Genomic DNA, 144,179 nt, shown 5'->3' with positions numbered 1-144,179 from the left:
TGATGATGATTGCACAGCATCACCCACTGTTAACATGTATGACCATACATTTTCTTGTTGTACCATACAGTAATACTTCATCTAACATGAGTTTGTCTTCTATTAATTGTACAAGTCTTCTCCTTCACCTACCATCATGGGAACACCATCAGCAACTGTATCAGAAATACTGACAGCAGACAAAGAAAATTGCTTTAACATTTTCTTACTACTTTCTCTAAATATTTTGATTTAGTTGTATCTTTGAATGACATTAGAGAAGCCATCTCTTCAATGGCATTATATCATTAATGCCTCTTAATAAAATGGCAAGTTGAGCCTTATTTGCAACATGGTATTGTCATTTTTCATCAAGACATAAAATTATCAGATCTAGAGTGACAGAGTTTTTTCAGTTTCTTCAGTTTATCTGATTATATTCTTATGGGAGAACTTAATTACAAAAAAAACCCCCACAAAAACAAAAACAGAAAAACAAGACAAAGACAGAAAACTCACTCTTTCAGATCATATTATATTTGGTCTGTTTCATAAACTCACCATCAGCAAGTGCTTCCAATAGTGTTCTTATTAGGTACGCTGCCACACAGCTAGCTTTTATGACAGAGTCTGAGCTGAAACATTTAAGTTATTGAGAAAACAGACATTTATTCGGTTCAATTGCTTTATCTTTACAGCAAATTTGGGTTTTTTTTTTTTGCATATATCACTCTTTCAAATTAGTCTTTGGAAACTAGCACAAATTCTCTACCAAATAAGCTAAATGTCTTACCATTTATCCTGACAAAAATAATCACCGATTCATTTTTTTACTGAATAGCCTTCATTCATCCATGATTTTTCTCAGACTGATGCTTGCTTGCTCCAGGTTCCCACCATGTCGTTCACAGAGGGTCGATGTCTGTTGAACTGCACACTCAGCAGAGGTCTTTGTAATTCTATCTTGCCATTTGATCCAGTACAGTGCCATGAGGAGCAGAATCTCCTGGCATATCTCCTCTGTCTGCCTTTGCCGCATGACACTTTTATCTCCCTTCCTTCAGGGTTGTTTTTTTTTTCCACTTTTAGTACCATGTGGATTTTCTGATGTTCTCTGTCTTAATTTACATCTCTATGCACTCTCTATCACTGGAAGTAGGGAGGTGCCTAGACCTACTTTTCCTTCCAGGATGGATTCAGCATATTTTTCCTATTCTTTTTTGTAAAGCTTCATATTAAACAAGATAGTTTTGGCCGTCATCCACTTCTGAGCACCGTTATCCAACTTTCCTCAGTTTGTTCTCTGGAAATTCTAGCAGACCATGCCTACATGCCATTTCTCCTCTTGTTTCTTTCTTTGTTGATATTTATATGGGGATCTTATCACAAAAACCTCATTGAACTTACAGATTTATACATAATCTGCTTCTTATCTACACTTATATACATTTTATTTCATTTTAATATGTTGACACACAAATAAGGACTTGCAATACAAGGATGAATATAGAGGACTTGTATATCCCTAAGCTAAAGGAGTAACAGCTATGATTTCATTAAATTGTACTTGCTGAAGGCTTATAGTAGGTAGCTTTAATCGTTAATACTTTTTTATTTCTTTTTTGCTGTGAGTTGAAAATTACTATCATTAATGGGTATTGTGGTATAAAATTTTTTTGCATTTTTGGAGATTATCATGTGACTTTTCACTTCTAATTGGTTATTGTTGCAATAGTATATTTTCTGATACAGAAATACCTTTTTATATAGACAGCTCCAATCTGATTATGAGTAAATGCCCTATGGGACATTCCCAACAGTCATTGTACACTCTGACAGAGAGGCAAGCAGACACATAAACACACACCGAGCATTGGAGGCTCCACTTGCTAATCTTTGGTTTAGAAAGTTCATATTATGTGTGACATCAACTTATGATTTTTCCTTACTTATAGTATTTTATGTATGATTCCAGAATGGATACTATATTGTCATAAAATGAGAAAACTCTAGGGTGGTTTCTTTTATTTTTCTATTCCTTAGAATAGCTTGTATAAATTTGGGTTGATATATTCCTTGAAATAGTAATCCTCAGACTCCAGCACGAGTCTTTATGCACATTCATCGGCCTCACACTCAGGTTTCTAATTTAGTAGGTACAAATCAGGCCTCGAGAATTTTCTTATAACATGCATTCAGGTGATACTGATGCTTCTGTGCTGGGATCTAGACTTTAAGAACCCACCTAAAACTTGGTAAAATTTATTTATAGGTCATGTGGGTCTGTTTATTTTGTTTTGATAAATAATGCATAGATTTTTAAACTATTCTCTATATTCATGTTTCATTTTCTGTCCTGTTATCTTTGGCATCTGTGTTGGCAAATTACAGATGTATTTCAAACAACTTGTCCATCTTGTCTCACTTTTCATTTCAATGGACAATGACCCCATTCCAACGCTTTCCATCTCTACTGCTTTATAATTCCATTACTTCAATTTTATGATTATGTATTTTGAGATCTCTCCAGTGATGTGTTGGAGCTGTCTGGTTCCCCCTGCCCAGAGCCAAGCATCTGTGCATCACTAGCCAGTCTGGGGACAGTGGCACCAAGTGTAAAGAAATCAGAACCAGTAGCAACAGGACAATATAAACTATATTAACCAGAGCCTCTATAACAGGAGCTGATCCACCACCCAAAAAAGAGCTAGTTTCCAATGTAATTCTCTCTCTCATCCCTGCTAATTGTTTTTGTTTTCCATTCTCCCCTATAAGATTTCTTACAAATATTTCAATTTTGTGATCTTATAAAAATTTTAATGAATTATTTTATGTTTTTTGTTCTCCCATTAATTTATATTTGATTTTAGTTTTATTAGTATCTGTTTTTTTTTTTTAGAATTTTTCCTACCTTTTAAGTTCTTGGTGGATGTTTAGATTATAAACTTCTACGTTCCAAGACTGTATTATCCTGTAAATTTCCTTAATTGTATTTTATGAGTTTTTCCATAAAGGAGTTTAACTGTAGATAATAATTTAATAATTATTTATAAGCTAATATTTAATAATTATCAGTGCTCACTCATAGCTTACCTAGCACTATGCTCTTTTCATGTCCAGATAATTGTAAGTGTGATCAGGATCTGCTTGTGTATATCCTCATATCCTCAGGTTATTGTTTTTCATCGTTAGCTTTTTTTTTTTTTTTTTTTGGTTTTTCGAGACAGGGTTTCTCTGTGTAGCTTTGCGCCTTTCCTGGAGCTCACTTGGTAGCCCAGGCTGGCCTCGAACTCACAGCGATCCGCCTGGCTCTGCCTCCCGAGTGCTGGGATTAAAGGCGTGCGCCACCACCGCCTGGCCCATTGTTAGCTTTTTATCTCATAGCGAAATGATCATGGGATGTATGTTTTCTGTTTTTGAGACTTCTTTTTTGGCTCAGAAAGGAGTTGGTTTTTGCAAAGGTTTTACCTGAGCCTGAGAAGACTGTGCATTCCTTGGGTCTCTAAACCAGTGAAAGTTTTGTTCAAACTTCCTTAGCCCTGAAAACAGTCTGCTTTAATGATCACATTCTGAGTGAGGTGTATTGAGATTTTGATATTTGGTCTTTCTTGGGTGAATCAGAATCTCAGCCCTGACTGGTATAGCAGGTTGAATTCATGATGGATCATGAGCTCAGCTTTGCCTCCCTTCCTTTTAATTGCTTCACTTCTATGTCTGTGGTCCTCGAGATTTCTTTCTGTCTTTCAAGCTAGCAATTCTATTAGCCATCTTATAAAAGCATTTAAACCAACATTTCCCAAAAGAGCAGTGAGCACCAGGGAAACACCAGCTCTCGCTGTAGTTTCCAATTTTGTTGCTACATGCTCTTTCCTACATAAAATGCCCAACTTCATTACTTTCATCTGTGTCTTTTGATTATTTTTTCATATGCTCTTCTTTTGTTTCTTATAACTCATTTTGGAACCCTCATTTTCTTCTTCTTCTTACTTAATTTTATGCAAGTGCTTGATACTTTTGATTTCTCTTTAGGGACTTTTTAGAAGGAGGGGTACATGTTTTGAATGCTGTTTTCATAATTCCCGTCTGCCTTATGTTTTTGTTTTACTTTTCTTTTTTAAAATTTGTTGACATTTTACTTAAGTCTACCATGCTCTCAAACTTTAAATTTTGCATAACAAGAAAAAAGAAAAGTTGATATCACTTGTGTAGAATTTAGTCAATGCATAGCTATTAAGTAAATCTTATTACTCAGGATATTAATAAGGGAGTTAAAGTCTTTTTATCTATTTAACTATTCATGAACTAAAAGTGACATGGCCTACTTATTTACTCCTATCATAAAGTGTATCTGTATCATATATAATATAGCACTTGACAAACAGTGACAGGTTAAAAAATGAGGAGTGTTATCTCCTGAAGCAGAATTTATATATGGCAAATAGATTTAAAATAATCTGTTAAATATAATTACTGTAAGCCAACTCTTCATAACTATGGAGGCCATAAACCCTAGAGGAGAATCTACTAATACCACATTCCTAAAAGAGTATATTCCTAAGTGCATTGTAAATAATTACCCTTATATCCACAGATGAATATAGTTCTCAAACCTCACCAAGGAGATGGTCACCCTAGGCCAAGGGTTCTCAATCTGTGAGTCACAAACCCTTTGTGGGTTGCATATCAAATATCCTTCATGTCAGATATTTATATTACAATTCATAAAAGTAGCAAAATTGCAATTATGAAGTAGCAACAAAATAATTTAATGCTTGAGGGTCATCACAACATGAGGAACTGTATTAAAAGGTCACAGCAAACCTAAAGGAAGGTTGAGGACCACTGCTTTAGGTTATCCAATACCAAGTGATCAACACTAAAAAGATACACATATGAGCAACACCAAGTAGACTCAGCACATTGTATTTATATATTTATTCATTTATACATATGTAAAGAGAAAGGGACTAGGAATTTTAGAGGGGGATGCAGGGCACAGGAGAATTTGAAGAAGAGGGGAATAATGTAAACATAATATGCAAATTTATAGAAAGATTCACATACAAAGATAATAACATGTAAACCACATTCCAGTATAAAAACCTTGGGTCTGTGGCTTACATTACTAATGGAAAATAAGAAAATTCTGTAGAGATGTGCTCTAGAGAAGCTAGGAAACAAGGAGGACTCTAAGAGGGATGAATGGATCACCTTGGGAAGGGCAAACAGATGAGATCTCCATGAGTAAACTGGGAATGGGGGGGCGTAGTAGAAGGGAGGCAATGGGGTATGAGAACATGAGGGAACATGATGATCGAGGTGGAACAGGGACAGATTGGGAGACCAATGAAAGAGATACCATGATAGAGGGCGACATCATGGGGATAGGGAGAAACTGCGTGCTAGGGAAGTTCCCAGGAATCTACAAGCATGACCCCGGCTTAGACTACTAGCAATAGAGGAGAGGGTGCCTGAATTGGCTTGCCCAAGTAATCAGATTGATGAATACCCTAACTGTCATCATAGAACCTTCGTCCAGTAACTGATGGAAGCAGATGCAGAGATCCACAGCCAAACACCAGACCAAGCTCCAGAAGTCCAATTGAAGAGAGAGAAAAGGGATTCTATGAGCAAGGGGCATCATGATCACGATGGGGAAACCTACAGAAACAACTAAACCAAGCTAGTGAGAAACTCATGAACTTTAGACCAACAGCTGTGGAGCCTCCATGGGACTGAATTAGGCCTACTGCATAATTGAGACAGTTGTGTTCCTTGATCTGCTTAAGGGACCCCTGGCAGTAGGGTCAGGATCCATCCCTGGTGCATGAGCTGGCTTTCTGGAGCCCATTACCTAAGATGTGACACCTTGCACAGCCTTGCTGCATGTGAAGGGGCTTGGACCTGCCTCAACTGAATGTACCAGGCTCTGCTGACTCCCCATGGGAGGCCTTACCTTGTCGGAGGAAGGAATGGGGGTTGGATTGAGTGGGAGAACTGGGGGGGGGGCAGGAAGAGGGAAGAGAGGGGGATCTGTGGTTGGTATGTAAAATGAACAAAAAGTTTATTAGTAAAAAAAAGAAAGAAAAATTCTGTAGCGTTTTGAAACAGAGGTAGAATAAAACAATATTAGTAAGTACTGGCTTTTTGCATACATAATAATATAGTTCAAATTGTTTAGGTTTTTATTTGGTAAGATTGCAACCATTAGGGTGATACGTTTTAGTTTTGAGTAAAATAATGTTATGGCAAAGATGAGAGGAAAAAATAATCACTTTGGGTTCATGGAGCTCATATCTGAAATGAAATGGATACTGGAACTATAGGAAACAGATATATATGTGGTGCTATATAATATCAAGAAACATAATCACCAAAGGAGAGAATTTGCCAAGAAAAACAGATACAGAATTTGCTAAAAATAACAGAGGCAGGTGAAAACATCAGTCTTTTAAAAAGTAAGCACATGAGGGCTGGAGGGATGGCTTATTTGGTAATGTACTTGTGCAAGCCTGAGGCTCTGTGCTTACATTCCAGGATACATGTGAAAGCCAGGGATGCCAGCGTGCATCTGTGGTCCTAGCACTGGGTAGCAGACATAGGTAGGATCCTGAGTTCATTGAACTCCTGTTTCAGTGACTGACCTTGCCTTAAAAAGTAAGATGGGGAGAGGTTGAGGAAGACACCAGACATCGACCTCGGATGGACTTCTAGCTTTCAAATTCATGCACATACATATACATATTCACCCCCACACATACCTACACACACATTAATATGTACATACACTCCTGTGCATGTGCGTGCACGTGCTTGCACACACACACACACACACACACACACACACACACACATACACACACACACACCTTATCAATACCTCAGAGTGCATCTTTAAAAGAAAAGATAAGCCTTTTTACAAAAAAATGAAAATGTCTGAGAGTTTCTTATGAGAGATTAGCTTTAACCTTTATTTAAAAAATAAATATTTTAAGAGACTTATGAGCATATTTTATTTAAAAATATAGTTAAATGTTTAAATTAGAACTTTCTTTTTTGGTGACCTTAAAACTGTTCAAGATGAACTAATATGGAGCAGATTTTACCCACATCCATTGCTAAACAGCTACAAAAACAGATACACAAGAAAAGAGTTTTGAAAGACACCAGGCAACAGCCAGTGCAGGATGAGGATCCTTAAGAGAAGGCAAATACGAGAAGAACCTTGATTCTATAAGGTTGTTGCTTGGAGGTAATTTTTTTCATAGTATTATGTATTATTGGTATGCTAACGATAAAATGTATTGCTACTTATGCACGTGTTATCTGAGTCATACTTCACATTGGGGAGTTAAGGGGGTAACTCGTGTATTAGTGTGTTACTTGGATATATGAAGGTTACATGTACATCTTATAAAAGAACCATGGACACAAACAACTACCAGGAAATCTCTACTTTCTTATCTACTTCACCTTGCTTCAGCAATTGCACATTTTCACCTAAAGCTCAGTCAGTAAGTCTACTTTCTTTTTGACATCCTAAGCATCTGGGGACCAAAGACTATGCTTTCTCTTTGTGTCTCCCCTCCCTGCAGAATCCTCCTGGCATAAATACTGAATGGAGTAAATGAGGTACTAAAAGCAAAGAGGTCCAGTTATAACCAAAATTCCTTCAAGAGTTCACAGGGAGAAAGGGCACCGGGGTGCTTTCAAGAGCCACAGAGGTGTATTTGTGGAAATGACCTTTTTTCTGTTGCATATTGTCTAACTTTAAAATATGAAAAACAATAAAATGAAATGCTCTTTAAAATCAAATGCAGCTCTTTTAATACATATTTACTCTAATTCCCCATTTGATACAAATTCGAACAAATACATTATGCATTGCTAGCTCTTTTTTTCTATTTGTTATGTTTTTTATCATTTAAAACAATTTTTTTAATTTAAATACATTTTGATCATATTCTCCCCGAGTCCTTCCAGATTCTCTCGCCCTCCATACCTGCTCAACTTTGTTATTTTTGAAAAGAAAATAAAACCCACAAAACACGCCCATCTAACTAAGATAACAAAATTAAGTAACAGCTGAACTTAAAGAAGGAAAGAAAAAAAAAAGCCCACCAAACTGTAACCAAATAAAAGAACACACACAAAAAAGTCCATTATATGTTGGTCAGCTACTCCTGAACATGAGGCCTGTCCTGGAGTGGCTGATAGACCCAGTGTCTCTCCATTGGAGTAAACTGACTTTTTTCCTCTCCCAGCAGGTATGAAAGACAGTCTAGTTGTTAATATTTACCCTTGTGGCTATGTTTTTTTTTTTTTTTTAAATAGAACAAAATAAAAGGTAATTTTCATGGGAAAGGTGTAGGAATGCAAACAGAGCCCTGTGGTTTTGCCAAATCGAAGAGACAGAGAAAAGAAAAGGAAGCCAGAAAGTCGCTCTGGTTGGTGAGGTCACAGAAAGTGAGTCATGTATTCTTCAGAATCCTTTGTCTTCAGCTGAGAAGGTGACCCACATACAGTGACAGGATCAGTGTTGTGGGATATTATTTTAACTGTGCAAAGGTGTGTTACATTTATTTCTGGTGCTTTTGTTGATGCAAAGACGTGTGACATTTGCTTGATTAAAGAAAATTAACCTGGGGTCAGGAGGCTGAGTCAAGGAAGTGGTAGGGAGGAACTGAGAGTAGTGAGGGTTCTTAAGGTGGGGCCTGAGCAGAAGGATGGCCCCTTTTTAGAGAGAGCAAGGACAGAAAGTTAGCTGTTTGCTGTTCAGCCTCTCTGAACTAGCAGAATTTCACCCCCACCTTTGAATTCTGAGTTCTATAGAGGGATAGAGATCTAGGTAAAGCTTCCTTTACTGCCTGTGATAGAGGCAGAGCCCGAGGGAACAGAATTCCCACTTGGCTGTGGCCCTGGCAGCCCAACCACTGCTGGTAGCTGCCTAGTTGTGACTGCCAACTGCGACACTGGTTGCTTAAGGTGCAGCCACTGTAGTGAATGAAAAAAAAAAATCACAGTGTGACTCCAGTACCAGGGAGCTGACAGAACAGTTCCTAGTATTACAGAGGAATGGAGATTTTCTTCGTTCCCAGGAGCAGATATGTGAAGCCCCTATAATCAAAGTGCCTTGGGATAGAATTCTCAGAAGAGTGTCATGTAGTCTGAAGGTTTCTCTGATCCTGCCCACCCCCATGGTCTGCGTTCCTCCAGTCATACCTGGTCCCATGGTCCCCCAGCCACTTATAAAATAATCACTCAGAGGCTTATATTAACTACCTATTGTATGGCCTATGGCAGGCTTCTTGCTAGCTCGCTCTTATAACTCAACTCATTTCTATTAATCTATGTTTTGCCATGTGGCCGTGGCTTACCGGTACTTTCACATCTTGCTTCTCCTGGTGGTGGTGGCGTTTCCCTAGACTCCGCCTTTCTCTTTCTTGTCTCCCTCCTAGGATTTCCCACCTGCCTCTAAGCTGCTTTGCCATAGGCCAAATCAGTTTATTTATTAACCAACGGGAACAACATATATTCACAGCATATAGAAAGACATCCCCAGCAGTGTTATATAAGTGGAAGTTGGGCATAGAATGAAGATGACTTGACTGCTATTCCTCCTCCTCCTCCTCCTCCTCCTCCTCCTCCTCCTCCTCCTCCTCCTCCTCCTCTTCTTCTTCTTCTTCTTCTTCTTCTTCTTCTTCTTCTTCTTCTGTTTGTAGAGACTGTTTCTCTGTGTTGCTCTGGCTGTCCTGGAACTCACTCTGTAGACCAAGCTGGCTTCAAACTCAGAGATCTGCCTGCCTCTACCTCCCGAGTGCTGGGATTAAAGTCATGCACCACCACTGCCAGGCTTGGCTGTTATTCTTATGACTTCATATCTACTATATTGGTGAAAGAGGAACCCCCAAACACTGATGTCTGATATTAGGTAGAAGATGGTAGTAGTGGTTTACTGGTCACATGTCTTCACACTCCAAGAGTGGACACTGAATGTCATGGAGGATGACAGAAGGGTCAAATGGGGATAAGGAAAGTGAAAAGGCTTGTAAAAGGCAGGCTTTGCAATAACAGGAAGGCTGGTGGGGTGTCCATTAGTTCCCAAAGCAGACTGTGACTGGTCCCTTGGAATGATTCTTGGGTTGACAGTGAGGTAAGATATGTTAAGTTGAAGGCAGGGTGGGTGCAGTTAGCAGGGACACCCAGTTTTCACTGGTAGATGTTTTATTATTGAGAACAAGTGAAACTTACTACTTGGTCCCTGGGGCACTGTCAGGCTGAGACGCAGAACTTAAACATGTAGGTTTTATACTGTATGCACACACTCAATTGACAGTAGAATCTTAACTATTTTATAGCTTATACATTATCAGTTACATTTCAGAACAAAGCCACCACAATTTTAAGAATTGTAAAAAGATGAGAACAACCAATAGTATAAGCCCCACAATATTTATTACTAATCAAGATAAACATTTTATCACAAAGTGCAGAAAAACCTGTCTCAGCTAAGAAAAAAATAAATTAATTGAAATGAATCCAGAAAGAATACTTTCAAGATCAGTCATAATGTATACACTACTCTTGCACATCATCATTCATCTATTAAAAAAAGTGACAATCCTAATAACAGGATTTCTTCAGAGAAGAAATCACACTACAAAGAACATTTCAGAGGGACAGTAGACTCTCCTTGATTGACGAAGGAGTGGAGCAAAAGCATCAGAGCTCAGAAATGAACATGCTCAAGGCACAGTTTGTAAGTCAGTAAATCTGTTTCAAATGCCAAAGCAAAATAAAATGCTTTTCTGACTAAAAAAGCTGAAGCAATTCCTTGCCAGCAGACATGTGCACCAAGATTATAAAAGACACTTCCTTGGGCAGACAGAAAATATCATTGGAAGGAAATTTGGATTTAATCTAAGAAATGGAAAGTCCCTAAAAGAGCAAACAGAAGATGAGTATTTTATGGTTAAATAAGTTTTCATTAAGTTTAAAGAGCGATTGGGTAAAATAAACACAGTAATGATGGGTTGTGGTGCAGAGAACAGCTGTAGATTAAAATATGTGACAGAATTGGATATGGGACAACAGAAAGAAGAGGAATGTGGACTTAATATTTCATAGTCTTTAAGTAGTATATGAGCTTAAACATATCAAAACCCTCCAGTGTTGGCACATGCCTGTAACATAGACACTTGGGATCCTGAGGAAGGAGGTTCAACAGTTCAAGGACACCTGGGTGACCCAAGAAGACAATAGACCCTGTGAGATGGTTCAGCAGGTGGAGTTGCTTGTCCAAAGCCCAATGACTTGAGTTTGAGCAACTACACCCACATAGTAGGAGGAGAGAACCAATGACTGCAAGTTGTCATCTTACCTCTACCCATATGTCTCATATACACAAACACAAAATGAAAGGGCAAATAAATATTTTAAGAGGAAAATATATTGGTTAAAGTTGCACTGTCATTATTTCATAAATATTGAAATTATAAACAATGTTGCTACAATAGCTGGACACACACACATATATATCACTATACAACATATTTATGTATATATGAGTATATATATATACATATATATGCAATCACACATATACACACACATATATGTAAACAATAATTGGAATAAAATAGAGTAAAATGATAATTCAAAAAATGACAAAAAATAGAATTTTAAATGGGACAGTTAGAAAGCAAATAGTTTCCCAGGCATGGTGGTGCACAGCTGTATTCCTAGAAATTGTGAGGTGGCAGTAGAAGATCAAGAGTTCAAGACCAGTTTTGGCTACACAGAAAAGTCAAGGCCAGCTGGGACAACAGGAGATTCTATCTCAACCCCAATCAAAAAAAAAAAAAAAATCCAAACAAAACCAATAAAATGAAGCAAATTAATCAGATAGTTTTGACCTCTGTGCACAGACGATTACACTAAATGTAAAAGGCCTAATAAACTAGTTAAAAAAACTAGAGATGTATGCTGGGGTGATAGTTTGGTAAAATGCTTGCTGTTCAAGCATTAGAACCTGAATTCGATTTCTGGAACACATGGAACAAACAAACAAACTAAACGCAGAAATGATGGTGTGGCCTTGCAATTCCAGTGTTGAGGAGGCAGGGGGAGATGGATCCCTGAGGCTTGCTGGCCAGCCAACATAGCCTTAACCAGTGAGCTCCAGGCCAAAGAGAGATCCTGTATCAAAAAACAAGGTGGACAGTTCCTAAGGGAGGACACACAAATTTTATTTCTGTCCTCCACGCACACGTGCACACTCATGAATGTGCACCTGCACAAGAACACACAGGAGTGTACACACACACACACACACACACACACACACACACACAACCACAGAAAAGCAGAGATATTCAGATAGATTTTTTTTGGAAAAAGAAACAGGCCAAACTCTATGCTATTTATTAACTTGGAGTTTGGGCTGGAGAGATGGCTCAGTGGTTAAGAGCTCATACTGTTCTTTCAGGGACCCGAGTTCAGTTCTCAGCCCCTATACAAGTCAACTCACAAGTGCCTATAACTTCAACTCCAGAGGATCCAATGGTCTCGTATGGGCTCTGCAGGAATCTGTACTTACATTTGTACATGTCCCCACACAGACACACATACATATAATGAAAACATAAAAATGAAAAAAAAAAAGCTTAAAAATGATAGGGAGTTTAAATAGGAAGAAACAGAGCAACAAAACCATAGGAGGGAACACACTATGGAATAGTGTATACCATGGAAAGACTACTTGAAGGACTGGTGGATGGCTTTCCTTTGTTATCAAGAAGAAACAGAAATGGTACTTAACTTTTCAAATGAAACAACATAAGCATGTATAAATGTTATAAAGCATTGGTTATTTCTGAAAGGTGTGACAGTGGTTAGGAGCTAGGCTCGGTGTTTTCAGGTCTTTGGCTTTGTATTTAAGAAAAAAAAAAGCTCACAGAGAATGCAAAGTAAGAAAAACCTTTATTCAAAACAAGGTGGTAGAACAGATAAGAAACACACTGTCAAGAGTGACAGCAGGTATCAAGGACTCTCCCTACTGTTTAAGGCTTCCTTTTATAGGCTTCAAGAGAAAGAAGAGTTGCCAAAAGGAGTGGTTTTCTATGTTGATTGACAAGTTACATTACTACTTCTTTACTGTGGACATCCCTTCTCATAGTACATTATTCATCATGTGTATGCCCAGTTATGAACAGGTATAAGATGGTAAACAGTAGGTTCTCTCTAAAAGTTCACTGGGAGACACAGTTTCATCCTATTGTGCATGCATCCAGAACCAATTGAGGCCAAAGCATACTCTCAACGCTTCAACCAATATATTCAGAATAAACCTAATTAACACTGTCCAAAGTTGGTAGTCATTAAGAGGAGAAATTTACTCCATTGTTTGGAGTGAATGTTTATGGGGTACGGGTGGGGCTCCTGGATCGCTAACAGGTTGTAGGTGTGTTGTGTGGCATGTGTGTGTGTGTGTGTGTGTGTGTGTGTGTGTGTGTACAGTGTGTGCAGGTAATAGCCATTGGCTGCAAAATGAGTTATTATTAGAAGACATGTCTGTGTACATAACTTGAACCAAGTGGTGTCCTGGTTTGCTAAAGTATTTCCTTACTTTATTGTCTCGAGGAATAATTATCCTGAGAAGTGATATGGTAATTCTATGATCTTCATAGCTCAATGCCTTGGAAGACTTTCCAGGCTATTCATCATCCATGTTGATTAAAGAAAATATGAATTGTCTGAATCTCCCTATCATCTCTTAAATAAGGTGAAAATTTTATTATATAATTCCCCACAAGTCAGCTTATGGCTAACTTGCTTACCTACTAAGCTATAAAAATATTTAAGAGAAAATAATATTAAACATATATAAGCTCTTACAAAACCAAGGAATCTTTTCCAATTTGTTTTATGAGGCCATTTTTTAAAACTGATGCTAAAACTGGTCAAGAAAAACGTCCAAAACAAAGAACTGCCTAGACAAAAAAAAAAAAAATGGGTTAATATTCTTTATATACATATACATAAAAATTCCAAATACATTATAGAAAACTGAGCTCAAAATATTTTAATTATATAATGCATAGTAACCAAGTTATCTTAGAAGCAATGGGTAGGCTTAACAGAAGATGAATCAAAACATTCTATATATTGCAGGCTAATAAAAAAAAATAGCATACTTCAAACTTACCTCAATGAACCTAGAAAAAGCACAATCCTATATCTTTTCTTGAAGACAAAACAAAACAAACAAACAAAAAACAAAAACAAACAAAAAAACCTGACCAAGAATGAACACAGGAATCCCTAAGCCAGTAAGTAGTTCTCAACTTTTCTAATGCTGCAACTCTTTAATACAGTTAACTCATGTCGTGGTGACCCCCAACCATGAAATTATTTTCATTGCTACTTTGTAACTGATTTTACTGCCGTTATGAATTGTAATGTAAATATTTTTGGAGATAGAGGTTTGTCAATGGAGTCTCAAGCTACAGTTTGAGAACCTAGCATAGAGGTGCAAGACCTTGGGGCAGATGGTAAGAGGATCAGGGGCTTAAGGTCCCCTTTGGCTGCAAGTTTGAGGTCAGCCAGAGCTGCCTGAGACCCCATCTCAGAACAAACACACCAGTCCTTCCCATATTTAACCTGTTTTTTTGTTGTTGTTTCTTTTCTTTTTTCTTTTTCTTTTTCTTTTCTTTTCTTTTTTTTTTAGCCAGGATTTCTTTGTGTAGCCTTGGCTGTCCTGGAACTAGCTCTGTAGGCCAGGAGATATCTGTCTCCCTCGGCCTTCAAGTAATGGGTTTAATTATTAAAGGTGCTTCTTTCCAAGGTCAGGAGCATACGTGGGTGTGCACTTTTCTCAGACACGGCATGGGCAAGAAGGATTCTATTATAAGAATCAAGCATCCGGAGTGGAATTTCCCCTATGCATAACTGTGTGTGAGTCTGCGTGGTCTGTATGTTTATAGCTGAACGATAAGACAGACAGAAAGAAAGATTCCTTTCCAGTAGCCATTTACTACAAACTTTCCACAAACTCTTTAATTATGGAGCTTTTGGTTAATTTACACTTTGAAAAAAAAATGCTGACTCTATTTTAGACTCCAAATTCTACCTAGCAGTCTTTTTTTTTTTTTTTTTTTTTTTTTTGGCTTTTGTTTTGTTTTGTTGTTTTGGCTTAAGATATGATCTCAGGAGTGTTAAAGTGAATACTGAATTAAAATTTCATGTGATTTTGGTTCTGCCACTGAGAAAATTACCATACTTTTTCATGGCTCCAGTCTTTTATCAAATAAAGTCTCTCATCTTCTGCAGCAGTGGGTTTCCAGGACTTTTTCGAGAGGTCCCTAGTATGATGTATCCTAGTATTCCCTACTTTACCCTGCCCTCCCAAACCCTAATTTATCACTTCCTGTTCCACTATTCCCTGTTAACCCGTTTTACTAAAGCTTTCTATCTCCTCTCCCGTAAACACCCCTTTTTCTGTGGCCCCTAACTAATCCCCTGACCTCTGAGAGTATTCCACATGAAATACATATGTCTGAAAATTCAAAGCTAACATTTAAGAACGAGAAAAACATGCCATTGTCTTTCCGGGTCTAAGTCTCACGCAAAGCTACCACTGTCTCTCCTAACTTGGCTTTAACATGGCCCAGAGTTACCTGAGAGTTTGGTATTGCAGCATCCTTGAGGCTCTCATTCAGTACATCTGGAGTGGAGCCAGGGAATTTTCATTTCCAGGTCCTAGTGCTGCTCTTTGTGGTCACGTGGGTCAAGAAACCATATGATACCTAGCTGTAATTCTGTCTTAAGATACTAGATAATGTATTTTTGGAAGAAAACTAGAAATACTCCAGTAATTCTTGTCTAAAATAGTAGAGCACAAAATTTTGTGTGCCAGTCATGTAGAAATACTTGTGCAGAAAAGCTAGCATTTACTGTTTAGTACCTCAGGTGTGTTCTAGGTTAATGGAGCACATGGTTGGATTTTGTGTGCAGGTTATGAAATTTCATCTTTTTGTTGATTTTTTTATGCACAAAGCTGACTTTGGGTTTATCAACATAAAACACAGCTGTTAACTCCCAAGATGATAAGAGATGGCCTCAGAACATGGATTCAGATGATTCTGAATGACAAGCCCTACTATGGAAAAAGTTGCAGTCACAGAATACATGTAATAAATCTATTCTTTTAGCAAATATGTTGTTGGGGTATCATGTAGGTGAGTCGCATCAAAATAGGGCAATCTGTGTTTCTGATGTAACTACATTCTTAGCAGTAGGGTTGGTGAAAGGTAGTGACCAGCTAAGTTTAACAATCCATTACAAAGGTTTATAAATATTATTTTATTTGTCTATGAACTAAAATCTTCAGAATATACAGATTTGGCTATATCTACAGTCTCTGCTGTTTCATTATTGTTCTCTTCTTACAATGTTCTGTGGTATAATATTCAAAATGATTACTGAGATTCATTGGATGTCTCTTATGTGCATAATGTATACTTCACTGAATAATCCTCAAAACCCTAGAAGATAGTAGAATTAACCTTTATTAAGTATTGTTTAAGCAAATTACAGTCTTGCAATTGCTACAGTTTTCTACCTAACTACACAGTGAATACCCACACTATCGATTCTGTTTTGAATTCATGTGCCTTGGCTCAGAAAGGGGAATTAGTATTAATAAAATTAGTTAATTGTCAGTCTTATACCTGCATACATCCATTCTCTCCGTTGTCAACTAGCAAATAGAACACTGGTGGAATGTAGGCACTCAGATATATTTACAGCTTGAAAATAGTCCAGAAACATAAAGGATAGCAAAATGGGCCAGAACTCAAAAATCTTAAAAACAGGGCCAGTGTGATGATGTTGAACTGGACGTGGTCTAAATGCAGTCACAAGAAGTTCATGTGTTGAAGTTGTTATTCTTATAATCCATTCACGTCTTACTAGTACCACAGATATGCATTAAGCTTTCACATAAGGGCCTTTACATGGGGCATTGCATATTTAAACTACTGTACTTGACTACTTGCCCCCAGAGGCACATGTCCATCTCAAAATTCAAAATGCATGTAGCCTATCTGCATAGCTCCCTGCAGTCTAGGAACTCTAGCACTGTTCAGAAGTCCAAGTTCAAAACTCTTCTCGTAGACTCAAGACTCCAAACTCTTAGCCAATGAACTTGTATTTTAAAAAGCAGTACAATGGTGTGATGGGAACAAGATTAGCATTACCATCTCAAAAGGAGGTGATGGGGACACAGAGAAAGGATGAGCCTAAAGTAAGACCAAACCACAGCAGAGAAAATATTGTAGCTTGCCTTTCTGTTATTAGTGGCACATGATGGCATACTGTGAGCTCTAGAGATTTTTGGTATCATGATCTTTCTGGCTGCAGAAAGACCTCTTTTTTAATCTTGATGTGTACTCTATACACAGCATTCCTCTTTCTTTGGCACACATTCCACATTCTTGGAATCTCCAGTGTAGCTTAGAGATCTCCCTCATAGTTTCTATCCATCACCCTCTCGGGGGCATCCAGTAGGTACTCTGACCCTGTTGCACATTGCCTGGATCATGGTCCTTCCTTTGAAACGTGGGTGGAAGTGTTTGTGACTACATACTTATAACATTATGTATGCCTGCAAAACCAGCATGGTGTGGATAAGGCCAAGGTCTACCACCAGCTCATGCAGTCACAAGGTCTGCTTGAATCATGGCTTTAGTATCCTCTGAGTATTTAGTGTCCTCATGGAGTTGGACACACCAGCAGATGCATCTCTAGGAGACTCTGTGGAAAAAGGCTGCTCTGAGCCGGGCGGTGGTGGCGGCGCACGCCTTTAATCCCAGCACTCGGGAGGCAGAGGCAGGTGGATCTCTGTGAGTTTGAGGCCAGCCTGGGCTACCAAGTGAGTTCCAGGAAAGGAGCAATGCTACACAGAGAAACCCTGTCTCAAAAAAAGAAACAAAACAAAACAAAACAAAACAAAACAAAACAAAACAAAACAAAACAAAAGGCTGCTCTGAAATTGTCTTCCTCAACATCTTTCAAAGGAGATTTTAACTTTTTAACCTCGAGCCTACAATGGGTAAAATCTGATCAGTTCCTGAGATGCCTTCAAGCCATCTCTTCTAGTGTGCCTCTGCAAACTATTTAGCTTTCCTTTATAATGTCACTAATTTGTAGGAATCACTCCCTTCTATACTACAACTTTATACACACTTCTTTTTCTGGATGTACCACACCCCCCTCAAATAGTTATACTCTTTTTGCTTACAGTTTCACTGTAAATCTACCTAAAACTAGCCAGCAATATCTGTCTAAGAGCATGAAATCTCCACCAAATTCTTTTCTCTACACAGTTTACTCTCAAGTCCATGGCATGCATCTGATGTAAGTTATTTGCCACAATGTAACATGAATGGACTTGTCTAATCCCAAGTGAACTGCTTATTTCCATCTGAAACCTCTTGAGCATAATCTTTTCTGTCCACATTCCTGTCAGCATTCTAGTCTTTGGGGTTCAGAGTGTAATCACTTGCATCACCTATTAAGCTCTACTTACAGCATTCTAGGCACTTTTCTAGCCTACTTCTCATTTCCACATTCTTCTCACAAACACTTTCCAAAGGTTTCTAAATCTCATGCTCAGGTGTAGTCATAGCAACAACTCTATTTCTGGGTACCAATTTCCTGTCTTAGTTGCCCATTGCTAAAGAGCCTTGGAAGTGAGAATCAGCTGACAGGAAGAAAGATTTGTTTTGGTTCAGAGTTTCAGAGCCTCCAGGGCATGACTGCTCGGCTTCATTGCTTTGAGCATGTGTGAGACAGAGCATCTTGACAGAGAGCATGGTACAAGAAAGATGCACATCTCATGGCAACCAAGAAATAGCAGGAGGCCACAGAGACATTATGTACCTTTCTCTTATGTACCCAGTGACTTGTCTTGCAACTAGTCCCTAGGTCCTAATAACACATGCGTTTATGATGTCATCAACGGCTTAATCCTCATGACTAGGTTTCATGTCAGTTCCCATGGCCTCTAGGGAAGGAATGTGTGTGTGTGTGTGTGTGTGTGTGTGTGTGTGTGTGTGTGTGTGTGCATGCTGTGGGATAATGCTTTTGTGCACTGGTTTAATAAAATGCTGATTGACCAGTAAGCCAGGCAAGAAGTATGCAATAATAATATACTAATTATTGCATATATTAGGTGGGATAAGCAAATAAGGAGAATTCTGGGAATGATTCCTTTGTGCCGTGTATCCACGCTATATGTAGACCTGCTAATTACTCATTAGCAACTGCCATCCTCTCATTGGCCCTTGAAGTATTGAAATGCTTGTGGTCTTATTCTACTCGATAATGATCTAAAGCTCAAGAATAATAATGCTAGGGAACTCAGATATGACACCGAAAAGCCATAAAATACTTCCTTTAATCAAGAACATGAAAGCAAACCATAAAGTTAGGAGAAAAAGGAGAGAAGCCATTCCCATAACTTTTATTGCAACATTTTGCTATAATTGGCCTACTTATTATTGCATGTTATAAATATCTTATTACATCTAATACGTAAATGAAACTTCATCGTGGATATGTATATGTGAGATAAACTGCAGTGCACGTACGGTTTAAGACTATTTTCAGTTTCAAGCCATCCACTTGGGGGTAGGGGAGTCAGACTGCACCTCCTGTGGTAAAGAAGATAGGTCAGTAACTGAGCTGACAAATCAGTGCATGTATAAACACTCACATGCACACACATACATTTACAAGTGTGTCTATATATATATATATACACATGTGTGTGTACAAGAATGACAGTTGGCCCACAAGGATGCTGCAAGCATTATTTGTGATTATAAGTTCTGAGTCTCACTGGGCTTTTTTGTCACTATCCTGATCTCTCCCCATTTCGCTTCTCACATTCAAAAAGGATGGATGTAGACATTGCGTGATCTTCTGGTTAAATGAATATATTATAATATTACCATTTTCAATTTTAAAAGACAAGTCTGTTGTGATCCATTACCCTCTTAGGAACTTCAACCAAGAGCCTGGGGAGATGACTCAGGGGGTGCTGCCCATGTATGGGGACCCAAGTCTGTTGCCCAGCACCCATGTGAAAAGCCAGGCATGGTGGAGGCAAACCTGTAATCTTAGGGCTGAGGAGGTGGGGGAGAGTTTGATCTCTGGGATCTTCTGGCTGGCCTGTCTAGCTGAGCTATGGGTTCAGGGAGGGACCTTGTCTCGAACAACAAGGTAGAGAATGATTGAAGGGCACACCTGACCTTGACCCATGGCCTCCACACACAGGGAGCACACATGCATCTATACTCCCCTCCCCCACAAGTCCTGTGCCCCACTCCTCCTGGAGTTTGTCTTTGTAGATGTAACTAACCATCTTATTAAATAAGAAACACAGAACCAATGTAAAAGAGAAAGCCAAGAGGTCAGAACTCAGAGCTAAAATCTTACCCTTCCTCCTGCGGTGCTCCAAGCTCTCCAAAAGAGAGCTACTTCCTGTGTGTATGTCCTTACATAGTCTTTCTGTTCTGCCTTCTCATTGGTTGTAAACCCAAACACATGACTGCCTCGTCACTGCCTGTATGTACAACCCTCCAGGTCTTAAAGGCATATGTCTCCAATGCTGGCTGTATCCCTGAACACACAGAAATCTACTTAGCTCTGTCTACCAAGCGCTGGGATTAAAGGCGTGCGCCACCACCGCCACACTCTTGCTATGGCTCTAATAGCTCTGACCCCCAGGCAGCTTTATTTATTAACATACAATTAAAATCACATTTCAGTACAAATAAAATACCACCATATGTCTTTATATTTTTTCTTCAAGTATAATATATAAAAGAAAACATCCTCATCCAGATTTGGTTTATGGAGGGATTTCAGTATGTTTTAATGAACTAATTAATTACTCTTTTTGAGTGACACATATGCTAGAAAATATTCTTAGCTAGGGGTGCCAGTTCTGATGATTTCTGAGGCATGTACATTCTCTGACAATAATTTACTCTTTTATTCAAGGCTGTCTATTGTCTCAGGTGGTTTCTTTTTTATTTTCATTTTGATATTTCCATGTTTATTGAGTTAGAACTTTTTTCATACAACATCCCTTTGGTCCTATTCTTTCCTCTCCCCAGATTCTTTCCAGTTCCTTTCCTCCTCCATACCCACCCAACTTTATGTTCTTTCTTTCTCTTTCAAAAGAAAAACTCCAAAATTAAAACAAACAAATCAAAAAAATACACATAGGTAACCAAAGCAAACAAAACACAGAGTCCCTTTGGCATTGCCCAACTGCTCCTGAGCATGAGGCCTACCCTGTAGTGTAGAGAAAGCTGATTTTCCCTTTCCTAGCAAGTTCCAGTTGCAAATAGCTTCTTGATGAGGGGTGGGGCTTTGTGTCCACTTTCCCTTCTTGTGCTTGAGTTTAGCCTGGCTTGAATTTGTATGGGTCTTGTTTGGGCTGTCTCTGGAGTTCGTATTTGTATCATCCCTCTTGTGTCTGAAAGACACTGTTTGCTTTGACTCCTCTATCACCTCTAGCTCTCACGACCTTTCTACCTCCTCTTCCATGTAGATCCCTGAAACTTGAGGGAGGGTTTTTGATAGAGACATCCTATTTAGGGCAGAGTGTGCCCAAATCCCTCACTCTCTGCAAATTGTCCAGTTGTGGATTACTCTGAGTTAATTTCCGTCTACTGAGAAAAGAAGTCTCCCTGATGAGGGCTGAGTGAGGCACAGATCTATGAGTATAGCAGAATAAAGTTAGGATCCATTTTATTGTTATGTTCATTCAGCAGACTTACAGTGGTTATAGTTGGTTTTCTGTTTGTTTGTTTTTTACTCTTTGGGGCCCATCACCCAGCTCACAAATAAACACACAGGGACTTTTCTTACTTATGAATGCCTGGCCTTAGCTTGGCTTATTTCTAGCCAGCTTTTCTTACTTAAATTATCTTACTTCTCTTTTTAACTACATTTTGCCTCTGAGTTTTTTAATCTTTCTTTTACACACACACACACACATACACACACACACACACACACACACACACACACACCTCTCTCTATATATAGAGATAGATAGATAGATAGATAGATAGATAGATAGATAGATAGATAATCTTTCCTTTTACTCCCTGGCTAGCTGTGTGGCTAAATGGCTGGCCCCTGGCATCCTCCTTTCCTTCTTTTCTCAACCCTCCTCTTCTCTTTTCTCAAGCCTAGATTTCTCCTAATTATTTTTTTCTGCCTGGCAGCCCCACCTATTCCAGTCCTGTCTTACTATTCTCTGTTCAGCTCTTTATTAGACAGCCAGGTGTTTTAGACAGGCAAAGTAACACAGCTTTATCAAGTTAAACAAATGCCACATACACAGAATGCAACACATCTTTGTTTCATTAAGCAAATATTCCACCCCATAAACAATTGTAACCTATCTTAAACTAAAACTCCACCCCAAGTAGTAGGCCTTCCTTTGGTTTTTTAGCCTTTTAGTCATTCCTTCTTCTTTCACAGAGCCTTAGGTGCAAGGAACTCAAATAATTCCCAGAGAGGCCAAAGTCACGCAAACAGAAGACACAGTGACTGGCCGATAAACACGTCTCCACTTCACTGCTTTCTCCCTTGCCCTCTGCTGGCCTCCTCTATGCTTTGAGAACAAGGCAGGGCAATGCTTGGCAGGCTGTCCATGTGACTTGAAAGGTTCCCGTTGGAACCTCTCAAATCAGAGAGTTGGTGAGAGGGCTGGGCTAGCCAACTTGATGTTTTCATGGTTGCATGGGCCATCTCAAGAGTCAGTAGAGGTCAGATATGGCTGCCGAATCCTTGGAAAGTCTTATCCACATGGAGTTAATGAAACTATGGTAGTTTTGCACCTTGGAATGAATCCTTTTTCTTATGTCATTGTCTCTTGTGCCCGCTTGTAAACACAATCAGAGCATAAGGAAAATCAGTTTGAATCAAGGTGTACTGTGTCGTTTTCTCTAAAAAACAAATAAACAAGTGTCTAAGCCAATATAGATGGCTGTGACATAAAGGTACAGCCACCAAATGTGAAGGATTTCATCTCTTGTATCAAAATGTTAACACCACGGAGAGATTTGCTTTAAAGGTAAATTTGCAGAGATTTCATTTTCTTCCCAAAATATAATGACTGTCCTTCTACCCATGTTGATATTCATGTCGCCAGGACACTCTGTTGCACCTAGGTTTTTTCTCCTATTCCTAATCAGCTCTCTGTCAGTCGCTAAAACGTGTGAAAAATGCCTGAAGAGTTTTCCATTTGGATATTAACACAAGGAATCCATGAGTTTCTGGCAGTTTGTTTACCCCCCACCCCACCAACAGCCTGTGGCCAACTGCTAACCTGAGAGAAAATATGAAGGACTGCCTCTTTCCCTTTCTGATGGAGACAGATGCTGTGGTTAAAAAAAAAAAAAATTGTTGCAGAGAATTAGACATTCTGGCAAAATTATGTTGGCTTGTTTTCTTAGCTGCTTTTACACTCCTATCCTAATAAATCTATTTTCTTTCTTCCTTCATGTGCTTGCTTTTTGTTGTTGTTTTGTTTTTCGAGAACAGGGTTTCTCTGTGTAGCTTTGCGCCTTTGTGGGAACTCGCTTTGTAGACCAGGCTGGCCTCGAAATCACAGAGATCAGCCTGCCTCTGCCTCCCGAGTGCTGGAATTAAAGGCGTGCACCACCACCTCCTGGCTGTACTTACTTTATAAAGCATCATCACACAGATACTAGTGTCAGGCTCAGAAGGTATCTGAGAAACTTTACCTGAATGGAAGTAACCAACCACTTTTTTTTTCTTTTTATCAGATTTAAGGGACACTCCATGAGATGGAACCTGTGCCTAGCACAGCTAAATGGCTAAAAGGCTAAACAACTCAGAGGAAGCCTGCTACTATTAGTCTGCTAAATGAACATGGCAATAAAATGACTCCTAGCATTATTCTGCTGTACTCATAGATCAGTGCCTCCCTCAGCCCTCATTGGGCAGGCTTCTTTTCTCAGTACACAGTAATTAACACGGAGGTCCACAGTGGACAATGTGTAGGGAGTGGGAAATTTTGGAGCATTCAGTCCTCTCCTCTCTGAAAGGAACCTAACATTGAATTCTAGCTATACTCACTATTACTTCTGTGATACCATATGCAAAGTAGTTCAGTCAACACATCCTCAGTCTTGGCAGTCAGGCTTCATGGAGGTGTCATGTTTCAGTCCATGGAAGAGTTATTGGCCCATCTGGAAATAACGTTATTGCCAAATTTGTGCAACAAATTGCTAATTTGCTATCTCTCTCTTTTGCTTATTTTCTTCCCATCCATTGGCCTCTCTCCCTTCTTGCCTGCCCTCCTCCCTCCCTCCATCCACCTATCTGAGACAAGGCAGATGAGGGAAAGAATTTACAGGTTAGGAAGAGCATCAACTTGAAAGTATGTTGTGTAACAACTTAGAGGAGGAGTCAACTCCCTAAAGAAATGAACCAATACTGAAAACTTGAACGTGTAAAGATACAAAAAAGATGATTCTGAAAATAGTAATGAGGGCTTTTAAATAAGAATGGCACAAGTCCCAGTGTAGCTGGCCTGGTAAAACTATCAGGGCCATTGTAAAGAACATTGAAGAATACCAGAACAAAACAGATATCCAAATTGGCTAAGGGGATCTCAGGACTTCTTACAGGAAAAACAATTGCTTTTGATTATATTATTTTAATATGCATACCCTACCACACACGCACATAGATTTAGTTTGGTACAATACATGAAGGCATGTGTGTGTTTGTAAACCTATGAGTGCCATAAGAGGATTTTTATGCAAAGACAAGGCTAACCAAGATAGAGCATCTTTTTGTCATAACATGTACTCATTTCCACATATCAAGGAAAATATGTATTCAATGGAAGTAAAAACAAATATGATAATACTTTGTGGTTCACACTCCCATGGAGATCTCCAATGGGTTGAGCAAGACTTGACCATTCAAAGATTCTTTGAGTTTGCTGTATTGGACCTTAATAGTCTAGAACAATATTAGATGGGAGTCCCACTTGCTTTTTTTTTTTTTTTTGGCTTCTGTTCTGATCTAAATTTTGCCAGTAGTTCCTGAGCCAAAGAGAACACACTGTTGAAGAAGAAGCCCTGGACAATAGCACAGAAAACCAAGAAAGTGTTTGGCCCTAGACACAGGGCAGAGTCTGCTGGATTTCTTAGAACCCTCTGTGTTTTGGGGTTTGGCAGGGAAGGGAACTCAAGGGAGCTCCCTTGGCTCTTCTTGTACAGCTGGGTGGAAGAACTAGCCAGGGTTATGCAACACACACCAGATAAATGCCTCCATCACTTACATGAAGCCAGAAATTTAAAGTGCATGAAAATTGTTGTCTTTCTATAAAACCAAATAAAATTAACCATCAAGAACATCCTTTTTTCCCCACAGAAAAATAACTGGTCTCTACAATTGATCCTCTTTTGAAATGATTCCCAAAGAGATGTAAAAATTCTAAAGTTCCACAGCAACATTTATTTTTTCTTTGCTTCCTATCCTGCTGGTAGAATAGGCATTTGTAATTTTCAAAGCTTTAGCATGCCACTTCTAGACTTAGCAGACATCTGTTGAGTTTGTGTTCTCAATAACTTCCCTGTTTTTCTTATACAGCTACTGTTTGCTTGCTTGTTACCTATTTGTGGTTGTGAAACTAACTTTCAACGTCTGAGCCATCTCTCCTGTGCTGTTTTACTGTTTTATTTGCACCATCGAGCTGGTGCTTGGCAGTGAAAGTTTAATGGATGAGTGATTTCTCAAAGTAGCTCACCATGAATTGAATCTAGATTTCCTCTCTTGTCAGGAGTTGTGGACCATAGATTTGTACAACCTCACCTTCCAAAGACAGAGATGATTTATCAATCCAAGGGCACCACATATTCACTGTTGTAGTATGGATATGGAATGTCCCACATAGGCTCATATTTTTGAATACTGGGTCCCTAGCTAACCATGCTGATTTGGAAGGTTGTAGAGTCTTTAAAAGGTGGAGACTTTCTGCAGTGTATGGGATGGGATTATTAAGGGAATGTATTGAAGTTTTATAGCCCATCTTTACTTTCTATCAGCTCATTGCTATTTGACTGTGGATGTAATGTGACCATGTTCCAGTGGCCATGTCTTCCTGGCAATGATGGACCTCATCTCTTCTAAAAATGAACTGTTTATCCCATAAGTTGCTTCAAGTGAAAGTAACATTAAAAGAAACTAATACAGACAAAGTGTTGGGAAATCTTCCAGAATAGATTTGCATAACCCCACCTCCAAAGACAAAGTGATGAGAAGTGAGGGGAGTTTTATGAAAATATTATCATAGGTAAAAGATTCCTTCAGGATTTGGTTTATCCTCGGAAGTGATTTTGGTGCCTCTTCTTCAAAAGTCTTGGAGATTTAGGGAATTTTAATATTTCTGAACATCAGAAAAATGTCATTCCAATAAATCTTTATCTGGTGCTTCATCTAGGTTAAGGCAGACTTTGCTTGTGTATGTCTGATAGAATTCTAATACTCCAAGATTTTCATTATTCCATTTCCCCCTAAAAACATTATTACACTGTTTTTTAAACTGGAGCTTGAGCATCAAACTCCCAGTGGAAACCTTCATGGAGAAGATCCATATGCATGTAGAATTGATCATCCCTGGGTTACTTAGGCCAAATTCCAGAACTTGTAGAGCTTGCCTTTCCTGCTCAAATCCATTTATTGACTGTCATCACATGGTGGAACCAGTAATGTGCCCATTCTAGATCACAGTCTCACTTTTCCACTCATAAGAGAAATCCAGAAGTTATTTCAATGTATTCTGGCCTGAAGGCAAGGCTTGACTTCTTCCTAGTCTTTCCTACAGCTGAAGATGCCTCATGGCTAAGTTCAGGTCAGTGACATCTTAGGCTAGATTTGCTCTGTGGTATGATTGCATAGGCTTTCAAAATCTCTCTAGATGGTGAACTGTCAATACTGTTCCATTTCCTTTTCTTTAAGCACCACTCTTTTGGGCCGTAGTGCAGTCCAGCTGGGATGTAATCATGTCTCTTGCACCATGAGGTGGACATCATGGCATCAGATTGAAAGAGCCATGTATAACACCATGGAGCTCTGAGCCAGCCCAGAAACACACATGTTCAGAATTTTCTTTTTACATTTATTCAATCAATGACAATGAGACCCATGAATGATGATCTCATGAATTAGAGAAATCTGTGGTGAGCACTGCTTTTTAATAGTAGCTCTATTAGACAGAGTTTCTTATTCTAGTAAACATTCTATTGAATGAAAAATTCATCCTAAGTAGTACTCATGAAAACAGTCTTGTGCCAATTGTTCTATATGGAGATAACATACTCTGGTATGCTGATTCTATGATTACTGAATATGACCTTGAATAATCCCCACCCCTGGAGAGTGGATAAAACTGTTAGTATAATGAGCTATGACTCTCACAATTAGGTTACTAATCGGTTAGCTGACTCATCTCAGAATGGAGACCCTCCTCACTGACCTTGTTAGAAACAGATTAGCTCTCGCAAGTCTATAAGCAGCATTAGCAGACTGTCTGGGCTGGAAGATGTGAAAACATGCATGTTGTGAAATGTCTGTGGAAGTTGCACTGTGAAGAACTGTAGGTGTTTTCTTGTAACCGGGAATGGCCAACAGCCAAAAATCAGAAAGGAAATAAGGCCCTCAGCCATACAACTACAAGGAACTGAATATATCTACAGACCTGAATAAGGTTGGAGAAGACTCTGACCTCAAAATGAGGAAGGCCCACATTTTGGTAAGTTTTTTTTTTGTTGTTGTTGTTTATTTTGTATTTGTTTCTTAAAAAGAGCTGAAGCAGAAGAACCAGTTAATCCATTCCAAGGTTCCCAACACTCAGAGAATTTGAATTGTTTTGGGGATTTTAGTTTGTGCTTATCATTTTCACAGTTGATGTTCATTATATTGCCTTATCGAATACTCAGACTTTGTTTTGTCTCAGTATTTACAGACAACAAAATTGAGTTTGGAAAGATTAAACATCATGCCAAATTAGTTTATCTAGGATATGTACAGCACAGGGAGACTTTAGGAAGGTTGTGTAACCAGCAGAAAATCCTATGCCCTGTGCTTTGTGATGGAGAAGAAAGAGAACAGAGATTGCAAGCCCCTCCCCTACAAGCTGGAAAAGTTGCTTCCATCCAGCAGAGTGCAGACTGAATACTTCCATTCTCCTTAAAGTATGATGGCCTAAGATCAAATCGTCCACTTTCCTATGCATTGAAGCACCACTGTTTTTAAGACCAGGTTTTGCTTTGTGGCTCTGATTGGTACAGGGCTCATTATGCAGCCTCTCTTGGCTTCAGACTCACAGTGAAGGATCCTGCCTCAGCTTCATGAAGAGTGGAATTATAGTTGTGGACCACAACACCTGGCTTTTACAGTTGCTTTTTAAGGATATCCTTTTTTTTTTTTTTTTTTTTTTTTTTTTTTTACTTTCCCCATATGTTTTTTCATGTTTTTCAATATTTGAATCCACTGTTTTATTTGATATATTCATGCTGCAAAAGCCTCTCAGGCACTAAGTGGCATGAAATACAGGAAGGGAGAGAAAAGAAGAGGGGTGGAAGGATGGAGGGGAAAAGTAAAGACAAAAGAAAGAGAAAAATGGTAAAAACTACACGATTTTTTTTTTTTTTTTTTTTTTTTTTACAACTGAGGAAGTTAGTGGTCAAAAAGGTTAAGTGACTTGTTCAAAGTCATTTGATATACAGGTTATGAAGCATGGTCCCCAAATCTGCTGTTCAGATTTAGACAGCTTTTTCAGACTGACAAATGCTTGACTCTCCTTACCAGAGGGCTTCCCAGTCTTACCTCAGTGTGTACTTTTGAGGCATGCACCTACTCTACCACGTCATGAGACGATTACCAGTGTTCTGCACTACTCAACTAAGCTCTTCTTCAATTTGGGCCTTTTTTCATTGTTACCAGGAAGAGGTTGATGGACATAAAATGTGGAAACATGGTAGATCTGGATGAGCATTTTCATCTGTATATACCCTACAAACCACATGTCAAGTTCAGAGTTAAAACAATGTCTTCAAAATGGAATAGGTCACAGGTACACCCTAAGAAATACGAGAAAAGAGAAAAAAAATGTCAAAGCAGAAGGGTCTGGAAGAAGGAGAGAAGGAAGAGGAAAAGGAAGATTATAAAACAAAACTAAAAAATAGATTTTTCAAAAATAAATCCTCTCTGATGTTTGTATTGTATTTTTGCAAACGTTAAGCTTTTGCAAGCCTTAAGCAGTTCCTGCTTGTGTCATGCATTATGGATGTAGTCAAAGCTGTAAAACTCCTTGAAGCGTATGGAATATCAGAGAATCTAGAACATTCTGATCCATCTGCCTTGCCATTATTGCATTTTACAATTGGAAATAAGATTGCTGGCTTTGCATTATGTCTTTCTTCATGGATCAATATGTTTTTTTTTTTAAAGCTTTTATGTCCAATAACCACTTTTACACATTGAGGAGAAAGGATAAGCTTGAAGAGAAAAATTAAATCCTAAGCCCTCTCCCAGAGTCTCCCTTCGTAGTCTTAATCATCAGCCTCTGCACCTTTCTATTTGTTCACACCAGAAAGGATTGGAGCCATAGTCAGCCTTCTCTTTTTCTTGTGCATTCCTGTTATAACCGGTGAGACATCCTGCAGGAGCTCAGTTTCTGAAACAGCTCTAGCTGTGACCCTTTACTACTAGACCACTGCAGCTGCCTCATGCTACATGAGCTTATTTGAGTCACTGTCTTTGTTTGCCCCCGCCCCCAATCCCACCCCATCTATTGCCATCCTAGAGTGAATCTGTTGAAATATCACACGTAGTGCGGAAACTCCTCTGCAAAAATTCTTGAGTATTTCTGAAACCACTTAGCCAAGAGTAAAATTCAAATCTCACTCATATTACCCCCTGCTCCCACTCCACTCTGTTTAAAAATGTTGTCGTATCTTGGGATCTTGTCGTTGCAAAACTTTTATGAGTGGCCAGCAGATGCAGCCTGAAGTTTCACAAGAGTGTGCAGCTGGCAGTCTCTAAATGTCTAAAATTCTGTTTGATTGAGCTATTTTAAGGTAATTGAATGTATAAATTTGAGTTTGGCACAGGCTTTTAAATGAGTGGAGCTCAGCCTCCTGTGAGGAAATAAATAACGAGAGACCAAGAGACAAGGCCATCTTTGTCTTATTTCTGTAGCAAATGTTATGAAAAAATTTTTTAAGTCAGAAAATCTTTTCTTTGAATTCAGACTTTATTACATTTCCTAATAGTTTAATCCTGAGTATCTTCATTTGTTCCTATTTTATTTTTATTCTGAAAGATTACCTTTGGGATGAATTTATAAAAAAGTTACTATCATACACTGAGTGCTTAGTGCAATACAAATTAGTTGTGGCTAACTTGTTTTTAAAGTTGGAAATTATAGGATGCATGGGGAGAATTTCAGTTGGATGGCCATCTAACAGAATCATGATGGTTAATATCATCCAGCACCTCCTGGCAGAGACAAAGGAGGGACATTTTGAAGAAAATATAACAAAGGCCAGGCATGCAACAGTGATCACAGGAAGATAATTAAAGAACAGACTTAAAAATAATATAGAAAAATTGGATAAGACTCCACAAACAGATTAAATAAGCTTCTGGCTTAAGAGAGGGGGTATGATGTGGTACTGTTTGCTAAGCTAGAAAAGACAGAAGGTATGTAAATTTAACACCAGGAAGATGACAATTCAGCTTTCTCCAGCATATGTTTGAAATGCTATATAGGGTACCCAAGATGAGTTTCATTTGAATTCCTTTGAATTATCCATTAGTGATAAGGATATGGGTAAGAGTAGGGTTAGAAATTTAGATGTTAGAGAATCTGTGTAAATGTGGTCAATATCTTACAGATGGACAAGAGTTTTTCCTATGGCAGATAAAGGAGGAGAATCAAGACTGAGTGATACCATGGAAACCATGCAAGAAAAGGCCATTAAGAAGGGGAAGGCAAGCATCTCAAGCAATCAGAGGGCACGTAAGGTAAGGACTGAAATATGCCTGTTGATTTCAGTAACCAGAAACATCTGCAAGGTGGGACTTGTTGTGACAGAGATAATGAAACACAGATTGGGGATTGGGGAGTCTCAGGAAATGGGGAGGTAGATGTGAGTACATAGTACTCTAAGGAAACAACAATAACAAAAGTGGGATATGGTAAATGAGAAATTAAAAAAAAAACTTGAAATATACCTGGTTTAACTATGGTGCCTAAAGAAATAGAAGGATGTGGTCTAGACAGTACATAGACACCTGATACATGGGGCAGATATTTTGTAGTGTGTATTGTGGGGAGGATTTGGAAGTGGAAAATGTTCTTGCAAAAGTGTCTGCATTTTCTCTCTGATGTAGAGTTCCTTTGCTAAGAACGATGGAGCAAATCAAAGTGGTAAAGGTTCAAAAATATTATTGTGGGCTATGAAAGAGGAAATGGACAATGAGTAGTTAGAAATTCTACTGTGTAGTGCTAGTAGCTCCACTGGTGTGGGAGACTGAGTTTGTAGTGGCATCAGTCCATGCCACCATGGCATTTTTTTTTCTCAGTGGGGTTTGGAAGCCATATATGTAATGGGAAAGGGAGGGACTGGTTGATGTGGGTTTAGATCTGGGGTTTAAAGAAGGACAGAGGAGGACAACTTGAGTCTCAGAAAGAGTTTTAAAAGTAATAAATCACAAGATTTATATGTATGGCATAGATAATATGGATCATTCAATGTCCCCTCTTAGCAAGAAGCAATGATGATTTGAATGATTGATCTCTGTTTGTATCATCAGATATATGAGGTGGACATTACTATGCCTGTTCATAAATGAGGAACGTGACCTCAAATGACTAATGGAATGAACCAAGTATGCAGATGAGAAATTATGATAAATTTGACACAGAGAATATTACTAGATGACCAAAAGGTAGAAACAGCAGAACATAGAGGAGAGTTTGAGAAAATATGGTATTCTAGAAATGGTAATCACAGAAATGGTCACAGTCTGAGTTGGTATCCTCTGGGGTATTCATGAACGTACTAAGATGGGAGTGTGGGGTGACTATCCATACAAAAGTGCAAACATCAAGATAGAAAGTAGAAGAGTTTAAGAGATGATAATGGGATTGGCATTGTGTCTCGGAGGAGCACATGGGAAGTTGGGGGTGGGGAGACAGAAGTAGAAGTGATATGGAAGAGCAAAGTGTGAGTTTGCCAAATGTGAAGGCTTAAAAAAAAAAAAGGCAGCAGCCACCTCATCCCTCAGATTTGCTCCTTCTCCTAATCTGTGCAGCTTCCTGTCTGCTTTGTCTGCGCTTCACTTCTATTTCTCTCCCAGTTTCCCGCTTGGACTGCAGCATGTGTCTTCTAGGTTGAGAAACCCATGACCCTCCCAAGGATGCACCCAACTCTCTAGAATCCTGATTCTTGATAAAGCTCAGATGTGACCTTGAGGTGTCAGGTAGTGGTTTGAGGACACAACTGGGCCATTGCTTTTAAAAATTCTCAGTGAATTCTTAAGGACACTATTATAGTGTCTCTGAAGAAATTCTAGCTCAGGAATGCTGTTTAGGTGAGATAGTTCCCAGGACCTGATGTTGAGGTAGGAATATCAGTCCCTATACCCAAGACAGCAAGCAACCCACTACCCAAGTCTTTGTTAGCTCCTTTAGATATCACGTCAGCTTTTTTTCTCTTCTTTTAAACTTGGGCTCAGTTAAAATCTCCACAGGATAATCGTTGTTCATGACAATTACTCTTAATCCCTTTTTTATGTGAGTTTTTTTTTTTTTTTAATGGAGGGCCATGACTTTCTTATTTGTCCCCAATCTATCATTCTAGCCCCTGTGATTCTTTTATTATTTTGATTTTTCTCATCCCATATATTAATGCCTTTTGCATTGCCTTATTGTTTCAAATTGAAGGAACCGTTCATTATTTTAGCTCTGTCTAGGTTACTGAGAAGAAAGTAATGGACAGGTTGAAGGACAGATTCTTGCATACAGTTATGCAACTTGCAATTGACAGTGATGATATTTGACTAGCATCCCTTACAAAGCCAGCTCTTCAGAGCTGATTCTCTCAGTATTATTAATAAAGATATCTTGAAGAACTCTGCCAGGCGTTTTGATAAATATAACTCCATGAAGATTTCTTAATATATGATTGTAACAGCCTTAAGCAGCAACAAGAGCCACAAGCAGGAAAGTACCACGAGAAAGCGTAGCCCGAGGTGTGGACACTGCTGTGAGTCAGGCTTCCTGTGCTACCCCCTCTCGTGGCTAAGTCTGGGTTTCCTGCTTCTATATCCAAAGCTTCACATTATTTTTAGAATGTTGTCATAGATCCACAGGCAACTTCTCAGTTGAAGAATTTCCACTTGTTCTTTAGGGGCTGACTCCTTACTTAGGATAAGGAGAATATGTTTGGAAAATAATGCAATTTTAAAGTCAGTTGCTTTTGAGTATGTGTGTGTGTGCTGAAATGTATTCAAGTTTCTTTTTTTTTTCTCTCAAAGGTTGCACAGACAAGGAAAATGACTTTTCTGACCTCGTGTATGATTTCACACATTAGTATCTAACTAGAAAGAAACCATTTTTTTTTCTACTGCTAACTCAGAAGAAATTTGAAGATGTGCCTTTTACTCCAGCTTGAATTTCCATTGGGCAGAAAACTAGAATTCTATATTTATCACTAGATCTGTACTATAAACATTGCATTAGGCTTCTATTTTTAGCTGTTAAATAAGTTAATGGAGAGAGAGTTTAGCTGCATTTCTGCTGAATATGAAAAGCACAAGATGCTTTGTGTCAGCAGCTGAGCACATTAATAAAACATCCCGTTTTTAATTGAATAGCTGAAATCACGCCAATGTATAAAAGAGTTGTAAGCTGCTACAAAATATAACAAGGTGAATTAAACAGAATTGCATACAGTGGGCTGCTACTGGATGTATTTGAAAAAGCAGAAAATATAGAGCAGAGATTTAGAATTCAAGTGTTTAAAGTTTTAGTAAAATATTTTACTGGGTAATGATTTCAACACAAAATTTTTCTTCTTGCTGATGATTTGAACTCCTGATGCAAATTCTAGTTTGTAACTTGATGGAGTGAGAAATGGCATCCTTAGATTGATATTCATGCCATTATAATATTACATTTTATAGCATATCATATTTAAAATACTCTCTTTTAACTTTATTTACAATTCATTTATAAGGTAACATGCAATGAGTAGAAATTGATATGGTTATGTAAGTTTTTTTAAACTAATTTTGTTGTAGGACAATTTCATACATGTATACAATTCGCACTGGTTATTCCCACCCTTGATTGATCTGAACTCCCACCCACCCATCAAACATCCACTCTTCTCTACAGGTCATTTTCATGTTCATGTCTTTTTGGTTTGTTTTGTGATTCACTGAGTTTAAACAGTCATCAGAGTGACCATAGGAATGGAACTGTAATATGGAACCTTCTGCTTGACAGTGGGTACACTGAAGATAATGACTTTCCCTCTCCCAGAATCCATCAGTCAATAGTTCAGCAGATAAGAGTGCAGTCTCATGACCTTCTCCACCATCCATGGCTAGCTATTTGACAGGTCAAGTCTTGGACAAACAGTGCAGGTAACCATAGCAACTGTGAGTTCATGATGGCAGTGGATATTAAGGCTAACAGCATTTGCTTATGGATACAATCATAGATGTTTAGAAGGCAGTTTGATGCCATGACCACATACCTAAACAACAATAGTAGTTCTCCTCTCCTCAAATATTTCTACCTTCTGCTCTTTTTCCTATTTTAATGTTACCTATGTTCTACTAACTCTGGTTTCTTAAGGCATCCTCCATCCCAAACACCAAATAACCTTTTTCTGTTTCCTGGCTTTTACAGGCACTCCAAGTTAAACACTAGATATAAAGAATCCCAGATAGGGACTGCAGTATTTCTAAGTTTCTGGCTATGAGTTGAGTATGAGGTATTGCCTAAAAGTTGAAAATTTTGACCTAAGTGCTAAGGAGGGTGATATTGTAGTTGGAAAACAGTTAAAGTGGAGTAGCATTTTCAGTTGCATGTTTAGAAAATCAGACAGTCAAGTAAAAGAAAGAGCAGGAGTCTTCTTACTGGAATTGTTAAGTGTTACAGAGAATACAAACAGGGTTGGAAAGATGTGTTGGAGCAAGTCAGATGGAAATACTGTTGAAACTGATATTTGTCCATCACAATTCATAGTTTTAGTTGTACCTTAGTCTTGTCACAGGTTAGGATAATTCTAACAATTGTCTGCTTAGTTAAATGTACTAAAAGAAAAGGAGGCTGTTGACTTGAGCAGAAGGGGGCATGGGAGGAGTTCAAGGTAGGGTAACTCAAAGGGACTGGAGGAAGGAAAAAGGAGGGAGAAGTGATGTAATTCGACTTCAATTAAAGCATCTTTAAAAAGAAAGAAAGTTACTCCTTTCTTTCCTTTGCCTAATAGGCTAACATGCTCTGGTCAAGTTTCTTTCTTTATAATGCAGGCCCATTTGAAAACATTGAGAAAGGTTTTTTTCCCCTACTTGCTGTGGGATATTTGTACACTGTGAAAATGTATTGCTGTGATTGGTGTAATAAAAGGCTGAACAGCCAATAGCTAAGCAGGAGACATTGGATTATGGAAACTGCTAAATTAAACCAACCTATATATTTTAAGAATGTCTTAACTTCAAAATGAAAATGAAAAAATATATTGCATTGGGGGAGAGGTTATGCCTTTGTTTCCACAGGAAACAAAATTTATGGTTCTCTTCAAAATTAATAAAGATCAGATTTGGTTGGGGGGAGACCTTCTGATAATCTTGGCTACAGACATAAAGAAGGAAACCAAGAAAGACTACAGAAGAGGTAATGCATATGGTGATCCCTCTACTATGGGAACATCTCTGAGACTTGATGAGATTTGATAAATCTTGTTGGTTACAAAGTCCTCATGACTTATTATTACATGCCAAACTTTCATGTGGTATGGATAGAGGTTTGGTTATACAGTCCAAACAAACTTATAAAGTTAACAGATGCCTTTTCCCTGCTCAAATATAAAACAAAAAATCATCTTTAGCTGATTTGTGCATACAACGCATTCCTTACTTGTGTTAATGCACACATACATACACACACACACACACACACACACACACATAGACGTGTGTGTGTGTGTGTGTGTGTGTGTGTGTGTGTGTGTGTGTGTGTTACTTTTAAAAGTTTATGTGTTTTCAGAACAAAAGGACCAGGCACCAATGAAGACAAGTAGCTTAGGTAATCCAGTCTTTCTGAATGCCTTTGCTGTTTCCTCAAAATTCTGCATCCAAAATTACTTCAAAGCTGCTAGCTGAGATGGCCCAGCCTTATAGACTACTCCAGCTAAGACTTCAAACAAACTCTGAATTTTCCCATCACACAGAGACTAAACAAAAAAAGTAATACAACTAACTCTCTCAGGACTTGACCATTACCCCAATTTTTTCAGGGTTCCCCAAAGATGCTGTCACCCCCAGATAATAGGAAGCAGTCCAGAGAACATGATGCCCACATTCCCAAGAGATGAAGTGGGGGTGGTTTGGGGTCATTCATTGAATTATGGATGTTGTCATCATTTAGGGGTGTTGATTACAAGCTGTTATTGGTCATGGTCATGGGAAAAAGCTGAGCAAAGGAGATTAGATTCAGAGATCTCTTTCTGAAGAGAAAAGGGGGGAATATAGTATAGAAATGATTGGATATAAGGGTGGATTGTTGAGTCTTCTTTTGAACTAAAAAACAACTACTGTTCTCAATTATTTTACATTGGTATGGATTTTTTATATATTGATACAAATGTAAGGTTACTTTTGATATACTCTCTATATATGTCTCTATTCTTGTCTAAGGTATTGTACCTACACAGCTCATTTAACAATGTAATCTAAATTCCTGGTCCTAGAAAGCTATTTAGGATAATCAAGAAATACAGGTTAGTAGTTAGTCATCTATAACAATCAAACTTATAGTCATGTTAGGTATGTTTTCAAAGTCAAACAGAGATATATTTTAAATAGATAGATAGTCTTCAAACACTTCAGAGACCTAAAGAATGTGACATTTAAAATGTGTTTTTTTTTTTGTGACAGTGAGACATGTCTGCTCCTGGCAGCACCAATTCACTTTAAAAGAGGATGATGGCAATAAAGAACTTCGATATGGAGTTTGCTTTTATTTCTGGCAAAGTTGCCACTGGACAAAGAAATTTTCCTTGCCTTGACTGCTGACAGAATGCTGTACAAACTGGACAAGCAGGACACAAAAGAAGGAGATTGCCAAACTTTGCCAAGACAAGGTAGGGCAGTCCTTCAAAATTCCCGCTTCACAGAGAAGTGTTCAGATATTCTAGGACCATAGGCCAAAGATGGATGTCCCAACATTGCAGGGGAACCTTAGGTTGACTCTCCAGGCAGCCAAATGTTTCTGTTATTTCTTAGTTTTGGAAGTTGCTTGTTCTGCACTTCCTGTTTAATCAGATATTATTAGAGCCTTTTCAGGTCTCTGGTGGGCTTGAAGATTAGACATTTATAGTTACAATTTTCTGTAGTTTTGATAGAAAGTAAATCAGGTACAAAACTTTGGACTCACAAAAGTAAGATAGATAATGGAGTATTTTCTCTGAATTTGCCAAATACTAATGGACTGTACATTGCGAATGTATTTCTTACTTAATAATTGTTCTTTGTTTTCTTTCATTTTTCTTTATTAAGAAATTTTCTACTCACTCCACATACTATTTACAGATCCCCCCTCCTCCCTCCTCCCACCCCCAGCCCTTTTTCCCAAGCCATCTCACATCCCCTAAATTGAAGTCTCCCATGGGGAGTTAGTAGAACCGAGCACATTGAGCCCAGGCAGGTCCAAGCCCCTTCCCACTGCACCAAGGCTGTGCAAGGTGGTTTTTTTTTTTTTTTTAATTTTGGGATATGACCTTTATTGAGCTTATCCACCAGAGTGGAAATAATGTCTGTATAAAACCAAATGTTTGTTACTATAACTTCTACATCACAATTAAAATCCCAACAGTTTTTTTTAAAACATTCAACTCAATCAAAACCCACTACTTCAGAATCAATAGCTTCTTTGAAGCCACAGTAACACTTAAATATGGTTAAGACTCAAATGCAGAAATTTGGTTGGTTGGAAGGTTAATTAAGCCTCCAACTTGCTCAAATAGAATTACAAAAAGGCAAAATTGTGTTTTTCACAGAGATACAGTCCACAGAATCACCGACCCTGGACAGCTAAGAATATTTAGAGTCCCAAGATAATAAGGAATCCAGGCATCCTCAGGCAGTCTTCTGTTGTCCTTTCTTCCCAATCAGAGACTTGTGGATGTGTGGGATGACACCACCATCAGCAATTGTAGCCTCGATCAGAGTCCAATTCTTCATCTCCACGAATAGCAAGTTGCAAGTGACGAGGGGTAATATGCTTTACCTTCAAGTCTTTTGATGCATTTCCTGCCAACTTTAATACCTCTATGGTGAGGTACTCCAGGATGGCTGTGCTGTACACAGCGGTGGTTGCGCCCACACATGCATGGCTGGTTGTCCTAGATTTCAGGTGTCGATGAATACGGCCCACGGGGAACTGCAAGCCGGCTAGTTGCGAGCGGGAAACCGCTTTGTCTTGACCTTTCCAGCCTTACCGCCAGCCATCTCGGACCCTGCTGCAGATTGGACAAGAGAGAAAGAGACGAGGCCAGCCAGACGCACAGCAAGATCCCGGCGCCCACTCCTCTGTCGTACTGCAATTCGAACTCAATAATTGTTCTTATTATATACCGTTTCCCTGTGTTAGAGTTAAAACCTTCCCTTTTTATTTAGACAAAGGGGGAAATGTTGTGGGATATTAGTACACTGTGAAGATCTATTGTTGTGGTTGGTATAATAAGAAACTGAACAGCCAATAACTAGACAGGAGAGAGAGGTGGGACTTCCAAGCAAAGAGAACACTGGGAAGAAAAAGGCAGGTGACCCACCAGACATTGAGGAAGCAGGATGGACAATACAGAGTAAAGGTAACTGAGCCACGTAAACGAACATAGATAAAAATATATGTGCTAATTTAAGTTGTAAGAGCTAGTTAGGAACAAGCCCAAGCTCTAGGCCAAGCTTTCATAATTAATAAGAAGTCGCTGTATCATTATTTGTGAGCTGGTGGCCCAAAGAATAATCTGATTATACCCACTGTGTTGTAATTCCAAATGTATCACTGTTGCTGAATAAATGCACTTGTAACACCCCCCAAAATAACCATCAATACCACTACCACCACCAAAAGTAGAGCAGACCTAAGTAAATCATACCATAATGCAGCCTGGCCTTGAGTCTCCTTTCTTACCCACTAACTGCAGAGCTTCTCTCTGGAGTTGCCTTCATTCCACATCTGCCTTTTTTTAAAGTTTGATTCCTTTCTCAACATAAAATGACCCTGATTCTAGCCTTCTGATTTCACTGAAATAATTCATGAAAGTTTATCATCTTGACAAATCCAGGTGGACATGTCAATCTTAAATAGCTTGATTTTATTGTAATATTTGATTTACTGATATTCTTAATGTTTCTGTATCATCATTTGCTTGGTTTTTGACCTATTTACTTTTAATATTGTTAATTTTACTTGGCCTTTCCCACCCCCTTTTCAAACACAGGATTCATTTTGCTTGCCTTCTTTCTCTTACTGGATGTCATGTGTCATGGCCAGTATCTTTCACTGGTTACTTATGTCTGTCCTTTCCTTCATCTTTTTTCTACATTGACTCAATCTCCATTTATTGTGCATTTGACTATTATTTTATACTTCACTGTTCAAAACTGTTGCTCATCAGTCTTGACTCATTCTTAGCAAAATCCACTTGTTCATCTCCACTAAACAATACTTTGAAAAAGAAAAGAAACCATGCCATTGTTTTTTCATAAACGTTTAAAAAAAAACAAAACAAAACCTCGTCACTGTTTTCAAGAACTTTCTCATATATATAAGGCTGTTTGTCATTGGTTCCCTGTCTGCATACCTCCTAAATTTCTTCCCAGAGTCTTTAATTCTTCCAAGAGCAAATTCCCTTTTTTAAAATATGTCTTCTCATGGCCTGCACCACCCAGTCCATTGTTTCTCTACTTTGCTTTCCTATCAAAGAGAATTTAGTCAAATTTGAGGAGCAGGTTCAGGGCACGGGCAGTCATCCTTGACTTCTCTTCCATCCACATCTGGGTGAAGGCCTCTTTCCTCTTGACCACCACACCATTATGCACATCAGCAAAAACACATTAATAGCATATGGATATAAATGTGTGCTCCTTCATCTAGGAAGATGACAAATGGTCTTATGGGCTTACATCAGGAATACCAAGCATGTTGCCTGGCAATCAGTAGATGTGAAAGGAATACAGATGTGTGTTTTCTATGTATGTATGTGTCCATATATATTTGTGTGTTTCTATTTTAGATTGACTTGAAAATTCTGTTTTAAACAATGTTCATAGCAAACCTAACAAGCAGCAGTTCACTGAGGACCTATCCTGTGTTGCACATGCCACATTCTTTATTTTGTTATCCCATTCAGTAACTCTCTGCAGTCTGTAATAATTTGTTCCTTTTGTGTGTGGAGATATCGAGAATCAGAGCTTAAGACATTTCTCCAGTGTTGCGGGGTCAACCGTAGAGAGATTTAAATTGCACGTCTCCCTGTTCTCAAAGCCTGTGCTTTTCCCACTAACTAACCCAACAGCCCCTCACCCCAACTGGTGTCCCATGTTCTCCAACGATTCCATCTGACAGTTCATCTTGGCAGCTTCTCTAGAAGTGCATCTGGCTGTCCCTGGAGGCAGTCAGATGAGGCAGGCCAACTGGGAGAGAAAGAGGAACAGATGAGCAAATTCTCTGCAGGGGGTGGATGGAGGACCCTGTGAAGAGGCACACACAAAGGACTGGTGGTGTCCCCGCTTGCTACTTCTCTTCTCTCCTTCCTCTCTGCCCCTCTTTCCTCTCCCTTCTTTTCTGTTGAATTATGGAATATTTATTTTTGGCTGGTTATATTTTTTCTGTGTTACCCCGAGAAGCATGTGCAAAATGAAAACACTCCTCTTGAAATTAACAGTATGAATCCATCTTTGCTTTTGTTTAAATTATTAATCATAAAAAATCAGGATGATCCTTTTAAATTTATTGCAACTAATTCTTTGGGTACATCTGTGGAAGGGGAATCTGGAATTTAGGCCAGGCTGTATGCAGTCCACCTACAAATAGTAATTAGGTCAATTTCACCAAAGGTATGGAGTACTGGATGAAATGGTTGTTATCTTTTTTTTTTTTTTTTTTTTTGATTTTTCGAGACAGGGTTTCTCTGTGTAGCTTTGCGCCTTTCCTGGAGCTCACTTGGTAGCCCAGGCTGGCCTCGAACTCACAGAGATCCGCCTGGCTCTGCCTCCCGAGTGCTGGGATTAAAGGCGTGCGCCACCAACGCCCGGCTAAATGGTTGTTATCTTTAAAAGAAAAAAAATGTTAAAGTAAAACTCATTGTGCTGATTTGGTTTGGAACATCTGAGAAATACACAACTATATGTCACTAGGAACAGACTGTGAGCAAATGAGCAGATGAAAGCACATCTCAGGCTCAGCTAAATGATCTTTCTCTGCCAAATGCTACTCTGTGGAAGGAGAGACACATGCGCTTTTAAAACACTTCTACAAAAATCAAATATTGCTATATAACAAGTATATATCTATATATTTTAATATTGAGATTTGTGACTGGGAATAAGAAATAAATGAGGGAAAATAAATTGGGAGTGGTTCCATTTTTATTTCTTTTCTTTCAGATTTGAGTTTTTTATGTATGTGAGTGTTTTGCTTGCATGCATATCTGTACATGGCTGGTGCCCACGGAAGTCAGAACAGGGTGTCAGAACCCCAAAATTGCACTTGATGGACAGTTGTGAGTTGCTGTTTGGTGTTTGGAATTGAACACAGGAGGTCTTCCTGCCAAACAAGAAGTGCTGTTATCCACTGAGCCTTCACTCTAGAACCTCATTTTAATTTTTATTGGTTGTTATAAATAAGACGTAATGATTTTGAGGAGGTGTTATAATTTACTCACGCATTATATCAATTTCTAGTGCTTTGGCTCCTTTGATAGCAGAGATATAATGCCTAATGGACCATGTACAAAGATCTTATTTAGAGCATTACATAAAGTAAGTAAAATGGTTTGAGGTACAAGGGTCTATATATTTATTAAACTTACCTGGAGCGATTGGAGTCATCTGTGTAATTATTTTGCCTAGGAAAGGAGGTTGGTTATCTATCGTGTCTCTTTAAAAACATGAATTGAATGGGGGAACTACACACAGGTGAATGCGTACAGGAAGTCCATGAAACTTGCTCCTTTCACTTACTGTGATGAGAAGGGGTTAATGCCATAATCACAGTGATATCCTCTTATAATAGACATGCTGTGCCTTGCTAACACATTATACTTGAGACTTTGTGGGGGTTTTTTTAGCCAAAAAAGAAAAAGAAGACATAGTTTTCCTTTATGCTAAGTATAGGAATAATTAAAGCTAAATATAAACCATTTTCCTATCTAAATGAACTGGCTTAGTAAAGGGATGCCTGTTATACTGATTACAAATAATAGAAAACAAAAGAATTAACACATATTGCCATATTAACTTACCTTGTGAGAAGATAGTTTAAGATTTTAAAGTAAAACCAATTCACTCTTTGGTTGGCTTTGATTAATAGTGGAAAACATTCCTCAAATTAAAAAAAAAAAGAAAAGAAAAGAAAGAAATCCATTCTCTATTAGCAGTACTAAGAAACGTCAGCTCCCCCTCTCACCCCACTGCGTGCAAAGCCTTTCTTCCAGATGTTATTTCGTATTTATTTTGCAATGTTTATTATGACAGTCCAAGATGTTCATGTTTTAGAGATACATCGGGGAGTTTATTTATAGAGAGACAGCTTCGTGAAGTGAAGACAATTTACTTTGGGTGTGGGCTAAGCTACACAGCACCAGAGAAACGGCATGTCTGGCTTCCTCCAGTGAGTTCCTCTTACCCCTCATTTCCTTTTGTTATGAGAAGTCTGTTTTGTCCTTTTCGGTTTGTGTTTGTAATAGTGGAAGTTTTGTAAAGTTCACCTTGTGGGAAATGAGCTCAAGGAGCTGTTACCTGGCAGGGGAAATGGGGGAAATCCGTGGTGGGGTGGATGACAGACTAGACACGTTTGCTTCTGAGTCTGGCTGCCCTTAGAGGTGAGACTGGAGTAGATGGAGTTTCTCAAGGCATATGGATAGAGAGCAGTTGACTGTATGTCGCCTGGAACACTGATGTTTCTCAAAGGACACTTAGGCCAAGAGACCGTAGAAGCAACAAATGTCTCTAGTTGTCAATCAAAGTGACTGGAGACACCAGTAGAGGGAAGACTCTCTTTCCCTTCTGTGCGTGGCAAACTAAACAGTGTTATATTATGACGGCAGAAGACGAAGGTCAGCCAAGTTTTCATTTCTCTCCTTTGACTAACACAGGGCTGCTTTGGCAGTTCATGTTGAATAGCATTTATTTCAACAATTCTTTTATACTATAAAGCAACACTAATTCATTTTTCCTCACTCACCTTGTTCTGTCCCTCACAGTGTGCTTGGTTTTCCTCAAAAGAAACCCAGCTAAGGGGCCCAGGGCACCTGGAATCTGAGATCCGCGGAAGGCTGGGGAAGTGCTGGGGACTTTCCCTAGCGTTTCATTGATGTCTGTAGAGCCAGTTGAGACCTTTGCAGGAGGCTGAATCTGTGGGGATCTCCACTTCTCACAACCCTCTTCAGCCCGCTACTTCCTCCCTTCTAGAGGCAGCTGGGGGAAGAGAAGTTTCCTGAAGTATTCTTATATTTAACATTTTTTTTTTTTTTTGGTGCTTGTATTTCTAGCTGACAAAAGAAAAAGCATATCTACCTGTACTTTTTCTCTGAGGAACTGAAATGGTCTCACTCTCAGAACGAGTCCCCTCGACCCACACACAGCCTGTGGCTAGCCATTATAACTGGGGACTTCATGGCTGAATGCTCCTCAAGATGGGGTTTAGTTTAGTTTCTGGTCATTTGAAACACTGCTGCATGGTGACCTGGATTTTTCTGCCCAGACCAGGAACTTATTGCTGATGGTTACAGACAAAAGCTTTCTTTCAAGTTGATCATTAAATCACTCTTAATTTATGTGAATTTGTACTTAGTTAACTGTGTATATTTTCCTTTTCTGGTATTTTTTTGGGGGGGAGGGGAGTTAGGTACTAATACTTTATTTTTTTAAAAAAAGAAAAGAAATAATCAACCTGAAAAATAACAGTATATTTTTATTTTATTTGTACTAAATAGAAAGCATTAGTATTTATTATGAATGCCAGGTGCGATATATGAGGTATTACAAAGTAATACAAGCCTTTAAGCCCCACTGAGAGACTTGATAATACTTTTAGAATATTCAAATCTAGTCTGATAGCCAGGGTGTCACAACACTGTCAGTAATTTGCTATACATTCAGGATGACAGAATCTATCTAGCCACCAGCTTGGCTTACTTATTTACATGGTGCCTTTCTGATGAATGGAAAGTGCATCTATTTGCTTATTTTATATTCCTGTCTCAAAGTAACTACTCTAAACATGGAATAAATGATTCCTGTTACAGCAATTTTACTTTATAACTTATTGATTCCTAATTATACCTTGTTAATTTAGTCTTTATCTGTTATCCACTTGGCTGATTTCTTGGGGAGCGATGTTGGGAAAGGTATAGATAGGCATGGAAGCAAATATTCAAGACCTTCAAGAATGCTTGTGACCCAATGATCTGTTCTAATGATGATGGATCTGATGACATAAATTTGGACTATCTAGAGATCCTAGACAAGCATGCTCTAAAAAAATTTCTTCATTTCTCTAAATAACACCATTTTGGGGTCTATTAGATGTTCTGTATACATAGCTCAGAAGTGTTTTCGTAACCCTTTTATGAGGACATAGCAGGCTGTTCTCTCAATATTCCATAGTCAACAAGTGCAACTGTTATTTGTTGTTGTAGTTTGCTCTCCTTTCCTCAGAGTAAAACTACAGTGTTGAAAGGAAACCGGCATTCAAGAACACAGAGTTCCCAGCTTGAAACTGACTCACTTCCCTAAAGTGACCCTACCTGTCTGTATCTCCTCTAGGATCCTACACTACACCCATTGCTGCTTTGGATAAATCTGAAACATGCTTTGCTGAAGCATTTGAAATCTGTCTTCTTTAGAGACTTTCTTCTTTGGAGGTCAGATGGTGGGCAGCTTGGGGGCCAAGCAGGCCTGGGAAGACCACATCTGGTAGTACTCACTGACTCAGAAACGACTCCGGTTCAAGATGCAAGATTTAGTAGAGTTTGTTTTATTATTTTTGGGTGTCACAATATTTGCAGTTGTTCTTCTTGTGACACTCTTAATACAACTCCAAGGCCAGTAGCTTCAGAAAGCAAACTGAGGGATTGGCTGAGTTCTCAAAGGAGTGCTCACCTCAGGCATTAGCACTTCCATTAACTCCTTTTGGGGAAGGATCTGAATAACTTCCTCCAAGAATAAAATCCCCAGTGTGGCAGCAGTGTGAGGAACAGAGTAGGAAAGCAATCTGCTCAACATCGAAAGTTAAAACCTTTCCTGACATTTGCCAGTTCTCCATCTTTACAAATAAAAGTTTATTATGAGTCTTTGGTGTATTTTTGGGGGGATGGGGAGGCACAGAGCTGGGAGGGTGGACCTGAGAGGAACGGGAGTCTGGTGTGATCAGGATGCATTGTTTAAAATTCCCAAATAATCAGTAAAATTATTATGTTGAAAAAGAAAAAAAACCAAAACAAAGAATAAAAACGTTTAATTAAATTATATTGTAAAATAAAATAAAATAAAAATAATATAAGGTAAATGCAAAAAAAAAATTAATCTCTTTTCATTGATTGTTTGATTTTGTGTGTGTGTGTGCTTGCACACACACGTGTGTTGGGAGGACAGATGCCGTTAGGCACACATGGAAGTCGGAGAACAACTTTCAAGAGTCTGTCCTGTCCTTGCACTCTGCGGGTTCTGGGTGGGTCAAACTTAGGTTGTCAGGCTTGAGGCTAAGCACCTTTATCTGCCAAGCTGCCTTACTTTCTTTCATTTTGAGTAATTTTCCTTGCTTACAACTACAGATACTGAAGTTGTTTATATGCCAGATTATTTTATGGTCCTGTAATTCCGTTTGCTGAAATGCTTATGCCATTGATTTCCTAGAGAATGGGATAATTGTACTACTTAAGGGTCTCTTATTCCTGTGTCTTCATGGCTAGGAATAAAAGTCACTGCTGTCATGGAGTTCCTCTTTCACTCCTTTCTGACTTTCCTCCCCGTCTCTCACTGACCCTCATTTCTTTCTTTGTTACATGGAATAGATGAACTGGCAAGGATTCGTGAACATGAGAACATGTGTATTCGGTGTCTGAAAGACAGCCAGGAATTCTTTGAGCTTGCTTTGCTGTTCCATCAGTGAAGATCCATTTCTGCATTTCTACATATCTGCATGAGAACTAAGAAAAAGGTGACAGTGACGGTCAGCACTGTATGAACAAACAGAGAACAACTGAGTTGAGATCTGCTCCAGAGGCATAAAAGGCTGCAAAAGCTGGAGGCCTTCCAAGGATTCCAACCTGCTCGTCTCCTTTGGCCTGATCTTTGTTTTTCCCCCAATGGTACATGATGTTCACTTCTCCTTTTTAGTCTTCTTGCTTCTTGTTGCGTTCACTTATTACCCTACCACACGAGGAACCATATATATTGGGGTCTGGTTCAGGGGTAAGTCTTATCCTGGGTCATTCCTCTAATAGAATTTCTCAGTCTTCTTCATGAGGTAGATTCTAGATCATGACATGTTATAGTCAATCTTGGAACTAAAATTAAATGGCTTTAAAGACTATAATGAAGAGAGGTTAGAGTTAGCCTGAGATGGGAATGACTTCCAGGCTTATCATCATGTGATTTTGACATAGTTCTCCGTGCCTCAAGCCTCTTGTTTGTGAAATGTGGACACTACTAACTTCTTTAGAGGCATTTGGGTGTAATTGCATAATATATCTTACTGAGAACATTATTGTCTACCTTAGAGGAGATCTGGCTGTTTCTTTTCTCTAAAAAAAACAAACAAACAAAACAACAATAAAAACATTGGAATATATAACTACTCTCTTAGGTTAGTGAGATAGGTTATCATTGATTAAAATGGAAAAATATTCTGAGTGACTATTGAAGGCTCAGTGATAAATAGGACATTTACATCATCCCCTTTGAAGTTCATGGCATATCATGGAAGAAAGGTGGACAGAATATAAGAGTGGAAGGAAGGGGTGGAGCTGTGGAGCACCAGCTTCTTGGCACTCCAAAACTCCCAGCAGTTGTGATTTTCTGTGCCCATCTGCATGCGATTGCATTCTTCAACAGCATGTCACTGGGGAAGGAGAGATCATGGGGTCCCACCCTTATCTTTGGATTTATAACCTGTTAAAGGAGGCAGAAAGAGGCATTTTTCTTTAATGGTAGAGCTACTGGCAAGGTGCCTGTGTACCTCACAAAATAAAACCAACCGGAAGGACATAAAAGCAGAAGTGGACCTACTTATGAAGATGAAAGGTCCAGCAAGAATAGGAGGTGGACAAGAGCAGGTAATGGAGGGTGAATGTGATCAAAATACATCACGTACACATGTGAAAAATGTATGGGCATGCAATGAAACCCATTATGATGCACAGTGAATATATGCAAAGAAAATTAACATGGGAACTCTCAGTTGATCTGACCAACGACTTTAATTAGCCTTTGTGTGGAAGATGAATTCCACACATACTCCCGTAGCATATGAGAAGTTATACCCCATAATAAATTTGCCTGAGAATGAATTCTTTCCTCCTTAATTTGTCTAAAGGCAGTTGCAATACTACTGAGAAAGAATTTAGCCGATCATTTTGCTATTGAAATACAACTATATGAGAGATGGAGTGTCTCTACTTATGCCTACTTAGAAAATGTGCGCATTCTTTAGAATAATCATTTCTTGCTCTAAAGATTGAAGGCAAATTGCAAATTTGTATTCATTCTTGAGTTACTACTGCTGTTTCCACAACTCTTGTACTTATAGTTATTTCTGGTAATCATTACACATGTATACTTTCTGGAATTCCATATATTAATCAAACAATAAAATGTATTTACATGTTTGACTTGTAGACACTAGTTGTTTTTTTTGTGTGTGTATTGAAATTTACTTGTCTACAGAATAATTATTCTTCTATTGAGTCATGAGTCTTTTTATTCTCATTATATTCTTGCCAGAAAGAATGGCGACTGTGAAAGGCTGCACAGCTGGTCCAGGGTTACAGAATTATAACCCAATAAACAGCAGAATTCAGGCATTAACATTGGCTATCTATGTGCAAATATGACACTTACTCTCCACTTTCTTTCCTCTTCATTTTGTGAGGACCAGCCTCTATTTTTGGCAGTAGCCATTTAATACACTTTTTTCTTCCCTCTCTTATTTATTTTAGTACTTGAATAACACTAGCATTAGTCAGTCATATTTCCATGACATTGGAGCAGTGAAGTTCAGTCTACTCCATAGTATATATTTCCACTTTTGTGAAAAGCAGCGTTAGGATCATTTCAAAAGAACATTCTTACTAGTGAAGATTCACTAGGAGCATTGCCATGAAGTGGAAGAAATGCTAAATGTTCCCTGGCCCAGATCCCTCTCTCTCTTGTTGCACTAAAAAAATGGAGACCCCAGGTGTTAATACCAATGGCTGTAGACCTAGGATTATAACCTAAACCTTCTGGTGATAGGATAGTTATAAAGCTAGACTTTGGAATTTGATGGGTAGACTTTGGAAACAAGGGCAAGGGTATGAGTAGGGTATTGACAGATTTGTGATGTTCTACTCCTTGAATTCTATTTCTAGATCAAGAATTTCTTGGATATTTGTTACCATCAATAATGCTTTTTAAGGTGAGTGGAAGAAGTTTTCCATCACAGTCGGTGAAAAATGTATGGGCATGCAATGAAACCCATTATGATGCACAGTGAATGAGACTTTGCTCAAGGAGGGCTGTTTATTTTAATATTATATGATTTCTTATGCTTAAGGATCGACCAGAGTAGATTAAAATATTAATAGAAGTTATCATATATCTTCATGTATATTCTATCTAATGTATGATTAATATTAATTGTAACTTGTTTTCTCTTGTACTTTTATTTAAGTGTTGCATCAAAGATATAAATGTTTTGTGGTATAAAGGGCCATATGGGAAGACATGACAATAATTTGCCTGTTTGCTCCATATTTGATGGATTGTATCCTTTTCCTAGACCTTGGGAAGTGTTGTTGGAAGAGCAAAGATATTGATAAAGAGAAATATATGTAAAAATATTGAGTGTGACTCACAATCAATAAGATAACACTGAAACAGTTACGATGTTTGATACATCCAAAAGTTCTTAACTGGGGACATAGTTCTACTTAACATAATTCTGGAGCATGGGGTCCCTTGGGTAACATGAATTTTATACGAAGATTGAATGCAAACTCTCCTAAATAGAGGGTATAGATCCAGTTGATTTGTAAGTGTATGACATGCAATCTAGAAAAGAAACACCGGAGTAAGAAACAGTAATAAACTATTTAAAACGTTTATATCTTACAAGGAGAAAAGAGAAGTGGGAAACCATTGAAGCCAAGCAGCCCATATGAGCAATAGAGTTGGTGAAGAAAGGGTGTCCGGAGACAGACAGGTAGGAGGCCGACTCATTGTGGTTTCTTCAGAAGGAAGCGACCTTGAGAGGGCCCGAAGCATGGTACACAGAGTGGCTGCACATCCTCCTGTTGCCGCAGAAGGCTAAAGTAGGTCATGAGAGTCTGTGCTGCACACTCAGAGATCCCTCCTTCTGTTCCAGACTGGCTGGGTCCTCTGGGCAAACATGGCTGAGACCTTCTGCTAGGGTGACTCCAGTTCCCCAAAGAGATCCACAGACTGAGAAAATATGGAGAAGAAAAGCTAAATGTTGAAGATGTAGGAGGGATCAACACACAAGGTGCTCATCTCTAAGAAATGAAGGAGAGGGGGCAGTGGGATCATTTATGTAGGCTCATGTGCCCATAATACATTTTTTATTAAGGTAAGAAAAAATTAATAAATATCTGCTAGCATCCCATAAGTAAGTTTCCATTGGCTCAGGTAATGGTGCATTTAAAGAGGAAACACTGAGAATCTCATCTTCTCAATCATTTCAGACACAGGTCATCCATAGAGCAGAATTCTTCTTGAGTCTCTAACTCTTACCCAATAAAACAAAGTGAACCAAGCTTTAAAAACTATTAACAAATATATTTATTGTGGTGGCTTTCTCCCCTACTAGATACACCTTGTTAGAAAGTAGTAACCCTTTAGTTTCAGGTGGACCCTTAAGCAGGTAATAAAATTGTTTTTCCTTCCTTAAGAAAGAAAATACACACTTTTGCAAACATGTCACATTCTCCTCACACTAGTTTTGTTTTCTATAAAGTCAGAATTTTCTTCTAATAAGTATGGTTTTGCTTTTGGAAGAAAGTTACAGGTACATGTTTACAGACTTATATAAATCGAGGTGTAGCAGATGATCAACCACACAGTGCTAACATTGGAGACCTGTTCCAGGTGATCACAACCCTTCACAGTTCTGGAAAGCACAGATAATCTCCACCTCTATGATTTCTTCCACAGTTTGCCTTACTCCCATCCCACACAGTCTATTTAACTCTGTTATGCACACTCAGTTTCTTGCAAAAGTACAGGATGAGGGCAATAGAAATAATCTTAAAAACACTTGCTTCTTGGATGATAAACTCTAGGATTCCAAATGCCAGGCCTTAATTCTGAGCATTCACTAGATCTGGACAAATCCACCCTGTGCTTGGAGTGATGTTTCTCTCCCCTGACCTTTGTTTGGAGGGACACTGTCTCTTTGAAGTTGCAGAATTATCTTTTGCTTCTTAAAGACAATTACTTGAAGAATAATTCTTACAGGGAAAAGATGTTTCTTCTCTGGGTATCATCATTACATTGAGGATAGCTTATTGCTTATTGATAATTATGTACAAATTTTCTCATCTTTTAAAAATACACAGAAGCATGTAAGATAACCATCTGAGAGTATCCCTTCTTTGAACATTTGGCTCTTTGCCGTTAACTATGCTTGTATGAAGAATATAGCAACTATTCGGAATGTTGTTTAGACAGAGCGGTAGCTGATGTGTTGTCCATTTGTGGTCCTAATGGCTAGAACACCTGTCCTGGGCATCTGGTTGAGATAGCAGCATCATGAGTCTACAGTAACCTCACGGGACCCTCTAGTGTACAGTGCTGACTGATACCGATTTCTGTGGTTTCTCTTGGGCTTTTCTCTTCGGCTGCTGTCTGTCTCTGTTTTCCCGTGGCTCGGGGCTCTCTCTGCTGGACTCCAAGCCTTTGCTGTCAGAGCTTGTATCCTTTCTCTCTTCTTTATTGAGTTTTTTCCGTTTTCTCTCCCTTCCTTTTTTTCCTGAAATAAAAGGACATTCATTCACTTAATAAATTTTATTTAGTTACATTCTCTTTGGTTATTCTAACTTATAAAAATATCAGTTTTTTTCTCAAGGTATATATTATACTCATAGATAACAAATATATACTGTTTAAGCTGGCTTTTGTCAAACCAATAGAATTTTTATGTCTAATAGAATTAAGGGATTTATTTTATATGATAGTCACTTATGCATATTGAATGAAAACTTGCATTATTTTTACCATCTGAAAGCTCTATTAATATGTACATTTATCTGGTTTATATTTAAGACACTATTTTATATTCACATTTACAAATAGCAGTTACATATTTGGAAGCTGTGGTGTTTTTCGCATGTTACCTAAGAGAAGGGAATTGATTTGTATAACAAATATGGAAATAAGAGTTCATGATGCATACCAAAATAATTATGTTTTATTTTAGTACAAACTGAAATTAATTTGTATCACAATTTCTCTGTGTGCAGGGTGGGTTGAATACAATCTTTCGATACTGCTATGGTGTAAGTTACATTTTGGACAGGAACATTTTGTTTTTAATCAGTCAAGCAGTTATTTCTCAGATATATGCTGAATTCCACGGAGGCTCTTGACCTTGAAGTGGGTGTGTAGTATAGTTTTAGTTCATACTCATATCGTGAGGTAGTTTTTTTTTTTTTGTTTGTTTTTGTTTTTTGTTTTTTGTTTTTTTTTCGAGACAGGGTTTCTCTGTGTAGCTTTGCGCCTTTCCTGGAACTCACTTGGTAGCCCAGGCTGGCCTCGAACTCACAGAGATCCACCTGCCTCTGCCTCCTGAGTGCTGGGATTAAAGGCATGTGCCACCACCGCCCGGCTCATTAGGTAGTTTTTCAAGTGACATCAACATGCTTGTAAAGGTATTGTGTGAGTAGGCATATTGTATCCCATGTGGAGCCAGCATAAACAGTAAATTTTATTCAATTGTATTGATAATCACAAAAAGTTTTGGTGAATATTTTGCCAAGACATCAAATTAGATACATTTTTTTCCTATTTCCTTAAGAATAGGGGATTAACTTTGGTCAGGTGAATTTTTTTTTTTTACATAAAATTTGTAATTTTTAAGGGCATGGTTTTGGTAAGATGCATTAACACATATGTACCAGTAGGAAATTATTTATACCCAAATAAATTCATAATAAATGAAAACTTGGAAACAACTACTCTTTGAAGTGAGACAGATCTTGAAAGTTTACCCCACACCCAGAGCCATGCAAACTTGAAATCAGTCTACCTACAAGGAGGCACTATGGAGGAAAGCATTTTGGAATAATTATTTGTGTGAGAGAACCAAAATATTTTCATGTCCTGAAACAGGCTGCAAATATTGAATTCAGTGGTTTGGCTCCTTTTTTCTCATGCTCAGGTTACAGAATTCCAGGGAGTGGTGTTCTTAATACTTCATATGCATACTAGGTCACAGTAGTCCCTTTGGATTAATAGTTTTATGCCGTGAATAGCTTTGCCATGAGACCATATCTACAAAACCTTCCAATCACTTCAGGCCAAACCTTGCCTTGTTGAGTTTGACAAAATACATGTCCAATTTTCAAATGCTAGTAGAACTGTTAATGAAAATGAGAGTCCAGAGGAAGCTAAAGTAGCTATCAAGTCATTTGAGGCATATAGAATGGAACAAAACCAGCCAACTATTACTTCTAAGCTGAACTGATCCACTGATATATCAATTTCACTTTTCTTTTCACTTTAAGGAATACTGTGGTATTGGTAAGATCTCTACAGACAGACCCCAGGCCTTTTTGTTGGTTTCAATGGCTACACTATGTATTTGCAGAGCTGACTTAAGTGAGGTAACTAAACAACAACAACAACAAAAATTGAATAGAAAACTTCCCTGACTATGTAGCCTAATTTAAGTTCCATAAAGCTTCCCAGGACGAGAGAATGCCAGTTTTCATGCACTGGAGTTTCTCCTCAGGAGGTGCTTGCAAGCAAGCATTGAATGAAATAGTATTTCTAGACTGAGGGGTACCTAGAGGGTGTTAGAGTTCAATTCTTAAAAAAAAAAAGCCAACAAAAATCATTCCCAAGTTCCACAGGAATTACTGACCTTAAACAAAATGTTATTTTTATGGAAATTACCCAGAAGTCCAGTGTTTGACATTGTTCTCTTGATGATGGTCCAACATAGTACAGCTGTGATCCCAGTCATAATGTTTTAGAAACATAAGAAATGTATTGTTTCTTCCTCTGTCATGGCTTGATTTATATGTTTCTTTGGCTACTTATGACAACAAATTCAACTTCCAAAGTATTTCTGCTTATTAGCAAACTGATTAGGATCATTTCTTAAGACAGGCAGAAACATTTTTGGAAGTATCTTGAAGCTGGCTTTATTATCCAAGTAATAGCTATTTACTCTGGGCAGTGAGTGAAAAAGGGAGGAGGTTCTGCTACAGAGACAAGAAATGGTTGCTGCCCAGTGGAGGGTTATTGCGCAAGAGGAAACAAAATGGCATTATTCTTTTCTTCACAGGCCATGTGTTAGTAGTTGGAAATATTCACTATTTTTCTGCATAAATAATATATTTTACTCTTGTCCAAGAAATAAAATAGAAATGCCCAGAGTGGCTGCAGTCCATTAAAAATCACGTGCAATTTGGGATAATTTTGTAAGGTTTTCATTAAAGGGACTTCTCTTTCTCCTGTAGTGACTTGCTGAGTTTTCATTGATGTGGTTAATAGTTATTTTGTGACTCTTTTGCAGTTTTGCAAACTAAGCATTCCAATTAAAACAATCTGGTGTGTGTGTGTGTGTGTGTGTGTGTGTGTGTGTGTGTGTGTGTTGCCCTTCACTGGAAATGTGTGTGTATGGTACTCATGGCCACGTGTAGGTATGCCTGAACTATATCGTGAAGTAGTCTAATGATGAAAAGAACATTCATTTCCCCACAGTGTTTTAGCTGTAAGGAGGAGGTTGTAGTAGAAATCATCAAAGAGAAATCGCTATTAGTAGTTGAGTACAATCAGCCTGCTAGGGTTTGAATGCCCTCCCTTTAAAATTCATGGTAAAATTTAATTGCCATGGTAACCATAGGGACCTGGAAAGGGTGGCTGCATTGTGAGAACTCTGCCCTCATAAATAGATGAGTGTTGCTCTCATGGCAATGGGTTATTGTGGGAATGTGGGATTACTGATAACAATAATGAGTTTAGTCCCATTTCCTCTCTCTGCCTCACACAAGCCGGCTGGCCTTTCTGTCACTTCCTATGCAACCACAGCTTCCCCAGGAGACACCAGTGCAGCATTCTTCTGGCCTCCAGATCCATGTGATAAGTAAGCTTCTATTGTTTAAAGCATAACCTGCGAGAGTCTTTTAGAAAAACAGAAAATAGACCAAGATTGTCCTTGTAGAAAGGCACTAGCTGTGAAGTTTTAGAATACCATCTTTAGGATTGGAAATCCCTGCTCAGATTCTAAGTCTAATTCAAGTAGTTGCATAACCTCTTGCAAGTTTCTGGTAAGCCTCGGGATTAACTGATACTTCAAATAGAAGTAACCCTTTCTCTTTGATAAACATTTCAAGGTTAAATAAGATGCTTCTAGAGCACTTACTATGGTACCTGACATGTTAGTCATGTGACAAACAAAAGCTAATATTGTAATTGTATAGCATGGACATGATGTAAGTCTCCATTCCATGCCAAAGGTATGCCTTTGCCTGAGCATATGGAGAATGGCATGATAACTGTGGCCACATGCCTATACTGAGATGGAGACAACCACAAGATCTTCCAGGAAATACACAGGAAGTGTTGGACTCAGCTAATAGAGACTTAATGCCATTCTTCAGATGATGTTCAAGTTAAACCTAAAGGAGTGACAGAGTTTGTCAGGCTGATGAGGAAGAGGGCAGGGTAGGTAGTGAATGATATGTCAACATGTGACGGCATGCAAGGACACGGTGACCCGAGACACTGAAAGTATACTTCCTTAGTTGGGTCAGAGTCTATATATAGGAAGCTACTGAGAAGCACTGGATTCAATTGCCATGTTCAGAATTTGTCCTGAAGCATCAGTGGTAATGCAAACTCTGGAAGGGCTACTATCAGAATCCTAGAACATAGTGGAGCTTTGCTGTTTGGGTGACAAGTTTAAAAAAAAAACTGTATGTTTTAATATGTGACATTTCATTTTCTAGAAACTTGTTATACATAATAAATTCCATAAAGGGAGCGCAGCTGGTATTTATAATTCAGCTTTACAAGTTTTATACTCTTAATTTAATTTTTGACAGCTTCATACACCTATACAAATATATTTTAGACATATTCATCTCCTGATGTCCTTCCTTAAGATATTAGCTTTTCAAAAGAGTAACTAAAATCTTTACGCAGATAATGAAGCCACACATGATTTAAGGACTTCTTACAAATTAGTATCACACAAGTGAATATATAATAGATAGTGTTGAGATTGTGAAATTATTTCCTACTGATGAAAAAACACAGTCCTTTGCATAACCACTGTCCAGAACCTTCTGTAGACAAGGTTTCAAACACAGAAGACTTTTGAAAATGCAAGTCCCTACACCCTGTGTTGGAGACTATGACACAGTAGTTTTTATGAAGAGTCCAAGTACCTGTAGTTAGCAACTTCAGCTTTACTTTATTTTTTCCTTTTCCCTTCCTTGTCTTTTTTTAGTATTTTCTTTTATTCCCAGTGATTTAACCTGAAATAAAATTACATCTCTTCCCCACTTCCTCTGCTCCCTCCAGCCCCTCCCAGCTACCACACCTCAAATCCCTTTCACGTCCTTCTGCCACTCTGTGACAGCATCTTTTCTTTATTATTGTTACATACATTATATATATATATAATTATGTGTGTATGCACAAATACATATAAATGCAACCTCCTGAGCATATCTTGATATCTGACACATCTAAGAACTCAATTTGTAGAGAAATAGAGTGCCCAATTTCCTTGAATATATACAATCAACATTTAGTTCAAAATCACATGGTTGCTAGTTACTAATTTTTCATAATGGATGTAAAATTGGTGTCAACTTATTAATCCTAGTAATTTGTGAGGACATTTTTAAAATTTGGTATATTCAGAAGAGGAACTGAGGTGGGAAATAAAATTATTTGCAAATAATCTTTGAAAAACATGTAAAAATACAACTATGACTAAAAATGAATAAACTTTTAAGACTGACACAGACAATATCTTGAATTATTTTCTACATTCTTTATTATACGTTATATATTATATGACATTGCATCTCCATGTGGAAACTTAGAGAACATTCAATATTCTTTTAAAACACAGTGGGAATATGATTGAGAGTTATTTTTCCTGGAATCATCAGTGACAATTACTTAGATTTTAAGTAACGTTTTCTTTTTTTCTTTTTCTTTTTTTTTTGTAGACAGAAATGTTTAAGGGGTTTGGTTGTGAAGTTCTCAAAATTGCCAGTAGGGGGAGCTAAGGAGCTTTAAGTAGTTTCTTGTTTTAAGAAAAACTAGACTGAAAATTTAACAGAAATCTAAAAGCGTACTCCCCATTCTAGACTGATAAATAAACATCACCAATTCTATGACCCAACCACCTAGTGAAATATCCCTCCAAAGGGATAAGATTTACCAGTAGGCCTTTCGTTATAAAATGAACTTCAATCCGAAGTGTGTTAAAAGGAGTTCATCTGATTTGTAAATCTAAAGTTGGCCGTGGTTTTACGTACAAAGGATAAAAATTACAACTTTTGTTACTTTTAGCTAATAGGTCAGTGGAGAAGAGTTGCACAGGAGGGGTCTGCTGCTGCAGTACAAGTATTTTTATGCAGCAATTATGATCTGTTGTGTAGATACATACTTAAAAGGCCTTTGACCTGTGGGCTGTATAAACACGGGACAGCTTGACCCAGTGGTGAAGAACACAGCTGAAAGCCATCAGGGCCAAATGTCCTTCTCGACTATATTATTACCCAGTAGAGCCGACTTGAGAAACATATTCAAACCTTTTGCCCCCTTTTCGCTTGTTTGTTTTTACTAAAATAGATACACTTACTGCCTCTGCTGTAATTTTAAGAAATACAGTAAAAACAGTCGGAGACTAGACATCTTTTATAGACAAACAGGCAGACATTTGATTGCTTCAACTTGAAACTTAAAGCTGTCCAAGTTACGGGTTTTGTCAGTTCACAGACAAATCGGTCCTGTGGCTTCTCTGCCTGACTCCGAGGGCACTTTTGATGAATTAGCCCCAGAGAGTTAATGTGACGTATCATGACGTGCTCTGCTGCATAGCGTTAAGTAGGGATAGTCTCCTGCAGTCAGTCACTTTTGCAGCGACGCCTCTAATCCCTGGGGCCTGTGAGCGCTGAGACTGTGCTTTTGTTCACACCTGGAAAAGCTAATTTCAAGAGGTGCTGTCTGTTCACACCGTGTTCTTTTCAGAAGGAAGAGACGGCTTGAGGTAAGACACCACATGTTCAGTTGAGAGGTGAAAGAAGATCATCTCAAGCTTCCTAATGGAGCCCCCGGGGTCCTTGTCCTCTGTGACTTGACCCTTCTTGCTCCCTCACCGACTTGGCTGACCTCACGCTTCTCTTCCTGCTCATCTCTGTATCCCCACCCCTGCACCCCTTAATTTCTTCTGATTCCATTGACTTGTTTACCGAGAACACAGTTTCTAGAATTCCTTGCCTTACCTCGGACTCATTTTTAATTCTCGGGCCTATGATCTCTTCATGGCATCTTCCTTGGTTTTCTGAACTTTCCCTAAGCTCGCCTAGTTTACTTACGGCATTTCTGAAGATGCCCTGGGCTCTCGGTAAAGATCCCCGCGGCAATCAAAATGCCCAGGCTTGCAGCAGGTCTGGTGGTGCCAACCTGCAATGCCACTTACTCAGGAGGCTGAGGAAGGAGGATCTCAAATTCAAGGTCAGCCTAGGCAACTTAGGAGTTCAGGTCCTTTGCAAGAATAAGTGCTCTTAACCACTGAGCATCTCTACCACACAATTAAGAAAGTCTTTAAAGAGATTTACCCCACTTTTCGCTTGGTTAGGCTCATTATCCACCGAGGAGTCAGAATCTGAAATCTGAATTTTGGTTCATGTCCTGACAACATATGTTTCTACGACCCTAAAACAGAGTTAAATCAATCCTACCTCATGAACTCTGCTGCCTCGAACCCTAGGCTGTAATCCTTGTTTGCATATGCCCTAAATAAACTCTTCATGGCACTGGGTATTACCTAGCAGGGCATCTTCTTGTTGTAAATCATCAGTGTTAAATGAATTAAAAGTGAAAACTGGACAAAGTACTCACAGATTTTTTTTAAAAAACAGAACTATTTGTAATATTTAAAATGTACTCATTTTAAAAGTAACGTGAACCTTACTGTTTAATAGATTAAAACAGAGTAGGAAATGAAGTTTTATATTAGATATTTTAAATTTAATGTTATTTATCTTTGTGGGCTTGTTTCTCTTGAACAAACTATCGTTTGGCTAAATATTCAGTTAAAGCTAGCGATTTCAGTATTTTCAGTGTAAGAATTCTTAATTTTGAAATACTTTCCACCACATTAGGTCAGATTACAAAACTCTTGGACAGTGAATCAAACACATTAATTTACATGTTGAAATGTTCTTAATTGGCACATGTTTGAATAGCACATTTTGAGTTGGATGCTGAGTCTTAGACAGTTTTATCCACTGGATCAGCATATAAATTAATTCTGACGATCACTTGATGTTAAAATTATGATCAAATTCATTCTAATTTAGTTCATTAAATTTTATACATTCATGTCTTTAGTCATAAAACTCATGGCTACCTTATGAATTGTATATTACAGCTTACCAAAAAGTTATTCTGTATAGAGTATTTTGGTTATTTTATATACCAGCTGTAAATTTTTATAGATTGTTTATAAACTAAAATAAAAGTACTTATAATCCCGGAATTTGGGGCAACTTTTATTGCTTGAGAATGTATTTTGATCAAGTATGTTTTCAATTCTCTCCCTATCAATGCTCCTCCTAGCACTTTAGCACTTGCCAGTTTTATCTATCTATCTATCTATCTATCTATCTATCTATCTATCTATCTATCTATCTATCCATCCATCCATCCATCCATCCATCCATCCATCCATCCATCCATCCATCCATCCATTCATTCTTAAAAAAAACTATTTAGTCCACTTAGTGCTTCTAGTATGTACATGGGTATAGGGGCATCTACTGGAGCATTGGTAGCCTCTCAAGGGCCGAATTCCTGAAAACGCACGCGCGCGCGCGCGCGCGCGCGCGCACACACACACACACACACACACACACACACCAAAACAAAACAAAACACTGAGTCTCCCTGTCCCAGAAGCCATCAGTTGCTAATAGCTCCTCAGCTGGGGGTGGAATTTTGTGACTTTTTCCCCGCTCCATGATGGGGTTTTGTTTGACTCGATCTTGTGCACGCACATCTTACACATGCTGTCACAGTCACTGTGAGTCATCTGTGCGACTGCCCTCGTTTGCCCAGGAAACACTTCCTCTGCAGTCATGTACTGTCTCTGACTCTTACATTCTTTCTCCCACTCCCTTATGTGATGATCCCTGAGCCTTGGGAGGAGGGTATGTGATACAGATGTCCCTAGTAGGGCTGAATACTCTGTGAAGTCTCTTATTCTCTGTGCCTTGGTCAGCTGTGTTAATCGTCTCCATGTTAATCGCCATCTACTTCAAAAGGAAGTTTCTCTGATGAGGGTTGAGAGATGTACTAATCTATGGGTATCGCAATAAACCATCAGTTGATTTAATGCTACTTTCATTTAGTAGAACAATAGTAATAAGTTCTCCCCTAGGAACCATGACCCACCTAACCGTGAGTTGTTGGCCTTATTTGTGGTGTCAGGCATTAGCTCCATCTTGTTAAGCAGGCCTTACAGTCAATAAAAAAAAGTTGCTGATTACTCTCATAACATTCATGTTCATGTAACTATTGCACTGGCGGGCAGTGGCTGAGCTCTAATATTTCAAAGACCATAAAATTGTAGTTGGCAATAATTGTCATGTCTTACTAAAAAAATTTCAATTTGGACCTAATCTTCTCAAAACAATGAATATCTCCCAAATGAATTGATGTGCTTATGTCTTTTACATGTGTGCATGAGTGTGTGTGTGTGTGTGTGTGTGTGTGTGTGTGTGTGTGTGTGAGAGAGAGAGAGAGAGAGAGAGAGAGAGAGAGAGAGAGAGAGAGAGAGAGAGAGAGAGAGAGAACAGTGTGTGTGAGAAGATGGGAAAAGGACATAGGTGTTTTGTCATATCATTCTCCACCTTATTTCTCTTGGTAGGATCTCTCACTGAACCTGGAATTAGACTGACAGCCAGCAAGTCCTCGAAATCCCTGTCTGTGCCCATGGAGGTTCTGAAATTAAAAGTTGGTATATGGCCACACCCAACTTTTTAATGTGAGTTCTAGGGATTTGAAATCAGATTTTCATGACTGTGCAGCAAGTATTCTTAACAACTGATATGTCTTTCCAAACCATCATCTCTTAATTTTTGTAATATATCATTCTATGTAGTCTTCCTTCTCACTACCCACCCTAGTTTGTATCCTTGCTCATTTAGAATATGGCTGGAGAATATCTATAAATCAATGTAATGTTTATGTCAAATACAGTTGCCCTTAGTATAAGGAAAGGATGGGTGACAGGACCCCAATGGATTGGAAACTCCAATCTCTTACATAAAATGATGTAGAATTTACATATAACCTATAAAATCTTCTCAGATACTTCAAATCATCTTGACACTATTGATTATATCTAGTACAATATCCATGGCATGTAACTAGGTTATTATGCTTACTTGTTTAAAGAATAATAACAGCAAAAAAAGCCTTCACATGCAATCCATTTTTGATCTGAAGTTAGTTGAATTCTCAAAGGCAGAACTGTGTTTTGGAGAGATGATGTAATTTTGTCAAATAACTTCAGCAAGTTTTCTCAGGAATTTAAACATTAAAAACAATGAAAAAACTCTTAGAAGTCTCTGTCTCACAGATTCTGAATTTAAAGTCCATAAATCATATCAACTGTGAGTTTTCCTATAAAAATATTTATAATCAGCATATATAATTACCTGTCAGAACATTTATCCAGCAACTCCATTAAGTTTGGAAAAAAATCATTCCTTATTTCCTGACCATAATTCGTTCCTTTAAAAAACTTTTCCCATTCTTCCTCATGAATTAGTTGGCTTAATTTTGTGCCAATTTAAAATGACCATATCACTAATCAATAGGAAGGCTGACAGTCCTGTCTATAGTGCAGATTTCTCTGAAAGCTTACATTGTCACGTTCTTTGTGAATCAACATTTTGTTGTTCTAAATCTCAGGCTGAGTTGAGTCATGTTTTCCCAGCTCCAGCCTAGGGACTAGATGCTAGACAAATAAGTACCTGATGGGCAGACACATCAGGAGGTGGGGGGATGGACAAGTCATAAAGATGGCGTACTTCTGTCTTCTACACCCAGGACAGAAGCTTGAGTAGGCTTGTCTTCCCTTCTAATGGGCCTCTTTCTGGCTGACCTGTTGAGACAGGCCCTGGACACTGGCTGCAAGCCTGTTAGCCCACTCTTCACTTTCTAAGCTGACCAATCCAAAATGAGGGGAGGGGCATCAGCCCACCAAACCCCTTTACTCCTCCAGCCCTTCAGGGGAAAAGTGGATATCAGAAACTGAAGTATCTCTCCATTTCGGAAGGAGCTTTCTTTCTGCGTGCCTGTCTCTGCGTGCACATTTCTTCGCTCTCGATAAAATTTGTTACTAGTTGTTGCCTCCTGTGTCTGAGATATTCCTTGCCTTTCACTTCTTTAACTGGTGGAGTCAATGAACCTGATTAAGACCCCTACATGATAACACAGTAAAAAAATACTTATATTTATTGTCTTATCTAATCCAACTTTTTTTAAGAATATGGGAGCCCATCATTTTATTAATATTTTTTACATGTGTATATGTAGTATGTGTGCATGCATGCTCACATGTGTGGGTACTTAACTTGTGTGTGTGTGTGTGTGTGTGTGTATGTGTATGAGAGAGTGTGTGTGTACACGTGGGTTGCCTAAGGTCTTCCTCTGTTGATCTCCATTTTATTTTGTTGAGGCAGGGTCTTTAGTGGGAGGGATTACAAGCAGCTGCCAATCCTGTCTGGCCTTTTATGTGAGGTCTTGGGGATTTAAACTCTGGTCCTCACATTTATGTGGCAAGTGCTTTATCCAGTGAGCCGTCTCCCCAGCCTCGTGTCAGTATTTGATTCTAAGTATTTATGCTTTGATATAAAGTAGTATCAACATAGTATTCTTGTAGAGGTCTGGATAAAAATGCATTTGGTTTTCCCTGTTTTTCTTCAGCTACACACATAGGTTCTTAAAATATTCCTTCATTTGTGGAAGAGACGTTCTCACATCCCTTCATGGTAACTACACAGCTGAACCTTTTGTAGTTATTGTTTGAAAAGGGAATCTCTAAGCCAAGAGCATTGTCTTCATCTTTGGTGAAATATAGCTTTCTAATTAGCAGGAAAGGCCTTTGTTTCCAAAGGCTGAACAGAATGCTACTTGGAAAATTTACTCCAGCTGAGTAAATTGAAGAACTGAAAGAATTCCAAAGAAAGAATATTCTCTGGGCATTTATCATTTGATTTTCATTTGGATAAATGTCTACTTGCTCCAAGAATTTGTCTCTGAATTGTGTTCCTCTGAGACTGAGAAGGGAGTGTTGATAGCCATGTTTGACGCCCCTCCACTTCCTCTCTCACCCGAGCTGTCTGCTCCCCCAGATTGACAGCACGGGATGCCTCACCCTTGCTGACAGGCTTGTGTGATTGATTAGACAAGAAATGGCGATACTCTTCTCTTTTGCACTCATTCACTTTGCTGTCTAATTCTAATTCTACGACAGCCCATTCTGTCTTGTCTTTGAAATTTTTTCTGTCCTGTGTGGTGGGGGAAGTAGCTCTAATCTAGAACCCCTTCACGGGGGGGGGGGAGGGGGGGCAACCCAACTTCTAAGTGTGCACTTTGTGACATTTTTGTTAAACTCATTACAGTCTTCTATGGCTATCAGTTAATATTTCCGGCTACTTATTGACTACATAAAGCTAATTTTAAAATGTAACCTTGAGTATTCTTAAGTCCTTTTTTTTGCTTTGATTCACTGTTTTTTTTTTTTTTTTTTTTTTTCCCTTTGTCTTTGCTGCATGCCATTTTAAACTCTTTTCATAACTGGTTTGAAGAACAAAGAGGATCTGAGGTTGTCTTGCAGCAATCGGGGGCATGTTTGACATACACTAGGTCCCGAGTTCAGTTCCTAAAACCACGAAAGCATACAAGCAAACATGCTCATAGGAGCTTTACTCAGTGATCTAGTTTCATTCTTATTACTGTGATAAAACACCTCAGCAAAAAAGTCACTTAGATGAGAAAGGTTTATTTGGCTCAAAACTCCTGTGTTCAGCCATCACTGCAGGGAGTCACAGGAGAAGATGACTGAGGTAGTTGGTCAGGTCATATCCACAGCCAAGAACAGAGAGAAATAACAGCATGCATGCTCGCTTGTGCTCTTGTGTTCAGCTTGGTGTCTGGTTTCTTAGATAGTTCAGATACTCTACTCCTCACCTGCCCTGCCCCCTATCCAATCTGGCTGAGGGACTAGAACTGAAAACAGTGAGCTGTGTTTTACCATGTCACTTAAGTGCTAAGACAATTCCTGACAGATATGCCATGGGCCAGCCCAAAGGTTGACAATCCCTCACTGAGTCTCCTTCCCAATCTAGGCTGTGTCAAGTTGACAATAAATGCTAATCATCACACTCAACACTTTTTATATTAAACTTTGTGATTAATTGGTTGTACTCATAATGGAAATCAGAACAGAAGAGCAAAGTTCACCTATAGCAAAAAGTATGAATCGTTGTAACAATGGTTTCTCCCATTCTGAGTAATGGCAAACTGAAAAAGCTTTTCCCATGCATTGTCCTAACCAGCAAGACAGCTCTTTGTAATTGTTTCAATAGTGGTTACATAGTGACTTAATTTTCCTTGAAATATTTTAGCAGTTGGATAGGCTCAGTGATGTAGAAATATTAGTAAGATTTTACTCTCTCCTATTTATAGCTTTCACCATTCTTGGTCTATCACTGTATTATGTGTGTTGGGGTGGGTGGGGGCTGGAAGAGTGGACACATGTGCATCAAATGTGCTTGATTGTTTGTGTGTGTATATATGCATATATTTATTTATAGGTCCTTTCCAACCACAGATGGAAAAGTTCTAATTTTTTTTTTGGTGGATTTAAAAATATAAATTCCAAGACAGCTGGCTTTTCATTTTAATCTTTGATAATTCTAAATGGAAATGTTTCCTTTGAAAGACTGTTTCAAAAATTCAAATCTTCAACCAAATGAATGGAAGCACATAAACTATGAACCAAAGGCTGAGGGGCCCCCAACTGGATCAGGCCCTCTGAATGGGTGAGACAGTCATTTGGCTTGATCTGTTTGGGAGGCAGCTGTGCGATGGTGCCGGGTCCTGGGCTTGCTGCATGAGTTGGCTGTTTGAATCCTGGGACTTATGCAGGGACGCTTGGCTCAGTCTGGGAGGGGGGGACTGGACCTGCCTGGACTGAGTCTATCAGGTCGATCCCGGTCCTCGGGGGAGACCTTGATCTGGAGGAGGTGGGAATGGGGGGTGGGCTGGGGGAGGTGGAGGGGGGCGAGAGGGGGAGAACAGGGGAATCTGTGGCTATTATGTGGAACTGATTGGTGTTGTAAAAATAAAAAATAATAATAAAAAAAAAAGAAAAAAAATTCAAATCTTCAGGAGATTTCTGTTTTACTATATCTTTTCCTTTTTTTTCTTTCTTTTCCAGAGATAGAGTTTCTAGCCTAGCTGGATTCTAACTCCCTATATAGAGCTATGACAGTGAATTACTGATCTTTCTGCCTCTACCTCCAGAGCCAGAACTATAGGTGTATGCTTCTACACTTAGGTTATGTAGTGCCTGGTAGGCAAGCGCTCTATCAACTAGACTACATCCCAGACTTTAACTTTTTATTAACAACCATATGTTCTATATATTCAATTAACATGTAGCTTGCCTTTTTTTTTTAACTCATAAAACACAGTTGGAAAATGGAATGTGGTTTTGTAATAAACACCCGATTAAAGCAAAATAAGTCAAAGAATTGTTTTCATTTTGGGGGAACTCAAACTTCTCTATATACTTCATCTTGTAATATTGACACTGTCAATAATAAAAAAAATTTCTGTGCTATTATTTTGTTCCTAGATAGTGTGTTTTCTTCAATTAGTTTGATTTGCTATGTATAATGGAATATATAATTAATTACAGCTGTACTGCTTTTGCAATGTATCTGTGATACTGAATTTTGCTTCTATTTTTATAATGTTAATTAGAATAGAATGGGAAGACAAATTATGATGAACTTACCCTCTAGAAATTTTATCTTAATTTTGATTCACTAGTATTTTAACATGAAATAACATGGCTAGGGCAGATTATATGGTGGCAGGTTGAGGTGGTGATAGTGTTATGTGGTTTCTAGGAGTGGATTTCTGACCCATTTGCATGATTTTGTACACAAATAGAAGCAGGTGTAATATGTATTCCTGTTTTCTTGATGAGCATTAACTCATTGCTCTGAAATCAAGTGGCAGGTAAACTTTTCTTGTAGTCAAGAGTCATGCAATGGCTACTCTATAGATGTATATTGAATAAATTCAATGAAAAAATAACCTTTTTCTTAATTTCATGGCCATCATGTGATGAAAAAAAAATGCCTTTACTATTACGTTTTCTTGAGTTTGAAACTCTGTGTTTCAGACAAATTGTCTCAATGAGCCCTATTGATTCTATAGTGTTCTCTGCCAGTGGCCTCTTCTGTTCAAACACTGAATTCAAGTGGCTACAGCCCACTGAGAGTCATCACGGTCCCAGGAAAATCATTCCAGCTTGTCACGCTCTAGTAGGTTCTTTGTGGGACCAAGCCAATGACTGAATAACTATGAATAACTAGGGAATCCCTGGCAAGAAGAAACTCTAGGAAGCCAAATTTCCAGAGAAGTGAGAAGGAATTATATTCCATTTTATTCTGAAATTTTAAATTCTGGAGGGTTCTTAGAGACTTAAGAGCTCTCACATTTCCACAAAGTTGGGCATGTCCCATCTCCAAGCTTGACAGCAGTCTAATAAAAACTTTCTGAGCTTGGAGAAAAAAGAGGTGGCCCTGGAGAGCAACGGAAAACAGAAACAGAGGTGGGAAGGAAGGGAGTTTTGATTGTGAAAAGTTAAAAGATTCTAAAACAACTTTCTCTTAAATTATCTTTTATGGCAGGCATACATAATGCCTTGGTAGAGTTGGGAATGCAGTCTTATTTTAAAGTCATGAAATATGATCCTGGCTCATCTTGCCTCAATCTTGGGGCTTTTATCCTCTTTTGAAGTGGCACTACATAGTTTCAGAAGCCCGAGTTGCCCTTGAGTTTTGAATGACTGTGGCTTTGGTTGTAATCCATTGAATCTTGCTTTCTGTGAGATGCCACCCAAATGAAGGACTGTTGGTTGGATAGTACAATGAAACTTCCACTTTAGAGGGTAGTAAGGGCAGCAGGCAGCATGAATAGTGCAACTAATGGGGAGAGAAAGTTCTGGGAAAGACTTAAGTACATGATCTGAAAGTGAAAGAAAATGTAGAAATCTCTGAAGGAATAAAGCTTGCTGTCTTGCTCAACATTTGGGAAAGTATTTGTTATTAAGTGAGGTATGTAAAAACCAAATAAGATGATCCTGGAAATAAGAAGACCTGATGAAATAGAAATAATGATTGTGTGTGTGTGTGTGTGTGTGTGTGTGTGTGTGTGTGTGTGTGTGTGTGTGATGTCTATGGATACCTGTGCTTTCTGAGGTCAGAAGATCACCTCCATTCTCTGCCTTGTGCCTTTGGGACAGGATCTCTCACATAATTAGGAGAGTGACAGGTAGCAAGCCCCAGAGATCCTATACTTTTATCTCCCATAGCTCTGGGCACAGGCATGCATGCAGCCATGTGCAGCTTTTTACATGTATGCTGGAATCCAAACTTATGTCCTCATGCTCACAAACAGAACACTCCTACCCACCAAACCATGTCTCCAGCACCAGTAATGAAGGTTTTAAAAGAATAAATAGCTTTAGATAATCTACGAATTGGGTTTTAGTCTCTGAGCAAAATGAACCACCTCCTTGTGTACCTGAAGACCATCTTAATGTAGAAAGATGATTGTTGATGGTTGTATAAAAACCCTCCCAATTACTAGAGAATTTTAAGGGGGGAAACGTAATGATCCAGAGATAATTCTGCAGATTAACGATTAAATCATTAGAGAAAGCAGAAGTAAGATATGTAGGCTTATTACTTGCTGTGCTGGGATTTGGGGGGAAAGTAGGGAGAATCATTTTGTCTCCATTAGATCTTGATGGCGCTTCATAAAGCATAGTGTGGAACTCCACACACTTGGAGGTTTTTAAACTATGGGCGACTTGAGCTAAGCATGTAATATTTTCTGGTAGGCTTTACTATATCTCAACAGATTGGAACATGACTCTGGGAATCTGCCCTACCAAATAAAAACTTACTGCATGACTTCTGAAAACAGCAAAAATTTCTAACACTAATGACTGGTCTCAGCCAACTTGCATTCCTGCTTCTAACAGCTGATAACATTCTTACTTAATACATGGAATACTATACTAATGTATTTTACTATACTTGTTGAGTATTTGAAATTAGCTTTCTCTATATACTTTCCAAGGTACATTTCAAAGGTTATTTTTCATGAAACTCCAAGTGGTCATTCCCTAGCAGGTGAGGAGAAGTTCAACAGGAAGAGTTGCTATGACTTTTGACTTTGAAGTCACAATCACGGAGATTGAATTTCTTCCAAGCCATGTAGTCAGTGTCTATCTTTGAGAGGTGACACGTAAACACTCAAGACTCTATCCACTAAAATATGTGCTTAAAAAAAGAGTATGACATAAAACATAAAATATGTGAAGTAGGTATCAAGAGATATGCACTTTGCACTTGGCTATGTCATTTATCAGCAATGTGACTGTAAGTAAAGCACTTTTGTGTTTAATTGTTGTATTTGTGAAAAACAAAAATCAATTACTGTTTGCAATAGGTGTGAAGAAGAAGTAATATGTAAATACTAGAAAGTAGAAAAATACTAAATTGAAAATTTCTAAACTAATGCTTCATTGTGATAAATTCAATGAAACCACAAAAGAGCTGTGTAGATCATTCACTTTAGGGAATTGATTAGTCTTGATCTGGCTCAAGAAAAATCTCAGCAGCACTTAATTCATTTAAGGTTGGGGGGGTAGTTCTTAACCTTTTTAAGTCTACATGCAGTAGCAAAATTATGAAAGTTTTTTTAACCACCTACATGTCTCTTAAATGTGTCACTCATTCATCATCTATAGATAAGTGTCTACCACCTCTAAAGTCTTTTCTTAAATTAAAAATATATAATTTATTATTATTATGTGTGTATTTACAAATAAGCACCCTTGCCATGGTGTGTAAGTGTGTGTGTGTGTGTGTGTGTGTGTGTGTGTGTGTGTGTGTACACACACGTGCGTGGACACACATAGCCATGTAAGTGCTTCCATGTACCTTCTGCCTTGCTGTCAGGCTGTCTCCTTACAGCACAGATGGCTTACCTCTTATTTTTGTTGGCAGCGCGATTTTATATGCCTCCAGAGTTGTCCACCTTGTTTTCTCAAGGTACAGAAGACCCTTTGTAGCCAACGGCAGCCTGTTTTCTCTTTTCATTTTTGTTTTTGAGGATCTCTTTTTTTCTCTCATTTTGCTCTTGCTTCACCCCAGTTCTTTCTCTCCTTATTACTTGGCTATCTGGCGTTTGCACCTTAGTAAATGCTACTCCATGGGAAGTTCCTTTGCCTTTTCACAGGAGAAACATTTCTCCCCAGTCTTCGGGAGTCTTGACAGCTTATCCCCTCAACATCAGAGAACAGCCATCTGCTCTGCTTTTGTTCCTTTATAACCAAATCTCCTAGAAAATTATGGACATCTAAACCAGTCTCCTACATATTTGTAACTCTTTACTGCTATATTTATTTCTAGTCTCTAGTACAGGTCCAGGAATAGAGGTTAATATATGTCTGACATGCAGCAGTTACAAGTAGCACGTAAAAATCAAATGAAAAAAAAAATCAGCAGACAAAATGTTCAACACCAGAATCATGGACAGCAAAATGGGTGGTGGCATTACAAGCTGAAATAACAGCTGTTCTTAAACAACACAGTTTGATTACAATTCTATTCATAGACAAATTTCTTTGTAGTTCAGATGATTTCATTGGTCTTTCCTTTTCCTTCATTATTTTCCTTTGTCACAATCTTTGCCCTACTTATGATATAGGAAACTTAGATATTATCAATAAAATTAAAATAAAATTACTCAGGAGATAAAATTAAGGCATGGAATTGTTGATCACTCCATCTGGGAGAAGGATGTATGCAAGGGTTACCTGGAGTTACATCATATCCAGCTTCCAGTTGGATTTCTGATTAGTATGAACAGCATGATCATGTAGGAGTTACTTAGGGATAGCAGGTTTATATACATTTTTTCAAACAATGTTTTTGGGAAGAAATAGCTTTTTGGAATTAGTGGAAATATATAGGAAAAACAGACAGTAATTAAAAAAAACTGGAGAGACTTAGCTGAATTTGTCAACAGTGATTTTGGAGGAAATCACCACCATGGCTGTCCTTTTCATCAAAATGAGTAATGTCAGTCTTTGGCTAGTAGACCATTCATCCCAGCACCACTATGAAAGTATTTTGCAAATTAGATTTCTTCACATTTTAAAGAGGCATGAGCTGATTTTATGAAACAATCCTATAGTAGGTAAACAAATACCCACCCCCCTCAAAGAGGAGGACATGGGCACATCCTAACCCTGGGAGCCTGTGAACATGTTAATTTAAATGCCAAAGGGAAGCTAAGATTGAAGATGAAATTGAAGTTGCTCACTGTCTGAACTTGAGATAAGAAGAATACCCAGGGTTCTTCTGACTGATCCGCTTGTCTACACAAGTCTTTGAAAGAGAAGAACAGGCAAAAGAGAAGGCCAAGAAATGCATATGAAAAAGACTCAACTCAAAATTTGTGCATGTGAAGATGGAGGCAAGTGCCACCAGCCAAAAAATGAAAATTACTTCCAAAATCTAAAAGAGACAAGCAAAAAGCTTCTTCCCAGAGACCTCCAGGAAGGAACCCTATCTTGCTGGCACCTTGATTTTAGCCTAGTAAAAACCTTCTGACCCATGTAACTATACCATGATAAATTTTTGTTGCTCAAGTTACTCATTCTTGATAATTTCTGGTTGCAACATAAAATGAATACAAGACCAACCTTGTAATGTTTTTCTAGTATTTCAACACACAGACGACACACACGTGCGTGCACACACACATGTAACCGTTTTAAAGACTACTACACCATTCTTCAGTGCTGGAGGGTATACACAATGATCACTTCTGGTTTATGAGCAGCATGTAACTTGTCTGTACAGGATGTTGGAACAGGAGAGCCTTAATTTCCTTTTTTGCAAATGTTGTTCCAACAAATGTAGCAAAAATGAATTCATCAATGACCAAATGCAAAATGATAAAAGAGGCTAAATATCAGAAAAAATACCTTTTCCCAATTATATTTCGAGTTCACACTTTTACTCTAAATCCAATTCTCAAGAGTAGCAAAAATTGCCTTTCCTAAAAATGATCCTATTAGATATTTATTAAATCATGAACAAGTCTTAACACACTTTGTGGTTCAGTGCCACACACAGTCTATATGTTTTTGTGTCATTTCTGAAAAAAAGATTCCTATTAAGCAGTAATTCATCTGGACTATATTCATCTGCAAGATCAAGACACATGAAAGAATGCAAAACAGTAAAATTCCCTAAGGATGAAATTTTATGCTTTACTCTATCCCCTACATAATGAATTTACAGAACTTGGGGACGTTTCCTCAGTTTTCACTGTTCTTGACCTTTTCCAAGACTTTTTCTCAGATGGTAAAGGGTCCTGAGCTAATCAGAAATCAACACAGGAGGCTGCATTACATCAGAACTACATGTTTAGTCTTCCTCCATAGAAACAATCAAGAAAAATCACTTATGAGAAGACATATAACCAGAGATATTTATATGTAGCACAAAGAACTTTTCTATTTGTCAGAATTGCGATTACTTACATTTTTGGTTGTGAGCCTAGCCTTTAATTGCTGAACCATCTCTGCAGCCCAGAATTGCAATTACTTAATGAAAATGTTTGAAGAACCTAAAACTATTTTGTACAAAAGTTGTTTTATTAATATTTGCCCTTTATTCAGTGGTTGTAAAAAAAAAATAGAACTCAAGAAAAATTTAATGTATGACAAGTGTAGCTTAGTGTTTCCCCATAAAATGCAATGTCTAATAAACCATTATACTGGGAGATGTAATAGTTAACACCCCTGTATTTTAATTTATGATACCATTTCCTCAAAGGATTCCCAGTCCCAGACTTGCAGCTAAGTGCATACCTATTAACATCTAGAAGACACCGGATTAGTTTCTTATTTCTGAAATATATATGAATCAAAGCAAGACTGCATCCCACAAATTCTGTCTGGATGCTAAATGATAAAAGCTGGTTCACTGTCACTGTCTTGAAAAACAACATAATCCCATACTAACACAAAACCTTAAGTCAACTGTTGGGCTCTGACTGAGTTCCCTCTCTGGACAGCATTTACAGTTGAGTTCTTGAGGACAAACAAACATATATGTTAAAAAACAAGTTTGGCTTCTTGTGGGTTCTCTCTTCCTTTGTCATTTAGCTCTTTTACTCAGCTGTTAAAAAGAGGTAAAGTAAACACAAATCCTGCAGACTGATATTTTCTCAACTTCAATTCCTGTTCCACTATTTTCATTCTTCATTCTGCTCTGACTATTCAAGCCTGTGGTTTGTGGCATAATGTGCTCATATATTGTTACTGATGGATACAATGCAGCATAAGCTCCTGTGATCAGCCCTTGTCACTAGTGAGGAATATCTGGGGCCACTTTAAAATCTATTTCAGATTACATCTGCATCGGAGTTGTGTTTCTGATGGAGGTTTACCAACCCTGCTGTCTCACGGTGATCCATAGGTCTCACATGATCAATAGGTCTTTTTTTTTTTTTTTTTTTGTATAGAATTGCCATTAGTGAGTCTCTGGTATGAGTTGGTCACTCAAAAGACTGGGAATTCACATTGGCGACACTGGAGCAGATTTTAGTGTTATTGGCTTGTTTTCAAGAATTGGGTAACATGTTATAGTTTTTGATGATTTGTTGGTTACTTGTTATTCTTTGAAATTCCCAAGGAATGAGCAGAATACCCAGTGGGAACATTGATGTCAGCAATGGACTCTGCTGTCACTTTCATGGGACATCAGCCTTGGCACATCACATGAAACCCCCAGAAGCAGGCCATTCTTGGGTCAGAGTTCTTAGCTAGAAGATGTGCTACTGCTAAGGAAGAACCAACTTTGAGAGAGTTCTTGGCTTAAAATGTTAAGATGTATGAATCTTAGTATGGTGGGTAGGAAAACAGGTAGAGATGGCTGGAATAAAACCTGACTGCCGCAGAGAATCTCTAGGGCAAGGGAGAGACAACTTGCAACCATCAAAAATGTCACCTGAACATTTTCCTCAATATTTAGGGCAAGTATCACCTGAGACAAATGCAAAAGAACTTTGGCCTCTAATAAAATTAAACAAATACAGAAACTCTAGAGCCTACTGTTTTTCTCTTAAATCATACTTTGAGCTTTACTGTGTTCACAGTTATCCTAAATTCATCCTAAGCTCTTTTCTAGACACCTAGATGAAGCAGGTTTTCTTTCCAGATGCTAAAAAACCATTGAGCTCCTTTCACTGTCATATATTTTTTTGACCACATTAAAATAGTAATAAAAATAGCCGAGTTAAACATGTGGGATGTTAGGATCCCCAAAACCAACAACAAGGAATATTTTAGCCTTATTCAGGGAAAAAAAAAAAAAAAGGGAAATAGCTCCTTGATCCTGGAGGCCATCCCCTCTTGTTACAGGCCTGCACGCTGGCTTCCTTTTCTGCTTAGTCATTGCCTGGACTCCCACTCTGAGATGAATTGCATGACCCCTGCAGAGGAATGATCTTCCACTTCATGTTAGCCAATGCAATCTGGATAACCTCAGGTTGGTTTGCTGAGGCTCCTCTTGGGTGGTTTTCATTAGTTTTAAGAATTAAAGTATCTCATAAATCTATATTGATTATATTGGTGAATATTATTCTGTAATTAAATATGAAATGCTGATGACAATGTTAAGGTAAAAGTGGGGTCACTCTTTTCTTTGGTAGTTTCAGGAATGCAAAAACACTCTGGGGTTTGCTTTTGTCTGTAAGTATGGATATGTTTAAGATAACATAATATCCATGGTGTATCCTTTCAGACAAAGACTTTGTGAGTGCTTTAGAAAACAAACAAAAAAACAGAAAAACCCAGTGACTTCTAAATGACAAATATAGAATATTTATAAGAAAATAAGATTAATCTTACAGGGAATTTGACTAGCAATTGTCTTATTCAGTATGATGTGTTTCTGTTTAAACATAACAGAAATTTGTTAAAACCATCTTAAAGAATTTACCGGATTTACTGTTACTAGCCTCATGTCTTCCCCGCTATGAAGGTGGATGTCTTCAAACTATGAGCTGAATCTTTCCTTCCTTCAATGGCCTTTTCTAAGTACTTTGTTACATTCAAGAGAAAAGTAGCCAACACACCAAAATCCCATACTAATTAAACTCCAACCCTCCCCCCCAAATAAACAATGACTTTGGGCTTTGATCTTCTATAAAAGGATCTCTATTTTCAAGTAAAGAAAGTGAACAGGACAAAGCAGATGGGCAAAGCAAAAGTAATACAGACAAAATGGCAGACATAGGAAAGTTGTGAAATGAATAAACAAACTCTTCAATGTTAAAGAGTGATGAGCACTTCAGTATGCTGATGAGTAAGTTTCCAGTTCTGTGACTCCGTGCACGTTACTTACAATTATCTTGTTTCAAGTGTCTGTGGAGCATCCACAGATCTAAACTGAGGAACAGAGTAAAACTCGTTTCCCATTCTGTAGCCTGCTGCTTTGTCCAAAAGACAGTGTCCTTTGCCATACAGAAGCTTTTTAGTTTCATGAGATCCCATTTATTGATTGTTGGTCTTAGTGTCTATGCTATCAGTATCCTGCTCAGAAAGTCTTTTCCTGTACCAGTCAGTTCAAGACTATTCCCAATTTTCTCTTCAATCAGACTTAAAGTGCCTGGACTTATGTTGAAGTTCTTGATCTATTTGGAGTTGAGTTTTGTGTCGAGTAATAAATATGGATCTCTTTGTATTGTTCTACATGCAACCATCCAGTTTGACCAGCACCATTTGTTGAAGATGCTGTTTTTTTCCCAGTGTGTATTTCTGGCTTCTTTGTAAAAATCAGGCATCCATAGGTGTGTGGACATAACTTCTGGGACTTCAGTTTGATTCCTTTGATCAATGTGTTTGTTTTATGCCAAATACCATGCTGTTATTTTATCACTACAGTTCTGTACTACATCTTGAAATTGAAGTCTGTGATATCTCTAGCAGTTCTTTTATTATTCAGGATTGTTTTAGCTTTTCTGTTGGTGTGTGTGTGTGTGTGTGTGTGTGTGTGTGTGTGTGTGTGTGCTTCCATACGAAGCTGATAATTGTCCTTCCAATTTCTGTGAATAATTATGTATGATTTTTGATGGAGATTGAATTGAATTTGCAGATTGCTTTTAGTAAGATGACTGTTTTCACTGTATTAATCCCACTGATCCATGAGCATGGGAGATCTTTCCATCTTCTGATATCTTAATATTTTTCTTGAATGTCTTAAATTTTTTGTTATGTAAGTCTTTCACTTGCTTCATTAGAATTATCCCAACTTATATTTTTGAAGTTATTGTGAAAGATATTATTTCCATAATTTCCTTCTCAGTTCTTTTGCCATTTGTAAATAGGAAGGCTAGTGATTTTTGTGTGTGAATTTGTATCCTGATACTTTGCTAAAAGTATCTCTTATCTATAAAAATTTTCTTAATGTTTCTAGTGAGATCAATGGGAAATGCTGTCTTTTTCTAACTGGACAATGCCAAAGAAATAAAATCTAGCATGGAGGCAGTTTCTGCATGTGTCCACGACTCTGATATTCTAAAAATAACCTATGTTTCTTTTGCTCTCTTCGCACCTTCGACCTTCTCATGAAAGCATAGCTGCTATTCAAAGGCTGGCTGCTGCTATTCATAGACTAACTGATGTGCTCATAAAAGTACACAGACAGAAACCCATGAGGCCAACCTTGAATTTGCAAATGTCTCACTGTGTTTCAAATAGTTTATAAGGCTTTATAGACAACTGGTAGGGTTTTGATGACATCTTACTTCTAAAAGATCTGTATATACTCTATAGGCAACATATCCATTTTTAATTAAATAATTTTAAGATTATAATATAATTATATCTTTGCCAGCTAGCTTTGTGTCAACTTGACACAAGCTAGAGGAAACCTCAATTGAGAAACCGCCTCCATAAAGATGAGGCTGTAGGCAAACACAGAGTATTTTGTTGACTAATGATTGATGGAGGAGGGCCCAGTCCATTGTGGGTAGGGATACCCCTGGGCCAGTGGTCCTGGGTTCCATTAGAAAGCAGGCTGGGTAAGCCATGGAGTGCCAGTAAGCAGAGCCCCTCCGTGGCCTCTGCACCAGCTCCTGCCTCCCATTTCCTGCCCTATTTGAGTTCCTGTCTTGATTTCCTTCCATGATGAACTGTTACGTGGAAGCACAAGCTGAATAAATCCTGTCCTCCATGAGTTGCTTTGGTCATATGTTTCATGATAGCAATAGAATCTCTAACTAAGATAAGCCATTTCCCCATTACCTTTCCTCCCTCCAACCTTCAAATGTACCCCCTTGTTATCCTTCAAATTCATGGCCTCATTTGTTGTTGTTGTGTGTGTATATATAAACACAACCCCCTTAGTCTACATAACTTTCCTTGTGTATATTTGTTTCCAGCGATGACCATTTGATATTAAATATCCAGTTGGTGTGCTCTTCTCTGGAAAAGATGAAGGAAACTTCTCTTTGCAACAGATGGAGACCATTACAGAAAACCACAACTGATAAAAGCAGAGTTGCATCCATGTGTTTTGACTAATTTGAAACTAAACCTATTTTATGAGCTCAATTTCATGTCTAAAGCATATTTAAAGGCTTCTTTAATACTTTATCCTTCAGTGATGAAAGGAACCATAATTAGGCATGCTATTTGAAATGGGATAGTCTTTGATAACTTGAGGTAAACGCTGGAAATAGGTATCATAAAATACAAGTAGAGAAAACAATCATTTTCTTTAACAAATAATTCACTTAATGCCCACCATTTGCACCTGCAAGTAAGCATCCTGTAAAGTGATCATGTTAGAGCAATAGCCTTGCTCTGTTGCTCCCCAGTTTTTCTTGTTTCCAGTGTTGAGACACAACATCCTAGGAGAACATTTGCAGCATCCTCACATGCCTTCAGCAGATGTCTACAGCTACTAGAGCAGCATGTGACTTTTTTCCACATCCTCGTGAGCTTCAGAGAACAACCCCAAAAGCTATGCTGCATCTGCTCAATCACACATGCAGATGGTGTTCTTTCTTGGAGCCCTACCCACTTGCAGCCTGTTTCACACTGAGAGGTCTCCTGGGGTGGGCACTCCACTCTGTGAGTCCAGTACATCCACGCGTTCACATAATGCGGTGGAGTCCGTATAGACTTTACAAATTGAGCAGAAAATCCAATCTCTTGAAATACCCCCCTTCAGTCATTTTTACTTTATGTCATTAGCATTACTTAATAGTAATTGGGTGTGGCATGAACATTTATACCCTTTGGAAAAAACTAAATGAAGTTTCTTATTAAGATTCACGGTTAAACATAGCGCCGTGAAAAGTGCATAAGGCACGTAGCGCCTGAAGTTTGCTGGCTCCACTGACAGTGATTTTGTTTAGAAAGCCTGATACTGTGAACATAGCCATTTATAGCATTTCAATAATGATGTTAACAGTTTTTCCAGAACCATGTGTTTTAAACATCGTGTGATTAAGCAAAAGGGAAATCACTGGGCAACTTGTTAAGTTCAGGTTTGTTCTTTGAATGGTGGAATAGTTATAAACAAAAGGGCAAGCAAGGTTGGTGGAAGAAATGGAGTGTTTTCAATTGGATCAGCAACATCAACAAGGATATCAAGAACACAATGTATGTTGCTAACTCTTATGCGTAGTGGAGTAAGTAGAGGTGGGGAGACAAAAAAAAAATACGCCTTCATCCTAAATATGTGGCAAAAGTGTTGCAGTAGAAAGGATGAAGCTTATTGTCTAAAAGATTCTGACCCAACTATTAGCTGGTGAAGGTAGTAGTTTGATACATACACCTTTCTGCCTAAAATACTTAAAATTACACTGGGAACGGGGTCAGGACTTGACTTTAGTACAGTACCTACCAGTCAATTACTTAATATTGCTCAGTCTTGCCCAATATCTCAATTTAATCTTCTTTAAGATAGTGTTTTTAATAATGATGCATACATGACTAGAATACTACATAAGATGACTATATAAAAATGTCAAACACACAAGAAATAGTATTATTATTCAATCACAGCCCAACTGGGAAGAATCTGTGTTAATGGATTAAATATAGTGAATGGATTCAATTGAATAAAGACATAAATTAAGCAAGTTATTTTTCCTCTCTGTTTTATTTGTAAGATGTTTTTGATTCTTCATGTAATTCCCCTGGAAAATTCTTTTATTTCACTTGTACTAGCTGGAGGATTCATTCCTATCTTAAGTTTCTCACTTTGCTCTGAGATTTACACAAAGTAACTGAATTACCATATCTTAACTCTTTAGTATTCAGAAGTGAATAAGTGGAGAAACCTTGGTCAGCGGTCCTATTATTTAGTAGAACTCTACAGAACTATACAGATTTAAACTAACTTAGCATTTGGATACTGGTTTTTATTTTTTATTATCTCAAAACCTGTGCACATTAAACAATTTAGTTTCAGACTTTAAGGTCAACAGTTAAGTATATTATGTTTATGTATTTGTGTAAATGAGTATCTGTGGTTTAAAGTCTATTTTCCTAAGAAATGCAGGCTCATGAAACTGGTTTAAGACTAATGAAGTAGGGTTTCATGCCATCTATTGTTTAATATAATGAAAGAAAAACTTGTATATTTCCTATTCACATTAACGTGCTTGCAGTTAGAAGAACTGGATTACATGTGTTTAAATCCTTTGACATTGAACTATCTTTTGAAAACTTAGTATTGCATACACACTGTTCAGTTAGGCAATAAACATCTGTCATCTGCCATTTATTAATATTAATTATAACTGGTCAGTAGCTTGTGGAATCCAAGTTCAGCAGCTGAGAGTTTTCTAAATTTGACCTCCTTAGAGTTTATATAAAAAGTGTTCGGAATAGTTCTCCTGAGGTTCCAGCCAATTTAAGGCCAGTTTGCAACCTAATGTTTTACATTATGTATTTAGCAATCAACAAAGAAGGAACAAATGACAAAAAAAAACCAAGAAAACATTATTAGACCAAGAGATTAATAGCACAAGATGTTCAGCATGATATGAAGCTGTATATTAAAATGTTACCTCAAGGTAATGTCATGGTTTCAACAGATGCATGAGGCCCTATTACAAATTTTATCTCTCTCTGTTCCCCAGTTTTACTACATTACAGGCTAAATGGAAGGGCTATGTTCTTAAGTTTATGTAGGGGAATACAGGCATGAGGGAGAAACCAAGAAACAAATAAACACCAAGCCCAGGACAGCATATCTTAAGAAGCTACTTGTTACAGCTGCTTTTTCTTGTTACTTTACCTTTAACTCACTACAGGTATAGTCGGGAAGATGCTAGGGTATCATCTGGAATAAACTGCATGGCCCCACGGGGAACACACCAACATCTTTTTCTCTTCTGAGATTTAAGAGATTTTCCCAAGGTGGGGGGAATCATTACTCTTTTCTACAGCAAAGAGTCAAGAAAAATGCCAAATTCAGATTTTACCATGACGGTAAGTGAGAAACATCAAAGAGGTTCAGAAAAGAGGTTGTTCAATGGTTTTCAAGTATAGCATGGATGCTAACCCATGGATGCTGGTTGGTTAGAACGCATTCTTTATTGAAGGACTATTTTAACATTATTTTTTTCATTATTATGGTGTATGTGTGTGTGCATGATATATATGCGTGTGTATAGGGGGGTGCCCATATCATGGCACATTAGTAGAGATTAGAGGTGTATGGAATCAGTTCAACCTTCCACTTTTAGTGGGTTCCGGGCATAGAGCTCAAGTTACCAGGGTTGCTTGGAGAGCCATCTTTCCATTGAGATAAATTATACGTAACGATCCTAATGATCCAAGCACACAGTTCAGTGGCACTAAGAACGTTCACATTGTAAAGCCATCACAAATGTCAGTTCTAAGGACTCTTCATCGAACAGGATTGAACTCTATTTCTTAACAATATCATTTTCCTTTTCCCTACTACCTAGCATCTACCTGATTTCTATCTCTGTAATTTTGCTACTCTTGCTAGCTCATATAAGCAAAGGGAATGGATGTCTGTGTTGTTATTGTGACTGACTGATTTCATTTAGCGTAGTATCTCTGAGGTTTATCCACGATGCAGCATGCATCAGAATTTCCTTCTTTTCTCAGATAGTGATGTACCATCATATCTATATTTTACACTTTGTTGCCAGTCTTCCATCAATGGTCACAAATTGCTTATAACTTTTGGCTATTGTAAGTAATACTTTCATGAACATGGGTATATGAATGTCTCCTTGAGATTCTACTTTCCATTCTTTTAGTATACACTCAGAATTGGAATTGCTGGTCATATGTTCATTCTAGTTTGGATTTCTGTGAAACTGCCATACAGGTTCTATTCTCTTGCATCCCTACGGACACTGTATACAAGTTTCAATTTCTCTCTTTTCTTGTTAACAACATGTTTCTACTGTCAGTCTATTTTATGTACTGGGCTCTGTGTAGTATTTCAATAGAGTAAGATGTTTTGTTACTAAAAATTAATTTGAAAAGCTACAGTTCTGAACACAAGACCCTAATTCAGCCCCCAGCATTTCCAAAACAAACAAAAAGACCTAAATCTTGCCTTTATAATGCAATCACCTCATTATGGAAGCATCTGCAAATAGCCAAGGAGACAATTACCAGTGGCCCTGGAGTGGTTGATAAACAAAGTGTCATCAAGACACCGACTGTCCTATTGATTCGATATTTTTGTCTTCCTTTTTCCTCTCTCTTGTTTCTCCTTTTCAACTACCTTTCCAACTCTCTTTGCTTCATCTTTACATAACACTCAGTTCCGTTTCCCACTAGCCTCTGAGCACAGCTGCTGGAAGAGCATTTGCTTGAGGGGAGACTGGGTTAGCAGTGGAAGGTAGCTCAAGTAGTTGTGCAGAAATAGGAATGAAGGTACATGTATTAGATGACCCAACTATACTCAGTAAATATGTACAATGACTTTGTGTTTCTTAAAACAGCTGTTTTTAAAGGGCTGAAAAGACCCATCAAGAGAGCTCAGTGGCAAAGGCTCTTGCTGACAAGAGTCATTTTTGCCTTTAATTCTGACTTTTCATAAGCTGCTATTACTATGTAGGAGGAGGATGTCTAGAGTAAACATGGTCTAAGAAAAGCCTTCTAAATTAAAACAGCAGGACAGAAGTGATATCTGAGTGACATGTAGTCAGATATATATCCATTATATATACATATGTACATAAACGAATGTGTACACATATATGTATCTCATTTATACATATAAATATAATTACACTAGTGTGTCTAATACTGCCTGGCTCACAATTGTTACTCAATAAATGTTTATTGAATACATTTATGGTATCTACCAGTTAAAAAATAGCATTGTAGAAATAAGTATAGTTATTTAAGATATATGAAAAAAACTATAGTATACCCTGAAATAAATAATAGGAATACTTGCTATATACACGACCTAGTCACTATTCCTACTCTACAAAGACTTCTCACACCTACTCTATAGAAACATTAAGACAATGGATAAATTATATAGAGGCATCTGTGGAACCCTAAGTAGCTAAAAATATTAGTTATCATATATCAAACACAGCAGTTATAAAATATACCATGTATATTATTTGTCTTAACAGTCAGGAAATATAGGGGTAGCTGTATGTGCTTCTCCCCTGAAGCACTGCCCCTAGTAGGCCGCAGGTAACTGTTAGGTACCAGCCCCCACCCGGGGCGTGGCCAAGACTGGGACCCCTTAAGACCTGAGATGCATACATGCTCGCTCTCTCTTGGCTACCTTGTGATCCTGGCTACTGGATGCTGAACTGCAGACAAGTCAGAGTTCTCCTGAGAACCACGTTGGACTGTGCCTCACCTCTCCTGGATCCTGTAACAGACCCCTTTGCTTGCTGTAAGTTTACCCAAAACAAACTTCTTTTGACTATCAGATAAACTACGTGAAATTGCCTCATTTTCATTATAAAAAGATTGACAGCATTAGCTCTGGTTACTAACCACTAAAACATTTTCCCAAAAATAGATCTTCAGCACATATTAGTATCTTTATTTTATGATATTTCTTTTATTCTTGATATTATAATATAAACAGATCATTTGCCCCTCCCTTTCCTGCCTTCAAACCCTCCCATGTACAAACCCTTGCTCTCTTTCAAATCCATGGCCTTTTTTTTCTTTAATTTTTGTTACATACATATACATATTAATATTAAAACATCAATATCTTTTGCTTTATTAAGCCCATGTTTGGTATTCATTGCATGATCATTACTTGCCAGACACAGTATAAATTTTATACATACTGGCAACTCTTTATTTAATGTTCTGAGTATTACTGTTAGTATCATCTAACAGATAAAGAAAATAAGGTCTACAAAGTTGTCCTAATTTGCTTAAATGCCATAGAGCTAGTTAAAAATACATGTGAAATTTAAAAACAGGTGTATCATCCTTTCTACCTCTGATAGAAATTGAATATTTTACTATCATCAAAAGAATGAACTGAAAGAATGATAAAACAATTTCATATAATTTTTCTCAGGGGATGGAACTGCACTGAAGGGGAGGCATATTATTAATTTTAAATTTATGTATCTTCAAGCTTTTTGTGCTTTTATAGCAGCATATATATATATGTGTGTGTGTGTGTATATATGTAATAAAATGCTTTAGTAAAAATTAAACTATGAGGCAAATAACACTCGTAACAAACTTGTGATTGAACTGAGACAGTTCTGATTGCAAATATTTCTGTACTTTTACTAAGGTGACAATGGAAACACTAGACATCATCTTTATAAGATTCTGAATATGAAAATAAACAGTAAATTTAAAATTGAGGAAGACTCTTACGTGGATCCTGGCTGTTAAGACAATGATAACTGAGCTATAATCCGTAGAACAACAGAGGTTAGGTATAGAGCAAGAGGCTGGCGGGAACAGATAAATCTCACTAGGAAAGGGAAAGACAATAGATAGTTATAGATGGATGGGAGGTGGCTGGAATGGGAGGCTCAAATGGGGAGGGGAAGAGAAGGAGGGATGAGGGAGGGAATATGGGGTGAGATAGCTAAAATTAAGGACCCTTTGAAGGGTTGTGTGAAAACCTAATACGGTAGAAGTTTCCTAAAATATGTACGTATATAAATGTGGACTAAATGAAATAAGTCAGGTAATGGTGGTGCACGCCTTTAATCGCAGTACTCAGGAGGCAGAGGCAGGCGGATCACTGTGAGTTCGAGGCCAGTCTGGTTTACAGATGAGTCCCAGGACAGTCAGGACTACACAGAGAAACCCTGTCTCCCAAAACCAAAACCACCCTTCCCATGAAGCCTCTAGTACCCAGTACTAGGACTGAGTTACATCTAATTCAGTTGTTGGCCAAAGGGGCCCCATGGGAACCCCCAAACAACTCAGCGGTTGCTCTCCACAACCTGACGACAAAGCCTCGTTGCTGAAGACAACACCTGCATAACTCATTGAACATGGAGAAGTCAAGCTGGTGCCTTCCTAGAGCTGTCACCACTGCAAGCAGCTTTGATACAGGAAGGTACTCTGCATGCTACCAACCAAGAAATGTAAACACCAACCAAGCCACAAAACCATTTGATCTACAATGCTCTCCTGCCTGCAAGATTTGCTAGGGCAATGGTGGCACAAAGGTTGTGGGAGTAATCAACCAATGTCTGCTTTGACTTAAGGCACTCTCCATGACATGGAACCCATACTAGACACGGCTTGGGTGACCTAAGCTTAGATAGCCAAGGGACCTAGGGTAAAACCAAATACTGCTGTGCTACTAAAAGAATGTAGCAATAAAATGACTTCTAATTACATTCTACTGTATTCATAAATCAGTGGCTGGTTAGATATCATCAGAAAACCTTCCTCCCACAGAAGATGGGAACAAATACAGAGACCCAAAGCCAGACAGTATGAAAGACAGACCTTGGAACGCTTAGCCTTAAACAGGAGCCTCCATCATACCCCACCCCCAGGGCTCAGGGAGCTCTGTGGGAGAGGAGATTGAAAGAGTCTAAGAACCAGAAGGGATAGAGGACACCAAGGAAACAAGGCCCTCTAAATCAATGGGATTGACACACACAGGAAGGGACAGAGACTGAGGCATCATGCACAGTGCCTGCACAGGTCTGCAACATTGGAGTTCTAGAGTTGAAAGGAGAATTGGACACACAGCCCATCTCTAAGCCAGAAGCAACTTCCAATTAATAACCACTTACAAATGAAAATGTAGTTTCCTCCAAGGAAGTCTCACACTGGGAGAAACAAGCTACTCTTAGAGTAGCATGCCCAGCAGTAAATGGTCAACAGAAAATGAACTCAATGGCATCCTGGGAGGTTCCTTGTCTCATGGCATGTCAGGGCTTTTTTATTTTATTTTACCTTATATTTTAATTTTAGTATAATTTTATTTATGTATTTTTCTCTATTTCTAGCACTACAGGTTCTTTGCTTATATGTTATGGCTTCTGGTTCAGCATTTTAATGGGGTTCCTGAGAGTGCAAACAAGTGGGTCTCTACATCTATATCTGTTTCTTGTGCCTTTTCCTGGGCTCTTTTGCTTCTGTTTGTTTACTTTGTCCTATTTAAAACTGTTGTTTTTGTTATATTATATTATATTATATTATATTACATTATATTATATTTAGATGCTTGTTTGTTTTCGGATGAGAGACAGAAAGATGGATGGGAAGGAGGGTGGGTGAAGAACTGGAAGGAACAGAGGGAGGGGAAACTTTAATCAGGATGTATTATGTGAGAACAAAATCTATTTTTAATAAAAGAGAAAAAATAAAATGGAGGCAGCTGGATGTAGTGGTGCACACTTATAACCCAGCTTGTGGGAGAACAGGAGGAAGAGATTGTGAGTTCAAGATCATGCTGGTATTGAATTGGGTCATTTACACACAAATGTGGTGAGGTCATGTCTCAGTATACATGTATATATTAATTAATTAACTAATTAATTAATTAAGAAAATGTGCATGGGTGGGAAAATAAAACAAGAGGAGAAGCATTTTTTTAAAGGCTGCTACAGGTTGGAAGTGGCAGAAAAAGGACAGGAAAGGTCAATAAAAGACTCTCTGTCCTGGTGAGATGTCTCAGGCTAAAGTGTTTCCATGGCAACCTGACAGCCTCAGTTGATCCCTAGAACTTAGAGGAAATAGAGAACTGACTGCTAAAAGTGGTCCTCTGAAAATCACATGTGTACTCACACACATATACTACACACACATATACTCACTAAATAAAACATTTTAAATGCATGTGAACTCCATTCTACACATTTCAAAACAGAACTTGAGGAACTGGGCAAATGGGAATCTACTATGGCTTTGTTCATGAAATACTTTGATAAACTGAATTGTAATTGCTAGGAAAAAAAATTAAAGCATAAGTCCAGTAGCATGTGGTATAAATCAACTGTTAGACTGCATATTTGACACTTACAATGTATATTCATTTTTCTGAGAGATAGTTCACTATTGTATTGTGTTTTTATAGAAATAGTTATCTACTAAGCATACTAATTATATTATGGAAAACTAGATTATTTTTAGTGTTAATTAGGGTAATGCTTTTGTTCATGAGTTGCAATTAGTTAGACAAAGATTCCTAATTTTAATTTCGCATGTTTTCTTTATAATTGTTTCTTGTTACATTTTATTTACTTATTTATTTAGAGTGAATGTGTGTGTGTGTGTGTGAATGTGTGTGTCTATGTGTGTATGCATGTGAATGTATGTGTGTGGGTGTGCAGGTCTGTATATGTATGTGTGTACATGTATGGGGATGTGAATGTGTATATGTGTGTGCATATGTGTGAATATATGTATATATTCACATATGTATATGTGTAAGTGTGTGAATGTGTGTGTGCTTGTGTATGTGTGTGTTGTGTGTAAGTGTGTGAATGTGTGTGCTTGTGTATGTGTGTGTTGTGTGTAAGTGTGTGAATGTGTGTGTGTGTGTGTGCTTGTGTATGTGTGTGCAGAGGTCAAAGGACAGTCTATAGGGGATGATTCTTTCCCTTTCCTGTGTGGGTCTCAGGATCCAGCTGAGATTGTCCAGCTTGGAGGCTATCTCACTGGCCTATCTGCACACTTCCTATATGCTGTTTTAGTTCTGAAATGAACAATTATACATATGTCTCAAGTGTGAGTTTAGTATATTATTTCCTTACCTGAGTTTAGATACCATGCCTAAGTGAAAAAATGTGCTTCCAAATATCCTATTGCTTTGATGTAAAAGTAAAGTAACACCTCATGAATCCATGTACACATCTGTCCTGACTCATGAAAAATAATTGCTCTTTGTTGAGCAATTCTTCTGTTTATCTGATTCTTTGAAAAAAAAAAAACAGCAAAAAGCCAGGCTCCTCTCTCAGAAACAACAAGTAAACAAAACAACTCCTCAGAAGACTTATTTTCCTGTTCTAGCGGCCTGGCCTCACAGAAGCTAGAGTTATGACCCAGTGGTGTATGCATAACATAAACACAAGAGTTCAGTAATTAGGTTTGAGTTAATCTTACAGTTCCAGTGGCATGGTGAATAATTAAGCAAAAGGTCATTACCCACACTGATGTGTCTCACATGAACACTGAGCAGCTAGAAGTGGAAATGAGTACGCCTTGACTGGAATTTCCAAATCAGTCCCAGAAACCATTCAAGGAGTAGGGAGTTCAGTTAAAGTCAGTTTAATCCCATAAAAATGTTTCTAAACCCCAGGAACTGTAGAAACTGGTTAAATGAAAATATTAACATTATGCTAGACCTGCACATCTTGATAAAACTGGAAAAAAAAAACTTGCTTAAACTTCATCAGTTAAATTGCTTTTCCATAGATATTGGCCAGAAAGTATCTTGTGAAAGAGTATGTTTGTATATTTGCACATGCATGTATTGAATTGGGTCATTTACATATACATCCTATAAGTCAAACCACCCTTTACAATGGTCCACTTGTACCCAGCTTTAATTGTAGTCATGTGACCCATTGAATATCAGACCAATCAAAATATGTAAATGCCCATTCATTGCAGTGATTGGTTCAAGGAGTGGACACATGATTCCAGCTGAGCAACTAGAATCCTGCATAAAATAGGACAAATGGATAGGGAAATAAAGGTAACTGTCCTTTTAAATTAAGACTTTGACATATGGACTGGGGCTCCTTGAAGCCATATTTCTTCTAAATTCCAGAAAGACTCACAGCAGTGGATAACAAACTAATAAGCAAGGAAAGGGAGGGAGAGATGAGTTGAAATGGGAAAAAGAGAGAAAACAGATGGTTTAACGGCCTTGGGCATTTACAAAATCCTATGCTTAAAACCTATTGTTTTCTTTTGCTTAAGGTAATTCCAAGTCTGTCATTTTCGACTCAAATGTCCTGACAAATACTGGTACATGATTTTCCGATACTGGCAACCAGTTCATATAGATAATGAATAATTTTTAGAGATGCTGTAATCAGAAAGAAAAATTATTGAGGAATATTTTTAATTTAGATCAGAAGGAATGAGGATGATTTGAAAAAAAGGGTTGAAAGGGATTGAATTGAAAAAAAATAAAAGTACTTGAGGAAGTAAATGAGAGGAGAGTAGATTAAGGGGTTCAGAGAAGTTTCCTTTCGTATCCATTTGCCATGTTAACATAGCAGCTCACTGGCGCATTGCCATGTTAACACAGTAAGGAGCTCACTGGCGCAAGCCGCTGTGCTGGGAATGCCATGCTTGAATTTGTTCCTCAGTAAAATATGCACCTTGTTCTGAGAGTTTGGTTTCACAGTCATACAGGACTAAAACCCCGAAGCTTGAGTGAGGCATTCTCATTTGCAATGTCCCAAGTACAGAGTTTTTAAACCCAGAAACTCTGTTTGATGTTTCCATAACCCAGTTTCCACAGTTATGGTTTGGCCTTAGACAAAGCATCTTAATGACATAGTAAACAGACAATTTTCAATGTAACCAAGAGAGCGTTTCTGTCCAGCGATGCCCCAGAGATCAACCGCAATCCAGCAGAATCCGCTCCTTCACACCTCTTGGGAGGCCTAAGAAGGTGGGCAGTCCATCCTCTCAGACACCAGCACACACCGAGCTTGTCTGTAAAGGCTTCTGTGAAGTCGATGCAGCAAATAAGGAGAGAACAGGATAACGATCTCTGGGAAGAATAATCCTTTCGTGTCTGCGAATGTGGCCTTGTGTCGCCTACGCCAAAGGGGCTTCGGCAACAGCAGCAGTGTTCAGGAGTGGCATGGTTGTGGGGAGCTGGACGGGGCCATGAAAGGAGGAAGTGTCTTTTTGCCGAGAAATGTTTACTTTGTAATTAGCAAAGGACAAGAAAACCCTTTTGCAAGCTACGTTTGGGGGCCCAGAATTTAAATTTATGCTGATGCTCTTGGAGTCTCTCTCTAGGGAACCCTACTAATTGGCAGGAATCTCAGTTGGCCGGAGCAGGCTATGAATGAAGCCAAAGGTCTTGGGGTCATTTCTCCAAAGGCCCTATTAACTCAAGCTCTGTCCTACAGACACAAGCTGTACCTTTAACCCTACACAGCCATTTGAAAAACACACATTAGTCCATCACCACGGGGGTCACAGGAAAATACATATATTTGCCTCGAGACTAAAACAAAATTTAGGCAGATCTATTTGATTTTTGCCAACATAAACAAATGCCTTTGTAAAGGTGTTAGATAACTCTAATGAAAACTGCAGCTACTAGTGCTCTTATTGTGAAAATGAAAACCTTCAACACAGGTTTTTGCTCCAAGAGAGATGAACAGGGTGATCACAGCTCTATGGAACATTAAGCATCATATTAATACCTAGAATATGAAAATCACAGTGAAAGGGGGAGAGTCTTTTCTTCTTTAAATTCCTCACTGCTGCATTCACTGCACTTTAGAACACCTAACAGCACAACGTGGTACTTACGTTGATATTTATCTAGTATATGAGTGTATCTTGGCCTGGCTTTCAAAAATTATTTACTTAAGGACTTTATGTATGAGTGTTTTGCCTGCATGTATGTGTGTACCACATGTGTGCCTGGTGTCTTCAGAGATCAGAAGAGAGCATCAGATCCCTTGGGATTGGAGTGATGAATGGATATTTGCGATCTACCGTGTGGGTGTTGGGAATCAAACCTGGATCCTCTGAAAGAGCAACAAGGGCTCTTAATAGCCAAGGCACCTCTCCAGATCTTGGCCTGCCTTTTACATTTTTTCTTCTAAGTCTTCTTGTGATGGTTAACTCTAATTGTCAACTTCATGCGATTTAGCATCACTGTGGAAATTAAGCTCTAGGCATATCTTTGCTGAGGTTTCTCTATTAGGTTAGTTGATACAAGAAGAGCCGAACTAAATGTGGGTGGCACCATTCCGTGGGTTGGGGTCCTGGATTGAATAAAAAGGAGAAAGTGAGCTGAGCATCAGCGTTCGTCTCACTCGATGCTTCTGAATGTAATCAGTTCCCTCAAGCTCCTGTTGCCAGGGCTTTTGGGGTGATGGACTATGATCTCAAACTTTGAGCCAAAAGAAACATTTCCTTTTTTCTTTTTTAAGCAGTTTTTTTTTTTAAATTTTATTTTATTTGGTGGCAGGTATTTTGTGTCACCCATGGGAAGACTAAGTGGTACACATCACTCTACACATAGGAAGGGACAATAGAGATGACCTCCTGAGCACCTATACTATGTATTATAAAGAAATACATGTCACGCTATACATAGGAAGGCACAATAGAGATGACACCCTGCACATCTATACCATGTGTTATAAGGGAAGACACAGCATCGCCGCAGTAAGAGGTTGGTAATGACTAAGTAACCTTATTCATTGAACTAAGAACAAGAAAAAGATCTCTGGGTGGAAGAGAGACTCACCTTCCTCCCCTTCTGCCCACACTTGCAAGGCAACTTGTGAAGTAAAGTCATCGTTGCCCCAGGCAACAGGTGCAACTTATGTCCTCACCTTGTGAGTCAGGAATGGACTTCTGACTAGCACAAGATAACAGACAGTTGTTAAAATAAGGTAGCCAGTGCTGAGTACATTTTCAAGAATAACTACTTCACTTTTATCCCCTGGACCTGATATACCTTTCGTGAGATTGAACATGGCCCAATTTTGTCCATGTTCAGCCACCCAGCCACATGAAGGAGCACAACTAAGATCAGAATTGGCAGGGGGATCTCTGCCTAAACTGCCCAGTGATAGATTTTTAAATGGATGGTTGTTGTTTTACGCCTTTGTGTTCCAAGGTTTCTTGTTAAGCCCTGTAAGTCTATGGAAACAGCTCTCCGAGGAGGTATCTAAACAGAGGTAAAAACATTGTTTGGTTAAGGGCTGACAGATGCTATTTGTGGTAAGTGGGCACTCTCTCAAGTAACAAAGCAGTGTGTTATTTTAAACACATTAAAGACGGAGTTAAAGAGATGTGCCAGTTAATTAGGTCCCTGCCACATGAGCATCAGACCTGAGTTCAGATCCCCAGAAGTGATGCCAGAGCAAGGCACAAGAGCATGAGTTGTAGCATCAGGCCTGGGTTGAGTAGGAGAGACCAACAGAGTCCAGTAACTCATTGCTAAGCCATTGTAGGCAATCACTGAGCTCAGCTTGAATGAGAAGCCTTGTCTAAAAAAATAAGGAGACCCATCAAGAAAGGCACCCAGCATCAACTTCTGACCTCAGCACCCCCCAACACACACACACAAACACACACACACACACACACACACACACACACACACACACACATGAGAGAGAGACAGAGAGAGAGACAGAGAGAGACAGAGAGACAGAGACAGCGAGACAGACACAGAGAGAGACATTAAAAAGATAGAAACCATTAGATATTTAAATTTGTCACAACCCAAAAGAGTAACCTCAAAGAACATAGGCATTTGCAAAAATCACTTGGGTAGATTACAGTCATAATAGCAATGACGAGGTCTCGGCCAACACAGAAGTCAACACAAATATTTTCATAACCTTAGAAAGGACAGGCCCATATGAATAATATTAACACAAGTATTTATACTACAAATCTGACCACGATTAATAATATTCCCTCTTAGGGAGTTAACAAAATGCAAATGATATAAACTTGGTTTTAATTATAAACAGGCATTAACAACTACAAGTTGACATAAAAAGGTAATATAAACCAAAGAACACAAGCCAGGAAATGAAAGCCTTCCTATTTTCTGCAAAACCTTTCTTTTGACATTAAGAAGCTTGTGAGTGCTGGGAGAAGAGGTTCACGATTTTGATCTCGGCACTTGGGAGGCAGAACAGAGTCCTGTGAGCTTGAGGCCAGCCCGGTTTGCATAGTGAGTTCCAGGACAGTAAGGGCTATTTAGATAGAATGTCTTGAAAATGGAGGAGGAGGAGGAGGAGGAGGAGGAGGAGGAGGAGGAGGAGGAGGAGGTGAGCATAAGTGGAACAGTAAAATGTGTAAAAGACAAGAAATCTAGGAACTGCCATTCACTTTTTTCTACCTCCGTTCAATGCTGGCTGGGTCCTTCCACTTCCGTATGGTATCACTTATAAAAATAAAAGATCTTGGATTGGTTTCAGACCCACAAATGTGGGCAGCAGAGAACCCTCAGAAAGATTTGGCCATTAAAGTTCAAGTTAAAAGGTCTTTCTGGCTTTCTATAGCAAAGTAGAGTAACAATTGTTTCAAACAATTTATGATATATTTGTGCATAACTATGAAAGAAGAGCATAAAATTCCTAACACATAAAGATTATTAGCATTAAAAAGATGTAAGTACTTATAAAATTTATTTGAACATTACACATGGAATTATATATTAAATTATCATAATGAATGCCATGAAGATGGATAAATACATCTCTCTTTTTTTTTTTTTTTTTTTTTTTTTTTTTTTTTTTTGGTTTTTCAAGACAGGGTTTCTCTGTGTAGCTTTGCACCTTTCCTGGAGCTCACTTGGTAGCCTAGGCTGGCCTTGAACTCACAGCGATCTGCCTGGCTCTGCCTCCCGAGTGCTGGGATTAAAGGCGTGCACCACCACCACCCGGCTGGATAAATAAATCTCAACCAAGAAGATTGTTGAACTTTATTCTGTCTAATATAGAATATTTCAAAATAAGAGATAACAGTAGTTATTGTAACTAATTTTGGTTAAAAAAAAGAAGTTAAATAGTCACTGGACACTGACAGGCTTCCTTACTAATGACATGTAGTGAAATAATGGGGTAGGCCCTTTAAGAGAAAATAAATATATTTACACTAAAATTATTGCCCTGTGCATGATGTCTACACAACACTGGAATACCTTTTTAAAAAGTTAAATTTGTGTGTGTGTGTGTGTGTGTGTGTGTGTGTGTGTGTGTGTGTGTGTGATGCCCTATATGTACAGGTGCTCTCAGAAGCCAGAAGACAGTGTTAGGTCTTCTGCAACTGGAGTTACAGGAAGGTATGAGCAGTCCAATGTGGCTGTTGTCAGAATAGCAAGTGTTCTTAATCACTTAATAACTCTCTGAATCCCCAAATATTTTTATTAAAATTCAAATTTCTATATTCTCTTTTTGCAAAATTGCCTAGTGCCTTTATCCCAAAGGTTACGCATGCCCCTTAGAGCCACTATTTTGTCCTTTCCACAATGTACAGCCAGTGTTGGCAAGAGGTCCTCCCCAGAATCTGAATAAACAGTCCATTGTATAGGAGTGCCTATGTCCAAGAAAGGTAACAAAGGGATTATTAAATTATATTGCAACATTTTATCCATATATTATTAGAAGGTATTAGTGTCCCATCAGAAACAAGATAATGCCTATCTCTTCAGACTCTTTGAAGAGGTTAGTCTACTTACAGCAATAGCCAAAGAACTTGAAGATCTCATCCTGAAATGCAAGGATAAGTGTCCCCAGTTAGCTGGCCTTCTGAGAGATGAAAATGGGGAAAAGGTACAGTCTTAGTCTCTAACAATAAAAAAACACATCTATTTGTCCCTGATAACAAGAGATTCACCTATTTGTTTTCTGAAGAATCATTCTGGAAATCTCAGTTGTTCTGAAATATGATTTAGTATAGATCCTTCCTGTAACCCATCTGTAAGTCAACAGGTGTTTAAGAAGTTGATGAAGCTGAGTGTGGTGATTCACATCACACCTTTAGTTCCAGCACTCAAGAGGCAGAGACTGGAAAATCTCTGTGAGGTCCAGTCTAGCATGGTCTACATATCAAGTTCCAGGCCAAGACAGACTTATAGAGTGAGACTCTACATGTAAAACAAAAAACAAAACAAAATAAAACAAAAAGACCAAACAAAAAAAGAAGAAAAAAGAAAAAGAAAAGAAAAGAAAATCAAGGAAGCAAAGCAAACAAAACCCCAAACCAATAAGACAAAGAAGTTGGCTACCCAAAACTTTAGAACATATCGCCATTTTTGTTAAATTTTATAAAAAAGGATCTTGCTGTGTTGTAAAAGTAGTATTCATAATAAACATGATGTATGTTTATAATGTTAGTAGTAGTGTAATGCCCATTTAGAAGTTAACGTGTAACATATCTTCTTTTATGTAGTTTACATATAGTGCTTTACGTCTTTTTAAATGACTGAGAAGACAAAGGCCATCTACAATTTTTTCTGCTAAGATGATGGTATGATAATTCTACACCGTTTTTTTTTCCCCTAGAGAGCCTCCAAATATTTTGTTCTATTTAAAAAGTTCCTTTTTGTTTCTCAGATGGAGTGGGTGCTCATTCATCTCTAGAGAAGATACACCCCTGCTCCAGTTTGTCCATGTCTTCTCTCTTCTATCCCATGATCACATGACACCTCCAAATGGTGAAAATCCTTTTTACAAGTTAAACAAAGAATTGTCTGCATTATTTGTTAACTTCCCTAAACACTATCTTTACAATAAATTGATGCAATGTACAGATGAATAAGAAACACATTGATCCTCTTACACACACACACACACACACACACACACACACACACACTGCTTTACATCAAATGCAGGCACATATGCATACTGTTTCATTTCTCTTGAGAAGGTTACACTAAGCATATCAAAAAGTCAATAATTGTGGACTGACTGCCACTGAAAGTGCATGATTTCTTTGTTTACTATTTCAATATATAGTTTTAATATCTATATGCTACAAGTCTATATGATTGCCTATATAACCTTTTAGAATGAATCTTGTATTTTTTAACACTTCAAATATGTAATTAAGTTGATAAACATCCAAGACAGAGAAAAATTCTACTAGTAATAGCTTTTAAAAGTACTTTATGAATAATTCAAAGCTGAGTAGAAAAGAAGAACATGACAGATAAAGGAAGATAATCCCAAACTGTAAACAAATAGTACACTGGTTATAATTATGAATTGGGACTACAAAAATACATCCTTAGCCTCATTTTCCATAGAGCACAAGAAAGATGGGAGTAATCAAAATACATGTATAAAAGATTTTGTATATTTTCAAAACATAATCCATGGCCGGCGGTGGTGGCGCACGCCTTTAATCCCAGCACTCGGGAGGCAGAGCCAGGCGGATCTCTGTGAGTTCAAGGCCAGCCTGGGCTACCAAGTGAGTCCCAGGAAAGACACAAAGCTACACAGAGAAACCCTGTCTCGAAAAACAAAAACAAAAACAACAACAACAACAACAAAAAAACATAATCCATTCTGTATCTAGAAATTATTTCCTTCTATTTAACTTTTTTGAATGCTTCTTGGAGAGCCATTTCTGGATCTTATCATTCTTCCCTGGAACTTCTGCCTTTGGTAATTAGAACACAGTCGAAAAAAAAAAATCCTGAAAACAAGTCTGCACTTGTTCCAAATAAAAGTGATCTACCTCTGTCCATTGTTTCCCTCTCAGGCAGATCGCAGACGCAAGTTTCAAATCAAGACTTGAGGATGCACTTTATAAGAGAGACCTGGCCTTTTGCTTCACTGTCTTTCAGTGCCACAGCTATACAATTAAAAAAAAACCCTTCCTATTTTTATGGCTCTCTAACTCCAAAATCAGAGCAATTAAGCAGTAGATAGCTATGCGAGAGGGTAGATCCTGTCCTTATCATTTTACAGTGCTTATCTCTTAACTGCCTGAAGATTTCTTCTGTTTACTCTTCTAAGATAAGAAAACGATCAGCTCATCCAGAAACATTAGGTCACATATCTTCCAGTCAACTTAGCCTGCTGGAATCCTTCCTTTCAAAGTGTTTATGCTTACTATTTACATTTAAAAATGCTTCATGGTGTACCACTCATATTTCATAAATGTGTATCTAAGCCTAAGTGAGGACTTGGGTAAGATTCCCATGTCCTATATAGCTGATGGAGAATATGTATACACAGATCACAGCTACTTGTTTTCTTGACTTCTTACTGTTGACAAGATATTAGATAAGTAGACATTAAAAGAAGTTAAGGAAAGTGTCATGGAGGTAATGAATTAAGAGTGTAGTTTTATTCCTTCCTTACATTTTCAACCCACCTTAAGAAATGAAACCAGCACACTGAAATACAAATGAAGAGTAAGAAGAAGGGAAATGAGACTGGAAATCCCATTACAGGGGATCCACAATCAAATTTGAAATATAATAAAACATCTATATTGGTCTAATTGTATAATGTTTTCTGCTTTTAAGTGTAAAGAGTTTCTGTATCCTCAGAAGGACAGAACAAAGATTAAGATCAAAATTTTAAGTGAACTCAAGTTACAGGTTGCTGCTCAAACATCTTTATGGCATAACTTCTCTTTTAGTTGCTAGCTTTAAGAAGTGACATTTATGACATCAATGTTTATGACAGGTGCAAGAAAAGGTATCTTAGAAGAACATATTCTCATATAAAAGAGGAAAGATAATATAGCTTAACTTTTATGGGGTAAGCTCTCCTTCATTTGTATTTTTAAAGGAAAATGTACAAAATACTGATTAATACTGTGGACTTTATAGAAGGAATATGCTTAAAGGCCACATGTAGCTCATTAAATTTCAAGACCATTTAGTAAACAGAAGTAGCCATGCGGCAATGGGTGCATACCAACAGAGTGCTCAAACAGTTGACTCCAAAGCCAACTTTTAAATTCTAAGATGTTTTGAATTAATTGGTAACAAATGCTAAAAAGACCTTTTTCCCTAGCCAATTTTCATTCCTGAAACTAAATTTTAATCAAAACCTCTTACAAATTCACAAAAGTTTGATGTTCTCTTCAACATAACCCCTATCTCCAAAAATTTTAGTACTCTTTAAGTATTGTGTTGCAATGGCACTGGAAGTCTGCAAACATTCTAGTGGTAGCCAAGTAATTCTCCTGATACAATAGAAAGTATTTTGCAAAGCTCAGGTGATCCAAGTTCTTTTTCCTATAAACAATGTTCATCTTTGTAGTGTCCTCCTTGATGTCCCCAAGAAACTCCTTTACTATATGATACTGTGATCATCTGCCTAAACATCTTAGCTTCCCATTGGACTTTGAGTTTAACTTCAGAGTACTCTTCGAGAGGATCCTGCTTAGCTGTGAATCTTTAGGGATTAGAATAATGTGTGGCCACAAAACTAAGAGTTTTTTAATAAAAGCATGTTGAATGAATAAGTGAGGAAATGACTGAAATAAGCTAAGGAAGTCCAGCTGCACAGGTCTCCAGCTCCTGTCAATTAGCTAATTGAGAGGGTCATTTGCAGGCTCATCAGAAGATTACCTATAATTACTTAAAGATACACAACATATCTATAGGCAGTGGCACTGGGAGTGTGACTGAGAAATATGAGAAAATGGTAATTTAAAAATCAGCAACTGCAGTTCTTCTAAGTGAAGTTTATTTCTACTCATGACCTACATGCAAGATAAATTTCTCCTTGGTACTTACAAGATTTTAACACATTCTGACACCGACCATACTGAGGTAACAGGTTCTGCAACCTTGTATGAAGTATATAAAAGCAACTCGGGACAAAATGCCCCCAGCTGTCTTGGTCCTTTGCTTCAAATATGAAACTTAGAATCATTGGCACCAATTTAATTTCTAAGCAATTGTGAAGGGAATGTGTGGGTAGGGGTGTCCCTTTGTTCTGGTCTTACATCAGGTGATATTCACCTGGTGTTTATGAAACTCTCCAAAAGTTCCTAGGCATTAATGAGACAGATAACAGGGAAAAAAAAAATCAAGCCCAAATGCATTTACAGTAGTCTCTTAAAATGAGGTTCATTTATCATACTCTAAAGTTCCGAGATCAGGTTCCATACTAAAAATCATATCATATCTATAATCTGTAACTCAGAGCCATTATGTTCTTTTTCTACACATTTTAGAGCTATGGACACGAGGAATAGTGCCAAATATCCCATATAAAGCTATAAAGTGAAATACGGATCAAGCTGTGAGGGCTCAGAGAAGTTAGTGTGTCTGTACCTCGCTCTCCCTTTGAACACTTCTTTCTTTGTACTATACACGTCCTTGTCTCGCTGGTTGGGGGACACAGGTTACCCTTGGCGGAAGGATGCTGTAGTATTTCTCGGACCCGTGTTTCAGTCCCTCTTTTGAAGCCACACGTTTTTCCTTTCTTCATGCATGGACTCCAGGGACCCCACTCACTGGCTTCACAGTGCACTGAAACCAAACAGACACAGTCTCAGCTGGCTCGCAGGCTCACAGGCACAGGCAGGATTGTTAATGAAACAAACAAGTAGACAACAACAATGATAAAACAAACAAACCCATATATCCTCAATACATCTAAGTTTCTAGGAGAAATTCTGCATATCAACGTTGGACAAGATAATACAAATAAAGGGCAGAAGTAGGATGTTTCTAGTACACATGTTGTTGGGTCCATCCCTTCTTACATTGAATTGGCTTTCTGCAGTGGACCTGGCTCACCCAGACACTAACATAACTACTCACAATGGATTAATGTTCTGTCAGTTTCATAGCACTGCTATAATTATTTTGTGTGATACTTAATAAAGCTTGGGAGATATTGGGATTACCGACTAGAGAATTAAACTTTAGCAGATTTCAGAATTATCTGAAAGCACAATAAAGTAGAGGATGCTGGACCCTACCCTAGAACTCCTGATGAAGTTTTTTTGTTTGCTTGGTTTGGTTTTCCAAGACAGGATTTCTCTCTGTAATAGTTATGGCTGTCCTAGAACTTGCTGTATATACGAGGCTGGCCTTGAACTCACAGAGATCCACCAGCCTCTGCCTCCCTGGTGCTGGGATTAAAGGCGTGTGCCACCCCTGCCAAGTTCTGATAAAGTGTTCAGGATGTAGCAGATGTGCCTTCTTCACAATGGAAAAGATGCTAGGTGCAGACAGGAATGCCGTTTGATGTGGGAACATCTGTGCTAGACAGAGAATGGCAAGCAGAAGAGGCCTATACTCAGTGCCTTCCCTATTTCCCATGCTAAATATACCTAAATATTATTTAGGACTCAGTGAATGGGCAGCTGCCTGTCTCACTTCTGAACTTCTAGCCAGTGATGGCTGATAACTTGCATCTGGACTGAATGTCCTTGCGTGGTTCTTAAAGGGCAGAATGTGCCCATCTGAGGTTCATGGAAGAATTGTTTCCTTTGTGTGAGTACAGTTTCTCTGCTTCTCATTAATAGTTTTCCCAGTAGTAGTAGATGTTTGCACTTATAATGAAAAGGAACACTCCAACGTGCCTTTTTCCTTCCTTCTTTACTTCCCTCCCTCCCTCCCTCCCTCTCTCCCTCCCTCCCTCCCTCCCTCCCTCCCTTTCTTCTTCCCTTCCTCCCTTCTGAGTCTCTATATGCAGCCCAATCTAGTCTCAAACTTATGATCCCCATGCCTCTGCCTCCTGATTACCAATATTATAGGTGTGTGTTCCCCTGGCTGGATTAAAAATGCTGTTCCTGTTTTTATGACCATGAAACCTCCTAACTTACAACAACAGAAATGGCTTCCAATTGTAAACCTTTCAGATAGTACAAATTTGTCTTCATAAGAGTAACTTTTCCAGTAACCTCTTCCATTGTCTTCTGACTTAATGGGTTGTTATTTTGCAAGAATGCCATCTCCTATGACAACCTTAAAAACAATAACCTAAGTGTTCCAGAGATTTAAAATCAAATCTCTACATATAAGTAATTTTTTAATTAAAAATTTATTTTAAATCTACAGATTTAAAATATCTTCATTTTTAATAGCTATTTTAGTTACTTGTAGGTACCTGAACACAGCAAAGAGCCTTGTAAAAGTGAATTAGTTTCTATAAATTTCAATGAGCATTATTGTATCATCTTCAAAATAAACTTCACATTCCATTATACCTTTGTGATTCTGAGCAGAGAATGAAGCAGCTACAGTATTTAATAGTATAATCTTCTGCCAATTATGAACTTTATCCCATAGCATCCTTGCTCTACATTAATAATAATCAATGAGTAATACAGATTAGAAAGTCTCCAGGAAGGCAAAGAGAAGAAGAAAGTGAGTTTGTAAGTTAACTTTGTATATGTGTTTAAAACTAGGATTAAGAGGACAAATTAGAAAAACATTATTTAATATGGAAGCCAGAACATTTCAGGCCTTTCATGATAAGGATGAAAAGTCAAATACATGCTTTGACTTTATGAACCTGGATTTAAAAAATTACAACATAGGTAATTACTGATCTAAAATCAGAAGATGAATGGTTGTAAAGATTAAATTCTGATGTAAATCTTAGATAATTCCATTGGGGAAGAAAATATAACTAATGTGATTAGATAGTAAAAACCTTTAGATCAGCTTGGCATGAAGGGAAGAGATCTTTCTCCTTCAGAAATACTCTAGAAAAGCCAATCATGTAGCAAATAATATGTTTTTGTAGAAAATGGAAACTTTATACAAATGATAGGCGAAACATAAAAGGGTGATTTATGCTAAATTTAGCTTAAATGAACAATGTAGAACTGAGACATAACATTGTGAAAAGATACTTAAGCATGACCTTAACATAGGAAGACACCCATCAATGAAATATTTCAGAAGAAGTAATGTAATGAGCCCCGAGGCCCTACAAAGGGTCATACCGTGGTTGGTTGTCCCTGTGAGATGCAGGGAAAATGCTGGCAAGAACGGGAGGAAGGTGGAACGTGGCTGACTTGGGTTTGGCCACTAACTGCCTGTCCCACAGGAGACGCAGCTAAGGCATGAGCCCTGCCTCTCAGTGTTTAGAGTGGGCCACTCCCCCTCTCTGGCCGTTTGCTTCTCGAAGAGGAACAGCAAGGAAGACAGGATGGCCGTGCAGAGAGAAAGCAAATATCTGGAGTCCAATGTGGAAAGAAGATGCCCTGCTGCAAAGGTGAAAGCCTACGCTTAATTTGACTTGGGGACCACGAACATGGATACATTGTGATGCTGACCTTTCACGCCATTCTTATATGGGGCAATATTTTCTGTTTCAAACCCTTCCACTCAGTTTAGCTTCTTTTTAAAAAGGAACAAAAGCTAAGCTACAGCTCTAAGCAGGGGAAAATAGTATCCAGTAAGCTGTTGAGACCTCAAGCTAAGGGGCTAATCCAAACACTGAAACTTGTGATGTGTTTTGCAGCCCACATTTCAGCTCTATGGGTCCTAATCTTCCATACTTGTTACAGGGCCAACTTTGATAATCCTTTGGGTAGTGAAGCCCTTTATCATTTTCTCTGATAATCTGGGGCAAGTCTGTGCATGCTGTGTCTGGGGACCCAATGCCAAATGACAGGAGCTGGTCCTGAGCAGAAGTTGCTGATCTTAAATACAACTGTGTCTTAGGTCACTTATTCAGTAAGTGGCCACTTGGCTGCTGGTGCCTATTTTAAAATATATAATCATCTTCTAAAATTTATGGTAAGAAAGAAACCTGGTAACACTGGAGATATAAAACCAAATTTCTTTGAAAGCTAATCCCACAGTGCCACATGTTAAGTACCCTCCCCCGATAGGAAAACATTAGTGAATGCTTTAATTCATTAATTTAAATTTATTAATGAGTGTTAATGACTGAGTGCTGCACCTTCAACAACTAACAAAACTTAAATATCTGTCTTTTGTTCTGGGTAAAGAAATCCCACAAGCTTCCATTAATTCATCCTCAATATGTGTTCTTGACTATTTCATAAAGTATTTTCATTTTTTTCCCCATTGCTTGGAACTTACTACCTCTAATCATCAACTCTTAGGATGAATAGGCTAGAAGAACTCTTATGGACCTTTTACCCTTTCTTAAGTTGTTTTTTCTGTGTTTTTATTGACTAGAGAAAAGACCTAAACAAACAAACAAACAAAAAAAGACACAGGCTGATTTGAGATTGCTGTTTTCCAGTGCTTCTGACATTAACTTTAAAATATCATATATTCATTTTCTTCTGACAAAAAAAAAGAGTGTACAGAAATAAAAGTTGTAGTTGTCCTGAAGCAACTATATAAGCCACCAACTTATAATTATTTCTCCAACACTTTAGATTCTAACAGAAGTGTACTGGGGCGAGCCTGGGGGCACTCCTGGAGACTATCTCATGCCGCATCAGGAGGCTCTGTGTACACATGCCAGCGTTGGGGCAGCATCAAAGGCTCCTGCAGCCACTGCCCAAGGGACTTTTGAGTTTTCCTTTGCTGTTTTCTCATTCAGTTTAGCATCTGCTCCACAAGTGTGCATCCAACTCATAGCTCTAGTAGCTGTGTATCACTTAAGAGAGAAAACATACTCTGGCGGTGATCTGTTATTTAGACAGGCAACTTGTGAGAGGGACCTCCCCTCCAGAAAACCAGGCCTGCAATTAATCAAACGTGAAACTCTCTCTCTCTCTTTTTGTTCTTAACACCTGTACAAGAAGGCCGCTACAGCACTGATGACTATTTTCACAAAAAATCAACTTTGGTTATGGGTTGGTATTAAATTTAAGGATTTTGTAAAACTCTTGGTCAAAAGTGGAAGTTAGTTGAGTTCTCCCCCCCTCTTCATTGTCTCTCTGAAATATAATAAATCATTGATTATCAGAATAGTTTGAAACAATTACAAGTTGTCCTTAAGAAACAGCAGAGCACTCTTAAGTAACCCATGATACATGTTGGATATGGCCCCTTAAACATAGATTTAGGACGGCCTCTTTGTAAGCAAAAATGAAGAGGGCACTAGAGATAGCCTCTCTGGTTCTTATGGAATCGGGCTTTGAGAAGAAATTTCTCAAATGAAGACTGCCATTGTCATCTGGGGTGTTTCTCATCCATTCTAAATGTTAGAGGCCTTCCTCACCAATACTGACGCATTCCATAGTATGGTTGTTGGCTTCTAACCCTTCTGGGCAGCTGTCGAGGCACTTTCCAAGGTGTAAGTAAAATCCACTCTTACACTTTGTGCAGAAATTTTTGTTGAAACAAGTATCACAGTCGGCTTTGCATTCTGAAAGAGAAACACAGAAAAGGAATTGTGACTCTGTTATCTTTTCCAAGCTATTGCTGGACATCTTCCCACATACATACAATTCTTGCATCCAAGTTGAGGTTCAATGTTATTTTACCAGACTGAATTGAGGACTCTCCCAAAGACATCGAGTCAATAAACATCCGTTGCTGTTTTCCAAATTGTGATACAGAGTGTCTCAGGGAAAATACCTTGATAATATACACTGGACACCCTTATTTCCAGCATCTAAAATACAGATTACTCTAAAATCTGAAACATTTTGATCACTGACATCATGTTATAAAAATGTCATAGATTTTGGATGATCAGATTAGGAATATTCAGCCACTAAATTCTGTACAAGTATTCTCAAATCCCCAAACCTCCAAAACCAAATCTGGTTCCAGACAGTTCATATAAGAAGTATTCAACCTGTCCACCTGGCCAAATAGCTCTTTGCATTAAATGATAGTAATGTTTCCTTATAATTTGAATTAAATATACAGAGATATTATATTCATACTGTTCTAAAGGGATATTTGTCCATTCGACAAACATGTAACTGTCCACTATATGTCAAAAGTTATAGATAATGGTTCAGTTCATGGGGATAATGTCGAGCGTTCACAAAGCATGCCTTCTAGAAGGAGACACAGTGAGCACTATCATGAGTGGACTCTTATGTAGTGATTACCATACTCTATGATTATTATGAGTATTTTGCATTATTGTTACCTAAACCTTAGCATAAACCAATACATTAGTCACTATAATAACTTCCATTCACAACCCAGATAACAGAGGATCAAGTCTAGCGAAGAACTACAGATGCAGGCGACCAAAATCTGGTTCCAGAGTGGTAAGTGTTCGAGAAAATGGCAACCACAATAGCAACAGATAAATGTGGGAAAAGCAGACAGGTGACTGAGAAACGGGAGAGACCTGTCCTTCTGGATGAGAGGACCTTGGAGCATCCCACTGAGGTGACGCCTTTAGAATCTTGAATGAGGGAATAAATAGCTTCCAAAACGTCAACGGAGCCAGTGAAGAACAAAAAGTGCAAAGGCAAATCTTGACCTGGGAAGCTCTTAGGAGGGCGGTAGTAAGGCTGGCACCACATGGAAGGGAGTTACAGGCTCGGTAGCCTGGGCATGGTGACCCGAGGCGTTCCCTGGTTTACACCTCTCAGGGTCACTTGGTTTCCATTGCTGGGACTGGACTTTTGGGGTCAAGAACACTGTGCTCATACACTATTTCCAACTGACAAAAGAATGTTTTCGTTGCTATACTGGGACCTTATAGGAGCCAAAATAACTGACATAGTTCTTCTAGTTATTGAATACTTAGATTTTATAATGGTAATGGGAACTCAGCTGGTTCTGATACCTATTGTAACTTTCAAGGGAGTGATAATCATGTTCTTGGCTTTAGGTTTTGTACACAAACAAACAACAAACCAAAAAACAAAAACAAAACTGAGTGGAGTTTTTTTTGTTTTTTTTGTTTTTTTTTTTAAGTTGGTAGTGGAAGTTTTCTGCCCTGAGGGCTAAGTCTCTGTATCTGTTACCCTAAATACTATGTAAATATTACTTGTTTTTTGACTCTTTTAGCTTTATTAGAAGCTCTTTTATTCACGAGAAATCCCCCGAGGAGGAGATAAAAATATAAAGTGATATGGGCACTTACTTGTACACTTATTTATATCTGGATATCGAGTTCCGTAATATCCACTTGGACATGAAGAGAGACACACTCCTATCTGCTTCATGCCAATTCTTTCCAGAACAAAAAATAGTCTGGGCTTACATGACAAACATCCATTGTAATCTGAACACGTCGCACAGCCTCCTTGGCAGCCTTGGCTGACGTTAGGATGCACTAGAGAGACAAAACAGGAAAACAGAAGGAGAGGTTAGACCGTGGATATAAAATTAAACGACATGTTGGTCTGTGATCATGTTATTTTAGTTAGCTTTTAATTTGATGATAGTGGGTGAATGAGATAAGGTGTTCCCTACCTTTTGTTTCAACCTGGATTTCTTTAACTGTAAAAATAATAAACATTATTTTTAATGTTTAATCTCATACATTTGTGAATTTGTAAATTCATAATATCTTTGATTGAAATTATTCATCAAAAAAGAAAACCTCAGTAAAATATATTTACTGATGTAGTATCAAGGAAAACGAGGGATTTGGGCATTTTGTGTTTTGTTTTTGTTTTTGTTCTTAATACAACGAAATAGGTAAAATTGATTTGATTTTGTGTGTGTCACAGATGAAAAGCATGCATCTCTGATTTCCTCAGCAAGTGTGATACCATGCACTTGAGTGAGGAGGCTGGGTAACGACATTAGGTCTGGAACATCTATTTTCAACTCTGCCGTAAGAGCACAGTTTTCTCTTTGATCCAACTCGAACTGATTCAGAAACTACATTAGCATCTTGTCACTGCCCAGTGCATTTCTGAAATATTTCTCCTTACCATTCAAACTGATATAATGTAAAAACTTGGCATTTAAATATTATTAGTAAGTCTATATAGATCAAATGCCAGTGCTTATCATAATTTATGTGTACTATTTTGTCCTTTGGGAGAGAAGTCTTAGAGTTTTTGTGGCCCCATTTAAATCTACTCATTCAAGTAAAAGACACATTTGTGGAGGATGCTAGTCTAATAGAAAGATCACTATCAACACGCTTTCCCAGATATCTAACAGTCATACATGGTCACTGGCAAATCTGAACAAACATAAAGAAATATCAGAGTCATCATTTACTTGAGTTCCTCTCACTCACCTTGATTATAGGCATTAATTATATGCCATCTGATAGGACTAAATAAGGAGCATGCTTCATGTTGCCAGTGTTCTTTCCAACAGTGTTCAATGTTACCTTCTTTCCAAATGGATTCTCTGTACAAATACAATGCTAATTCTTTATAGGCCTTTCTAGATGCCAGGAGGAAAACCAATCCTTCGAGAAGCAGAAGTTGATATACAGGTGTCTATAGGTATCTTAGCAAATTTCTGACTTTTTTTATTGATAGAGGAAGGTATAAACATCAATAGACATGGCCACTATTAATCTGACTTTGCAGTGATGTTGTGTTATTAAACTCTTTATTGAAGAAACAAAGCTCTCCAGTATTATGGTGCCACACCAGGAAGCAGAGCAGGAGGGGACCTGGGGTCTGGGCAATAAACTTCAAAGCTCCCCCGTTAATAATCTTTCTCCACCAGCTAGGCTCCGTCTAAAGGCTCCCCCCATCCCCACCCCAGATATTATCACTTACTAGCTGGGCAACAAGGTTGCAAAACATGAGCCTGTGAGGAATACTTCATATTTCAAATGTAGTAGTAAGGGAAGGTGTGAGCTCCGATAGAACTGTACATTATTAGTCCATCTTCACAGTGATATTTGGTTATTAAGTTCTTCATTGTAAAAACAGAGTCCTCTAGGCATAGTTAGAAATGGTACCCATAAAACCAAAGAGCCTTCTCATTGGGGTATATGGGTTAGCTACACAGAGGTCATTCGGTTGACCAGCTTCCCCTGGCCTGCAGGAAACCATCTCCGAATCAGCCACAGGAACCACAAGCAATTCATTCTCATTCCAAGATGTTTCATAAATAAACTGAGGAAATGTGTGGGGGAAGGGAGGTCTGCTTTTCCTGTACATGCTCTTCTGTCGGGTGGGGAGGTTCTATAAAGTTGGACGAGGAGGTTTTGCCATTATGGGACCTGAGGGACTTGTATGGGAAACTCCTTTCCAAGTATCAGGGTCATTTTTCATGCCAGAGGCTCGGTCGGCACTGGGGACTTGGAGAAAATGAGATCCTGTTCTTAAGCAGGGATGCACCCTCAAAACAAAAGGTGCAGGAGAGCTCTAAGTGTTCAGAATCAATCAGAGTCGAAGGCAAAATCTAGAGGTATAAGTGCAACCTGGAAAGATTTTAACAAAACCTGTCTGTGGAAATACCATACTTGAAAAAAAAACCCTGCTTCCTGTTTAGTTAGGCAGTCATTTCAGGTTCAAAGAATATGGATCCAATTGGTCTTCACCAATATGTCGATACCTCTGAAATGTGGCTTCTTAAGAAAAATGTGATTTTGAAATCGTATGTACCCTAAAGCCTTTATGAATTATGAAACAACTTTAAATAGATCAGTTATTAATATTCATGTGATTTACACTTTCAGGGCCTCAAATATTAACATTCCTTAAGATGTTTCATTTAAAGAATTGGGTCTGGATGTTCATAAACTTCTCAGAGACAGTTCTGAGTGGGTCTAACGATTGGTAACCATTTCCTGTGACATTGGAACATATGCCAAGACCTTGCTCAATTCCCTGCTACTCCAAGACTTTTCCCAGTGAAATGATGCAAGTCAACATCGTGATATAACAAATTTTTCTGTAGTTTTCATTAGGAACAAAGTTTTGAAAATGCAAGGGGGGCACAATGGTCCCAGCTTGTGGTGGGGATTTGCTTCTTTGTAGTCAGACAATGTATGCTATAGGTGGTGATGTTTGAGTACAAAATGACAAAAATAAATGTTTTCTTGGGAAAGTTTATATGGTGGCTATGGGAAATGACCGAAGTTAAGACTGTGAAGTTCAGAGTCTGGGATCCTGTTTTTATGGGTGAATACTGTAGTGATTGCTTTCATGAATGCTGTATAAGGATCACTGAAATTATAGTCAGTATTACACAACCAGATACAAATTTCCCAAACTTCATCTTAAGACAAGAGCTTTTTACTTTTTATATGGAAACCACAGAAAACTTTGGATTGCCTGTAAGAACTCTTTCAGCCATAAAATATTGTGATTCTAAGACAAAAAAAAAATAGAATTTTCGTTTGTCATGCGTCTTTCACTTTGGCCCATTCTATTGACTTTATTTTTTCCTTATACATTATTATATTTGTCAAACAATATCTTTCTATGTTGTTAAATATGAACATTGGAGGTAGTGGCAGTGGAGACATAAGGGATGCTTTGTAGAAGTTTCCACTCTGTCTTAGAAAATAATTGGAGTTACCAGCACATACATGTCTATGGCATGCTAGAGCAGGAAACACCATCAATGCCCCAATTGAAAAGTAGAGGGCATGAGTTTGATGCAAGGGTATATAAGTTGCAGGTAAAGGAAGAATCAGGACTCTCCAGAAGACTGGAGGCATTAGGGTGTGTTTCCATTATGGAATCCTTTGTGGAACATGGAGTAGCAATCATTCTGTTTCTATCTGGGGAGTGATGTGTTGTGATTTCAATTAAAACATTTTTTCCCTGACGGCTCAGCAGACATGGAGATCATAAGGTACTTAATGTGATGTTCTAGGTAAAAGCCTGACAGTAATTTCCAATAAGCTAAGCAGAATGATATGATAAGGATTGGATGAATATTCCAACAGAACCAAGGTGGTGTAATCAAGCAAATATGATAACCAACAGACATGACCTGGACAAGAAAGAAGTTTGAGAAGTTGGGTTTTTGAGTTATCGGGAGAGAAGGTGCTACTTAGGCTGAGAAATCCTGCAGGTGGAGAGTTAGAAAAAGGTTGAGGGGAAAGAAAAGTCTAATTTATAAAAATGTGGCATAATATGACATGATCAAACAGGAACAGAACTTACTTTGGAATGTTTATTGGGGATGCACATGGGATTCTCTGGTAGCTACTTAGGGTGTTGAGAAAGCCCTGAAGGATTAAAGAAAAAGGAAACATAGCAAAAAATAAAGGATATTTTGTAAGAGAAAAAGGTTGAATTACAATCAAATTTCAATGGTACCTTGTATCTTTCTACAACTTTGTATGTGTCATAAAATAGCAAAATTTAATGTGCCAACAGTTCTGTGAGCTGTGAAAGAGGAAGTTATCAGGATGATTCACTTTTGAAACTCCAAGCTGGGTCTGAAGAACACTGAAAATTACTAAACAACTAACAACTGAAATCAAAGATTGAAACAGACATCTTTGGTGTCTAATAACTCCCTCTGAGTATAGGTAAATGTTAATGTAACGGGGACAGATATGAATGATAAAATGAGTAAAATTCACAGGAATTCAAAATTCTTCAAATGACCTAGCTGCTAAGTGTCAAGTTGTGACTTGTAGTATTAATGCTGCCACAAACCGACTGCAGTAACAAATTTCATGTAACAATTCAAAGCAAGCTTTATGGGTCTGCCTTTCTTTACTCTATTTCTAAAGTTCAACTGGAAGTGTAGAAATCCATTGTTTTGTGTTGCCGATTATTATCCATGCTTCTCATTTATTTGTGACTAGAGTAACTTTCAGAAATGCAAATTTAATAGGCTTTAGGTTCATAAGACGAGCTTGATTGAATTCAGTGTAAGTGCTGATTACATAAGAGCAATTTGGCAATTTTATAATTTATATAATTAAAATGTAATGCATTCACAATTTTGATAAATGTTATTTAAACCAAAAAATAAGGAAGCAAGCAAACAAAAACACTCGCCCAGACCCTACCAGGGGCCTTGAGAGAAAGAAGAGGGAGAAGAGACCTCATATTCACTGTGGTCTTCTTGTTCAGGCTCTCTCCTCTTATGCATGTGTTCACACTGAGTGTCTCAAGTTAAAGAGTTTATTTGGTTTGATAATTTCTTGATAGTCTTTTTGATAGTTCTTAGCGTCTATACAGAGTGACTATTTATTACATTGATTTTTAATAATGAGTATGATTGAAGGATTTAGCCAGTAATATAAAAAGCTATATAATTGTGTTTTTAAAGACAAGTGTTAAACTGATAACTATTTAACAGAAAGTTAAACAATAAAAGATTTTTATAGGAGAAAAATGTGAATTTTTGTGTTTTTGTATTTATTTATTTATTTATTTATTTATTTATTTATTTATTTATTTATTTTTTTGACTAAGTTAGGGAAAGTACACAATCAAGTCTCTCCAATGCTGGTTGCAACAGCATTGTTTAACTGTATTATTATAGAGTGATATTATGGTTACTGAAAATTTAGGGACGATTCATGGCTCCTTTAATGCCTAGTAAGGTCAATTTTAAGAAAGATCAAATGTTAAAAATTAAAATTACTTGATAATCTTGTGCAGATTTTTGGTGACTACAACAAGGAAATATTGAGAATTTTTTTGTTCATTTATAAATTAAACCTTAAATTTGACCATGACTGAGCCTCCACAGCCTTTTAACCAATTTGGAGGATTTAGGTATAGGTATCAAAGTAGGGACAAAAGCTTATTTGAATGTGTATAATTATTTAATGGGATATAACACTTTTTTTTCTTTTTCTACTTTTATTTGTTCATATGTGTGGGTACATACAGAGTATTGAGGGTACCATTGGGAATCATCATCAATCACTCATCTTATTCAAGGAGATAGGACTGCTCATTCAAATTTTGAGTTCCCAAATATGTTTAGTTTCACTAGCCAGCTTGTTTTATGGACCCCTTGTCTATGCAGTCAGAGAGTCTAAGTCAGTGGTTCTCAACCTTCCTAATGCTGCAAACTTTTAATACAGTTCCTCATGTTGTGATGACCCTCTCAAGCATAAAATTATTTTTGTTGCTACTTCATAGCTGAAATTTTGCTACTGTTATGAATTAAAACATAATTATCTGTGTTTTCCAATGGCCTTAGGCAACCCTTGTAAAAGAGTCATTTGACCTCCCCCCCCAACACACACACACACACACACACACACACACACACACACACACACACACACGGGTTGTCACCCATGGGTTGAGAACCACTGCTCTGATTACAGGTAGGTTCAACATCCATTCAGAATTTTTAGGGACTCTGGGGCTCTGAACTCTGGTCCTCATGCTTTCCTGGAAAACTCTCAACCACAAGATCATCTTTCTAACCCCAACACTATTTTGGTGTTATCCCCACACTGTGATAACTGGGTAAAAAGTTTATTCATGACCCTCTACTGTTTTTATTGTTTAATAATAAATTGTTGAAACAGCTATGTTTATGGATGTAAACACATGGAAATGTTGCTATTTTTAAATGTTACTTACCTATTGAATTTGATGTTTAATATTAGTATATTAAACAATTTAAAATTTAACTGTTATTTAAATATACATATCTATACAGGCATGTTCATATGTATATATATATGCAAACACATATATACACATTTGGTTTAACACACATACACATCTACCATACTTCACTTGGTGTTTTACCTGTACATAGTCCAGGCATTAAATTTAGTTTCCTCCAGGGGAATCTCACTGGGGAGACAAACCACTCTTAAGGGTAGGCTGCATGCCCAGCAGTAGATGGCCAACAGAAAATAAACTCAGTGGCATCTTCTGAGTTTCCTTGTCTCATAAAGTCATGTCAGAGCTTTTTTTTTTAAATTAAAATTATATATATATATGTATACATACATATATACATACATATATATTCACTCTTTTTACTTTATAGGTCTTTGTGTATATTATGGCTTCCAATTTAGTGTTTTTATGAGATTCCTGAGTTTGTAAACGAGTGGGTCTCTGCATCTGCATATGTTTCTTGTGCCTTTTCTTGGGATCTTTTCCATCTCTTTGTTTTGTCCAATTCTTATGTATTAGTTTTTTAAAATCTTATCTCATTGTATTGTATCCCTTAGAAGCCTGTTTGTTTTCTAATGAGAGACAGAACATGGAGAGCCCTGGTTGGGAGGGAGGAGGGGAGGAAGTGAGAGGAGTAGAGGGAAGGAACACGTAATCGGAATATAGGCCAGCTGGTGATCCACTATTATTAAAATGCAAGGAAACACTGTTGTTCTTCATGGAAATAATTTCTTTGGGAACTTGGTAAGCCTTTTTTTCACTTCCTAAATAATACTTTCCTATCGTAAGTCTAATATTTTTATTCTGTAAATATTTTAAAACAAATCTCTAGCTACATAAGCTGAGGCTGACATTAAATACTGATTGGCTATTTTTTTTTCCCCCACGAAAACCAAGTCAGTTCAAAATGCTAAGAAAATCATAGTGGCTGTATAACTCCTGGCATCTACTGTATGCGGAACACTTGGTAGTTAGATGTAAGCTTGGTTAGCAAGGGCCAAATTTATAGTAACTCAGTGCTATGGGGTCATGACCATGAATTTAAGATGGATGAAAATGGGCTTAATTGTGTATGGATGTAAAAGAGAGGCTATAAATTAAGGTTTTCAGTTAAAAACCCCTTATGTTTTATATGTGTTATATGATACAGAGAATATGTGGGTTCTTGATGTCATGTTGTTAAGTAGTTGATAAATACATGAATGGAGAACTAAATAAATAGAGATGATCTCAGATCTCAGGTAAATATGGCACAGAATCATTCAGAGATGTTACTATAAACACAGTGGTGAGGTGAGGCATTTTGGCATTATTCTTCGTTTGAGGCCCGGATGTTGGGGAAAAACCTTGGAAGTCATCCTTGAGCATCCAAGGTAGAGTCTACCTTGTGGAGGATCAGCAAGTGCAGGGTTGACAGCAGTGAGGAAGGACTCGCCATGAGGAATAGCATGACAGTCACCTGTGAAGTTCTAGCACTTGAGTGACAGGTGATGAGATTAGAGGAAGGTAGAATCCAAGCCTCCAAACCCTTCTTACATGAAGTCCACAGGTCAAGTGGGTGTGGACTCTGTACTTTCTAAATATCAGAAGTAAAGGAGAGAAAATATTTGGTCTGATAGTGCCATTTGCTTTATTTTTTTTTTAATCTTACAGGTCTTGGAAAAGAGCAAGCATCACATATTTCACCAAAAAATATGTTCTCTTATTAATTTTTTATATTAGAGGAAGTGTTCTAATGAGGCACAAACTTGGGAATTTGCATTCAGATTCCAACCCTTGAAGAGTTTGTGCATCTGTCTCCATGTTCTTTTATGTGAGAACATTCCATTTCCCCTCTGTTCCCTCCTATCTCCCACCGGCAATAATTTTAGTTTGCTTGGGGGTTTTAAATGTTCATTCCCTTTTTAATGCAATATATTTGGGTGTTGGGGTAAGCAAAGAGAAATGGGAAAGTTATGAAACATACGAGAGGTCATAAAAGAGTAAAATCTCTCAAAATATTGCAGTCTTGCATATAGTCTTTTCCTGTATTTTTCTAAATCTATTAGTAATGTAAATTGGAATGAATAGTAATTCAGAACACTAACACTTTGGCTTTCAATTCTAATAAAAGTTATATAAGAGTCTCCACATTATGTTACTTACTTTATTCATTAAAAGAATAATAATCCATGGATAGATTTCAAAGTTGACTCTTATAATAGGAAAAAATTATATTAATTTCCTTGTGAAGAGCTATTCTGATCTGCTGGTTCAGTCTGATCCTGAGACTGTATCAAAGGCATCTGAAGGATCAAAAGCAAAGAATCTGTTCCTTAACCACAAATAGAAACTCCATCCTAAAGTGAGTACATTCTGCTCTGGGTTGAAATGTAAGGTACTGAGTCAGCATCGCCAGCTGTTTCTAAGGGAGGGGAAACTTCCCTTTCTCCAAGTGGCCATGTTCCCAAGTGGAGGTGAACAGAGGACAAGAGGGGTTGGGGAGGGATGAGGATCCAGATCCTGCAGAGAGCCAGGACTGTTGATGAGTTTGTGGGTGGTAAATAACAGCGTTTTTCAGGAGACAGGTCCAACAGTGTTCATCCAACAGTGGGAATCATTATGTGTTCTGGCCTGGCTAACAGAACCATTCCCCCCGCCCCCTTTTAATGGGAGAAATAATTAGTCAACATAAACAGAAAATGTGATAGTTTAATGGTACTGACTCTGCATGGGTGTGAAGCCATAACTACCAACTCACATTCTTGAGTGAAACAAACTTCTGTCTGTGCGGAAAAAACAAACTCTACTTTGTTATATTATGAATAAACTTGGATCTTCGTGCCGCATAGCATGCTAAAGTAGCATATCTGATGGCCGAAGCCTTAGCATAAGCAAACAGCAGGCAAAGATTTGTGGTGTTTTAATAGGCACAAGAAGATGTGCAAATAGCAGGCGTACCATTAAAAAAAAATACCTGGCTTTATGTGTCGCATTTAAAGTTCAGACCAGAGAAAAATAAGTAACTCTTTCTCCTAGATTCATGAAATTACGAATGAAACAGAAGAATAAAGATGCGCCTTCCTGAGCGAGATACTTTTGGGAACTTTGGTGCTCACCCCTGGCATTGGTGCCTCATCTGGAAATGAGCCCTGCATACTTCCCGGAGGAGGCCAAACAGAGTGGTGAGTATGGGCTCTCAACTCACATTCTGGTTTGGAATTTCAGTTCTATTTTTCTAGCTAAATTACTAACATTTATCTCTTAATCCAAGTATTCATTTGAAAATTAAGTTATTAAACACTTTCACCCTGCTAGCTAGCAAACATACAAAGATGAATAACACAAATTACCTGTGTCAAGAGAGTTGGAAATCTGGTTGTTTATTTTGGCATGATTTTCTTAGCCTTTTGAATCTAGGGTTGTCTATCTGCAGTACAGGATCATCCACTTGATAAATACTGAGAAGTATTTACAAAGACATTGTGCAAAGTATCTAACATTCTTACAGACACTCATTAAAAATCCATTAAGTACCATGACCTTCTAGCTCCCGTTCCTGGAAGACCCACACCATCCCATTGTTCCTTATTAGTATTTTGACCTCCATGAATATTCTCAATGAAGCACAAGTATCTGAAATTCAAATATAAGATCCACAAATGATAGAAAAACGTGATGTTTGTCTTTCAGGATCTGGGCTCAGAATTATTGTTTCCAGCTTCATCCGTTTACCTGTTAATTTCATAATTTTATTTTTCTTAACAGCTGAGTAGTATTCCACAGGGTAAATACATCGTGTTTTCATTATTTATTCATCAATTGATGAACATTTAGGCTGTCTCTATTTACTGGCTACTGCAAATAGAGCAGTGGTAAAACATGGGTGAACAGGTATCTCTAGCATAGGCTAGAGAGTCTTTTGGATATATGCTCAGGAGTTGTGTAACTAGATCATTTGGTGGATCTGTTTTCAGCTTTTTAAGGACCCTCCACACTGTCCATGGTGGCTACATCAGTTTGCACTACCACCAGTAGTGAATAAGTGTTCCTCTTTCCCTACATCCTTGTGTTCACTCAAGGGATAGGAGACAGGAGATTAATGGGACAGGAGGGGTGAAATTGGGGTTGGGGTGAGATAACAGGATAGAGAAAGGAAAAATAAGAGGGGGCAGGAATAGCACTAAGATCTTTTGAGAAAGTCATGCAGAAACCTACCTACTACTATAGGAGCTTACACGTTCACACACACACACACAGACAGACACACACACACAGAGAAAGAGAGAGAGAGAGAGAGAGAGAGAGTGTTAAAGTGAAGTCACTCTATAACAGGATGATAATGCCCTATGAGAAATCACTAGCTAACAAAAGAAAAAACAGTGCCGGGAATGAGTTGTACCTCCTTTGCAATTGTTAGCCAGGGAGGTGTTATATAGCTAATACTATTGATTACCCTCCAGAACTTTACAGTTAGACCCTATTGCTGAAGACACCATGTTCTAGGGTCACAGAACATGAAAAATCAAGTGGTTAATCACTTAGGAGCTTGATCCTTACAGGATAATTTCCATACTACTTGAAGGTGCTGTACAGGCTACTATAAGATAAAAGTAATCATCAATCTTACCAAGGTGTGATTCTTCTGAAATCTAATAATGACTGGCTTGAAAAGACATGCCCACTGATGCAATAGTGACATGAACATCCTGGGAGTAATCCATCACTTTCCGGGTGAATTTAAGTTCTGCTCTACAAGGTAAAACCACTACTTAACAAAATTGTCAGGCTAAGAACCTGTGACTAGTTAGATCATAGACCTGAGGGGAGAACTTCCTATTATTATTCTGCTAAATGGACATAGTATTCAACCAGCTCCTAATGACTTCCTGTTATAGATTAATGCTTCTCTCGTTAAAGAAGCTTCTATTAGCAGTATAGAGAGATGGGCATAGAAACCCACAACTGTCCAAGGTATCCAGAATGGGACATCTACATCACATCCCCTTCTACTGAGGCCTAGGGATCATTGTGGAAGAGGGCAGAGAGAGTTTAACAGCCAGAGGTTGAAGATAAATACAAGGAAACAGTGTCCTCTAAATGCAGAAAAACAGCTGCCCTTATTAACTCACAATAGTTACAGCAGCATGCCCAAGCCCCAAGCAAGCTCAAGCCGGAGCAAATACCAGCATGAATTTGAATATGGGAGGTGGACACAAAGTCCCACCCTAGCTGAGGAGTTGTGATAGCTGCTGGGAGAGGGAGAGGGAATTTTCTCTGAGAGTGGAGGCCCTGGTAAGTTGACCATGTTCCAGTAGAAGGCCAAGACAGCACAAATTGGAAGTTGTGTGTGGGAGAAAAATAGAGGAGACAAAGTTTGGTAACAAAGCTGGGACAGAGTGAAAGATCTGGGAGGTGTGGGAAGAGGTGTCTATGAGTAAAACACATTTTTTTTTTTTTTTGTGAAATTCTCAAGGAACTAACCAAAGGACAAAAAAGTAAATCCTAAGTATAGCTGGGTGTGGTCGTGAACATTTTTTTATTTAAAAGTTTTTTTTTTCATTTTACATACCAACCACAATTCCTCTTCCCTCCCCTCCTCCTGTTTCCCCCCAACTCCCCTCCATCTCAACCTCCATCCACTCCTCAGAGAGGGTAAGGCCTCCCATGGGGCTTCGGCAAAGTCTTGACATCAAGTTGAGGCAGGACCAAGCCCATCCCCGCTGGATCACGACTAAGGTATCCCTCCACAAGGATTGGGCTCCAAAAAGCCAGTTCATGCACTAGGGATAAATCCTAGTCGTGCTGCCAGGGGCCCCACAACTGCCCAAGGCACACAACTGTCACCCACATTCAAAGGGCCTACCTAGTTCAGTACCATGCAAGTGGTGAACACTTTTAATCCTAGTACTTGGAAGGCAGAGGCAGGCAGACCTCTGTGAGTTTGAGCCCAGCGTGATCTGCACACCAAATCCTTGCCAACCTGGCTATACAGGACAATTCATGAATAGAAGACGATTTGTTGTATTGCACAGTTGTGTCTTTCTGTATGCGTTTGAGATAGCTGTTAGGTTTATCCAATAATAAAGGATGAAAAGAGGACATGTGGGCATACGCTGATGCTTCTTTGTAATATAAGAAATTTGGCAACATGGAAGGCAGAAACTCACCAAGAGTCAAAGAGAGAAGCTGCCTTGTAAGGACCACAGACACAGACTTAGTATGTATTATTGATGACCCACTAACCACATTTCAGGCAGGAATGCCCATGGGGCTGAGAACTCACCCAAGAAAGGGCCTTAAACAAACTAAGACAGAGAGAATGAATTATTAGAACATTAACACTGAGGCTGGAGAGATGACCTGGTGGTTAAAAGTAGGAACTGCTCTTTCAATGGATCTGAGTTCCCAACATTATTGTCAGGCCACATCAAACTGCCTCTAACCCCAGTTCCAAGAGGATCTGAGACTGTCTTCAGGCCTCCAAGCACACCTGCACTCCTGTGGACATACAAACACACATACACAGTCTGTACCCGTGTTTCCATGGCCTGGGGATGTGTTTAAAAGTCAAATGGATGGGCTCTGCTTCTAAAGATTTTGATTTGGGAAGGGAGAAGGTAGACTTCAGTATCTGCATTAGTCAGACAGGTGACTCTGTCACTAGTGGCATAATAACCACATTTTTTTTTGTGTATCACATCTTTGCCATCTGAAGAATTTCAGCTATTACCAGAAGCAGTCTCCCGGGGACAGACAGATAACATTGTGATAAAACGTGGTCTCTCACTCAAGAAGTGTACAGTGGTTTAGGAAATTCATGGTTTTTTTTTTTTTTTTTTTTTTTTTTTTTTTGCGGAGAAAAGATCACACATACATATGCTAGAAGCTTTTTGCAACAGAAATACAAGGCATAAAGAATTACTGGTAGTTGAGTTGTTTACATGGCATATTCAGCAGCTAGGAGGAAAAGAACTCTGACAAGTGGAAAGATGGAAAGAGGGAAAGGGAGAAAAATTACTAGGTACATATGAATAAAGAAGATTCAGGAAGATGCTATTATCGAGGAATTTAATAGGACCATGGAAATCTTGCTCATCTCTATAAATTTTCAGATGAGATCATCAAGACCTACATAGCTGATTAACTTCCAACTTTTAGAATCAAGAATGTCTAAACCAAGAAATGTCCTGATACTTATTAATTCTACATATGAATTATATGTATGATTATTTTATATACATACTTACTTTAAAAATCTTTCTATATAGAACCTCTGCCACAGAGAGCAATCCATTCTTCTTTTTCCTTTGGGTGGTTTGTCAAATAAGGCTTGGTGTTTTTGCCTAGAGATTTCTTTCTTCCCATGATAGGAATTCAATTAAACAGGATCTTAAAGATCTGGCAGTAAAAGTCTTGTTAGCAGGTAAAAATCTCACATGTAACAAAGATTTCCCTTGATATTTTTAGGATGGTAATACACGTTAAGACAGATAGGATAGACAATACAGTACTTTCTCTGCATTTGCCAAATACAAATGGACTGGATATTGTACATGTAATTCTTTCTTGATAATTGCTCATATTGTATATAGTTTTACTGTGTTAGAGTTAAAACCTTTCCTTTTTATTTACACAAAAAGGGGGAAATATTGTGCAATAATATTTGTACACTGCAAAGATATGCTTTGCCAAAGTGTCTTATGATTGGCTTAATAAAGAATTGAATGGCCAACAGCTAGCCAGGAAGACGTTAGGCAGGACTTCCAGGCAAAGGAAGGAAAAGGAAATGAATCTAGGCACAGAAGAGACTCCAGAGAACATGGAGAGGAAACAGGAGGTGCAAGATGGAAGAGAGGTAAAAAGCCATGAGGCAAAACATAGATTAATATAACTAGGTTAATTGAAGTTGCAAGAGCTAGTGGAACAAGCCTAAGCTATAGGCCAAGCTTTCATAATTAATAAGTTTTCCTATCATTTATTTGTGAGCTGATGGAACAGAGAAAGACTCTCAACACCTACATGCTATTGAAGCCAAATCCAAAGAAATTACGAAAATATTAGATATTTCAGTAGAAATATTAGGGGATTTATGAGTATAGGAAATCTCTCAGACTAATATTGGGGGAAAAAGCAAATACCCTCCTTTCATACTTTTTTTTTTTTGCTGCTTACTGGGACTGTAAGAAAATGCTATGCAAAGGGTATCTCAGAATTTTGTTACATGACTATGGGTAAACATGTTTTGTTCATTTTAAAAGGATGTTGAACAAATTCAATAATGATAAGACAATGTCTACATACCATTCAAATCAGTGAAATGAGTTGCTGTTAATAATACCAAAGTGATACTTTACCAGCATAGGAACTGTTAGAGGCTTCTTCATCCTCAAGAATAGAATAAGAACACCGTAGGTGGGAAACTGATAACTTGATGGGAAGTTTGATACTTTGACAGGAATGGTTTGCTTTCTATGTGGTGCATCATCATAAGCGATAGACCATTAGGACTTTGTGAGTGGCATGTCCTTCAGTAAGGAAATGAAGAGCATGTGAAATAAAACTTTAGTCTAAGAACAGGCAGTTCTCTTTGAAAAGACAAATTTGTAAAATGGCACCATTTAGTTCCTAAAGTCAGAAATCCAGGAGCCCTCTTCATCCCCATCTCCAATCACCCTTCCCTACACATTGTACTGCTGTGATGAATAGAGTTTAGATCTTTCATTTCCCACCAATACTACTGATGTTGATTAGCGACCAGAATAACCATTTAGAAACACCTGTTCTGATCACATTGATCTACTATAAAACAGTTTAATGTCCCTTTCCACTTCCCAGTAACCACTCTCAATTATTTTAGTTTATTCCTTGTCTCAGAATGACATTTTGCCTAATGAAGTAATAATATTCCCATCTCCACTGTAGAGGAATGTCCTCCTCTAACCTCCTCTGCCCCCTGGGTATCCTCTTTAATAGGCCTAATGAAAAGCAGAGTGTCACAGTGAAGTCTGTTACATTAGTTTTTGGATCTATCAAATCTGTATCATTTTGACATACTCCCTAAATGTTTTCCATTAGGTTTCTTAATTATAAGATGGTTATCAATGTATTATGCACTTGTTGCATGTGGTAACACAAAATAACACATGTAAAAAGTGGCTGATAGTTACCTTTCTCTACTTAAAACCCTTCATGAGTTAATTATAACTTTAAAAACAGATCTGAATCAAATTATTTTCATGTCTTTGAATTTTAGGAATGAACCTTTTCAAAGTTATCAACATTTGATCATCAACAGACTTACAGCAGAAATCCAAAAATTGTGTTGACATACATTTGCCAAGTTAGGGCTTGAAGTAGATCTGGTTGTGTGTTCCACATAGTAATCAAGGGGCTGGTTACCATAAAAGGTTTGAGAAATTCCTTGGATAGATGAACAAAAATGCACTCTTTTTAAACAGAAAATATTTCAATGTTTGTTTGGTAAAAGTAATTCCAGTTTTGAAGCAGTGTGAAAACTCAGCTATAGAAATTAATCAATGCACTCAAAATGGAAATTTGCTCAGCCAAACTACGCCAGTCCATTACAAGCTTCACCTAACAATGCCAACTATGTTTATAGTACGCATAGCATATTTCCTGTGATTGTCACAAAGGTCACACTAAGTGATGACTCCTATTCACTGGCCATAAATTTTAAGACAAGAAAATGCTGGGAGGCCTAATAAATTCCAGTGTTGTAGGCTGTTTCCTTCCATCTTTGTGCTTCATCTCCACAATACTGTTCTCCAGATAAATATTTGGATACGGCTTAGACTCACTCATTGCAAATAATATAATTTCCATTTCTATTCAAACACATCTGAAAAAAAGAGTGTGTTACAGCTTAGAAATGATATCTTGCCTTTCTACCTTTAGCCATATTGTCTGTCTGTCTATCTATCTATCTATCTATCTATCTATCTATCTATCTATCTATCTATCTATCTTCTGGCTTCTTAACCCAATATTTTAACAACTGAAAAATGGAACAAGAGTAGTTTTCAGGTGTGTTTTAGTTGCTTGGGTAACTATAATACATGATAAATGTTCATTAAGTATTTATTCAATGAAATATATGATAATTTAACTAGGGCGAAGTTGAATTTCTTTTTTTTTTTTTTGCACTGTATTTTCCTCTAGTAGACTAGTTTCTGCTTATCTTTTAAAAACATACATACATACATACATAAAAGTGTATGAACATACAAAGAAACACTTACACTTTTAAATTTAAGTCCTAACTCCATATCCACAGAGCTTTGACAGATAACTTTGTATGGTTAGAGTGTATGGCAAGAAGGCAAGAAAAACTTGATTGATGTTACTATTGAAGGAACTTAAGGACCGTAACCTATGGAAAATGAAGAAGTACAGAGCTGCTTTACAGTAGCCACAACCTAATCACAGACTAAATGGTTTGGTAAACTATACCACAGTCTATAAATTATAAATCAAACTTCTTTGCCTTCTACCTCCAAGTCATTTCTCACTGTAGTCAAAATAAAAAAAAAAATAGCTGGGCGGTGGTGGCACACGCCTTTAATCCCAGCACTCAGGAGGCAGAGCCAGACAGATCTCTGTGAGTTCGAGGCCAGCCTGGTCTACAGAGAGAGATCCAGGACAGGCACCAAAACTACACAGAGAAACCCTATCTCGGAAAAAAAAAAAGTAAAAAATTATGCCAGTTTTGAGAAGGTCAGTCAAAAGTTACAATTCTCTTACAATGAAGTTTATAAGGTTTCCATTTGTATCCCATAGATCCCTGTTTATTATCTTCTTTACCAAATCCTTATACATAACCAAGAAGATTCAAATGTAAACCAGTGTGAAATTCAGTAAATACTGTATGTTTGATGTCAAAGCACAGGAATAAAATCTCATTGGGGATATTGAGACATAGTTCTTAGGTTGATCTTGAAAATCACCTAAAATCACCTTTAAAAAAAAAACCCATAGTTTCCTGAGCTCTGGGATTACAGTTGGAGTTTTCTCCAGTCCCACTCAGACCCGCAACCACTCAGAACCAAGTAAACACCCAGAGACTTAAATTACTTATAAACTGTATGGCCATGGCAGGCTTCTTGTTATCTAGTTCTTATATCTTAAATTAACCCATTTCTATTAATCTCTAAGTTGCCACGTGGGTTGTGGCTTACTGGTACTTTACATCTCACTTCTCATGGTGGTGGCTGGCAGTGTCTCCTGACTCTGCCTTCCACTTCCCAGCATTCTCCTTTCTGCTTATCCTGCCTATACTATACTTCCTGCCTGGCTACTGGCCAATCAGCAATTTATTTATCAACCAATCATAGCAACACATTTACAGCATATAGAAAGGAATCCCCCCAGTAGTGTGCACCTTCACCTCTAAGTTCTATAATAAATTTTCATTGGAAAAATATTAATGTACTTTTTTAAAACCCTACTTTATAAAGAAAAAGTCATAGACTAACAAGAACTCTTAGATTGTGAATTGTCAATGATTAAGCTAAATTCAAAAGTACAGACTTTTGTATTTCTCTGTCATCCTAAAGGGAAGGAGAAACAAGTTGGCTAAGGTCTGTGCTTATTTTCCAGCCCACATCATAAGATCACTGATATTGTAACACTAATCTGAATTTCAGCCAGCGATGTTCTTTATTCATTAAGTTGCCTAATTGTACCACTCTTAACTTACTTAGCTCTCTGCGTCCTTGAGTCTACAATGTCAACTGAGGACTTAAAATAATTTTTCAAAAAATTGTGTCGGTACTACTAAACTTGCCTACCTTTTTCTTTGTTATTTTTCCCCTAAAAAAAAACTGTATTTATCAGTCCTCAAAAGATGACTTAAATATGCCAGAGGATGTGCGTGAGTCGTATCTTTAACTCTGCTGTGTTGATTATATAAGAGAACTGAGCACCTGAGCGCTGTACTCAGTGACCAGTTTCCTCTGGGTCCTGAGGGAAGACTGTGTGTACTCATTATTTGAGAAGTTTGTGTGGACAGGAAACAGGGAGGGGATAGTGGTGAGCTTACTCCTTGAGGTTGGGGTTGCCACTCTATTCTCACAAGTAATATTGGATATAAGCATTAGACTTCAGCCCACATCCCCTTTAATACTAATTGCTGAGAAATCATAGAGAAACCAGAGCTTATGTCACTCTGACGAGCATATGGTGAAATAGCAAGGGGTTGTTTAAGTGATGAGGAGATGTGTAATTACCCCCTACCCTTTTGATCAATTTAAACACTGATAACTCATTTTTTTTATATTTTCAACTGAAATGAATTCATTTTCTCTACATTATGTGCATTTTCAAAGCATAATCCTGGTAGAGGTAAATGATAAGCAATATTTTGCAGTTCAAATTACGTACAGCACATTTTAATTCCTGTCTTGGCTCTTTTTCCTTTGGTCTTTACTGAGGGTATTGGCATCTATGCATCAGATTAAAGTAAGGTCTGCTCTTGCAAACATGAATAAAGACCTATCATTTCTGAACAGTTACTTATACTTTGTTTAATGGAAAGGATTTCTCTAAATATTTACACCAGAACAGTTGTCAGAATGAATTGTGAAAAATTGCTGGCATACTTCCAGAAGGAGAGGGCTGGTAGTCGGGGAGAAAGGGGATTTCTGGTCATAGAATTTTAAGCAGCCCTAGAATTTTAGGGAGCTTCCTGCTAGAACATGAAGAATTTATATTAACAAAAGGTACTTCAGCATAAAAAGAAAGTCAGGTAAGATATTTCAAAAATCACTTTAGTTTATTGCTCTTGTAAAAATAACTTCACCATTGGTTCCCAGTTTAAAGAAGAGAAAACACATAGTTTTCAGAGACTGAATAAATTGTCCACAAAGAGGAACTTGTACAAGAAGTGTATTGTAACATCAAACTTATTCTAAGCTATGGCTCTAGGGGCAGTTTCTAAGTAGAATCAGCAGACAGGCTTTATACATTGGGAGGGAACTATCATCCACTGAGACAAATACCAACATAAATGTAGGACGTTTGTGTTGAATTGTATTACTTTCCCCCCAATAGCCTATAAATTAAATAGTTTGTCTAAAAACTATTTCATACAGATTTTCAGAACTATAAACATTTCTTTTAAATGACAAACAGCATATTAAAAATCATTGACAAATAGTTTTCATTAGCTGTCTAGATGCTGGAGGTGGCTGTGGTAGTGGGAGTCATTCAAAGCACTTCTACAGCTCAATTGGGAAAGAAAACTGGATTTTTCTGTTCCTAGACTACTGTCAGATTCCAAACAAATGCAATGACATTTGTGGCTCTCCTACAGTGGCCACAATGAGAAGCAGCTCATTACATCTCATTACATATATGAGGACAAAATGTATCTGCCAAGCTACCTGGAGATTGCCAGTTGCTAAAACAATCTGATCACCTGATGAATTTGTACATTTAAAATCTGTATATTTAAAATAGTGGGGTTTGCTTCCATATGTGTAAACAAAGATCTAGTAGCCTAAGATCAAAGTAGTAAAGGAATAGACTGAAGGCATTCTAGATTAGGAAGGAATATGTAATTTTAAGGACAGTGAGCCCTGGGAGCTTTATGGGTTTGTTCAATTAAAGATCCATCCCATGAGGTGATAAAACACCTCAAGTATGCCAGGCAACTGCAATGATGTCAAAGCAAACTTTCCCCTGGTTTATCAAGCCAGGTCCCTCTGTGCTACTTGAATGGAAAGATTTAACAGTCCTTTTGTTTCTTGTACTGAAACTTTAAAATGATAGCCTCACTTCTCTGCTGATAACTTCTATTTATCTGATACTAGGTTTCTGAAAGGGGTTATTTTACATACAAGGAATCCTAAATTTGCCCTTGGCCTTTTATCTAACTGCAGATTTTAGCACGTCTGTCCTGCCATAATGCAATACCATTTTCTTATCGTTAAATGTCCTTTCCCTAATATTATGTCTAAATTGACCTGAGGATGTTTACAAGGACTTTTTTTTTCTCTTTCCTTTCTTTTCCCCTCTGATAATTCTTTTACAAAGACTGAATTCCTGGGGCTCTTTTTTATCTGCTCAGGAAGGGAGGAGGCAGACTTGCCATAATGACAGCAGGCCTTCTCTGTGTGGGTTTTGCACTCTTGCAGACAGACAGGTGGTTTATGAGGATTGTGACGTGCACTGTGCTGCCGCCGCCGCCGCCGCCACCTCCTCCACCGCCGGCGGTGCTGGTGGCATATTTCCATCTTGTGCATGCTCAGGGTGAATAACCTATTGAGAAGAAAGTCAGTGGAAAAGCATTGTTTTTTGGGTGGGTTTCCTGCTTTCTGTAGCTCATGATTGCTCCCAATCCTTAGGGAAGAGTAACTAGGTCTGACCACGGAGCAATGTCTCAAGCCTGCTATGATGACCATCCTCCCAAAGAGCCTGGCTTTCTTCAGTCTGATTACTTCTGGCAATTGTGGTTATTGGGATTTGGCCTGGTGACTCATTGCAACCCAAATTTTCCCAAAGAGCCCCCTTAACAAGCACAATGAAATCTGACAGGAAGCCCAGACTTCCACCTCGTTTTTACATAGAGCTTTCCCTAGTTTATGGCAAGGTTTGAAAACTCTGCACTGACTAAAAAAGAATAAACAAGAGTTAATGAAGACAACTTCTCAGAGAAGAACAGGTTAGGAGTGAAATTCAAGCGTCTGTGAATTAATATGATCTACCCCAAACTTAATCCATTCCAAAGAGTCCAGCTTCCCCCACCCAGCTATTTATAGTAGTCTTACCGATTACCAGTAGTCAATCTAAGCTAGTCAGGAATTGTAGAGACTATAAAAGAAAGAAATGTTCTTCTTGTTAGGCAATTGCCTTCCCATTAAAGTTTTCCTGACAACAAGGAGGATACTTGGGCACATTACCAATCATCTGGTAAGATGTTAAAAAAAAAAATCTAGTTGTTTATTATTAAGTAGCTTTGGGAAAAAGTTTGAGTGTGGCTTATACCTCATTTTATTTTTACAGTTGCACTGTTTACTCCCTCGTCCACCACAGCAGTGCGATCCCCTTCCCCTGAAGGCTATGTCGTAGGGATCACTAGCACCTGGTAAGGTCACTGTCATGCCTTCCTGTGTGCACCTTGCTCTCTGATTTTGAATGAAGTGATTGATTCTCTTTCGGATAGCTCCGCTTGCACAAGTCAGTGCCTCGAGTTTATCAATTTCCTATTGAGAAATAATACCATGCTGTGAGGGGGCTTTCGGCGTTCAGGTGATACATATCTCATCCCTTAGCACGCTTCACATAGGTTTATTTTGTCTGTCTAACCCTCATAAAACTGGCATAGTTTTCAACAGTTGCTCAGCTGTAATGGTTATATTTGAATTAAGGGTCTGGCAACATATCATCTTCACATCTGTCTTAGAAGCCCCAGGACCCATTTTAAAACTGAGACAATCTAGGCCCTATCTCTAGTGACTGCGTCATTTTGGTCAAGTTGTTTTTATTTTTAAAGATCTCCAGGTGATTCTAATATGAACTCAGCATCAGCAATTCCTGCACGAAGGCCCATAAAGCAGAAATTCAGAGTGGAGGTTATTATTAATGCTCTTGGAGAAAGTAATATAAATAACAGATTTTTATGAAGCATCATAAAGATAGCTTTCTGGATAACAAAAAACTAGCCAGGGAAATGACAATTGTGATTGTAAATTATATACAAGGGTTCTGACATTTAACTATGGAATTACAGCTTTGCCCACATCTTCATGCCTAAGTAAATCTTGTCTTGGATATTAAGACATACTTGAGAAGAAGGATGTTACAATAGTCCAATAAATTGTGTGATTTTATTGCTTGTGGTATAAAAAATGATCAGCAACTTAGTTTAGAAACTGTCTATAGGGAGAGAGGGGACAAAGGAGAGTGATGAGTTGGAGACTACATAGAAATGAGAAAGTGTGAGCTAAGAAAGAAAGAGAAAGGCTGAAGTGGGATTTGAGAATGTAATAATGACTCATGGACCAAGCTCAAGCGTGAAAAGAGGGTGAATCTTGAAATACCTGGACTTTGAAGTTAAACTTCAACTGCAGTGTAGGAACTAAATATCCTCTCTGTGATAACGGAATAAGTAATAAATGATAATAAATAGATAAAAGGAAACTCCACATTCCTTCTAGGACAGGTGGGCTAAATGAGGTCATTTTGGGGGAACATACCAAGTAAAGGGTGTCTCTTCAGAGGTGAGAAGGTACTTAAGGAACTTGTTGTTACCACAATATTCACTTTCAAAGACAAATGCAATCGTATAAAATACATAGACTGCTGCAGTGGCCCTGAGGGCTGTGAAGCTGGACTTTGCTGTGAGGCATTTAACACACTTGGACATATCATTTTATTGCCTCTGTTGAAATGACACTTGTTCCGTGTATGTACAGATATGGGTAACTATACCCATATCTGTAAGGTTTCTTTGTAGTTGTGAGAAGCAGCCATCCTTCTCTTACTTGACCAAATATATATCTGAAAGGTGGTATTCTAAAGTAAGTAGCTCGTAGATTGTTATTTTACAGTGTGTGGAGGTGGTTTTTATTATGTAGTAATAAAATGGGGGCTGTTTCACCACTCATTTTCAGGAATGTGCTTCCTATTGGGACATAATTACAGATATGCTTCTGAGCATATTTCTAGAAACAATTTTGGGGAGTGAATATACAGCCTACATTACTGCACATTAATTTTAGAGAGGTGCTCAAAGGTAAGCTAAATCTAACTCATACTTCTGCCAAGTCCTTAAAAAACTGGGGAAAATATACCCTATTTGCTATGAAACCTCAAAATGAGTAGATGGAACCAATGAAAAACCTTGGACCTGAGTATCATGATATCTGGTGAAATACTGATTAGGGATGTTGCTCAATGTAGATACACTAACTAGATGCCTTCAATTTTATCCTATCCTGAGATGAGCATACTTTCATTGAGAAATCTACTTGAAAGTGACAATGCCACTATGAGATGCTAGGTCCAAATACAATGGTTCAACACCTTATAGGAACGTACCTTCCATTGCTACAAATTTTTTCAACTCTCCTTATGATCAGTGGCAATGTAATCCATTCTGTAGGTAGTAGAACTTCTAAGCCTAATCATCAACTACACGATTTGGCAATTTAGAATGATCATGATGCCAGCAACCATTCTCTTATATAACAGAAAGTACTATAAAAAAGAAACCATGGGTGAAAATAATACGTTTAACATGGGCAAGGTGATTTAATGTTATCTCGCTGACACTGCCTGAAGCAGCCTCAATGCCAGCAACACAAACACTTTTGATAAATAAAGGAAGGCATCCCTGGATTTTATCTCACGTATCCAGCTACCCCCTCCCTCTCTCTCTCTCTTTATGAGTGACACTGCCATCCTTGACTTCAGTCCTTGATAATCTCTGAAATTGGAGCTCAAGTCCTGTTTCTTCCTAGCTCCTCAAACTAAAGATAGTTCAAAAGTAAAATAAATTTCATAACAAACCTACTTGTCTCATTGTTGTCTTTGTTTATGCTTATGATTTTTCTCTTTACCAACATCTGAATCCTTATGCTCCTAAATTGATGCCAAATATGGTCTTGCTTCCCTTTTTTCTTTCTACTCAGTTAAGTGCCAAGGGCTATTGAATTCATCCAAATGAGTCATCTGCATTATTCTCCTGCTTAATCATTCAGTGTCATAGTGTAGGACTTTTGTCCCTAAATGTGGATTATCAGATTTGACTTTTTCTTACCTTCACAGGCCACCTTTAAACCTTACTATGACAGAGAAACTCTGAAGCATTCCTGTACTTGGCATTCTGAACCAGCACCAGGAATTCTATGCCTAAGAACAAGATGAGCCTGCCCGAGTGTTCCTATTTCAGCCTTGGCTGTAGTTTTCAGACAATACCTGAAGGACGCAGAATGTCATATGTAACCCAGTCTCCAGTTTGAGAAATCACTTGGTTAATCTCTGTAGTATGTCTTCTGGGATAAATTTGCTAATTACAAATGAAAGACTTTATTTGTTTGCTTTTTTAACCCTTACCTAATAATCCCAGTTGAGTAAGATGAGTATATTTGGAAGAACTACTTAGCTCCCTGCTAAGGAATTTTGTTTCACACAAAAAGATTAATAGTTGTTAAGACTATTAGATGGTGTAGATCTAAGGATATTTTAAAATGACTCAACTCTCTCATCTGGTCATGGAGAAAATACTGTCAAGCATGGTAGAAGGGGCTTGTCTGGGTCATCTAAACACTAATGACCATTCTGGATCATGAATTGAGATCTTTAGCTCTTATTCCACTCTTCTAACTCCCATTGGGGATTCTTTCTTTCCAGGTCTCAGTCTCACAAACTTATGAAGCTTGTTCTTTATCAGATCATTAAAGGTCAGATGCAGCCCTATATAAGACAGTGCCTTGAAGAGTTACATTATATTTTGCATAAAATACAGACAGTCACAATTATCCATGTATATGACTGAGTGAACATATTCTTTGGTACCACTGTTTTTTTTTTTTTAATTCTCAAAGAATTTTAGTGGTAATAAATGGTTAACTACATCTCTTGCCAACCTTATAACTAAGGCAGAGATGGTCTTATAAGGCAAGAGGCACTGCTATTGGGTGTTTTGTAAATGAGCACTGTTCACATATGAAATGATTTCAGATATTTTATTTAAGTGTCATGTTGATATTTTTCAGGTGGAAAATGGGAGTCTTGGCATGCAGTGATACCTAGACATTTAGCTTTCTTGATAAACTATAACCCTTGATAATGGAACATTCCATTGGTTTTAGCACTTCTTGATAAATGGTATTAGAATGCTAGTGATGCTTCTGAATGAAAAGATATGATCAAGTATATTACACAAACAAAAAAATCGCCAGTATCTTCCACAAATTCCTATTTATACTTCATGTATAGTATTAAGGCTTATTTGCAAAGCATTTCAAATCTACTAGGTGACTCAACAGATGGTAATTTGTAAGATGATGTACTCATTGCAATCTTTCAAAAAGTACAACGAAGTAATCTGTATTTTCCAACAAAATGAAAAGCAAGACAAAAATCACCATAACTTATGACCCAAGATATTTTAAATTATTGTTTTGGAAATAACACCAGTGTACAATATCCTATAAGAAGAAGGGACCATGCTTACTAAGTCAAACACAATTCCAGGACATTATCATGACTGGCTCTCGCTATATTCTCAAAACTTATAGATGCTTTCCTAATGGCAATCAAAGTTAATTCTTACATTTCATTCCATTGTGGTGGCATTTCAGGACTTCACTGAAAGTTGGGAATGGTGGGTGGGAAAAAGTGTATGAATAAATAGCAAGGAAGTGGGAAGACAGATCAGGGAAATACTTAAGTTGAGAGTTTTAGAAAGAGGTAAAGAGAAAAAAGTATTAAATTAGAATTTCTGTAATAATTGTACTTTGAAAGCTCATTTTTGTAATTTCAGAGTAACACTTTAGTACTACTTTATGTAAGGTTCTGAAATGCTTTGTTATGAAGGATTAAAAACACTACTACATACTTAAAATGATTAGACATTAAACTAGAAAATATTTTAGACATTTAGTGGCAACCTAGAGATCCCTACCCAGATTCAAATAATCTAAAAGGATCAAATGTCTAATAAAGTCGTTTTGTAGTAATGTACCGAGGGTTTCCCTATAACAACTTGAAAATCAAATTTTACTGCATGTTGTAATTTCAATTCATTGCTTTCAGGAGACCTAATTTGTAGAACATTAAAAACCAGGGAACTCCTTCATGGAGACATGGCTTAGTAAAGCCTATGCACTTACACGTTAAAATACTGCTCATACTGCGTGTTCAAAGTAGTATTGAAATGTTTGTGATAAGCCTTTTTTCACTTGTTCCTCAATGAGTGACATGGGCTAAGATGACAGTGTTTTAAATCACCATTTTTCAGGTGCTGAGTAAAATCTTTCCGCTGAAGCTGTAAACACAGACTTAAAATAGAGTAGGAACAAAGTGGTGTGGGAAACAACTTTCTAGCTCAAAGATGATTCAGTTGGAACTCAGAAAGGTAAATGCATTTTTGTTTCTGTTTATTTCACCCAATATCCTGCCACTACTTCCTAGAAAGTTGGACTTATCTTTGATTTGCACTCACACCACATGATAGGCCATAGAATGCACTTTTCTCCAGCCAGTTTTGCTCATCTCTCAGTCAAACTATTTTTTTTCCCTCAAAACGAAGGCACACAGGTGACAAATGTAAGCAAGTGAGGAAAAAAAGTGGTGTTCTCAATCTCCAAATGAAACATTCAATTTAATATCTCAGTGTTTTCTTCTTTTGTCTGTTAGCTTGTTCTCCAGGACCAGAAGTAAAATCAAGAGTACCTCAGAACCTTACAGCATAAGTCAACATCTGCTACACTGTCATAAGCAGTGATCAATAAACTCCAGTAAGTGTATTATCAGTGTAATTATTTTTCTTGCATTTGTGATTCTTCTTCACATTTCTCTACAGATGGTAGTAGCTCTGCTTAATTGTTGGGCATATAATGAATTTCTAAAGCATGCATGGTATATAATCAGAAACACTAAGATGACATAATAGATGGCCACAACTGAAGACCAGGGTGCCTGATATCCTGCTTCTGACAATAATCCTCTGGGGCAGTGTCATCCTATAGAGCCTTTTAGATAATTGAATAATGTTAAGCAAAGTGCTCTGGTCCTGTTTGGTATGTAATTGTTTGACATTTGTCCATGTTGTACTAATACTTATCAAGATTATGCTATTAAAGCAGAATGGCCTATTCTCTAAACATATTGGGGAAAAGACAATCTGGAGATTATCAAGCTAATTATTTTAATAGCTTGATATCCTCTCTATGGCAGGGTCAACGCATTGTATAAATTATAAAGGGCAGGGAGGTTCATGGGAGAAGACAAGTTTCATTCACTGGCTCTCTGGTAGGTTACTTGGGCCCTGTTTCTTAAACTCATTTCTACAGTTATAAAAATAATGTAGGTGAAATGTGATGCATTAGGAAGGAATTACGATTGTTGTGATAAGATGATGTTTAAATTGTATTAATATACAACCCCAAATTTGAAGGTTGGCTTTACGGAGTGTCAAAGGGAAAAGCTTACAAAGCTGGAGATGAGTTTAAAGACGGAGTTTAGGCTTTGTAAATTAGCGCCCAGGACCCACATCTAGGGCTTGCTGCTAAAAAATCTTGCTGGATGGTGGCTTCCTTTGAGTAAAGACTTTACTTTGTACCCTGGGCACTGTACATCAATCAAAATCAGTAAATTTTTGTTTTGTTTATTCACCATAATTACATATATATTTTAAAAGTACAAGACTTCTGTTTTAAAGAACTGCACTTTTTTTCTAGAGAATGTAGTAGTGTGTAATAATTAGGGTCACTGGTTTGTTGCCAAGTAGAGATCAGTAGAATACTAATTATTGCAGAGAAACAATATTTGTGTAACTCTGTTGGCTATATCTGATGACAAACTATGGTTGTTAGATCTGAACGCATTTAACTCTGTAAATTACATACTTTGTTAGCAAGTACTTTTGGCACTGAAACATTCAAGAGACCACTTTAAAAAAAACTTTAGGAAATATTTTTAGCCTAATTTTCTACTTCTGTTATTAGTAATATTTCTAAAAGTTTAAGAAAATGAAGCTATTTATTGCAAAGCAAAAGCGATACTCTTAACTACTCACTTAAGTTGCTTTATCATGGGAAAAAAAATAGGGATGTCTGACCAGTTTTAAAATAATTGGACCACTACCTTACTATTCACTATAAAAAAAATAATTCCCGTTACTATTAAGGACCTTTTTATTCAGATATTTCAAAAAAATCATGATCCAGGTGAATTTATGAGCGTGCAGCGTTAGGTTTGAGTCTCTGGACATTTAACAAGGACATTTAACCTTCTGATCCTTGCTCCTAAAAAGCCATGCGGCGCCTGCCAAATACTTCTTCTGTCTGCTCAGAGGACGCAAGGGGTCGCCCCTCTCCCAGTATTGCAGAAGCAAGCAAGCCGCAAAGGCAGACTCGAGCGCGCAGCAGCAGCGGTAGCAGCAGCAGCAGCAGCTGAGTAGCCTGCAAGACCTCCTTTTCCGATCCACTCCCATAGAATCACCGGAATTTCAGCTCCATCCCACTGATTTCCTCTTTCATCCCCTCAGCACAACCAGAGGGCGCCTTTGACTTGGCCTTGGGATGATCCGGGCAGAGAGAAAAGCCGTCTCCTTTAGGCTTCACACATCACCCTTCTAGTCCCACCCTAGATGTGCGCACCCAGAGTTTTCCCCGCTCTAGATCTCACTGGAGGAGATGAGAAGGAACGCATAGCAAACTTTCTTTTGTTTCCTTCAGAAACAGAAGCCACCCAGCCCAAAACCCAGATACCAGTGACACTGAGGCACAGGATCCTGCCCCATCCGGGCAAATATGTAGCTCCCTGGCGTGGGTGGGGGACACTACTAGGTTGGAGTGGACTGTGTTGCGCAGTTTGGTGTGAGCTATGCGGGGCAAGAAGCTGAGTTTCTCCTGACTTTGGTTTCCCCACTGGCCCTGAAACTCAGTACCCAGTGGATCTAGCTTGCCTGGGGTGGCGATGAAGACTTCTGAGCCCCAGGCCGCTGCTTCCGTGCGGCAGCCGCAGAGCCTGAGCGATAGACTGGGTGGCAGGGTTGCACAGAATACAAACCACTCAGAGGCCAAGAATAATAAATCGGATGCCCTGACATGTTTAGTTTAGGCCCTCCTGCGCTGAGACGCGATCCTAGAAGCAGTGGGGCCAACTCGGACTCCAAGCCTCTGGCGCTCCCTCCCAGCCACGATTTTTAAAGGCAATTTTCAGGTGAATCAAACTTTGTCTGGCCTGGGCTTAGCGGTATAAAGGGAGCTTTCAGGGGACCCTCACGTCCAGGGCCAGGGCAGAGACAAACAGTGGCGAGAGGCGATTACTAAATTTCCACCCCACACAAGTGCTGTTGTGTCCCGAGGGCTGCGGGCGTTGCTGCCCCAAGGGTTTTGCGGGCTGGACACTTGGGAAGAGATCTCATTGGGAAACCGGACAAGGTCCTGGGCTGACCAGCCGGAATAGCTTTACTGGGTGATGTCAGTTAGTCCCCCTTACTAGCTAGCCCTCTGTTCCTGAGCCCTCCGCCAAGCCAGGGTCATCCTTCACTCTGCGAAAGGACTCCCCTCGCGGGTACCCACAGCAGAGCTGTACGCCGGGCCACCCGGGAACAGTGAAGCCACCCTGGCATCTCTTCCAGAATCTCTGAAAGATGCCCGCTTGCCTCAGACCAACTTTGGTGGAGGCTGCCCGGACGGACGGCCCCGTTTAATTCCGGCAAGAGCACCGGTTCACCCAGCCGCGACAGAACCCCATTCTCACCATGTGCCTGTCTCAGGGGACCCACTTGAAAGAGTCTGAGAAGGCCAAAGCGCTCACGTGGGGGCAGGCAAGGCAAGACGGTAACTGGAGTTCCAAACCTCCGGACTTCCTTTGCATTCAGACCCCGGAGCGTGGGACATGGGACGACTCCGCAGACAGTCGTGGAAGCCCCCACCCCCACCCCCGCGCTCCCCGCGCCTGTCTATTCCACGCGTGTGCGCGTCGTGGGAAGCGGCAGCGCAGGGGCTTGCTCAGCTGCCCCCCCACCCCCGCTCCAGTCCCGCCCCAGAATGCTTGCCTCCACTACCATAAAGCAGCCTGGGGGCTCAGCCAAAGTTCCCCTGAGCCAGGCGGCAACTTGCGGTGTGCCGGGTGCGCCAGTATCAAGCAACCCCAAGGCAGGGACAGGCATCCCAGCAGCCTGGGGCTCTAGGCCTCCGTCGGAGACTCCAAAGGAAAGCACAAATCCCTAGAGCGAATCTAAGCAAGAAAGGAACATTTCCAGATCCCGAATTACAAGGAGGCGGGAGCCAGGCCAGCGCCCGGTGCATAGACTCCAGCAATGGCTGGAGAAGGAGAGCCGGTGCTCCAACTGTTATCTCCTATGGGACGCATAGGATGTAGGCTGGAAGGACTGTTTTCTCTGGCAGCTGACTCTAGGCAGGCAAGGCGACCCCGACAGGTGAATGCAGTGGAGGGGAGCAAATGCTTAACACAAGCCAAAACAACAACAACAACAAAATAAAATAAAATACATAAAACCCCAAACCAAAAAGCAAACCCTGCACTTACTTCTTCGCTGGCGCCTTCCCCGGGAGGCGTTTTGGCTGCCGATGTATTCCATAAAGTTCAAAATGATAAAAAACCAAGAAATCAGTCGCAAGTGCATAGTAACCCAGTAATGTTTCCCTTCTTTCTCTCCTTTTTCTTTTGACTGTTAGTTATAGTTAATGTTTTTTTTTTCTTTTTAAATATGTACGTAGGTTTTAGGCGTGTCTATATGGAGCGGTGAAGAACCAGAGCAGCGGGACTTCTCCACTGAGATCCAACAGGCGTGCTGTGATGGCAAGCGAAACGGGGCGGGTGGGCAGGGAAACCAACAATTGCATTCTCAAATTGTCCGAACACAGCCGGCTGCTCTGAGGTGGCTGTCATCGCCGCGAGGGAAGGTTGCAGGAGCCTCCTGGCTGGCTGGCTGGCTGGTTGGCTGGCTGGCTGGCTGGCTGGCGGCAGGTTAGCCTGGGCTGCGCTGCGGCTGTGGCCGCGGACGGGATCCCGGCGAGCAGTGGCCCCTGGGGCTCAGAGGCTGCGGTGGCTGCGGCAGTGGCGGGGACCCCGGGAGCGCAGAGGAGCGGACGCCGTGGGTACCGCGGCCATGGCCAAGGGGCGCTGGAGAGACCCGAGCTGCTTCTGGCGTTCCCGAGCAGAAGCCGCTCCAGTGTTGGGCAGGGCTGGGAGCACCCCATTCGGGAGGAGGGAGGGGGAGAGAGGGGGATGGCTGCGGGGGGCGGGGGAGCTCGGGGGCGGGGAAGGAAACTGCCGGAGCAACAACCCCGAGCGACCTCAATAACTTTCAATTTCAAGAGAGAAAGAGGGAGCTGGAAAAGTACAGGCGTGCGATTTGGCAGAGGGACGGGAAGAGGCGCCTAAGGGGTCCCGGGTCTGTGCTGGAGCATCTCTGGACACTGCAAAGACTGCGGGAGAATGGGAGTAGGATTGGGGGAGGCCCTCGGAGGGATAATTCGGACCCGGTGAGGTGGGCGAACTGGGGACTGGGTGCGCTGAGGCTTCTGATCCAGCTGTCCCAAGTACCCCAGGCCCCCATGTTTCTGTTGTCCTCGGCCTCTGGCAGGTCACACTACGTAGTAGTGATCGCGTCCCTTGGCTTTTCAGAGACCCCGCCTCACTCCAGCAACTAGTCCTGGGCAACCGTCCCTCTTCCTCGTGTCCCTTGTTTCCTGGGATTTCTGCGTTACAGATTCCTTCTAAAGCTCTCCTTAGCCTCCCTAGGTTTTTCTCTACTGCTGTCTCCTTCGCGGCCCCCGCCCCTCCCCTTCAATGAAAGTAGTTGTGGTTAGTTGCTGGGCGGGTGGTCCCAGGAGTGATTAGGTGGATTTTACCCTTCATCTTCAAGGTGCTTTACCTGATCTCAAGGGAAGGACCCAAAGGTGTGTGGTTTTGGGAACTTCAGGGTGGAAAAGCTATTGTGCTGAGGCTTTCTTCCAAACCCAGCCTTTGCTGTGGCTCTGGAAGATTCCTCCTCCCCTCAGGCACTTCCCCCTGTATTCAATTCGCCTGTTAGGCGCTCTCTCTTGTCTCCTAATGTTCTTGAGAGGATCTGTTGTACATTTTGGCTTCTCATCTGGGAGACTGGGAATACTATGTGGAAAGACTGTCCCCATTTTGGGGGAGTTCAAAAAGGTCCATTTCTTGCTTCTGTTTCCAGAGCAAGTCGGGTGGGGGTGGAGGTCTCATGGGGTTAGTAAGGAAAAACCAGATTCCCAGGCCAAAACACCACCTGGAGACCTGAGGTGCTTATCCATTGTTGGGCCTCCTACATCTTCCCTAGTAGCACAGTCTCCTGAACTCTCCTGTAGTTACTGAAGTATTGGGTTGAAGGTTACAAACCTCGAGGCATTTTAAATGTAAACCTGCCCTAAGACTCCTTAATAACATTCGGAAGGGTTCTTCTGCAGTGCCAAAGCTTTATGCAACACTGGATTGCAAGCAGACCACTTTGAAAACAAGTAAGGTTTGCAGCCACGTTGCCCTTCAATGTAGCTGTCCACAAAGTAGAAGAGAAGCAAAGGTCATAGCCCCTCCCTGTCCCTTTTGGTAATCTTTCAAAGAACTCCTGGTTACAGATCTCTGGAGTCTTTTACCTGTGTGTTTGTTATATGCCCCAAAATGGGGATTCAGGAGACAAATGGCCTGGATTGAAAAGTCAGGAAACTTCAAACAGGCATTCTTTGCAAAGCTTTAAAACACAGAAGCTGGGAGGCTGGCCTTTTTTTCTGCTAATCCTTTATTAAGTGTCTATTATTTTGCCTACTTGTATTGGAAAGCAGGCATAATATCCTGTAAGTTTGATATATGAGAAAAGCAGTAATCCTGTCAAGAGTATGATTTTTTTAAACTTGTTTTTAAGAATTCCCATTTACCACACAGTTTCTTTTTCTGTGGTAAAACTGTTTTCTGGACATCCCACAAGTAGCAGAAGCTGCACAAGACACACACACACACACACACACACACACACACACACGTACGCACGCACATATGCACATACATATACATACAGAGAGAGAGAGAGAGAGAGAGAGAGAGAGAAAGAGCAGGTACTCTCCATCTGTTGTATAATGTCTACTGATAAATGACAGAGTTTATCAGTCTGAACTAGAAAAGTTACAGATGCCCACGTGATTCCAATACTGATCATCCAGTAAAGAAGCCACTGTATTCGTCTGTGTCTGTCCCCATCAGCTTTTGTTCTTTCTTGCTTACCACCCCAGATACAAATATCAGCGTCATAAAATGTGGGGGATTTAAAAGCTATGGGAGGCTCCCTTTGAAAAGACTCCAGAGGCAGCCTTTCTAATCCAGGATACTTGAGCAGGATGGGATGAGATTGCAAAAGGCATATAAAAAAAGCAATTTGGTGAAAAAGTTCAGGGAAATGAGCATGCAGGAAGACACTCACTTCTCACACCGTGTGCTGGGCAGACATATGTTCCTTAGGATGAGAACAGGCACGGCAGTGTAAGTAAATAAACAAACCCAGTGAGCAGCTAAGGTTCTTGAGCCATCCCAGAAGAGAAGTGTTAGACGCAGTAGGCAGGAAAAGCTTGTCAAGGAACAAGCACCATTCAGAGGAAACATAAGGAAAACATTAAATAAATGGAGAGAGCATTCTTTCTTTCTTGACGCTCTGCTTTAGAATAACTTACCTTTTTTTTTTTTTTCTTTAAGGTCCATTTTACCTTAGTATTAAATATGTGTTGACTTGCCTGGCTGAGTCTTACATTCCCTCAACTGTCCCAGAAGCTTACAGAAGGCATGCCATGGACTATTTTGTGCAATAAAGTACCTATTTTTCCAATTCAGTAAAGAAAACAATGCTCGTAGAAGCTGGCAGTATCTCCCAGAGCTCCAGACTAAAGCAAGTTAAAAGCCATGGGTGCAGCACAGAGTTTGAAATTTTCTTCTGATTTTGCCATTTGTCAGATCAAACTGGGATTAAGAGCTAGAGACTCCGGGCGAGAGAATAGTAGGAGTTTGGATAAACATGGGGAGACAAACGTATCCAGAGTCAGACTGTAATTTCTCATCTTTCCTTACTGCCTCCTCCAACCAGGCATTGACAACAGTAACAAGTTATTTTTATCCACGGCAGCAGTGGCACTTTAAGGAACAAAAATGATTGCCATATTGTTGAATCCATACAGCAAGTATGAGAAAGGGAGCTTGCTCCTAAAAGAGAGAGCAAACCTAAGAGTCTGGAATGGGATACAGCTTGTAGTGATGAGAGATGTTTGTCAAAGTTGGAATTGACATCAGTCATTATAGCACAGAACTAATATGCAGATTCGGAAAACCCTCTGCTCTCCCGTTGCCCAGATCTGGATGCATGTAAATGAGTAAATCAAACAGGGTACTTCTGACAGGGTCTGTTGTTGCTAATGTAGCCAGAAACCATCTCAGAAACATGCAGCAGATAGATGATATAAAAAGCCATTGAAATTAGTAGATGAAGTCCAACCACCATTTTGGACAGAGATAGAATTATTAGGCCAATTTAAGATGGGATTCAGTGGTTTATAGCATTAAGAAAAATGAGAAAATGAAGGCATAGAGTAGATAGTGGACTGTCTATCAACAGTTAGAAATATTGACCCTCCTAGATGGAGTTAGCGGACATTTATAAAATTGTGCTGAACACTGTCTGGTGTGTTTTTTATATTAAAATTAAATTCTCTCATGGCATCATTTAACTGAGTACCCAACAGTATTCACTATAAAGAATATAACACCTCAAAAAAAAAATGTTCCTTGATTAAAGAGTTTTACTGTCCAGAAACTGTGTGTTGTAATAGGAAAGCACAGGTTTAGCCATCTGGTAGCACTGTGAGTCCTGGCTCTGCGTTTTTATTGTGTCCCAGGTTTCTTCATTTAAAGAATGAAGAAATTCAACCAAGTGACTTACTTCTAAAGACTCCGAATGCATTGCAAGTAAGGACAATACCGTCAAAACGGAGAGACAGGCTTGTAATTCCAAATGTGGAAGCTATTTCTAGCTGTATGACATCACAGTTAGCGCTTACAGAGTTGTGTTTAATTGAATAGGTCCAGATTTAGAAATCTGCTTTTGAATGCATCCCTTGGCTGGAAATGCCTAGCCCTTTACAAGAATCCTAAATGACTCCCGGTCTAGCAAAGATAAATCCAGGGCTGGCTTAATCTGTCTCTGTCTCTCTAGACTTTGGGATCTCAAGCAAATGTACACCTTAAACTCTAAATTCTGGGCATTCTCCTAGGGAAATCAGAGAAAGGGATTCCTGCATCTAGTGGAGACACAGATCCATTTCAGTTTGATTTTGTGAGTCCTTCAGGAGAGAAAAATATGGGCTCTACCGAGTAGGGGCTTTTCTTTTAATATCACGTCACTTTACTTTTTCAGAGAAAAGACAGAATAAAACTCGTTCTCTTTCCCCTACTTGTGTCCCTCCTTTTATAAGGATGTATATTTGTGTTTCCTTTGTTCCTGGAGACTCCTCAGAAGGCTCACAGTAAAGCCTGAGTGATTGTGGTCACACCTTTAGGCTAACAAATTGCTGCTGAAGACATGAAAGTATTGGGGCATATGGAAGACTACAGAAAGAGGGATGTTAATGAGAAAATTTGGCAGTACTCGGGCATACCACCTTACAACAGATCTCCAAGCACATAATTTCCAAGATCGTTCCCTGCTTTGGTGTCATTCTGGAAGTAGGTATACCCCACTGGGGAGGTACAGCTTTGAGAAGCAGTGCCTTTTCCATAACTCCAGCTAGTTCTCAACCAGATTTTAATACCATACTGCTATATCCCCTCCCTACTCTTTGAGCCTGGCTGTAGAAATAGGTTCTACCATTTTCCATTGATTCCCTTTGCCTTGTTTATGTTATTTAAAATTTTATTTACAGTAACATTTTTCTGGAGATCCCTCTTGAGTCCCTACGTGACACAAAGTTGTCAAAGCTGGGACTTGGAACTAGGTTGTCTGACTGAAATCACTAGCACCCCTACCATCTCATCCCGCCTCTCCGGAGAAACACATGCATATTAAAATTGAGTTAGCTGGGCACGGGTGGCACACACATTAACTTCAGCACAGCAGAGGCAAAAGCTGGTAGAGCTCTATGAATTTGAGTCTAGCCTGGTCTACAGGGTGAGTTCCAGGGTTAGGGCAGGTGGGAAATTCTTTAAGGTAACAAAATGGTCAGGCCACAGATGCCAGAGCAATGATGTCATGGGTTCAGTCAGCGCGAGTTTAGCAGAATCACAATAGCAATAGCTAAGCAAAGTTCATGTTCGAAATTATAGTCAGGCAATGGGAAACAAGGGGACAAACAGGAAAAGAAAGAGCAAAGTAGCCAGGAAACAGCCGCAGTAAAAGTGAAAGCTGACGATGGTTTCCAGGCATGTTTTCACTAAGGCACTCTTTATTGATTTTTTTTTTCCTTCTAGGCTAACCACATCTCCACAAGTGAGTAAGGGTACTTTATGTAGAAGGACTGACAGCTGTCAATCAGTCAGCTATTCATGTCACACACAGTTGTCGGCTGACTCCATTGTTTAGGAAAGAGTACTGAGGGGCTGACCTTATGAGGGTTCTGTGTCTTTGACTAAAAGTCATGTTGGAGTTTATGATGGAAATTCAACAGCACACAGAGGACATGAAGATGTGCTCAGCAAAATTTAGGAAGCCTATGTTTAGAGTAGGGTTGACCTTTAATGGCGGACCAACAGTCTCTCCACCTACATTTATCCTTCACTTACTCCTTTATGACAGTCACACATGTGCACAGCTACTTTCGGTCAACTGGTTATTTTTCTTTCTACATCGACTAAACATGTGGTGAATACCATCTAGGTCCTAGAGACACACAACAGAAAAGAATAGGACCCTGTCCTTGTTGAAACTGCCCTCAGTGAGGGAGGCAGACAGATAAATGATTAAACCTTCTATGTGATAAGTGCTAGGTGATTAGAGCTGTGCTGTGGGAAGAAAAAAAAAAGTGGCTGGCAATGTCTGTGGGTGATGCAGTGCTTGGCCCACAAAAATGATGAAACCTACTGTAGATAAGGACCAGTTCCTTCCTTTGCTTTAGACTAACTAAGTGGTGGAGAGAAAGCACTTCTTTCCCCTTGTTTTATGGAGGTCAGCAGCTGTGGTTGGCTGCCTCCTTGCTAGGGAGGCAGCCATACTCCACTGGTGTCATGGGTCATGGGCCCTCCTCCAGTAATTCATTGTGTTGTGTTGACTGTGTGGGAGGACTGTTAATGGCTGATGCCTGGTGCCGGGGTCTATGTAGGTTAATGATTTGACCAGTTTACTGTAGCTGTGGGCAGGGTCTTATCATATGAGAAAAATGACATTTCATCCCTCTCATATCCTAGAAATGTTTGAAGGAATTTAGAGTAATTGCAGAGAAATGGATGTTGGCCTTCCCGACCTAACCGCTCCTATTTGCATTTTCTACTCCCCTACACAGCTTCTCTTGTTACTTGTGACATGGTCTTCCCAGACACGGCTTTGTTCATCCGTTATCAAAAGTCTGGTCTGTTGAGTCTCACCCATTTGGTTTTTCAGCCTTGTTCTCTGCAAAAGTTGCAGACTTTGCAGTTCCATCCTTGCTCTCATTGGTGATAAGGGTTGTCCAACCCTTCTTTTCATCCATATAATCTTTTCTCTCGAGGAGAACATTCTGATTCCTCATTGGTCAGTGAGAAGTTTCCATTGTGGAGACCAAAGATTGGTGTTTCATTGGCTGGCACTCTTAATGTTAGTCCACCTGTCCCTTCTCTGTATTTGGTGCGTAGTGTGTGGTGATATTTTATTTGTGCTGAAATGTGGTGATATTTTATTTGTATGTTAATAAATAAAGTTTGCCTGGCGATCAGAGGAAATAGCAAGCTATTAACACAAAAGTCAGGCAGTGATAGCACACACCCTTAATTCCATCATTTGGCAGGCAGGGTCTCTGTATTCAAGGTCATACTAGGGAACAGAACCAAGTGTGGTGACACACACCTTTAATCCCAGTATCAACCATAGAGACCTGGAGGGAGGTCTGTACAGACAGGCAGTGACAAGGAAGTGAGGAGACTGGGCTAAGAGCCATTGAGAGGGCAGAAAAGCAAGATAATAAAGGCACGGGTTAGACAGGAAGTAGCTTGCATTTTGGAAGCTACAGATCTGATGAGGTAAGGTGGTTGGTGGCTCTCACTATTTCCCTGACTAATCTCTAAAACTCTCACCCTTCTATATTTGGCTCCATGTTCTTTATTTAATAAGACTTCGTAGAAATTCATCTATAGTAGTGTTCTACATTTATCAGCAGAAGAATTGACGCAATTTATAGTATTTGGCAAGAAGAGAGAAGGAGCAAAGACTTTTCTTCCCAGGGAGCTTGTGTCAGTTATACATTGTTGTACAACAAATTATATCCAAGCCAAATCACCTAAAATGCCAGATATTTATGATTTCCCACATCCTTGTAGGTGAACTAGCCACCCACTGACCTCCCATGGACTCCTCATGTGCAGCATCAGCTTACCTGTTACTGGAAAAGAGAAGAGTCCAGGCCTCTTCTTCCTTTTCAGAGTACAAGGCTCTTTAGGTTCTGGAACTGGCAGTAAAGATGTTTCAAGGGATGTCCTCTAATGTCTCTTCTATTATATTTTTGGTTTTGGTCCAAGCAAGTTATGGGACCAGCCTAAATTCCAAAGTTTACCAAGTAGACCCCAACCTTTGATAGGATGAGCTGCAAAGAATTATTGGCTGTCTTTAACACAGAGCTAATGAACATGCTAATCTATGCATAAAGTCAAATTTTCAAATATTTTGACCAATCAGAGAAATTGACATTGAGTAACCTGAGGTTTACTACATGCTCTATCTGACCACCCACAGCATTCTTACATAGTCTAGACTAGTTCATACTCGATTGAGTGTTAGTTCTAGTCTTAAGACTTAGAATACAGTAATGCAGAGTCTAACTTTGCCCTTTTGTGTTTTAGGTTCCCAAGCAAAAGAAAATATGGTTTGGAACTCAGAGGGAAATATCTTTGGAGCAGTCTCATCTTGGGCGAAGTTATGAAGGTTTCCTCTTGTAGAATTTTAGCATGCGATTTCCTTCCTCTCCTGTTTTCTTGAGAGCTGGGTTGGTAAATGTGACAGACAAAGCTCCTTGTGGAAAGAACCCCTGTATAAACACCTTGCCAGACAGATTTCCTTTTGTTTACTAAGAGTCAATGTCAGAATTTAACACTGCCCTGCATAGGA

The 144,179-nt window shown here is 38.7% G+C and overlaps 1 protein-coding gene and 1 pseudogene across 1 annotated transcript; both read right to left on the bottom strand.

Moving 5' to 3' along the window:
• Positions 1-38,109: 38,109 nt before the first annotated feature.
• LOC114692525 lies at positions 38,110-38,999 on the bottom strand (annotated as a pseudogene).
• Positions 39,000-50,604: 11,605 nt separating this feature from the next.
• Positions 50,605-136,091, bottom strand: Rspo3 (R-spondin 3). Its single transcript, XM_028868329.2, has 5 exons — positions 135,425-136,091; positions 104,794-104,985; positions 102,958-103,104; positions 98,124-98,321; positions 50,605-51,817 (listed from the first exon to the last, which is right to left on the bottom strand). Exons 1-5 carry the CDS (start codon positions 135,519-135,521, stop codon positions 51,627-51,629), a joined length of 825 nt encoding a protein of 274 aa, XP_028724162.1. The 5' UTR covers positions 135,522-136,091; the 3' UTR covers positions 50,605-51,626.
• Positions 136,092-144,179: the final 8,088 nt, after the last annotated feature.

Source organism: Peromyscus leucopus, chromosome 8a (assembly GCF_004664715.2).
Source record: "Peromyscus leucopus breed LL Stock chromosome 8a, UCI_PerLeu_2.1, whole genome shotgun sequence".
In the NCBI taxonomy this organism is placed as follows: domain Eukaryota; kingdom Metazoa; phylum Chordata; class Mammalia; order Rodentia; family Cricetidae; genus Peromyscus; species Peromyscus leucopus.
The sequence above is the reverse complement of the archived record's forward strand: the minus strand, read 5'-3'. Positions and strand labels throughout refer to the sequence as shown.

Bases quoted from the DNA above. Each gene is read 5' to 3' on its own strand.
- Rspo3 (XM_028868329.2), bottom strand. From the start codon at position 135,521: ATGCACTTGCGACTGATTTCTTGGTTTTTTATCATTTTGAACTTTATG. The intron at 104,986-135,424 runs GTAAGTGCAGGG...TTGTCTCTCTAG, and splicing joins GGGAAGGCGCCAGCGAAGAA to TGCATCCTAACGTCAGCCAA. The intron at 98,322-102,957 runs GTGAGGAAGGCC...GTTTGGTTTCAG, and splicing joins TATGGAATGCGTCAGTATTG to TGCACTGTGAAGCCAGTGAG.